Raw genomic sequence first — 138,013 nt, forward strand, 5'->3', positions numbered from 1 at the left:
GCACACAGAGAAAAGGCAGGCCCCCTACTCCAAGAGAGGTGCTAGATGGATTCTGTAGAACGTGAGCTGTCAGGGCTGGGGACGGAAGAGTCTGCCCACATATTTCCAGCAATGCACCTCATGAGGAAAGTATCAGCGTAAGCTTCATTTCCATGATCCTCTTACAAGGTCTCCCTAGACTGTGGAGAGGAGAGGGAGTGAGGCTAGGAACCCCGGGGGAGAATTCTGAGCCACGTTTAGGATGTGATCTCAATTTCCCAGGGCCATGCAAGCCCTGCACAAGCAATCACCCACCTTCACCCCAGAGACCAGACCAGCGTTCATGAGCTCATAGTTTCCAGTGGGGACAGGAGCCCAGCCTGGCTCCCCCAGGCCCCTGTGGCTCAGTGAGCCCCTCAGCTGGGACTGGGGCTTCATGGGGAGTCTCATGGGGAGGAGCTGTTTCAAAACCGGCTCTCATCAGAGACTGCAGACCGTAGCCAAGCGTCATCTCCCTCTGCTACTCACCACAGGGGCCTCACCCAGAGCAACTCAGAGCAAAGCACCTTGACACCAGAGAGTGTGAGGCAGCAGGAGAAAGTGCCCGTAAGGCAGCCATGGTCCTAGGCAACCCACTCCAGCAGTCACAGAGGGCCAAGCCTCCACCTGCAATGTCGGAGCGCGTCCTGGTGGCTCCCTGCTTGGGAAAGCAGTAGAAGGTGGCCCAAGTCCTTGGAGCATTGCACCCACATGGGACGCTCCTAGCTCCTGGCTTTGGATCTGCTCAGCTCTGGCCATTGTGGCTATTTTTGGAGTGAACCAGCATATGGAAGATCTCTCTCTCTCCTTCTATTTCTGTAACTCTGCCTTTCAAATAAACAGAATTCTTATTTTTAAATGATTTATTTATTTTTATTGGAAGTCACGTAAGTCAGCAGACGGTCTACACTGAATGAGAGAGGGCCGAGGATGAGAGGACCAGGAAGTGGTGTTCATCCTCGAGGCTGCCTGCTGAAATCCAATGGTTTTGTATGTCTTAATCTTAAACGCAACTAAAAGCAAGCAAGCATCCCAGTCTGGGCCCTAGCAATAGGAGTGGCAGACAACTTTTCCCCAGAAATAATGGAGGCTCATGGAAGATGGGTCAAAGATGGCCGACAAACTGGAAACCATAATGCTAAGGGAAATGAGCCAATCCCAAAAGGTTAAATACCACATGTTTGCCTTAATTTAAGATGATATGATGTTATGTATAACATGTTATGTTTTGAATGTTATATGTTGTGTATAAACTAAGATTGAAGTATAGGTGAGGTGGTCACAGAAGGTGACTGGGAATTCGCATTTACTTTTAACATGTTGGTTACTCATTACTATGTCAATTAATTCCATAATGATGTAAATTTTTGCTGATGGTATGTTGGAGCTTTCAATTGACTGGGATGATGCTCTGCTGGCTCTGTCTTCAGACCAGAGAGGGTATACCTAAGAAGCCGTTGGACTTGACTGGACAATAAGATGCTGGACTCTATGTTTGGTATACGCTTGCAATGGGGGAATCTCAACTGAACTTGAGCTGTGGTTATGCAACAAGGTGGAGGAATCCACCATGGTGGGAGGGTTTGGGGAGGGGTGGGGAGAACCCAAGTATCTATGTAATTGTGTCACATAATACAATGTAATTACTGAAGTTAAACAATAAATATATAAAAAAAAAAAAAAAAAAGATGGCCGAAAAGGAAACACTTTGCATGGGGTCCCATGGGCCGTGATGCTGCAGGGCCTGGTCCCCAAGCAAAAACAGATCTGTTAGGTGAACTGGGTGGGGCAGGGTCTCCAAGAAAGGACAATTTGGAGAGTAGACACAACCAGCTTTAAAACCCAGTTCTAACACTTGTGTGACCATAGGCTGGTGCCTGTTCTGTCCTTGGTGACCTCGTCTGTCAAACACTATGATCCCTGGCACATTGGGCTTTCCTGAAGATGTGTGCTTAGATCTGCAAACAACACCCCCCCCAGCAGGTACCACCTGGGCAGATGCCCTTTCCTTCTGGCATGGTCACTCATACTCCTCAAGACTCAACTCAAGTGTCCCCTTCCCAGGACAAAGTCTCTTGGCTATACCACACAGTGTCCATGCAACAACGGCCTCTCTTGCCACATCCCCTACAGGGTCCACGCAATGACGGCCGCTCTCGCCACATCCCCTACAGTGTTCATGCAAGGATGGCCTCTTTTTTGCCATACCACATAGTATCCACACAACAATGGCCTCTCTTGCCACAACCCCCACAGTGTCCACTCAATGATGGTCTCTCTCGCCACACCCCTACAGTGTCTGCTAGAGGAGAACATGTCCAGTACTGGCAGCTGCTCAAGCCTTCTTGGCACCCACAGGGCTGCTCAGGTCCATCTTGCTACAAGACGCAGACATCCACCCTACACCAGTAGCTGCCCGAGCCTCACCTTAGGCCCTCCTGCTGGCTTCCTCCACACAGCTCTCCTGGCCATGGTCACCAAGGCCTCTCTGGGGTTGCACTTGGAGGTCACGCCCACCTCTCTCCAGGAACTTCAAATCCATCTGTCTTGGTGTCCTTTCCCCATGCTTCCTTCTGGCTTACATGCCACTCACACCAGGTGGGAAACGGGGCAGGGGCTAGGCCTCCATATAAGCCCCTGTGGAATTTCTGCTCACACTGTGTGTGGTCCGGCCCCTGTGGCGGCATCTCCGGCCCTCTCCCCCAGGCTTGGAGTTTGGGGTGGCCTTTTCCTTGGCCCTTACATCTGCCCCCTGCTGACACTGGCTGGGGAATGGGCTGGACTGGGAGGTCCCCGGCCACACGGCCACTGCAACGCTGCTGACCTGGGATGCACACGATTGCTGAAGACGAGCTCTGGGCATTGATTCATTCATCCATCTGGCCATGCAATGACGGCACGGCAGGTGAAACAAGCTCTTCACCCAAACTCCACAGTGGCTGTGTAACGGGCATGTCCCGGTTGTAGAGTGGAGACAGAGGAGTCCTCGAGTGCCAGATCACACAGGGTCCCAGAGACCATGGACCTGGGCACAGCACCTACCCCTTCAACCAAGCTCCCGGTGTCTCGGTTTGCCTAACTATGGTAGGGGTCGGTAGATGAGGTACAGAGAAGGCCTGCTCAATTCTCAGACTCCTGGGTTCACGTCCGGCCTCTGCCCATCCCTACCTCAGTTTGCTCATCTGTAGAATGGAGTCAGCAGCACCTGTAATGAGGATGAAGATGGAGATGATGAACTTGACTGTAACCTCTGGGGGTCCTCTCAGCTCTGCCTTATCTCAATGGAATGCTTCATGTTGTGGCTTTCTTCCTCCTTTAGTGCTTCCTGTCAACCAACTCTCTGAGCCAGCATTCCTGGTTCCGTAGAGACCCCAGCTCAAGGCATGCACTGTCTTTGAAGGTGTACCGAGGAGATGCCTTGCACCCACAGCAGAGTCCTGTGGACAGCATGACATCAGCGACCAGAGCAGAGGCCACTCTGCCCGCATCCCCTGCACAGGGCCTGGCACATGTGACCACGTTCACCCCCTCCCCTGCACAAGGACAGCACACATGTCCACTTCCACTTCCTCCCTGCACGAGGTCAGCACACATGTCCACTTTGACTTCCTTCCGGCGTGTGGTCCAGCACACATGTCCACTTCCACTCCCTTGTCTGTGCAGGGTCAGCACACAGGTCTACTTCCGCTTCCTCCCTGTGCAGGGTCAGTACACACGTGCATTTCCACTTCCTCCCTGCGCAGGGTCAGCACACACGTCCACTTCCGCTTCCTTGTCTGTGTGGGGCCCAGCACACATGTCCACTTCCACTTCCTTGTCTGTGTGGGGCCCAGCACACATGTCCACTTCCACTTCCTTGTCTGTGTGGGGCCCAGCACATACGTCCACTTCCGCTTCCTTATTCCTGTGCAGGGTCAGAACACATGTCCACTTCCACTTCCTCCCTGCATGGGGCCCAGCACACACGTCCACTTCCACTTCCTTATCCCTGTGCAGGGTCAGTACACATGTCCACTTCCACTTCCTCCCTGCATGGGGCCCAGCACACGTCCACTTCCGCTTCCTTGCAGATTTCCTGGAAGCATGCACACAAGACAAGCTTGTGCTCTGTGATCAGCACTGCCCTCTTTCCAGCCTGGAGCCGAGCAGCTGGCGACAGGGTCAGGTGCCTTCACTCCACAGGAGATGCTGTACTGCCCTCCGCTTGCCCAGCATGCAAGCAAGCAGACAGCATTCTGTCCTACAGCCAAGGCTCCTGAGAACTCTCTAGAAACACGTCTCTAGAAACAGTGTCATGTGTAGGGCAACTCCTGCAGGGGGAGAAAGCTCTGGCTGTGAGCATGTCAGGGACTTGCAGCCCATCTGTCAAAGGTGGGGACCTGTCACCTTACTGAAGCCACACTGACCCCCCCAACGACCCCGTCAGATCACAGGGTCACAGAGGGTCACCGCCCCCTGTGGACCCCACCATCACCTTGCCTGAGGTCCCCTTGGTCTCTGCCTTCCCAAAGTGCCTGAGGACACTGAGCAGTCTCTCTGGCTTCCAGGTTGGAAGGTCAAGTCCAAGGCAGGCATGGCCAAGCCCAAGGGGACAGAGGAAGCCTGGGCCCACTCAGTTCTCACCAGGACCCCTCTCCAGAGCCCCCCTCCAATGAGGATAGGGGAGGGCTGGGTCCACTCAGGTGCTCACCAGGGCCCCTTGTCAGGACCCCCATCCAAGGGCCCACCTACAGGGTCTGTCAGCCTACTCCCCAACATTGCGATTGGGCCAAGTGTTTGTCCCCTTGGTGATGTCAGCGGGTGACTCACGGGGCTTACCTGTCTGCAGGTGTCAAGGAGCTACATCCGTACACACTTCGGCAGCCCAGGGGCTGTGCTGTGACTCAGCTGTACCTGCTTGCTGCTTGCCCCTGGACGCTGCTGCCTCCTGCAGGTGCTCGGTGCTGGAAGCTGAGACCCAGAGTGCAGGCTGCCTAGCAGGGAGGTGGCCCCAGGAAGTGTAGCCCAGGGCCCGGGAAGGAGATCACACTGCAAGTTGATGGACACTGGGACTACAGGGGTCAGCCCTGGGGAGGCGGGTGGTGCAGCCCAGGAGCTGTCCCATCCAGTGCCTGAGGACTTCACTTTCCCAGCTTCTCCATGGCTCTCCAGGCCCATCCACAGGCAGATGTGTGAAAACTGAGGCAGCTCCACTGGCGTGGGAGCCAGCAGGTGCAGGCAGAGCCTGGGCAAGGGCGAGAGCTGCTGGCTGTGGGCATGATGGATGGCACAGGTGGTACTGTGTCCTCGTCTAGCCCTGTTGGGCCACACAGGGCACAGAGAAGGCCACGTGCTCTGCCCCATACTCTGCCCACCGCACCCCTGCCTCCATGCGGATTTGTGGGGCACCCTTGTGGTCAGGGTAGCATCTCACTTGGCACTGCACCACCATCAGTGACAGGCTGGGAGCTGCGGATGCAGTGGAGACCCAGGTGGGGGGGGTCCACACGGAGGAAGGGAAGCCCACCCAGCCCTGAGCCCAGCAGCCTGCGGTGGCCATCCCCAAGGAAAGCTCCTGCTGTTGGTCAGCACATGGTGTCCCTTGACCCATTTCTCTGAGCACCCTGCCAGCTCCAGGACACACCTCCACTCTGGACAGTGAGGGTGTGGGAGCACAGCTGGTGGTCAGGGGAGATATTTCTGGAATGAACTGGCTTTGGGCAATGTGGCAGGTGGGTGGGCTTCACCTCTGGAAAATGTGAGGGAGGCAGTCACTGCAGAGGCTGGGAAAGGGGGTGGAGGGCACAGAGGGACATACCACGAAGGCGGGGGCTGCTTGGGAGAAAGGGGGCACCCAGCCATAGGAAGGCAGAGGGTGAAGGCCAGAGGAAGACCACTTAGTAGAGGCTCAGATGCAAAGAGAGCAAACCCAGGGCCTGGGGCTGCTGGCGCTGCACCCCAGGGAGGCCCAAGGATGGGGGGAGACAGGCAAATAGCCCCAGGTGCCCCTGGCCAGGCCTGTGCACTACCCTGACATAGCCAGAGCTGCGAGGTCACCTCAGCTGGGCAGCCAGAGGTGTGTCTGTGTGTGTGATGGAGGGACAGGTAGGCCCTGCTCATGTGTCTGGCTCCTCCACAGGCCCAGGGAGGGTGACAACCCTCCCCCACACCAGGTTCCACACTGGGCCTGGGGCAGCCACCACAGCCAGCACCCAGGCCAGCAATGCATCTATCACAACCCGGAATGCGGTCTCCTCAGTCAGACTCTGCACTGGGTAATCCTGGGTGAGGCCTGAGACATCTGTGCCTCTCTGTGCCGTGGGGACCCCTCTGTAAACAGGGGTGCTGGACGACCCTGCCTCCCACAGCACCCCCAGGCACTACTGATACTGGGGCAGGTCCAGAGCAGACTCTTGGCACAGGAGGACCCTGTGTCCACCTTGTGGGGACCCAGGCCAGCGGTGAGATGGGCCACCCCAGAAGAGTTCTCTGGCACTGGTGGGCTTTTTTTTAAGATTTATCTTTTTTATTTGTTTGAAAGGCGGAGTTACAGACAGAGGGAGGGAGAGACAAAGAGAGACAGAGAGATCTTCCATCCACTAGTTCACCCCCCAAATGGTGGCAATGGCCGGAGCTGGGCCAGGCCGAAGTCAGGGGCTTCAGACCCCGTCTAGATCTCCCCAGTGGGTGCAGGGGCCCAATCAGGCTGTCCTCCGCAGCTTCCCCAGGTGCATCAGCTGAGACCCGGATGGGCAGTGGAGCAGGACTGCAGGGACTGCCCACTCAGCCGCAGCTCCAGCCCCTCTGCAACTGTCTGACTGAACACCCAAAGCTGTATCCCCCATAACTCAGCTGCTCAGAAGTGCCACATGTGGCAGGGGTGGGGGAAGGATGGTGTGGGATTGGGTCCTGCCCTCAGTGGTGGTGGTGGTGGTGAGGGTTGGCCCTGTGCATGGCAGAGGTGTGGAGGGCCTGGTGGTTGGTCTAAGGCCAGCACATGGGTCATCTGCTGGCCTGGTTACAGCTGAGGAGTGCCCACAGGCTCACAGGATGAGCCACAGAAGGACCTCGGGCTCACAGGGTGAGCCACAGAAGGACCTCGGGCTCACAGGGTGAGCCACAGAAGGACCAGGACTCACAGGGCGAGCCACAGGACCACGAGCTCACAGGGTGAGCCACGGAAGGACCAGGGCTCACGGGGCGAGCCACAGAAGGACCAGGGCTCACGGGGTGAGCCATAGAAGGACCACGGGTTCACGGGGCGAGCCACAGAAGGACCTCACAGGCTCATGGGGCGAGCCACGGAAGGACCAGGGCTCACAGGGCGAGCCACGGAAGGACCTCGGGCTCACGGGGCGAGCTATGGAAGGACCACAGCGAGCAGCTCAGCCTGTGTCTAATTCCTGTCCTCTCCGCTTCTGGGATGCTGGGATGCCCACGCCTCCCAGATCCCATAGCACCAGGCAGTCACATGACCTGCCCTGGACAGTGGGCCTGGACTCAGGGTGACACGCATCATTGCTGGGCTAAACACAGAGGCCTATGTGGATCCTGCCCGGCCTACTCCCTGCTACCAGGGGTATTCTAGAGAGGGGCCTGGGGGTGACCCTGCAGTCTCTGCCCCTCCACCCCAGCCCATCTGTCCTCGCATGGGGCAGAGCCTGGCATAGGGAAAGTCTGAGTCTTTGGGGTGGGTAGGACCTTGGGATGTGTGGGCTGGGGGTCAGGTGGCAGACATGGTACATCTGGAGCCTTGGATGACATCCAGCCCCTTGCACACCTCCAGGGCCGGGCCAGGCAGGAGCGTGGCGGTAGCAAGGCCACCCCAGTGGAGCTTCCCAAGGGTGGTGGGTGCCAGGGCTCCCTGTGGACGGGTCCCAGAGGGTTGGAGCCGCAGCGACGCTCAGCCCCTGCAGTCAGCCTAATAGGTTGCCACGTGCATGTTAGCACTTGAAGGCAGCTCCGGGGCACTCATGCCATGCTGTGAGCACTGGCAGCTGCCACACTGGACAGTGTGCACACAGCGTTTCCCTCATCACACAATGCGAGGGAACCCAAAGGCTCCAGGCCGAAGCCTCAAGGGCATTCCTGTGTGCAGAGTGCTGTGACGAGAGAGAGGGACAGGGACCCAGCGGAGGAGAGAGGTGCCGGCATGCACGTGCTGAAGGTGCCGGAGGCCTTCCGAGGATGGGTGGGCAGAGCGGGGAAGGAAGGGCAGGCTCAGCCCCTAGTAGGAGTAAAGAATGCTGGGAGGGCAGAGGCCGGCCACCTGCAGGAACTGAGTGACACAGGCAGTGGCAGCAAGGAGCAGGGACAGTGTGTGGGGCCCCTGGCCATGGAAGACGGTGTCAGAGCGTGGCCTGATCCACTCTGGCTGCTGGTGGGGCATGACGTGTACAGCGGGGAGTGGGGGCAGGCGGAAGCGTGTTGGGAAGCTGGATGGGGAAAGAAGCAGGGGCGCATGTCCTCGTTTGCCCAAGCTGATGCCTGCATCCCAGGGTCAGAGACCATCAGCCCTCCGAGCACCCTGTGTGTGCCCTGCATGGCACCAGGTACCTGCGCTCCTGGGGAGCTGCAGACATGTCAACCAGGGGGTCCCCAAGCCGCGTTGCTGAGAGGTACCTCGTCTTGTGGCTGTGCTTGCTGCCACTGAGGGGGGCATCATGCCATCCCTGCTGTAAGTGCCCACGGCTGACACACACAGGCCACAGCCCTGCTGAGCTGGGCCCTGCCGAGCTGGGCCCTGCCTGGGGCAGCCATGCACGCCGGACGTCTGTGGTTCGAGCATGTAGCCTTTGATTTTCTTGGCCTCCCTGGGATGGCATGGGACGTGGCACTGACAGGACAGCAGGGCCTTCTGGGCGTTCAGGGCACACACTAACGGGGCTACCGACTGCCCGCTCAGGGGAAGCCAGGCCAGCCAGGAGCCGAGAGCCAAATGGGACGCTGAGTAAGGTCCCCTTGGGGATGGGGACCGGGGACACACACAGAGGCCTGGAAAGCTGATGTGGCGGCAGCACCTGTGCCCCATACCTGTGACGGCCTCTGGATATAACCTACACACTGACTCCCCTGCCCCTACGGCCCGCCAGCCATTTCCACACCCCTGCACTGGGCTGCTTCAGGGCTGTGCTGGGGCTGGGCAGGGTAACAGCCGTGCATCAGATGCCCTGGCCCCGCTCTAAGTACAGAAAGGGACCCTGGACGCTGGGCCAGCAGCATGGCGATCTCTCAGGCTTGTGGCCACCAGGAGACGACGTGGGACCACCACGGTGAGGAGGATGGCAGGACAAACGGGCCCTGTCCACCGGGGACCTGGGTGGCACAGGGGGAGACACTGGACATGGAGGCCTGTCTGCAAGGGGCCCTCCGGGAGCGGGATTACATGGATTCATCCTGGGAGGTAAGGCCACGCCCCTTCGCAGGGGCCGGAACGCGACAGGCTTCCTCAATGCCCTTGCACCCTCTGCTTAACAAAATAAACACCTCTGTGTTGTGTAAAGACAGCATTTAGGCAGCTAGTGGGTGATCTGGAGGAAGGACACAGCGCATGAAGGGCACTGGTGGGGCAGATGCCATCCTTAGAGACAGGCTCAGACCCAGCTGGCAGCAGCAGTTGCCCAGCTACCCACCCACCCATGGGAGGCTGCTGCAGCACCATCCCTGTTGCCTCTGTCCCCAGGGCTGGGGGACTCTGAGGACACTGGCAAAGGTCTGCCCAAACTCCTCCCTGGCCATAAGCCATGGCAGGGGAGGGGTGGCGGCAAGCGAGGGGTGGCGGCCCTAAACTACAGTGGGAGCGCGCAGCACTGCACCTTCTGGGAGACCTCCTATAGAGCAAGGCCCTGGCACAGCTTCCCTCGGGCATCTGCTGCCCACCCCACTGACATGGGTGCAGGAGGGCCCGGCGGGGCTCGGTTTGCACGGTGGGGCACCCAGCAGGGCAGTTAGAAGAGCAGAGCCTTCTTCTTGAGGTCATTCCTCTTCCACAGCGCCAGGCGCTCAAACTCCTCGGCACTCATGCCGAACACCTCCTGGAACTGCTCAGGCGACAGGTGTCTCTGCAGAGAGAAGGCGGGCAGGGGGTCAGCAGCTCACTAGGACCTTGAGGCCCGGGCCCTTCCCGGGGCCCCTCTTTGGGTGCAGCAGTGAGACATAACAGTGACTCACCAGACCCCTGGACTCCTACACGTGTGTCTCCTGGGACCAGCAGGTCCACCGCCACAGCCCCAAAGTCATGTCACATGAGCCAACTCAACTCTCACACTGTGCAGTTCCATTGCTACCAAGTGGCCAGAACAGACAAATCCAAGAATGCATGGCGGGGGTGGGTGGGGTGGCGGCGGGCTGGGAACTGGGGTCAGAGGATGGAGCGGGCGGTGGGTGGGTCGGGGGACCTACTCTTCCAGATAAGCTGGCCTGGAGTGCTGAGAAGGTCTGGAGCCACAGCAGGGTGATGGCCACACAGCATATGCAATGTAAAAGCACCACTGGCCACGCAATGCACTGGCCACGCAATGCACTGGCCATGCAACGCACTGGCCACACAACGCACTGGCCACGCAACGCACTGGCCACACAATGCACTGGCCACACAATGCACTGGCCACACAATGTACTGGCCACACAACGCACTGGCCACACAACGCACTGGCCACACAACGCACTGGCCACGCAATGCACTGGCCACGCAATGCACTGGCCACACAATGAACCCAGTGCCACTGACCATGCCACACAATGCACTTAGCATTGCACCTGGCACCACCAACGCTAGAATTTCAGAGGAGTTAAAAGGGAATTGTACCTTACATGAATTTGGCAATTAAAATTCTTGTTAAAAACTGCACTTTCCAAAAAAAAACCTGCACTTTCCTCAAATTCAAAACAAAATTATTATCCAAGTCCGAGCGCCGGAGCAAAGTGTGGGTCGGGCCAGGTTCGGTTGCGACAAAAGCAGCACACAACACAAAATGCCAAGGGGAGGCTGCCTGTGCCGGATGGGACCGCAGCACCCAAACCAGCACACGTGAGAATCAGGAAGGGAGGAGCAGAGCCGACAGGGGAAGAAGGGGTGGTTCCCTTGTTGGATAGCTGCTCCCGCTGGAGAGCGTGAGCTGGGATGGGGACAGACCAGAATAGGCAGGGCTGCAGCACCTGTGCGCCACATGTGGCCCGGGTCAGGCAAGAGCCAGGATGGGCGGACTGTTCCTACTGGTGCAAACAAAATTAGAGTGGGTGAGAGCTGCCGGGGCTTACCTATAGCAGGCACTAAGGGCTAATGCTGTCAAGTCTAACCACAGAGCCACCTGGAGAGTGCATAATCTGGGAACGAGAGAGACCTGGGAGGGAGATAGTGGGTTCCTTCCTCTTGGGATACCACTCCCATGGAAGGGTACTAAATAATTAGGATGGGGACTGAGATGGCTAGACAGAGAGGCACTCAACAACATCCGTGAGGGCTAGATAGCTGAGCTGGTTGGATGGAACTAAGCCCTGCGACACATATAAGAACCAGATGGGATATGGGGCAGACTGGACTAGTCTGCTACACATACAGGCAAACCAGGGCAGGGGTGGGCCTAGTGGGGGTTATTGTGGGTCGCTCTGACTGGGCCGCAGCTCTCACTGGTTTAGGTGAGGGCCGAGTATGTGATGGGCAGAGCCAGGATGGACTGCAATACTCATTGGTTCCGGTGGAGGTCGGGACTGAGAATAGAACCAATCCAGCAGTTGCAACCACCAACTGATCGGGGTGATGGACTGTGGCGGGCACTGTGCTTGCTAGTACATATAGGAATCTGGTCTGGGAACAACTCAAAGTTTATTTGGGGATCCCCTCAATCGAAATGGAGGAATCAGAACATTAACCAAGAAAAGATGGAAGATGGAGTAGGTCAATCAACCGCCTCAGCTATATGTTGGCAGCGAAATACTGGACAAGGGGAGACTCTGTGATGGACTATGTCGATCAGTGGACTCTGCACCAGCCTCATCGTACCTGGGATGGAGAGACTGGCAGTGATTTATGACTGGTGAACTATCGGAACCACGTGAGCAAGGATCTCGGAGCGTGCCCTACATCTGGGACCTGGGGTGGGTGGGAGTCTGGGTGGGGCTTCTCCTTCAATATTCCCTTTACCTCGGATATATGAAGGAAATAATAGGGAAATGGTGGTCTTACCCACTTTCCCATAGCCCTTGTACCGTTTTACCCTAATTAACAATGCAAAGATTGCCAAAATAAAATAAATAAATAAATTTTTTAAAAATATATTATCACTAAAGGTTGTTGTGTCAATCAAGAGAGAAAAGGATGAGGAGCCACCTGGGAAACTCAAGGTCATGCCCACAGCAGCCACTGTCTTCACACGCCACCCACACACCGGCAAGGCCACATGGTAGGCACAAGACTGGAGTCAGACGGTGGTGATCTGAAGGGAGGGCAGCTCTGAGGCCTCCTGACCGCACTGGACAAACACACACAGTCACACACACACACTCTACACCTGGGCCTGGACAGCGCACACACACACACATACATACACACTATACCTGGGTCTTCCCACCATACATCTGCTCCACTCCCCCACAGACCGCCTCCTCCTGCAGGTGCTCCTGGGTTTCCACAGCCAAGGCCTGCGCTGTGTGCTCACTCAGCCCCAGGGAAGCAGAGCAGGTGTCCACACGGTCTGCACCCCTGTGTGCACTTGGGCTCTCTCCTTCCCTGTATGAGTCCCCGGGGTTGCCCTGCTCCCTGCGGGGATCCAGGGTGCTCACCACCCTCAGGCCTCTGCCAGGGGCTTGCCTGCTGCTTCTGGTACTGTCTTCCAGATCCAGGGAGTCCTGGAGGCCTGGGAGGGGCCGGTGCTGCCACAGAGCCTTTGTCTGACTGTCCGCCAAGGCTCCCAGAGGGAGGACCTGGGGATCCCAGGTCTCACCCTTGTGGCGCGTCCTTCAGGTGTGGCTCGGCACCTGGGGTGTACCACTCAGGCCCCAAGCCTTCCTCTCCCCTTCATGTTTCACTGCCACTCAGGCTCTCACGCAGGCCTGGAAGAACTCACCGGGGCGAGGTCTCTGGCAGCCAAATCCCTTTTCTCACTACTGCCCTCTGGACACCTACTTGGCTGGGCTGTGATTTGGTCATCCATGGTTCTAGACGTTTCTGGGAAGGTACTTTGTATACATGGTTAACATGGACTGCTGGCTGCCTGAAGGTAAAGCAGTGTCCCGGGCCTATCTCACCCCGCCTCGTCAGGGGACGGCCCGTAGAGGGCCATTCAGCCTCCTCACATCAGCTGCTTGGGTTGCCAACCTGCAGGGCTGCTCTATGCATTTCAGAATTGTCCACTCCTGTTGCGTGTGTGCCAAGTCCCCCAAATACATCCCATAGCCTGTGCCATCCAGCTAGGCATCCTGCCGCTCTATCTCATCTCTCTCCAACACTCATCCACCCACCATTAGTTCACCCACCTTCCGCTGTTCTAATAGCTCTGTGTCTGAGGAACCCCTTCTGATGTATTTGCCTGCATTAGAGACCAAATGTCACCTGTGTGCACTGGGGTGGGAGGGGGATAGAGGCAGAGGGTCACAACTCTGTTCAATACTGTAATCTGTCCAGGAGCAGCACAGCGTCACAGCTCGGAGGGACTGGGGTGAGGTGTGCTCTGAGGGACGGGGGCTCTGAGGGACGGGGGCTCTGAGGGATGGGGGCTCTGAGGGACACGGGGCTCTGAGGGATGGGGGCTCTGAGGCAGTGGGGTGTGCTCTGAGGGACGGGGGCTCTGAGGGACACGGGGCTCTGAGGGATGGGGGCTCTGAGGCGGTGGGGTGTGCTCTGAGGGACGGGGGCTCTGAGGGATGGGGGCTCTGAGGGACAGGGGCGCTGAGGGATGGGGGCTCTGAAGCGGTGGGGTGTGCTCTGACGGACGGGGGCTCTGAGGGATGGGGGCTCTGAGGGACGGGGGCTCTGAGGTGGTGGGGTGTGCTCTGAGGGACGGGCGCTCTGAGGGACGGGGGCTCTGAGGGACGGCATCTCTGAGGGACAGGGGCTCTGAGGGATGGGGTCTCTGAGGACAGGGGGTTCTGAAGGAGAGCTTTGCTCCAGTGCCACGTTAACCTCCTACAAGCTATACATGGACAGCGAGGGAGCCGTGAGAACCAAGTGCATTAAAATGTGTCACGTTCCTGGGGTCGGGCTGGGCAGTCAGTGGGCCCAGTGCCTGTGTAGCCCCACGCCTGGGCACTGGGAGGGCCTTTCTGCTTTCTTTGGGTGGTGGGTCTGGTGGCTTAGTCAGCTTCCTCTCTCAAGCAGCCACTTGACCTTGCATGGACCTCTTGGGATCCATGTCAGAGGCCCTCTCCACTGCCAGGCCCCCACGAAAGCTCTTCCAGGTCCCCTGCTGTCTGCCAACGGGGGCACCCTGGACAGACAACTGCATGGCCCACACTCCGTGCCTGCCTGCGGCCTGCTCATGGGAGCTGCCTGAATGGGTGGGCTCCCTCTTCCCCCTCCCCCTCTCTGTCCTTCTCTCCCTCCCTTCCCCCTTCCCTCCTTTCCTTACTCTCTTTTCTCTGGCTCTCTCCCCTACTCCCTTCTTCCTTATCCCCCACCTTGGGCTCAGTCTGGATAGGTGCTCTGAGGGACGGGGGGCTCTGACGGACGCCTTGCCCCCCGCACCTTGCCATCCCACTACCACTATGCTGTCTCTCCTTCTTCTCCCGCCCTCTCGCTGCCCCCTCCTCCCTCCTCCTTGGGTTGTCTGGACAAGTGTCCATGCGTTCTGGCCAGTGCCCTGCCCCATCTCACCTTGCTACCCCGCTACTGCACTGTACGTCCCATCTGAACTCTTCCTGGTGCCAAGACAAGCACCTACCCACCCACCCGGGCAGGCAGATCCACCTCATTGGCACGGCCAATGTGCAGGGCACGGCGGGACGCCAGTTGCCTGCCCGGCATGTGCCCGGGGATCCACCCCGGGATTCGCTTTTTGCCGTGTCTGTGCCGAGGTTTTGGGAAGCAGGTCAGCCAGGGTCAGCCGGCTCCAGACTGGGTGGGGGAATTCCAAGGGTTGTAGGTTCCTTGTATTTGCCCGGCTGCTTCCAATAGTCAGGGTTTGGTTTTGTATCAGAAAAGCAACCCTGTTTCTCCTGGTAGAAACACACAGGAGCCTTCCCACTGCGGCCTCAGAGCCAGAGGGCAGCGCCTACCAGGGCGTGTGTCCGGCTCCCTCCTGGCCGGCTGCGCTGCAGCAGCAGGACGTGGGTGTGTTGGGGGCCATCCTAGGCTGGGGGACAGACTCCCTGCTCAAAGGTGTGAATAGGGGCCTCCAGGCAGTCCCCAGAGTAGCTCCTGCTCAGCCCTGCTCCTGGGGTTCCCTGCGGCCCAAGCTGATGCCCAGGTACGGGCTCCCTGGAAGGCTCTTAGACACCTGGCTCTGTCGCCCCAGCCCTGGGTGTCTCCCTGCCCCCCATGGCACACCTCATGTCAAAGGCTCAAAGGTACTTGATCAGGGGACTCCCTGTGCGAGCTGCCCGCCCTCCTGGGACAAGTCTTGCCCTTGGCTCACAGCTTTGGCCTGGAACACCTGCCCAATGCCACCCTTCCTTGCCACCAAAGTCCTGTCCATCCTGAGCTCCTCCTGAATGCAGACAATAGACAGACGCATGTGTTGCCTGCTAGGTCCCCCTGTCCCAGCTCAGTCAGCAGCCCCTGGTCTTGGCTCAACACGCCTCCCTCCAGGCCATGCTTCCTGATCGCGCACAGTATGAGCACGCACTCGGGTGCCATGCACAGCCCTCAGGGCCTTGGCATGCACAGTAGGAGCATGCACTCAGATCTCTGCCAGCCCTCCTCAGTACTGACCCCCTTCTCTGGAGCCAGCTGCCCACCACTGGCCTTGTCACTCCTGACAAGCGTAAGCGCATTCACACGGGAGTCTGTGAAGTTTGCCCCTTCTGGAGGCTGTACAGCTGCTACCATCAGGCCAAGCCCCTCACTGCCACCCAGCCAGCGCACCATCTTGCCACATCTTGTTCCCCCAGGAGACTCTAGGGGCCTGAGAGTGGGACCCTCAGTCGAGGTGCCGGCAAGACTCACACAGCAGAAAGTAGCCCTGCCCCCGGATCCCCCCATCCTGAATACCTCCAGTCTCGTCCGGTCCACGTCCTTGGGCAGTTTCACGCGGATTCGGTTGGTGACGATGAGGGCGTCATAAGGGTAGACCTGTCCGGGAGGAGACAGTGGGCTCACCTCGGGGTGCAGGCATGTGCTGGCACCAGAGCCACAGGTCAGCTTGGGTGCACACTCGCACAGCAAGGGAAGCAGGACAGAAGAGGACTGGCTACCAGGGCAGCAGTGGCAGGGCGCTTCGAGGTCTTACCTTGTACTCTGTAAGACAAAGAGCCACGGCAGGTCAGAAGTGCAAGGGACTGTCTCAGAGGTGGGCCTTCCCCACTCCCACGCCTGCCTGCCGGGCCAGGCAGTACCCCACCCGTTACCCCGAGCAGGCTCTAGTCCTGGGCTGCAGGGAGGGGAGCAGGGTCAGGAGGCTGCAGGCCAGATGGGAAGCGGACATGCCCTGCTCGGCCGTGACATTACCGCCTGGTAGTCAGGGCCACCCAACCAAGACGCTTCCTGCCGAGCACTTAATGTCCAGGCCACTGCCTGATCCCCTGTCCACTCCTTTCTAAGCTCCTGAGCTCGGCAGCCCGCTTGCCACAATGCTGTCTTCCAGATTCAGTGTCTTCTTAAGCTGTCAGGGAACCCACAGAGCACGGATGGCACACCCCACACCGCATGTGCCCCATGAGCCCGCTCACGGGCACGTTCAGAGCCATGCAGAGTGCCTCAGAGGGGGCAGTGCCTGTGGGCAAGGCTGCTGCATGCTCCAGCAGCGAGCAGGTGTGCGTGGCTCAGCCCCAGGCCCCCTCCAGCTTTGGAGGCCACAGTACCACTGGACGGGCCAGGGGCCACCAGGCAAGCAGGGTGGAACACGGTCTGGCTCATCTGCCAGGCTCACACCCTGTGGCTGTGCCCCACGTGCTGAGTGAGGCACTGTGTTCCTTGGGAGGAGCGGGCGCCCACGCAGAAGAGGCAGGTAAGCGAGCCGGCCTCCAGTGGCATGGCCTGCGTCAGAGGAGGCTGAGGGAGCACCGACAGGCCCCTGCCCCAGCGAGAGACCCTCAGGGGTCCCCAGCGTATGTACCTCGTGTGCCCCAGCTGGCATCCAGGTCTGCTCCACAAGGGGCCAGGTTGGCATTCTGGAAGAGAAAGAAGAGAGGATGCAGAAAGCGAGAGCGAGGGGCTGGGGGGTAGGCAGTGACATCCCCCACGTGTCTCGGGCCTCCCACGGCCAGCATGGAGGGAGCAGCTGCATGGTGCCATGCTGGGTGCCAGCTGTGAGGGGAGCTCCTGGGTGCCTGTCCCTGTGCTGTCTGCTCACAGCACCACGTCTCCATGGAGGTTGCGGTTGGGCCTGCTCCCTCTCCAACATAGTGGCCACAGCTGGCTGCCTCACAGCTGGGCCGGCCCAGCTCTACCACATGTCCTCTGGGCCCTGCAACATGTCAGATGGGCACAGGGTCCTATGTAAGTGACATCCACTCTGTGACTCTGTCCTCTGAGTTCCTGGATTGCAGCCACAATGCCACATGCAGCTGTGTGTAAAGACAAAGCACCTCCCTGGCTGAGTTTCAGATCGGGGCAGGTGGCCTCCTCCCTGGGGACCAGGGACACCAGATCAGGGTGGGGTGGCCTGTTCACTGGGGACCAGGGACACCAGATCAGGGTGGGGTGGCCTGTTCACTGGGGACCAGGGACACCAGATCAGGGTGGGGTGGCCTGTTCACTGGGGACCAGGGACACCAGATCGGGGCAGGTGGCCTCCTCCCTGGGGACCAGGGACACCAGCCGCAGCTCTGAGGACCGAAAGCCCCTGGCTGTGCAGTCCCTGGCATGAAGCTAGGTATGTTGCTTTTCAGACTGGCTGGGCATCCCTCACTCCGGAGGCTGTGGAGCCAGGCACCCCCAACCCACCCGCTCTGGAGCCTTCCTCCTCTGCCCGCAGCATGTACACTCAGCACTACCACGAAAGGACCACCTGTGCATCCTGCACTCCTGCATGGAGGCCTCCACGCCACTCTAAGGCTTCTGCCTGGCCCCTGCTCCCCACTGGCTCCCGCTGACCAGGCCCCACCTCTGTGTGCAGCCTCCTCCCTCCGCCCCGGTGCAGGGTCTGAAACGGGGTCAGGGATCTCGGCCAGCGCCTCTGACATCAAGTACCGGGCTCCTGTTTCAAGGCAGGGAGCTAAGCAGCCAGAAGGGTGTGGGTGTGCGGGGGAACCAGGCCACTAGGGCCAGTCAGCGGAGGGCTGAGCTCGAGAGGGGCCAAGCCCATGGGTACTATTACAGAGAGCAGCTCTCAGCAGGGGAGAGGCAAGGAGTGGGGCGTCATGGTGCAGGAGCCGGTCTACAGCCCAGCTGGAACAGCCCTGATGCAGACACAGCCGGTGGGGCCAGGCGCCCAGGGGTGAGTGTGCAGGGAGGGCTGGAGTGGGTCTTTCTTCATGTGTCTGCTGCCTCGCTCCTGCCTGCCTGGGGGGGAGGGGTCTCTGCAAAGGTGACCTTGGCCCAGAATACAGCCTTTGGGTGCCTGCTGCCTTGCTCTAGCCCTGGACACGTGCCTTGGTAACCACGGCCTCTCGCCTCCGCCACTTCACCTTCAGAGTTTTCAAGAACAACTCCTGAGGCATTTTGTGCACAGACTCACACCCCCGGGGGGCCTGTTGTCCACTGTTGCAGGAAGGCGGACAAACTTGCCCTGGCAGCTTGCTGCCTGCAAAGGAAATGCTGCCCCCTGGTGCTCACTGTCCTGACTCACAGGCTGACCAACTCCCAGGTCACCACCTGCACCCTGGGTAGCTGGAGACCATCTCCCAGCAGCAAAACCAGCTTCCTCTGGACTTCCAGGCTGAGAGAGACACTAGTGGGGAGCAGAGAAATGAGTCTACTTCAAGTCTCTGCAGCGCCATGTGGACACTGCATGAGCTCTTGGGAGGGGGCAAGTACCACCACATGGTCACCAGCTGAGGCTGGAAGGGCATGAGGAGTGTGCCCAACATCCCAGAGAGAGCACATGGGCCTGAAGGCTGGAGCCCGGCTGCGCCCTGCTGGAAGCACGCGCTGCAGCTGCAACCTCACACCTGCATCAGGCGAGGGCCACACTCAGACCTCACAGCCGGGGACTTGCACTTGGGGCTGACTGTGGCTGACACACGTGTTCTCCCCATGTATGAGACTAACTCAGGAAGCTCTTCTTCATAGCCACATACAGAAACATTGCTGTGGATGTTTCAGGAACATGTGAAAAGCTGATTCAGCAGGTATCTATTTTCCCATCTATCTATGTGACTGAGCACTGTTCAGCTAGGGGTTGGCATCCTGGGTTAAGCCGTTGCTAGCATTGCCTAGTTGCAGGCTGAGTCCTGCTGCTCTGCTGAGGGCTTGGGAAAGCAGCAGGTGATGGCCCGGGTGCCTGGGACAGCAGCAGGTGATGGCCCGGGTGCCTGGGACAGCAGCAGGTGACGGCCCGGGTGCCTGGACCCTGCACACACGCAGCAGACCTGTGGTAGCTCCTGCTTCCTGCTCCAGCCCAGCCCTGGCAGATAGAAGACTGCTTTCTCTTTCTTTGTCTCTCCGCCTTTCCCTCTCTTCCTGTCACCCTTTCAAATGAATTAACCTCTTTAAAAACATTTTTGTTGTCGTTCACAGATTCGCATATTCGAAAGAACGACATTCGAGTCACATTCTTGCTTCCCAAGGTAGCTGGCATCGGCACGTGGCATTTTGGATTTGAATCCTGAGACTGTGTTCCTCCATGGTTCCTTCACCCGGAGCATCAATGCCCCTGTCTGCTGCGAACTCTGCTCCTCCCTGGTGACCGCCACCAGCCGGCCACAGCGCCACGCTGCTCCCCCCACCTGCCGTGACCGCCACCAGCCGGCCACAGCGCCACGCTGCTCCCCCCACCTGCCGTGACCGCCACCAGCCGGCCACAGCGCCACGCTGCTCCCCCCACCTGCCGTGACCGCCACCAGCCGGCCACAGCGCCACGCTGCTCCCCCCACCTGCCGTGACCGCCACCAGCCGGCCACAGCGCCACGCTGCTCCCCCCACCTGCCGTGACCGCCACCAGCCGGCCACAGCGCCACGCTGCTCCCCCCACCTGCTGTAAGCTTCTCTTCATCCTTATTGGGATGTGTGATCCTTTGCCAGCAGCTTACTGGCTGTGCCTGCAGCAGCCTGTGCGACTCGCTGACCCACACCTAACCCTAGCCTCTGCCTTTTCCTGGGCAGGGCACACCGAGAGGCAGACTGTCACGCAATGACACTTACCCTGGGAGTTGGCACAGTGTCCGCCCGAGCCAGGGCCCGTCCCCTTGTTCCCAGAGCAGCAGCCGGCTGCCTCAGCCACAGAGAGCCCCGGGGCAGGCCCTGCCCTGCCCCCAGCTCCCACATTCCAGGTCAGGCCTCCGGGACACGTGGGACTTAGACTTACATCCTGGGAACAAGCCAGGTGGTCCTGTCTCTCCCTGTCTCCATCACTGGCCGTGGGTTCCTCTGCCTTGGCCACCCTGAGGGCTCTTCTCACCCACGGCTCTTTCTTTCCCTACAATTCCCTCCTGTCATTTCCTGCCTGACTCCTGTGTGAAATGGTGCTCACAGGTTCCTTGTCCCCGTGTCTCCTGTCGCCCTCCAGGCCATTCAAGCATCCGTTCCCGAGGTACCAACGGAGATGCCATGGGATAGGAACTGTAGATCACCCCAGGCCAGCAGCAGGACCACGGGACCAGCACCCAGGGGCCTCTCGGGCCGGGGCCAGAGTCCAGGGGCTGCCCATGCCTCGACGGTCACTTGAAATACCAGGTACCAGGTTCTTCAGCCTGAACTAGGCAAACAGCATACAAGGCGGGGGCAGGCAGGGGAAGAGGCCCAAGGGATGTTGGCAGGGACAGGAATCTCAAGGCAGGGTAATCAGAAGCCCCCGGAGTCCCCCAGGTACCCTCCGTTGGTGAGCAGCCACCTGCTGGCCGGCACTGGCTGTATGATCAGCAGGCCCGCAGGGCGGTGCTCTCACAGGCTGTCACCAGCTGCTGTCTCCCACAGCTGCAGGAGGGGACAGAGCCACCACCCTGGCCCAGGCTGGCCCCAGCTGGCCACACTCAGAATCTGAAGACCAAGCCCTTGGCTGTGACACTGTAGGTGCAGCCTGTGTCACGGGAGGTAGCCACACAGATCAGAAGCGTGAGGAACCCCAGCCTCACCCTTTCCTTCCATGCCTAGAGGAGAGCGCCCAGGCCTGGTCTTGGGACAGCAGGGGTTAAGGACTGTGGCTTGGCCCAGACCACTGACCACCAGGTTAGAGAACAGGCATTCCAGGCGAGGACACTCCGGACCTGGGAGCGCCTGCCATGTGTGGAGGGGCAGGGGTCCTGGGCATACTGGCTAGCTTCCCAGCCTCTGTGTTCCCTGTGGGAGGGGAAGCAGGGGAGCTCCCCCATGCTTCCACTTGGGAATGGGCGCAGGGCCAGCAGGTGGGAGTAAAGGTTTACCAGGATCCAATTATCCAGAGGTGCCTGTGCCAGGGACCCAGGGACCCGGGCATGCTGGGAGCCAGGCTCTGGGGAGCAAAAGGGGCAGTGTGGTGGAGCCCATGGGATGGGGGCAGACAAGCGCTGGCCCCCCAGAGATAACGTTCATGGGGACACACCATGCCTGGAGGCTGCCCCCGTTGACCACAATGGCTCAGGCAACCAGGGGCCTCGGTTCTGAAGAGGCCTTACTGGAGAGGTAACGGGTCCTGGCTCACACAGAGAGACCTAGGGGGACTCGTGATGCTTGAGAGGGGGTGTTTCTGGCCCCACAAGGCTCTCCTCAAGGCAGGGCCTTATCAGGGTACGGGGCATATGGGAGCAGCTCTCCAGCACAGGGCTGGCCCCCGCAGTACCTGACAAGGCCTTGCTGAGTGGAAACAGGGGCCAGGCTGACAGTGTCCTGGCAAGGGGAGGAGCCGTGCACCCTCAGGACTGGGGGAGCCGGTCCCCCAAACACTTCTGACTTGGGGCTAGTGGGGTCTGAGGACATCGACCCCCAGGAGGAAGGGGTGAGGCTGGAGCAGCCCCGCACCCCGCACCCCGCACCCAGGCCCCTGTGGGGTCTGTGGCCGGAGCGGAGGGGAGCAGTGGCTGGGCAGGCAGGGACAGAGGGGCGAGCATGGCCATATCCGCCCTAGTAGCCACAGGCACTCACGCATGCACTGACTTGGCGGGTGTGGCCAGCACAGCGTGCTGGGGAAGTACCTACCCTCTGGTCCAAGCCATTGCTTCCATCTCCTGGGAGACAGTCAGATTTGGAATAGGCGAAACCTGCAACAGATACAGCAAGCTCTGTCACCAGGGCCCAGCCTGGTACGGCTCGGGGCTTCCGACCAAGGGAGCAGGGCTGGCCGGGGACTGTCAGCAACCTCCTGTCCCTAGGGCAGCGGCCAAGGAGAGCAGAGTGAGGGTGCTGCCCTGAGCCTGACTGCCTGAGCCCAGCCCCACGGGCACCCCTCCCTCACCACCACCAGGAGAGCAGGGAACAGAGGCCGAGCAGGTGGAGCCGGGCCAGCCTCTACAGGGACAGCAGCCCCAGGGAGAGAGCTGATCGCTTCTAAAATCATACAAGGCTAGGGTAGTCACAGACTTGGGTTAAAGCCCTAACCACTAGCTTCTTGCAGGTGCCATGTCCTCTCCACCTTGCGTTCCTGTCTCAGTGCTGGCACACAGCAGGGCTCGCCACGCACAGGGCCTGTGTCCAGCAGGTCCTGCAGCCACCAGGCCGCCCCCTACATTCACGTCACCCAGGGCTCACAGGCCTCGTACGTGTGCAGGACTGACCAAGGATCGTGCCTACCTATGTGGAGCAGGTGGGGCAGGCGGGGCTGTACATACAGCTGCCCCACCCTCCCAGGACAGCCGTGCTCCCGAGCCAAGGTCCCCTCAGCTGCCTTGAATTCTGGGGCTCTCACACACCAGGACACAGAACAAATTCTATGAAGGTCACAGTGGGTACAGCAAGGCCCATGGAAGATCCTGGGAGTTTCTGGCAGGTTCTAGTTAGGCCCTTTTTAACATCAAGGTTGGGTGTTTCATTTCTCGTAGTCTCTCTTGCCACCAAGACTATCTACCACCACCACTACCCCAGCCCCGTCATACACACAGCTGAGAGCTGGGAAGCTGGGCAGGCAGAGGGGCTCGCAGCCAGAGCTGCGCGCTGTCGGTTGAGAAGCTGCTCCTGCCAGATGGCCCAACCAGAGAGGCAGGGGCCAGTAACAGCCAGGCACCGGCCTGAGGCCACCCAGCGGCAGTCCCCACATGCCTCCTGACCTGCCACCGCAAAGGCCCTCTAGCAAAGCTCTGCTTGCTGGTTTGTACACAGAACGAGGACCTCCTGGGATCTGCAGACCCTCTTGCTGAGCCACTGGACCAGAGCAGCGCGTCTCAGAGTGGCTGTCAGGGCACTTCCCCGAGTGACCCATGCCGGGCTCCTGAACCGGGGTCTGCTGTGTTTGAAGCCCACAAGGGTCTGGGAGCCAGGGCAGCCCGGCCTCTGACCTAGCACGTGCCCAGCTGCATGTGCGCCCATCAGGTCAGTGGGGGTCAGTGACACTGGGCAGGCACCTGCACAGCTTGGAAAGCCCCAGTTGCCCTGACCGCCTGCTGGCCTTGGCACTCAGCCACCTGGTGTGCAGTATGGAAGCCTTTCCACCCCGGAGGCGACTCTGTCCTGTCCCCCCACTGCGGGACTGTGACAGGCATGTTTTCTGCCTGCTCAGCACACTGCATCCGTTGCACCTGCCGCTCCAGCGGTCACCTGTGAATCAGATGCGCCCCGCTGGCTCTCACCGGAAGCTCCCAGTCTCCTCTCGTGTCCAGTCCTCCCTTAGCCGCGTGTCTTGCTCCTCCGGGGCGGAGGGTTGGGGGGAGGGCTGTGTCTCCCCGCCCCTGCTGCCTCCGGGACTTGGTGTGTCCTCCAGCCACACCTGCACCTGCACCATTCACCTTCTCGGCACTTCACTCCATTCTTGGACTTGTGCATTTATGCCTTTTGAGCCAAAACTTGCTAAGTTTCCAGCTGTTACTCCTTTGAACATTGTTTCAAGCCCATTCTATCCTCTCCTTTGCGAACCTGAGGATAACACAGCTTTATCTCATAGGTCCCCAAGGCGAGGTACAGGTTTTTCTATTTTGTAATTATTTTTGTAATTTATTTTTTTGAGCCCAGTGCGATGGCTCAATGGCTAAAGCCTTGCAAGCTCTAGGATCCCTTGTGGGTGCTGGTTCATGTCCCGGAAGCTCCACTTCCTTTCCAGCTCCTTGCTTGTAGCCTGGGAAAGCAGTCCAGGATGGCCCAAAACCTTGGAACCCTGAACCTATGTAGGAGACCCAGAAAAAACTCCTGGCTCCTGGCTTTGGATTGCCTCAGCTCTGGCCACTGAGGCCATCTGGGGAGTGAAGCAGCAGGCAGATCTTTGTGTCTCTCCTCTCTGTAAATCTTATTTTTTTTCTTGGAAAGGCAGATTTTTATAGACAGGAGAGACAGAAAGAAAGCTGTTGTATTCCTCAGCTCCGTGTGTCATTTCCACTTGACTGCTGGCTTCTGTAACTCACAGATCTCTGGGGACGTTTCTCAGGCATTCTTGATGAAGCGTTTTACGCAGGCTGCCTCAGGAGTCCACGCAGCCCCACCGGCACGTCGGGCCGGGCGGCATCAGGACGCTGGTTCTTGCTGCTTCAGTTTCAAGGTCCTCGGGATGATGAGTGCCTTTCTGACTCCGTCCCGGCCAGCCGGCTCTCGCGTTAGGAGCCTGGACTGTCTTGAAGCCATCCATCCATCCCAGCAGGCTGCTGCCCTGTCTGGGCTGAGTATGTGGGGCCTGGGTTCCCACGGACTGTGGATCCAATACAACCTGGTGTTCAGAACTCTCCTGTCAGTGCTGGCCGGAGGAGATACGCGGCCCACAGCCCCTTGTGCACACGTCCCCTGCTGTGCTGCTCTGCACAGCTGCCGAGCAAGCCAGCCCAGGGCCCTTGGCTCCCTGCTGCCCTGAGTTCTGACCACAGCTCTGAACCTGGGCAGGCTCGGGTACTCTGAGCCTCCAGCCACGCAAGGCAAAGCTGGGACAGCCCTTCCCCCTCCAGCCCTTCTCTGGCCTATGGACCAAGCAAGAGGGAGGTCACCAGGGAGTACCAAGCTGGGACTCAACCCTGGGGGAATAGCACCCTCTGCCCACCCCTTGGTAAACTGCCAGACACTTTCTTGGCGGCCCAACCCATGGAACCAGGGGGAACACTGGCTTCCAGGAGGGAAGGAAGCTGCTCACAGTGACAGGAACTCAAAGCTCTGGTCGGTGGTAATCAGGAAGAGGCTGTGACATGGCTGTGGGGGCCACAAGGAGGGCCCGGGGAGAGAACCTAGAAGGTCATGGACGGAGCTCAGGCCTGGCCCTGGGGCAGGGGACGGTGCTTCTGGCAGTAGGCACGGGGTGGCACCTCAAAGCCCAGAGGCTTCAGCCCTTTACCCTTGCATTGACACCGACTGGGGCTGGAAGCCCTGCTCTGGGCCTGGTTTGGCCGAGCCTCTTGGGCACTGTGAGACATCAGGCCTTCCAGCCAGCCCAAGTCCACCCCAGATTCTGGACTGGCCCCTTGTACACATGTCCCCTGCTGTGCTGACCGCTCCAGGCTGCCAGGACCCACCTTGGGCCTGGGCAGAGCAGCACCCCTTCCATCCTCCCCAGCTGACCTTCTGCAATGCTGCCTGTCACATGGGGGACATAGATGAAACACAGCCCAGCCTCCTGCTGGTGGTGACTGCTGCTCCCTGCACCGACACAACAGCCTCCCAGACAGCCCCGCTGCTCCCTGCACCAACACAACAGCCTCCCAGACAGCCCCGCTGCTCCCTGCACCGCTGCAACAGCCTCCCGACAGCCCCGCTGCTCCCTGCACCGCTGCAACAGCCTCCCGACAGCCCCGCTGCTCCCTGCACCGCTGCAACAGCCTCCCGACAGCCCCGCTGCTCCCTGCACCGCTGCAACAGCCTCCCGACAGCCCCGCTGCTCCCTGCACCGCTGCAACAGCCTCCCGACAGCCCCGCTGCTCCCTGCACCGCTGCAACAACCTCCCAGGCAGCCCTGCTGTGCCCAATCTGCACCTAGCTTTCTGTTTTCCCACCACGTCCTTTGCCCAGTACACAATCCCTTTGAGCTTCCTATGTGCCACTCAGGATATGACCCCAGCCTGGAAGATGGCAAAAGCCCCTCCTGCTTCCCTGCCTGAAATCAGGCTGCAGCATGGAGCAGATCACGTTGGAACCCTTCTCAAAACCTCGAACCTTCTCTTGCCCTTGGAGGCCAGGTTGGAGTCCTCATGAGGACACTCAAAGGCTGTGCCCAGCTTGTCCTGCCCGACCCATGCACACTGCATTCCCCAGCCATGCGGGACCCTTGCCATTCCCTAGCCCCGCAGCCACAGCTGCAATGTCCCTTCCCACTCCACACTGTTCCAGACCCGTCCACCCCCCGTCGTGCCAGACTCGGCCCTCCCTCCATGACCACCTCCTGGATCTCAGCTGCATCCTTGCCCAGGGCTGCCTAGCACCTCAGCCACATGCCTGTCACTCCACAGCACCATGAGGGGCACACTGGGCGAGTCAATGGGCTGTGCCCTCTCACAGGCCCTGGTGGGCCTGTCCACAGGGGCATGGGCTCCTCCTGGGGGCCGTGCGCTGCCCCTCCGCAGATTCGTGCACCCTCACCCGCGGTGCAGTCCTGAGACCAACAGGTGGCAGACACAGAGTGACGTTTTCCAGGGAGAGCAACTTCCCACTGCAGCATGCCAGCGGCTCACAGGCCAGCAGCGAGGCCGTGTCCCCAGCTTTCCTCCTGCAACCAGGAGGAAACATTCACAGGGACCCTGGCCCTGGGACCCTCCCTCCTGACTAGGTCATGCAGTATAGGGTCACAGAGTAGATGGGTGCGTCCACAGGGGCCTTGCAGGCCAGGGCACACGTGGACCTCATAGGCTGGGGCACACAGGGGCCACTGTTAGGCCAGGGCACACGGGCACCTTGATGGCTGGGGCACACAGGGGCCACTGTTAGGCCAGGGCACACGTGGACCTCATAGGCTGAGGCACACAGGGGCCACTGTTAGGCCAGGGCACACGGGCACCTTGATGGCTGGGGCACATGGAGGCCACTGGCAGGCCGGGGCACACGGGCACCTTGATGGCTGGGGCACACAGGGGCCACTGTTAGGCCAGGGCACACGTGGACCTCATAGGCTGAGGCACACAGGGGCCACTGTTAGGCCAGGGCACACGGGCACCTTGATGGCTGGGGCACATGGAGGCCACTGGCAGGCCGGGGCACATGGGCACCTTGATGGCTGGGGCACATGGAGGCCACTGGCAGGCCGGGGCACACAGGGACCTCGATGGCTGGGGCACGGGGCCACTGTTAGGCCAGGGCAACGGGGTCCTTGCAGGCCAGGACACATGGGGACATTGCAGACTGGGGAGTGGGCCAAGTGGCCATACTGGGATATCCCTCCACCCCATGCCTGGTGCTGCCTCGGCTGCTAATTCAGAGCCTCTCCACATGCCTCTGACCAGCCAGGGAATGGCCAAGGCAGGAGCAGAGGAGCTGCAGGGTCAGCTGCAGAGGCAGCTGTAAGAGCCACACCACCTGGCCAGGTCAGGAGTCTCACCTGTGTGGCCCAAGCCCTTTTGTTTTCTGCGCTGCCATCAGGCTCACTGGTGTGAGTCCTGGGAGACCTTTGGGATGCTGCCAAGGGCGAGGACAGAGCCCATGGCGAAATGGATTCCTCCATACAAGCCCCCATCTAGAAGACGTGGCAGTACCAATGGGAGTCAGCCCACAGGACGGGGGTGTCTTCACCTGTCCAGCACACAGTAGGTGCTCAGGCAGCAGGCCGGCATGGGAGGCAGGCAGGGGGAATGGAACAATGACTAACTGGTGAGTTCAGCCCCAGCCGGCAGGCGCGGACGGTGTCTTGGATGGGGTACGGCTGGATCCCAGCTCTCACGATGGGCACAGAGGCGCCCAGGTGGGTGCTGGCAGGAGGCTGCTCCTGCCAGCATGTCTGCCTCGCTCGGCTCCCTGCTGGCTTCTCCGGCTGAGGCTGTGCTGGTCTTGCGCCCCCTCGGCCCCCGAAGAGTGTCTGGCACAGAGCGAGGGCTCAATAGATACCCGTTGAATTCAACGCATCCCAATTCAACCAACACCTACTGAGCGCCCGCTGCTGGGTGTCGCCATCCTGCTGCATGCGGCTGCCACTCTGCTCCTGAAGTGGGGTGCAGGGGGAACCCCACTTGGGGTGATGTGGTGAGACACGGAGGACCTAGGGGGAAGACGACGCAACTGCGGGTGCTCGCATCCTGCTGAGCTTGCATACACGGGCAGGCCCCGGCTCAGCACGACTGACCCGCACCCACGGCCATTGCCACATGCTGCGATGTGAACTCAAGCACATGGTGGCTCCCCACAAGCGCCACCAGCAGTCCTCGACAGTCACAGCTTTGGGAAGCAGGTGCTGCCCAGACAGCATGCACACCTGGCTTGTCCCACACAGGCAGGGACGTTTGCAGGTCAGCCAGCCACACGTGCAGCCTGACGATCGGAAGGCCCAGTCTAGCCACTGAACACCACAGGGCTGGCCGGCTCCATGGCCCTGTGCCTGGCACTGGCCTAGGCCCTCTCTCACAGGCATTTGCAGAGGAGGAAGCATGCAGAGAGGGCACAGGGAGGGTCCCCGAGCCAGCACACCTCCAGCCCAGCTTCCCCTGCACACGGCCCCACTGGACTCTTCACTGGACATCACTGGGGTAGTTGTTGGTCTCCTCTAAGAGCACCCGGAGGTCAGAGGTGATGGAGCCAGGCTTGCGGGTGAAACCTGCCTGGCCAAAAGCTGGAAGATGCTCCCTCTGTCCCCATACACTCCTTGCCTGGCCCCCGGGGGACTACTTGGACACTGCCAGATCCAGCGTGTGGTCAGACAAGGCATCAGCATCCTGAGCTCATGACCAGACACACAGGCACCGCCAGGAACAAGCACAGGCCAGCACAAGGCCACTGTCCCTGCCAGTGATTCCAGCTCAGAGGCCAGCATGGCGGCAGCAGGGGGCAGGGTGGGGCTGGGGGACAGCAGGGAGATGCCAACAGTCCCACCCTGCAGCTTTGGCCCTTCCAGACCCTCCACGGAAGCCCTCTCCAAGCTGACCTCAGCTCTGAGACACGCACCCTAGGCAGGGCTGGAGACAGCCAGGGACATCCAAAGCAAGACACGTGACCCAAGCTGATCTGCAGCACTGTAATTCCCCAGGCTCCTCCAGAGGTGACAGTCACAGCTCCGAGGCGGACTGAGTGCCGACCCGGGCCAGGCAGGTCACCTCTGACTCCCCAGACAGGCAACCAGGGGCCCGGCCCAGCAGCTGGTGACCACTGAACGTGGATGTGGACATGGAACTGCCCCAGCATCGTCCCTGCTCCAGCTTGGCCCCAGCCTGGACCCAGAGGCTACTTCAGGGAGCTGTGGGTTTTCCTTCAGCATCTTTAAGCAAGTGACATCATCTGGAACTTTCTCACTCCCCTCTCAGTGATCCTGTCATCCCCAGAGGCAGGCAGGCACTCCTGTTCCCCGTCCAGGCCCGCAGGGGACAAGGGCAAGGCTGTCAGCGACTCCACATCTGAACTTGCCCACCTGGACCATGTCTCCCACTCGAGGGCATTGGACCCTGAGTCCCGACCCAGCAGCCCGGAACTACCTCGGGGGCCCTGCTCCCTGGTCCGCTCAGGGGGTCCCGGGAGATGGTGGCGGGGTGGCTGTCGCGTGTGTTTAGGACTCAGCAGTGCCTCTCGGCTCACTCTCAGGGTCCTCCCAGCAAGCCGGGCCGCGGGCCTGGGGCCGCCCGGAGCTGCCCTGTGCCTCAGAAGAACCACTCACGCGAGCAGAAATGGTCCCCCGGCATCCTCGGGATGGGCTCTCGCTCAGGGCCGCTGCCATGGGACAAGGACTGGCTGTCCAGGTCCGGCGAGTTGGTTCTCGTGTCCGAGTCTCCCTTGAGCAGCAGCCAGCTGGTCTTCTGTAGAGGAGGGTGAGGGTGGGGGCTGTGGAGGCCGCCTGGGGGCCAGGACCGCCCCCCGACACACCCCTGCTGTGTGCACTTCTCATGGGGTCACTGGTGCGAGCCCGTGTGCACCAACCACCTCACCCCCAGGGCACCTGCCCGGTGTTGCCCCATTTCACAGGTGAGGAGCCAGAAGCTCAGGGAGGGGGCTCAGAAGGGGAGAATGAGGTGAGCCTGCCCAGTCCTGGGTTCTCAGTCTGCATGCCAACGGGCAGGGGCCAGAAACAATGGGCTCAGCTCTCAGGAGGCTGGTGAGTGCTATAAACCCTGTGGGAGCCCCCAGGTGAGGGGGACTGTGGGAGCCCCCCAGGGTGAGGGGGACTGTGGGAGCCCCCCAGGTGAGGGAGGAATGGCTGAGGGGGGTCAGCGCTTGCTGTACCTTCCTGCTGTCCTGGTCCAAGCTGCCGTCCTCTCCATCCCAGCGCCTCGAGGCTGGAAGGAAAAAGTCCATGCATAAGTGAAGATGTCCTGTGCTCTGGGCTGTCCCTTTGGCTGCACTCTGAGACAGAAAACCCTCTCGGGAAAGGCCCAGAGGGCCAGAACCTTCTGGAAGGCAGGTCAGAGATGCTCCCAGGGGAATAATGGCCCTGGCAGGTGTGTGTGTGTGGATGGGGGCAAAGTCAGTCATCAGGGAGTGTCTGTGGTGAGAGGCGGCCACTAAGCAGCACACCTTCACCTTCAAAGGGGAACTTGGAAGCAGCAGCAGGTGTTAGGCCCAGGCTACCTGCCTGTGCCACCTGCCCGGGGACCAAGGCTCAGCTAGAGGGCGGGCCATGGCCGCCTGTGCCACCTGCCTGGGGATCAAGGCTAGGGAGGGCAGGCCACAACCTGCTCCACCTGCCTGGGGACCGAGACAGGGCTAGAGGGGCAGCTGGCCTAAGGTCAGGGGTCTGGTGGTGGCAGAGACCACAGAGGTCCTCCCGTCTGTTCCACCCTGCTCCTGGCTGCCCATCAAACTCAACATGGTGACTGGGCTCTGTCCTCGGACATGGCCCACAAGGAGCAGGGATCAAGTGACAAAGTGTGACCAGATGGTCCTGGGGACAGCAGTGCCTGTCAGGAGGGTCTGTGTGCTCCTGTGGCATGCACGCGTACATGTGTGTGTTGTGGGCATGTGTATTCCCACATGTGCGTATGCACTCACAGGGCAGGCATGTACATCTGGTATGTATGTGTACATGTGTGTGCACATATGTGACACATGGTGCACGTGTAATGCGTGTGCATGGGTGAGTCACTCGTCTTGGCTGAGATGACCTCTAGTCACGGGTGACGATGGCCGACGACTCCCCACGAGGCCGCGCTGACCTCCTTCAGCACCTGCCTCAGTAGGTAAAGACCCATGAGCCATACTTCACATCCACACCGCCCCCATGCAGAGACCAAGGCAGCAAGAGCAGCCCGGCTCCTTCCCCAGCCCTCCAGGAGCACCGCGGCCCGGCAGGGCCCGGCCAGGCTGGCGTCTTACCTGGACCTGCCGGGCCTCTAGAGCGCCCTGTGTCCTGCACGACCAAGGCCAAAGCTGACACCAGGCCCGAGAGCTTGGAAAATGGGGACTGTGCTACAGGACCTTGATGGGATAAGGCCAAAACCAAGACTGAGCAATGCTGTCCCACACAGCCTCACGTCCCTCTCCTCCACGGCCGCCTGGTCCTCCCTCCTCCAGGGGAGTCTGACTGCCACCACAAAGACAGAAACCCTGCTCTCTGCATGGTGGCGGGAGGCAGGAAGAGGGAGCAGGGAGCCGCCTGGCAGACACGTGCCCACACGATGGCCGTGGCTGGCAGCAGAGCCCTGGAAAGAGCAGCCGCATGAGCCAGGTCACCGGAGCACGGTCAGGCCAGAGGCCACTCTGGCATCTCCCAGGACACTGTCCCTGCTAGAGGAGGCCTGGCCATGAAGAAGGGAGCCACAGTCCTAAACAGCCAGGGAACTGTGCAGGAGCAACCACCCCAAACACTGCAAGAGGCAGACAACAGAGGGCTCTTGGGGTGCAGCTCCCCCTTGGTGTCCAGGCCACCGTGACCTGGAGGCCTTCACACCTCAGGACAGGCTGGCCAGGCTTCCAGGGGCTCCAAGCTGCCCAGGTGGCCCACAAGCAGGGCAGCTAGCCACTCCCTGAGGGTCCTCCGCATGCAGTCAGTGCCATCAAAGCATGCGGACCCTCTGGGAGCTGGCAGCTTGATCCGCACACCACAGGCTCGCTTCCTTCCCTGCTCGGGGTTCCACTGCCCCTGCTGTGAGGACCCCAGGGGATCCCTCTGTGCAGGGCAGCCACGGACACAACCCTGGGAACCCCAAGGCAAGCTGGAGGATGGACTACAGCATGCTGTGAGGGGATGGGGGCCAGAAAGAGAGCACGCCTGCAGCTTCTCTACCCAGCAAGGCAGCTCCCTCTGAGCCCAGATGCACCTGCCAGTGAGCAGCCCTGGGGAACCCCTGTGAACGCACCCCCGTGAAAGCCTGAGGTGTCCAGCCTTTTGGCTAGCCGGCTGGCCTGCCTTCCTGTCAGCTCCACCTTACAGTTCATTCCTATCTAGTCATCAAGTCATCCACCTGCCAGTCAGCTGCCCACTGAACCGCTCACCCACCTGCCCATCCGCCCTTCCTCCCTCCTGTCCTTATCCAGATCCCACCCATCTATCCACCGTTTCTTCCCTCCCTCCCTCCCGTCCCCTGAGCTCTCCTCTCATCCACCCACTCACTCTGGTTCACTCCTTTGCTCTCTGCACCCACCCCCTCCGTCACCCCTTGCTTGCTCCAGCCTGTATGGCCCTGCCCCCACAGAGGGCCTGGGACATGCAGAATCACACCTGACAATGCCCCTGGTCTTTCAGAAGCCTGTAGGCCAGGGCAGTAGAGGTCGACAGGTACCCAAAGAAGCTCCTGTCCCAGGGACCTGGCATGGTGACCTAGCAGCTAAAGTCCTTGCCTTGAAAGTGCCGGGATCCCATATGGGCGCCGATTCTAATCCTGGAAGCCCTGCTTTCCATCCAGCTCCCTGCTTGTGACCTGGGAGAGCAGTCGAGGGTGGCCGAAAGCCTTGGGACCCTGCACCCGCATGGGAGACCCTGAAGAGCCTCTGGCTCCTGATCGGCACAGCTCCGACTGTTGCGGTCACTTGGGGAGTGAATCATCAGATGGAAGATCTTCCTCCTCTATGTATATCTGACTTTGCAATAAAAAAATAAAATAAATCTTTAAAAAAGAAGAAGAGTCAGCAGCTCCTGCCCATTTGTAGGAGCCTCGGTAGGTACAGAGTTGTCATGGAGATGCTCCTTGGAAGGTCCTGAGTAAACACTCCTGCAAGCGCTGACTCAGGGTAGCACACACGCCCAGATGACGCCCCGATGCCCGGCCAGCCCCCTGCTGTCCTCTCTGGCCCACGGGGACAACGAGGAGACGCAGCATCACCATCCACACTGTCTGCTGGGATGAATCCCATGGCATGGCCAGGGGCTGCGCTGCTGGAAGCTGTGTAGCTCCTGGTGCCTGACAAGTTGACCTGCTGTGCGCTGTGCACGGGCACTGGCTGAGAAGGACAGCGCACGCTCCTGGCCCCCTGCAGTGATGCTGACCTCCAGCGGCCTCCTGCTGGTGTGGCTCCAGGGCGCTGGCCAGAGCCCTGCAGCTGGAGCCATCTCTGCCGCGTCCTGGCAGAGCCCCTGCGGCTTACAGGCAGAAGCCCTCCTGCTAACACCCATGTGGAGCTGGGACCAGCCTGAGCTCCGGCTGCAGTACCCAGTGCCAGCTCCGGAAGGGGCTCTTGGAGGAAAAACAGAGCTTAACTCCAGGGCCTTACTCCTCAGGCCCGGGAGGAAGAAGCTCCTGGCTCCTGGCTTTGGGTCAGCTCAGCTCTGCCTGTTGCAGCCATTCGGGGAGTGAACCAATGGATGGAAGATACCCCTTTCTGTGTTTCCTTTCTGTAAAGTTGTCTTTCAACTAAAAATAAGTAAACCTTTAAAAAGTACTTCTTGGGTCACTGAGTGGAAGGCACTGGATGCCCTGACAGCGGTCTCCGCTTTAAAAAGTACTTCTTGGGTCACTGAGTGGAAGGCACTGGATGCCCTGACAGCGGTCTCCGCCACCGGGTCAGACAGAGCACAGCGCTGGCCTCTCGGGCCCAGCCAGCGGCTCAGCCGCCCCTCTCCCTCACTGACCATCCTCTCCGCAACCCCCACCACGGGACCAGCTCTTCCCCAGGCTTCCTCTGGGATTATTTGAGGTTCTGGGCCAGGAACACACCCACCTGGGGAGTCTATGAAGGCCCCCACCTGAGCAGCCCAGGGGACACAGCGACCCCTCCAGGCGGAGAAAGTGTGGTGCAGGACAGCCCAGTTCTGGGGCCGGAGCCCAGGACCCGGTCTGAGCATGCTCAGTTCATGTGGCCTGCTGAGTCAGGTGCCGTCTGTTGTTTGATTCCTTGACCCCGCCAGGCACTTGGCACCTCTGTAAAACCTATCTTGTAAGAGAATCAAAACCCCAACGTGTGGAGTGGGGAAGGTTTTGGTGCTCACTCGGGATCGGTGAAGGGAGCTTTGATCTGCGCCCTGGACAGCAGCACTCACTCAGGCCTGCTGCCCTGACTGCCCGGCCCTTTCCCACGGGCCCTGCACAGGGTGACTGAGGCTGCCTCCGTCCTGGCTCCTCTGGCAGGCAGTTCACTGGGGAACTGCGACAGGAAGGGTTTTAAGTAGATGTGTCCTTCCCGCCTGCAGCTGGGGGTGGGCTCAGCGCACGCCCACCTGCCCTGAGCAGTCAGTGACCATCCTGTACAACCTCGAGGCCCCATTCATCCTTGCTAGCAAGAGGAAGGAACGTGCCCAGCACAAGGCTTACTGCCACCAGCAGGGCTCTGACACAAAGCCCTGCCTCACAACGACCGACCGACCGTGCTGACTTATCAGCAAGCAGTGGGGGTTCCCCTGTAGTGGCTGTCCAGAGGCCAGCGTGGGACAGGCCCTTTTCTCTGGGAGCCCTGCCCAGAACGCCCAGGATGGGTGCTGCACTCCCCATCTCTGGCGCCATTGTGCCGATCCCTGGCTGGCACGCAGCCCTTCACAGTGCCCTAGCTGCCCCCCATCATGCAGCCCCGGGTCCTCACAAGCAGCTCAGGCGGGTGGGGCCAGGGGCTCTGTCCTGCCCTGCAGGGAAGGAAGCAGGGACCCAGGGCCAGCCACCTGTTACCATGGCTGACTGACAGGTCCAAACAAGCTGCGCCCTGCACACCTGTGACAGGTAAGGCTCCCGGGCAGTAGAGGCGAGAGGGCAGAGGGATAAGAGACACCTTCCCACCCCTCGCGCAGCCCCGTGGAGACAATCTCGGCGAGCAGCCATCCAGACGGTGCAAAGCCTGGGCCTGGTGGCTGGGCCAGTCCTCCTTTCTGAAGCTTGGGCCAGGCTCAGGCACGCTCCTGGCTGCTTCCCCCGCAGCAGCAGAGATGCGGTGCCAACCCCAGCCCCAGGGCACCTCTGTGCTCACTGTATGTGCAGGGAAGTGTCTGCACTCCCTGGCCTGTTGCTGCCCCCGCCCCTTCCCACCCCAGAACGGTCAGGACAGGACAAGGGAAGCATGCGGGAGCATGCGGGGCACGCCACAGGCACGGGAGGAGTCCAACTGTACCATGCTGCTTGTAGATGGGGGGCCTCCTATAGATGTTATCTCTCATGCCAGAGTCTGGGGAGAAGAGAGAAGAGAGAAGAGAGGGGGGCAGGAGGGTAAGCAGGTGAGCTGCATGGCCACTGTTCTGCTGCCTCTGTCAGCAGCTGTCACACAGCCGGGGGACGGGAGGCCCAAGCCCACCCAAGCACCCCCTGCAGGCACTGCCCTCCATCCACAGGGCAAGGGCGGGAGGTGACCAGGGCAGGCAGCAAGCAAAGCCTTGAGGCCACCCAGGGGCAGCCAGCGCCGCGGCCCCTCCCCATCTGTCCAGGGATGAGAAACATGTGCCCCCGTGTGTGGGGAGAAGGTGGCACCCCTCCGTCCGGGACCATGCAAACCCACCCTGGGCGGTTGGGCGAGAGCAGGCTCAGTGGGGAGCCAGGCCTGCTGAGGCACAGCGCAGGCCTACCTGGGATGTGGAAGTGGCGTGGCGCCTGCTGGTAGGTGGAGGAGGGGGGCCTGCTGTCGGACAGCACCGAGAGGCTGGGCGTACTCCGGCCACTTTCACTGCCTCCAGAGGGAAGGGCAAGGACAGTGGAGAAGGGGAGGGGAGGCAAATGAGAGGTCTCCAGCACATGAGTGCATCCACAGGGTTCCCCCAGCCACCCAGAGGAGCAGCCCAATGCCCTACCCAGCACTGGGCTGGCCCAGTGACCTGGTAATCCAACCTCAAGTCCAGCTCTGCTCAGCGGGACAGATGTGTGGTTGGTGGTAGGCCTGGGTCACCTTCCCTTGGGTCTCTGGGCCATGACCAGTGCCAGGCCCGGATCTCCCTAACTCCCTGCACATGGCAGGACACTGCTGCCTCCGAGGGCCGGCGGAGACAGGATGAAGGCCCCTCCCAGCCCGCTCCAGTAGGGCAGGGGACCATGCCACTCAGCGCCTTCGCCCCTCCTCTCTCGCGGACCAAGTTGGATTACCATGTCACACATCAGGCACCTGACTGAATGCCCACCTGCCCCCACACACTGTCAGGGAGTAACAGGATGGACAGGACGCAATGGCCACTGAACACATTGATGAGGTGAACGGCACATGTCAACGACACACTCCTGAAGCCCCAGACTCCTCCCATCCCTGGGGAGCGGGCAGCACCGGTGGACAGCCCTCTGGAGACCTTGCAGCGACACAGAGAAGAGCAGGGGAGCACTGGCCAGGCCTGCAAGTAAATCTGCCCGGGGCAGCCCAGTGGACCAAGGAGGAGGTAACCGGGAGCCAGGCAGGGGTGGGAAGCGGGCTGCTGCACGGCAGGAGTGGGACATGTGGGGGCCAGCACTCAGCTCCAGCAGACCACGCAACCTACAGCACCTGTCCTGCTTGGCACAGGCACTGCCGTTCCCCGCCAGCACCACAGCCACTGCAGAACTGCTTCACTCTGGAACAGTCCAGAACCTGAGACAACAGGCTCCTACACCTCTTGGTACCAGGCGGCAGGCGTCTCGCACCGGGGACACCAGGCCCAGGAAGCCAGGGTCCTTCTGCCCACCACAGCTGTGCCCAGCCCATAGCAGAGCCAAGTGAACACCATCACGGAGGCCTTCAGAACGTGCCCATATGGGCTCCAGGGTTGGGGGACCCTCGGGTGGGGCTCTGGACGGGGCCTACTGGCCCCCAGTGGCCCATCTCCTTCTCTCCAGCTACTGATCACAGCTGTCTCTCCTGAGGGTGTGGTCACAAGGCCAGTGTCGCCGAAGAGACATGATTCTCTCTGTATGCCTGCAGGAATACTTGTCCGAGGGGGCCACAGCCATCTTAAGATGCCTGGGGCGCCCAAGGCCAGGGGACTCCGGGTCTAGCCTTGGCAGCCACAGTGGTCCCTCAGGCCCACCTCACACCTGCCCCTGGGAGGTCTAACTTGGGGCTGCTTCCTTCTGCCACCTTGTCCCTGCCCGAGACATGGCTGCATCTCTCCCTCTAGCCTCCCTGCCTGGGAAGCTCTCGCCAAGGCTCCAGGGAACCCTCGGCTGGCTACGCGCCATCCCTTCTCCGCACTGGTGGCTGCTCCTTCCTCTGCCTTCCTGGGAACTAAATGCACTGCCTGCCCCCAAGCAGGTGGAGGCCAGGTCCCTGTCGCCAGGTGGGGCTCAGCTTCCTGCTCCGTGGTAAGCCTGGCTGGGGGAGAGGTGGCTTTTGACAGCCACAGAGTCCTTGGGATGCGGTTCCCAGTTCTTCCGGAGGGGCCTCTGTCTGACCTCTGCTGGCACCCACTGGCTATCAGCATCAGCAGAGGGGCAGCTCAACCCCTTCCCTTCGAGGAATGTTCCAGCAGCGGGCTCCCTGACCCGACAGTGTCACCTCCATGCCAGCTCCAGGGGTTTCACCTGCCGGTATGGACTGCCCCTTCTCTGCACTGGGGATGTGAGGGGACCCCCTGGGACTTCCAGACGTCCGCTCACTGGGACACTTCTGCAGCCTTCCTTCGTCTTTGCTAACCACGTGGTTCTGGGAGGCACTGGTGGGGCCGCTTTGTGGAAGGAACCTCAGGGGACCTGTTTGCTGCTTCTCTCAGGGTGTCACTGCGGCCAGTGGCAATCCACGGCCTGGAAGCCACTGCCCCCACGGGTCTCTCAGCAGAGGCGGGAGGGGGGTCATGCCTCTTGCTTGTGGACCATTCCGGTTATGGGTTCCTGCATGGAGCCTGCTGTTCCCGCCGGCCCCTCCTCGGCGGTCACTCACAGCAGCTGGCCTGCGCATGCCCGGGTCACCCTGGGCCCACAGTCCTGCTCCTTGGCCTTCCTCCTCTTAGGCTCATGTTCCCCACTCCAGCACTCGGAGCTCTCTGGGTTGACTCCTGCTGAACCTTGTTGAGGCAACCCGGAGAGAGGTCAGCTCACAACCATGGCCATCACAAGAGTGTCATGGCCAAGGCATGGCGCGGGTGTAGCCCATGACAGTCACCCATGCTGGACGAGGCTCCCACCTGGGGGCCGAGGAGGCGGGGCCTGGTGTGTGTTAGATTGCTAGCCTCCAGCCATCCTCCTCACGCTGCCAAGTGGCTCCAGCTCATTCACTCCCCTTGCTGCCCACACCTGCTTGTCCCTCAAAGGTCAGAGGTCAGTTTGGACTATACACGTCCCCGCTGAGAGCTGCACCACTGTGGGACATGGGGCTGCCCAGCATCTGACACCAGGGACCTCTGAACCCAGGGAGCTGGAGGCTAAGGCAGTTGGAAAGGCACCAGGACAGAGCTGGCTTCGAAGGAGGGAAGCCAACTACAAGGCCGCGGTGACTTGGAGGGATGCTCTCTGAGGGGGCCAGGGCCCTGGCAGGGAGGCCCTCTGTACCCTCTTTCCCTGCAGGGGAGCCGGGCTACCTGTCCTGGCCCCCTCACGGGCTCATCCACCAACCCCACAGCACTGGGGTGCTCAGAGTTAGCTGGCAGACACTCAGAGAGCAGCCATGGAGGACAGGGCTGCCAAGGTCAGCTCTGGCTTGGGGCTGCCTGTGGAGCCAGCAAAGGCACAAGGAACACATGTCCACTGCCTGTCCTTGGCCCAGAGTGGGGTCCCTGAGGCGGGGAGAAGCCATGTGCAGCCTCCCACCTCTGGGCAGAGGGAGGATGAGTGGCCTACGAACGGCGGGAATCAAGTCCTCCCTGGTGAGCCCTGCATGCTTGCAGGGGACCAGCATCCCAGGAGGGCATCTGGGTGGGCTGCGACAGGCTGATGCCTCACTGTTGGCATCAAGGGCTAGAGCCGTGAGTGCAACCCTCAGGGCCCCAGCAAAAACAGTCTCCTGGGGGACAGGGCTTCCATGGTCTGTGACCTCACTGACCACAGTGAGGTCAGTCCCTGTGGGAGCCTGCCAGCTCCTGGCAGGACGCTGCTGCAGGTGGGAGCAGCCCAGGCCAGCCCCGGGGGTGCTGCTGGTCAGTCCCAGTCCCGCCCACTCTCACTGGGCACTGACAGACTGCAGGCCCCTCAGCCTTGGCCCCTCCCCCTACTCCTTTATGTGACAAGTGACCTATGTTTGTTCTCCTGGGGACACTGCACACCGACAGTGACGGGGCCGGATGCACACACACACACAGCGCGAAGGGCACACAGGGCGTGCGACAGAGGGCTCCATGCGGCGGACACAGGATGTGAGCACACGGACGCTGGCAGCGGGGGCCTGTGGCCCCGTGCCTTACCTCGGAAGTAGGGGATGTAATGATGTCGGAACACGGAGGTAGGGCTTGGGTGTTGGGACAGGGAGAGGCAGCTACTGGTACCCACACTCACAGTACCAGCTGCAGGGCGACAGAGAGCAAGTTCCAGTCAGCCTGCGTCCGCTCACACAGCAGTGCACAGCCCAGCCCGCTCTGCCAGCCACAGCCACACCTCTCTCTCTCTCTCTCTTTCTCTCTCTCTCTCTCTCTCTCTCAGAAGCCACATCCCCTTGGGACCCTAAAGGGGGCCACCCGACAGACATGGAGGGAGGAGACCTCCCCCTTGCAGGACCAGAGGCTGGGGCAGGCTGGGCACCCAAGCCCCCTGTGCTGCTCCACTTTGGGGTCTCGTGGGGACCAAGGATCCAGATGGAAGCAATGGCCAGAGGCCAGGGTCGGCCACTGCTGCCCTCTCTGGGGGTCCATGCCAGGGGGCATGGCTCAGCTCCCTAGGGCTGGCATGCTGAGCCCAGACCACCCTGCCGTGCAGTGGGCAGTGGACAGCTCAGCAAAGAGGTTGTGGGAAAAGGGCTCAGTCCAGCTGCCCACTGCCCACCCTGTGAGGCACCCACTCCCTGCACCCTGCCCCACACACTCATGTGCACGCCTCTGGGCATTCACCCCTCTCTCTCTTTCTCATGTACTCCCACAGTCAGGCGTCCACTGAGCCTCCCACTTACTCACGCAGCCACTCACCCACCATGTACTGGCAGGCACAGGGCAAAGGGGCCATGGCCATGTACAGGGACCAGGCACAGGGCAAGGGGGCCATGGACATGTACATGGACCAGGCACAGGGCAAGGGGGCCATTGATATGACTTTGCGAGCGGGTGGGTTTGGTTTCTCCACACAGCTGCAGAACCCAGAGCTGCCGTGTGTGGGCGTGAGTGGGCTCACGCACAGCAGGCCAGTCGAAGCAGCTGGGGGACATCCCTGGATGGGACAGCGTCCGCGTAGAGTGTCCCTGTGGCTTCGAGGCAGACAGGGGGAGGAGGAGGGATGACGGTAACAGGGGACAGGACAGGGCCAGACATCAGGCAGGGATGAGTAGGGCAGAGTGGACCTGTGTGGGGTTGCTCGCTGCCTGGGGCCTCCTGCCCGGTGTCCCTACTTGGGCCCTACCTGGCCATGGTATGGACTACCTGGCCGTGGGCAGCCCTACCTGGCCATGGGTGACAGGGCGAGGCCTGACCCTGTCCTTAGCTGCTCATGGGGGCGAGCTCACCTCCTGACACCCCCTCTACTGAAGCACCTACTAAGTGTTCAGGGCGTGCTGGGCGTGTCACAGAAGTGTGTGCCCCACTGAGGGGCTCCTTTACCCAGCAGGCCACCAGCTGCCCTTGGCACAAGGAAGACCCAGTTTTGATGTCACCAAGCTGATGGGTTTTCTCCGATACACTGCTGGCAAGGCCATGTTCCTAGGACACAGGTTACCCCCCAACAGGGCAGCTTCCGCAGGGTGAACGGGATGCGGGGGGCAGGGGTGAGTACCTGGACCACTGTAGTGTTGTGGTGAGCGCGAGGTTGGGGTGCAGCGACCCAGGCTGACCGAGCCGGTGGAGCTGGGGCTGGAGGGCCGGCCCTGCTTGTAGGACCTGTCGTCCTGGTCCCCCTGCAGGGAAGACACAGCTTGTCAATGCCCAGGACGAAAACACCGCACACCGCCCGCCACCTGTCTGCCTCCCCCATGCTTGCACATGCTCAACACGCGGAACAAGCCAGAACTCCAGCTGCCTGCCCTTCTGGGAGCACAGGGCGGGAGGAGACAGGATGCAAGCCCCGAAGCAGGACGGGGCACCCGTGCATGGGGAAGTCGGCAGGTGGCGGTGCTGAGATGGCCTGGCTCGCCCTAGCCTGCAGGGCTCACCCTGGGCACCTGCCTGGGTGCTCTACTCCCTGGCCGGCCCAGCCCCGACGGGAGTTGGCCCATGGCCCTGCAGCTCTGCAGAACATGTGGCTGCCGCCTTCCAGGGCTAGGGGCCAGGCCCCAGGAGCCACGGGGGCAGGGGCAGGAGCAGCCGGGCTTTCCAGGCCCCTCGGGCGGCCGCACTGGGGGTCACTGGCCCAGGCAGGTGGCAGAGGGCAGCGGATGGACGGTCACGGTGGACAGCATGCAGACCCAGAGGGGACACATATGGACGAGCAGCGCCCGTGAGACTTCAGCTTCTGGGAGGACGCAGGCCGGCGTTACCTCAGTCGGCGTGGGCGACAGCAGCTGAGGAGACTGCGGGCACAACACAAGACAAGAAGGGGTCCCTCGAGTGCCACGGCCGGCCTGGGACCCGAGGCTGACACCCCCGGCTGGGCCCTCACGGCGCCCCCGGCTGCAGAGACTTCCGCGGCCTGAGGACTAGCGCCCCGACTGCTCCTCTCAGGGAGGGCAGGGAGTGGGCGGGGCCGAGGCTGTGACCCCTCCCCAGAGTGGGTGGAGCTCCGAGACGGACTCCTCCCATAGCGGGCGTGGCTCTGGCTCTGAACCTGTGGCCCCTCCCCCACAGCAGGGAGTTCCGCCCCTGCCTGGGTGCCTGGCTGGCCAGCCTCCTGGCCCTGCCACCCCCAGATGGCCACAGTGCTGAGGGGAAGTGAGGAACTCCAAGGGGCTGCACCCGCTGCCCTGCCAAGCCTGCCCCAGCTCTCCCACTGTGACAACTGTTTATGCGAAGGTGCCTCTTCTAGTTCCTTCTCTGATCCCAAGCAGGGAGGCCAGGGTCTCCATGCCCTTAACAGTTTTCCTAGGACCAGATGGAAGGTGGTCGGCCCATCTTCCCATTTGATAGAGCAGGAGGCTGAGGCGGGAGCATACTTGGGTCCCTGTGCATCCAGCTGTCTGCCCTGGGTCAGATCCCTGCTTCTGAGTGCCCAGTGCCATCTAGCCCCAAGGCTAGGGCCTGTGGCCTGGTCCCCTGAAGTGAGGCCCCCTTGTGCCCACTGCTGTGTAGGTCCCCAGCAGAGGCTCACAGGGCAGGGAGAGCAGCCATGGAGGCCCCTGAAAGATGAGTGTGGGGACACTCAGCTGCCTGGGCAGCAGGACACGCCGTGACTGGAGTCGGGATGCTGGGGCCCTGGTTTTAGCTCCAAGGAGTGGTCCCCATTGGAACGGGGCAAGGGGCACGCCCACACCATTCTGCTGCCCGGGAGCTGAGATGGGCCTAGAGCTGCTGGCTCGGTCTGCAGCCCTGCAGTGTCAAAGGACAGCTTAGACAGTCGAGGTCTGCCAGGGCTGTGCGCCCCACTGCCCCTGCACACACCTGCCCTCACAGCCGCCACGCCCTTCTGCAGGCTCCCAGGGCACGCAGGCCCCTCGCTCAGGCACAGTGCCCTCAGAGGCACTGGCAGGACTTGCGCCAGATGCTGGCTGGTGCAGCCCCACCCTGGGCACCCTCAGCCCAGCCTCTCCCTGATGTTCCTGCCGGGGCAGAAGCAAGTCAGGGGGCCACTCCTGGGCACTGGGCCCTGCTCCCCCTCCCTAGCTGGTCCTTCCTTCCTGCAGGCACGCCCAGCGGCCATCGCCTGGCAGCGGTAAGAACCTCAGCAGGGTCAGGCTGGGCTTCCTGACGGTGCTTGCTGTGGCCGCCCAGGAGGAGGGCCCTGCTCAGGAGCACTGTGGGCCCCTGAGCAACTGTGCACTGGGGTTTGCTGCTTTGGTGGGGGACCATGCACGTGAGGGGTGAGAGGAGGCTGAGGGTGGTGCCCATGGGGTACCTCTAGGTGAATGGGGATGCCCCCGAGGGCTGGCACCGGGGACAGGGCTGGGCCGTACCTCGCTGTAGCTCTGCCTGTCTGCCGAGGAGTGGCTGATGTAAGGTGAGTAGGAGATCAGGTCGGGACGGTCGATGTTGTAGATGGCTTTGTTTTTGGGGAGAGCGGCCAAGTCCCTGTAGTCCAGGATCTCATCGCCAAGCTTTGCCTGAGAGAGGAGACGGAGGCAAGGCATGGCAGGGATGGTGAGAGCCACGTCCCCGTGGGCACGACCCCACAGTGAGGCCCCGGAGCAGACCTGAGCAGCCCCAGTGTGGCTGCACCCTGGGTCCTGGACACCACAGGGCCATGGTGGCCTTGGGCAGCTGGAGGGACAACCCCCACCCATGTCACACACTCCTGTGAGCACACACCTGGACACACACAGACTCAGGTACACACCACACACTGCCACAGTGCACACACTTGCACAGCACTTCTGAGTGTTCGCACTATGTCTGGCTTTTTAAGACTTTTTCATCTGAAAGGCAGCGAGAGAGAGAGAACGGAGGCTCCCGATTGCAGAGGGAGGGCCCAGGCAGGTTGGACGATGTGCCCAGGGAGGCCCATGCTGACAGCCCGGGGCTCCTGACTCCAGGGCCCTGGTCCCACCAGTAGGCTCCCCTTTCCAGGCCCTGCTGTTGGGGCAACATCCCCTAAGTCCCAGCTGCATCCCACTGTTCCCAAACCCAGACCTCCCAGCAGCCTCGTCCTCCTTGGCGCCATGTAAGCTATGGCTGTGGCCCCCAAGCGTTCAGTCTGTTGACCCAAAGGGGTCTCTTCCCTGGGCCCCCAATGTGCCAGTTTAGCACCCCACCCTTCCTCCTTATAGCCCTGCAGCCCTTAGCCTGTACCTCCTCCAGGATGTCTTCCCAGGCCACTAGACGCCCGAGGTGCCCAGACACTGAGACTTGTCAGTGAACCCTGCCCTGGGCAATACCAATACCCTAAGGGAAGGCAGGCCAGGCAGCTCCCCTCCCAGGCAGTGCTCAAACGCCTGCAATCGAATTCCAGGGAAGAAAATTCTAGCCCAGCCAAGGGGCTCAGGGGCAGGCTGGACCAACGTGTCCATCCATGGAGCACTGCTGGCCACATCAGGTGGATTCTCTGCCCTGCGTCCACTCCTAGGCAACAGCATCCTGCATGCCGTCCACCAGAGGCAGGCTGGACCAACGTGTCCATCCATGGAGCACTGCTGGCTACATCAGGTGGATTCTCTGGCCTGCGTCCGCTCCTAGGCAACAGCATCCTGCATCCCGTCCACCAGAGGCAAGGCCTCGTGCCAGAGACATCTGAACTTCCCAGTGGCCGCTGAGATGCACCCGCCCACCTGCTGGCTTTCTTGGTTCATTCCGGGGGGCAGCAAGGCAGCTCCCATGGTCCCCCTGCATCCTGGCCAGCCCCACCATGACAGCAAGGATCTGGACAATGCTGGCATCCCTGTCCAGGTGGCTAAGTGACCTTGTGGATGCATTCTTTCCTGCGCCATGGCCTCGGTGGTTGTCATGACAACAGGTTACCCTGTATAACTGGCGGGAGGCCCCTGGCATGGAGGCTTTCCCATTCTCTGTTCTATTGCCTCCTCTGACGACGTGGTGCCAACACTGTCTGTCAGTGCCAACAGACAGCAAGGCAGTACTGATGCTGAGCCCACACTCTGCCTGGCGCCAGTGTGAACACAGCCTCCGAATGCCCCCTTGTTAGAGAGAAACCCACAGACAGACCCCCTCCCTCCTCAGCACACAGCGGCCGTCGCCACTCTGGCTGTAGCGATAACGACACGTTTCTGCTTTCTCTTTTATGCGATCCCAGTTTTTCTATTCAGTACAAGTGAGGACTGCTTTCATAAAGAATAAAGGAAGAAGGGTAGTGGCAGGTGTCTGGCATGGTTGTGAAGATGCCCACATCACTCAGTCAGGGAGAGCAGAGGCTGGCTCCAAGCCCTCTTCCTGACGCGCACCCTAGGCAGCGGCAGTAGACAGCCCAAGCAGACCCAGACTGAGACCTGGCCCAGCTTCCGCCTGGCGCAGCTGAGCCCTCCGGCATGGAGCAAGGGACAGAGTGAATGGCAGGTCTCTGTCTCCCTCTGTCCTGGCGTGGGGACCCTGTTGCCCTGAGAGGACGTACATGGCCTCAGGCCGTGGCTCCAGTCCTCAGAGGCCCCACATGTCTCTAAGTGGCCTCAGTGAAGTAGGCACAGGGTGTGGGGGTCCCTGGGAGACCCCGAGGCTGAGAAGGGGGAGCAGGTGCATGCAGGGGCCTGAGTCTCCTCTCCGGAAGGCCCTGGTCGAGCTCTCCTGGTGGGGACGGCCAGGGAGCGGCTCTTTAGAGTCAGGGCACCAGGTCCCCAAAGTCTTGGGGCTGATTTGGGCATCTTGCTACCTGCAAAGACAGGCAGCGTGGGCACGCAGAGCCACATGGGAGCGAGGGGCACAGGACACATCTGTCACTCTGGGGTGGGGCAGGGCCAAGCTGCCCGGACACGGGCTCCTGTGCTTACCTCATGCCTCGGGGCCGTTTGCCAGACGATGAGTTTTGGCACTTCACACAAGAATAATCCTCCACTGCCAAGCCTACCTTCCAGGCGGCCTTGTAAATGCCTTGTTAAAGCGCTGTCACTGCACTTGCCTGTGTGGGCATGCACGCACGCACTCACACCCGAGGCGCCTGTCGTCCTCACATGGTTCTGGGAACAGTTCCTGCCCACTCTCTCCACACCCAGAACCACAGACACGGGAAGCTCCACCTGGCAGCCACAGGTGGGACCCACGCGGGCACAGCACCCATGCTGACCTGAGACTGGGAACAGGGCAGCCAGGACTAACAAACCCGCTCACATCGGCACAGGTCCGGAACTCCCCTGGCCAGCCAGCACTACCTTCTGCCAAGGCAGTGGCCGGAGCGTGGCACCACCCCCGTGACATCCACGAGTGACAGCTCCTCGCATCCACCATCCACTCCCCCACTTCCTCCACAGGAAGACCCACTTACATAAATCACACGGCTCGGAGACCCGGAGGTGCTGGAGGCTGGGACAGAAACGACGCTCTCCGATGAAGTTCTGGTCTCCTGCAGATGGACCAGCAGAGGGAGCTGCTGAGTAGCAGAACTCAGCGTGCCACCTACCATGCACCAGCACCAGGCTGGCTCCCCTTGGCTTGTGGGTGCCAGGCGTCCTTAGAACCCCACACAAGCTGGAGAGGACGGACACAGCAGGGACATGGAGGCCACTGCCACATGCACATGCTTGGCTGCTCACGGAGCAGAGAGCTCTGGATCCCAGGATATGTCAGGTGACCTGATGGCAACCCCGGGGGCCAGACATCAGTCAACCAGCTGTGTCCATGTGAGAGACCCCCAAGAAAAGCTTGGATATGCATGGGGTCAGCAGTGAGGGTGACCATGCATGGGGTCAGCGGTGAGGGTGACCGTGGGCATGCATGGGGTCAGAGGTGAGGGTGACTATTGTCTTATTGGATTCTTCTAGGTTTGCGTCTGTTCCCCAATTTTTGCAGCTGTGTGATATTTAAAGAAACTGGCAGTCACAGTTTCTGGGACTCCCTGATGTCCCCTGTTCTAACCTGGCATCATGGCTCACCTGTTCACACTTGGTCACCTCCTCAGCCACTGACCCTATGCCCGGCTCAGGAAAGGCCCTGGAGCCTAGCAGCTGCACCCACTGCCTGCCCTGGCAGACCAGGTGAAGGCGTGAAGAGCACCCACCTTGTTCTTGTCCTCAGTCCTGGCTGCCTGTCGGCACGCCGGATGCCAAATGGAGGAACCTACGGCAGAGGAAATCGGTTAACGTGGCCCCCATGGCACAGTGTGGGCCTGTGGGGAGAGTCAGAGGCCGATGGTACTGATGGCCGCTCACGCACCCTGCTGCGGGCCCTGCATACCTGTCTGTGCTGGGGTCGGGGCTACACATGGAGCTCAGCTGTGTGGGAGGCTTGGGGCACAGGGCAGAGCCTCTGCTGTGTGCTGGCCATGCCCACAACTGGCATCTCAGGGCGCTGAGGAATGGGACTGGAGGAGCCCCTTTGCTGGCATCTCACAGGCAAGGTGCTGAAGCCGCCTCAAGTGCAGAGGCCGTGAGAGCAAAGCAGCTCCTGGCCGTGCCCACCTCAGGGCACTTGGCTGCCCGCGTGTGGACCACAGGGGCTCAGCCTGTGTGCAGGACAGGGGCTGAAGCTGCGAACTCCAGGGACAGGGCTCTGGGTCAGCAGGCGGGCAAGGAGCCCCTTCAGCGGACACTGGGTCCGAGCAGGCCAGGAGCTCACTGGGCCTCAGGCTCCCGAGGGGGCCTCCCTAGCAGAGGCTGTGGCAGAGCAGGCGAGAGCGGGGACTCCTGGGGAGCAGACACAGCCTCCCTCCAGCAGCACCCCCTCAGGGACCACAGGCCTCCTGGCAGGTACAGGGCTGCGTCCTAAGCAGATCAAATCTCCACCCTAATCCACCATCTATCAGCATGAATCCACTAACCTCAACCTCCAGGACTTAAATGTCTGTGAGTCTGGGGAAACCAACCCCCGTTTAATCCACAACATGGAGAGCTATAAAACACTTAGTTGTAATGTTTTTTTAAATATAAACATAACAGGATTTTGTTTCCAAACATGACAAATTCAAGAGCCAGCACTGAGGTGTAGCGGCTCAGCCATCTGTGATGCTGACCACCCCAGGAACACCTGTTTGTGTCCCGACAGCTCCCTACCACAGCACCGGGAATGACCCAAGCGCTTGGGCTCCTGCACCCACAGTTGGGTCTGCCTGTTGGAGCCTGGCCCCCAGGATGGGTACAGGTGGGGGAGGGGAGGCAGAGTTCCCAGCACATGCCCTGTTCTTGGGCTGGGCACCTTGAGGTTTGCAGCGGGGACAGGCCTGGCTTTGGCACCCACACATGGCCCTGGGGTTCCCCTCCAGTGACAGGAGCTGGCCCCAGGCCAGCATCTCAAAGGGCGCCTTTGTCCCCTGACTCAGTCACATCTGACGCAAGCGTGTGTCCCCCCAGCTGCCATCTGCACCCTGGTGCCGGGTGTCCCTCGGAGCCCCTGGCCTGAGGGTGCCATTCACGAGGGCCAGGCTCCCGCAGGACACAGCAGGGGACAATGGGGACGAGGCTGTGCTGTCTGACCTCACCCAGCAGGCTCAGCCTCAGACGGGAAGGCTGTCCGGCGCACAGCCCAGAGGCCAGCACGGAAGTCACCGGGCAGCCCGTGCACCGGCCCCAGCCATCTGCCAGTTGTCCCAGGGGCCTGTCCCTAACAGAGCACCATGCACTGGCGACAATGGGAGAAGGGATTTTTCTGGAAGCAGCATGACCCATGCTGGACAGTGGCTGGTTTGTTCTAGAACATTCTTTCAGCCAGCACCCTGCCCACATTCAGTTCTTCCTTGGCTCTGGGAGAAAGCTTCTGTAGCTGCTGATGGGGTGCAGCAGGCCGGACGGCAGGGGCAGGAGACGCCTGACTGCAGCTGGGGCCAGCTCCCTGGACCCAAGCTCCCCTCCAGCTCTATCTGTGATGTGGTCTTCCCTCAGGCTCACACCCAGGGCAGCTGGCAAAGACAGCCAGGTGTGGCCGTGTCGCTCCGGGACCGTGGACAGGCAGGGACCCCAGGCCAATGGGAGGCATCAGAACCCTTCCAAGCTTACCCTGCAGGTACATCTCCTCGCCCTCCGCGAACATCTGGCCGCACCTGACACATAGCGCGCACGCTGGGTGGTAGTGTTTCTCTCCCGCCTGCAGAAAGTACAGACGTGGGTGTGGCTTTCGCTGCTGGGCATGGGCTGGTCCCAGCACTGAGCCGGGGTGCACTGGGCCACAACACAGCAGGAAGAGATGAGAGCAAATGGTGTGGGGCCTGGCAGGGGGTGGCCAAGCTGGACACTAAGAGTACAGCCAAGCAATGAGGATGCTCACAGCATGGAACTCAACCCTGTCATGTCTCAGACAGGCTCAGAGGGCTACATGCCCCAGGCCTGGCAGGGAGCAGGGCACACAGCCCTGGCATGGGCACAGAACGGCCTCTGCAGCCCTGCTTCTCCAAGGGGACACAGTGGCTCCAGTGGCACATGGGCGTCGGTACAGGCGCTGCGGCACACCCACAGGGCAGCCAGGGACATCCAGGGGAAGCCAGAGCTGGGCACTGGTAGGAAATAAAGTGCCGCCATGGGACACCAGCTAGTCGGCGCTCACAGGCAGCAGAACAGCCCACAGCCACTACCCCCATGGCTGCCACCCACATCCACACCCCACAGCCGCTAGCAGGATGAGCAGTCACAGGCATATCACAGCTAGGCGGCAGCTGAGGGGCTGCCAGGATGGGGAGGAGGGTCCAGGGAGACAGCGCTTGGCGTGGTGTGTGTGTGTGTGGAGGATGAGCGAGGTGGAACAGGAGAGAACTGATCATGTGAACACGGTGCAGCTCCTGGCTCCAGCACCCATCACAGAGCAGTGCAGAGCGACAGCGGGCACTTCCAACACCACGGTCCAGCACTGTGGTCAGTGCCCTGCATGCGAGCCCAAGGGCATCCTGCCTCTGTGCCCACCCCACAGGAGGCCAGCAGGCAGGGGGAGCCAGGACTCCCACCAACTGGGCTGAGTCCCCAGCCTGGACAGGCCACTTCCTCCTGGGAGAGGCCCTCATCCCTCGGGTTCCCCATGATGGTGTGGCTGAGCCCTCATCCCTCGGGTTCCCCATGAGGGCTGCTGTGGCTGAGCCCTCATCCCTCAGGTTCCCCATGATGCTGTGGCTGAGCCCTCATCCCTCGGGTTCCCCATGATGCTGTGGCTGAGCCCCTGGGCTCACTGTGCACTCAGCTCACCACGATGACCAGGCAGGAACAGGGGCAGAGGAGGGCCACACAGCCCCATGGGCACTGGATGCAGAGACGGGCACCAGGAGTCAAAGGGCCACACTGCTGGAGGCAGGGTCAAGTGTGGGCCAGCATCGCCACCTCCCCATGAAGGTGTGAAAGGCAACAGCAAGACGCACAGTGTCCAAGTGACTTGGACGGATGTCAAACAGGTGACATCACAGGCAGAGAGCGTGTCCTATGGTGATGTCACAGGTGGAGGGCATGTCCTGTGGTGATGTCACAGGTGGAGGGCGTGTCCTTGTATAATGTCACAAATGGAGGGTGTATCCTATGGTGATGTCACAGGTGGAGGGCGTGTCCTGGGATGTCACAGGTGGAGGGTGTATCCTATGGTGATGTCACAGGTGGAGGGCGTGTCCTGGGATGTCACAGGTGGAGGGTGTATCCTATGGTGATGTCACAGGCGGAGGGCGTATCCTGGGATGTCACAGGTGGAGGGCGTTTCCTATAATGATGTCACAGATAGAGGGGGAGTCCTGCGGTGATGTCACAGGTGGAGGGCGTGTCCTGGGATGTCACAGGTGGAGGGCGTGTCCTGGGATGTCACAAGTGGAGAGTGTATCCTATGGTGATGTCACAGATGGAGGGCGTTTCCTATAATGATGTCACAGATAGAGGGGGAGTCCTGCGGTGATGTCACAGGTAGAGGGTGTGTCTTGCGGTGATGTCACAGGGCCACGTCTCTGACTACGAAAATGTGTCCTTTGGTGTCTGGACCTCTCACGGCTAACAGCCAAGGTCACAGAGGTGCCAGGTGCCAGCCCGTGGCTCTTGCCTCCTGACTTTGCAGGAGGACTGGGCTCCAGCTGAGGAATCGCCCAGAGGCTCTCTGTGGGGAGCAGCTCCTGGGTCAGCCCACTCCTCTGATGTAGCAGGGCAAGTGTGGGGCCGGGGCCGAGGGCATGGGGTCAGACCACTCTTGTCACCGCCTGGACAACCTGTCCCCCTTCACCCTGAGCTGGGTGGTCCCACCATCACTAGGCTGGCCGGACCCCTGCCCCACCGTGGTTCTCCCACCCAATCCCCAGCCAGGAAGGGCCTAACTGGGCATCTTTGCTGCTGGAGGCTTCAGGCTGAACATGCGCAGCCTACAGCCCCGCTGCCCACGTGGGGGATGGCCGAACTCCTGCCCATGTTGCACTGAGACGGCTGTGATGGACAAAGCGCTTCAAGCGCAGGTGTCCAACTCAGCGGCTGATGCCCGTTTACGCGCCTGTGTCCCTCACTGGACTTCCTGGGCTGGGTCTCAGCTCCCTGCTCACGCACACCTTAGGCAGCAGTGGTGGCCCAAGTGCTTAGGCCCTGCTGCCCACATGGGAGACCAGGATGGAGCTCCTGGCCCCTGGGCATGTCCTGTTCCAGCCTTGGTTGGGGCAGCTTCCTGCTGCTTCCTGTGCCCTCTGGGCTCTGCAGGGTGCCTAGCCCTGGCAATGCCTTCACTAGCCCAGGCCAAAGCACCAGTTTCATTTCTGAATTTTCAGAACAGCCCAGACCTCAAGCAACCTCAGTGGCCCAGAGCACAGACGAGATGGCCTCCCCAGGGACTAAGTTTGGGCCTGTGACAGGAGCCACATGGCTGGGAACCAACATGGGATCCCCCAAGAGCCGCTATCCCACACGGCAGAGACGGGTCCAGTCCCTTGCCATGATGGCTGAGCCATGGGCTGTGCCGAGGCCCCACTTCTGAGCTGCTCACCAGTCCCAGCCTAGCCCCGTCTAGTCGGTCTCTGCCTGGCCCTGGGCTTGGGCCACGAAGCAGGAAAAACAGGCTTAGTCACAGCAAGTGGGCACAGCCACAGCAAGTGGGCATGTGCCCACCAGTCTGTATCTATATGCGTCTACGTGCACAACATCTACAGATGGGTATGTATGTCCGTGTGTGTCTGTGTCTTTGGGTGTCCATGTGTGTCTGTGTGTCCCTGTGTGTGCGAGCACAGTGAGTCTTTGGAGGACACACGTATACCTGACTCCTAACAGCTGGTGCGGCCTGGTGCCCGGTGCTGGCCCACTCTGTGTTTACTCGCAGCACCTGGGGCATGGGGGTTTCGGGAAGCTGCCACCCCCTACCCACTCAGGAGGTGCCTGGCTGGTCTGGGAACCGGGTTTACACACTGCCCAGTTGCTGGGCACCCTGGCTCAAAGGCTCAGGAGAGAGGACATCTCATGGAAGAAGGGGATAGCTTGGGAGCCAGTGGCCAAGAGCAGGTCCCCCGAGTGCACACAGTCTCCATGGAGGGGCCTGGTCGCCTCCAGTCCTGGGCACGCAGCCAGCCCAGGGTGGACACACAGCGAGTCCAGAGAGGGCCTCTGAGGTGAGGGACAGCTTGAGCATGGAGACCAACAGACGTAGGGAGGGCAGTGAAAAACCATAACCAGAGAAGGTAAGAGTGGTCTCAGAGGGATGTAGTCCTTCCCGTTACCATGGAGACAGCACTGGTGGACCTGCTGCACCCAGCAGCGCCCTCCCCCCCCCAGATTCACAGTGGGAAGGGCAAGAAGCACCCCACCCCTACTCCCACCCCTGCAGGGGACCCCAGGGAGCCAGGAAGAAGGTGGGGGGCAGGGCTCTGGGAACACAGTGACTCACACAGGAGCCAGAGAGGCCTGTAACACTGACTCCCCATGCAGGACGCAGCACACACATCCCTGTGACACCAGAACCCTGTGGGAGCTGCCTCCTGCTGCGCCATGCCCAGCCCTCCTCGCCCTCCCGCGCCTCTCCCTGGATGCCACAGGACCCCAGCCTGGAGCCGGCTCACAGGCGCAAGGAGTGACTGGGATGAGCACAGGTCCCCCTCCCATCAGCCAGGGCACATTTCCTGGCTCTTGCATCCCAGATGGTAGGAAGTTGGCCCGCCCACTGACCTGGCTCAGCTGCCCGGGGTGCCTGTTGCACGTCCAGTGGGGCCCCAGGAACGTGCTAGCCACCCCGCCCGCGTGGGGGGCTCTCACCTGGTTTTCAAACTGCAGCCTCCAGTCCCAGCAGAGCGCCTGCTGCCTGGGGCAGCGTGGTCAAGACCCTGCAGCCAGCATCTGGGCCCTCTTGTCACCTGACAGCGCCTGCACAGCTCGCCCGGAGCCCGCGAGCTGGGCCGTCTCAGGCAGTGCCTGCTGCCTGCACGGAGGCAGCTCCCCGTGTGTCCCCGCCCCCGCCCGCACCTCGCCTCCCCGCAAAGGCAAAAACAAAAGCATTCATCCTCCTAGTGGCTGCGCTGCCAAGGAGGCAACAGTTCCCAGTGCGCCCTGAACACCCTGCACCCTCGGGTCGGTGGCGCGGGGCGGGGGCAGCCCCACGAAGGCCCCTCCCTGTCCGTTTCTGCGTGGGCAGTGTAGCCGCGAGGGGAGGGGTGGGGCGCTGACCCCTTCCCTGTCCGTGCCTGCGTGGGCAGCATAGCCGCCAGGAGCCAGGTGGGGGCGTGGACTCGGTGGGGATCAGCAGGGGGTCTTGCTCCAAGGGCTGGGTCTGATTGGACCCTTCCCCAGACCACCCCAGAGCTGGGATCCACGAACCCAGACCTGCCCCCGCAGGGGTGCAGGGAAGGGGTGGGGGCCTTGGCTGGGCTCCAGCGCCTGCATCTCAGAGGACAGCTGTGCGTGGCTGCCAGATGTCTAGGGGGATGGAGAGGTGCGGGCCTGATTAAAGAGGCCCACGGAGTCCGGGGTCTGCAGGAGGCCAGGGTGGAAGACATGGAGGGCAGCAGAGCCACATGGAGACTCCGGGGCTCAGGAACTGCGAAGGCTGCTCCAGGAGGGGCCAGAGAGAGGGTCAGAGGAGCCAGAGTCTGCGCGCACCAGCCCGTGTCAGCAGGTGTGGACGGAGCGCAGCAGATGGGGAGGGCTACTTCCTGTTCACGCAACCCTTCTAGAAAGCTACCTGCAGCAACCCAGACTCCCCAGGTCTTAATAAAAGTGTGTTTGAAAGGAAGAGTGACAGAGAGAGGCAGACACAGAGAGAGACGGAGAGAGATCCTCTATCTCCTAAATGCCAGGGCTGGGCCAGCATTCTAGAACTGTGTGGGTCTCCCACGTGCGTGCAGGGGCCCAAGCCCTGGGACCGTCCTCCGCTGCTTTCCCAGGCGCATTAGCAGCGAGCTGGAGGGGAAGCGGGGCAGCAGGGACAGGAACTGGTGTTCACAGCGATGACGGCTGTGCAGGCTGTGGCCTCACCCGCTGTGCCCTGGTCGCTGCACTTTTGCGCAGCCGTCTCCGAGAACATCAGAGGCTCGAGCACTGCAGCCCAGCGCAGTGGGCACTGGGGGACGGGGGCCTGGCCAGGCAGCCCAGCGCAGTGGGCACTGGGGGACGGGGGCCTGGCCAGGCAGCCCAGCGCAGTGGGCCCTGGAGGACGGGGACCTGGCCAGGCAGCCCAGCGCAGTGGGCACTGGGGGATGGGGGCCTGGCCAGGCAGCCCAGCGCAGTGGGCACTGGAGGACGGGGGCCTGGCCAGGCAGCCCAGCGCAGTGGGCACTGGGGGACGGGGACCTGGCCAGGCAGCCCAGCGCAGTGGGCCCTGGAGGACGGGGACCTGGCCAGGCAGCCCAGCGCAGTGGGCACTGGGGGACGGGGGCCTGGCCAGGCAGCCCAGCGCAGTGGGCCCTGGAGGATGGGGACCTGGCCAGGCAGCCCAGCGCAGTGGGCACTGGGGGACGGGGACCTGGCCAGGCAGCCCAGCGCAGTGGGCACTGGAGGACGGGGGCCTGGCCAGGCAGCCCAGCGCAGTGCACACTGGAGGACGGGGACCTGGCCATGTCGGCTTGGCCTTGGAACCTTGCTGCCTAGGCGTGGGATCCAGCCCATCTATGCTGGGCCGGGCACAGGGAATTCTGTCAGGTTCTGCTCATGTGATGGAGAAGCAGAGCGGATGAGCAGTGCCAAGATGCTAACAGCTGAAGCCCGAGGCTTCCTGTCGAGCACTCTAACACCGGTGGTGGGGGAGCTGCACAAACTAGGAGCCATTGCCTGGCACTGTGGAGGAGTCGTGTGGGCGTGAGCTGGATCTCAGCGGAGCTCTCGAACCTCCCACGGTGCAGGGCCGGCTGAGGCACAGCATGTAAAGCTGCCACCTGCAGCACCACCATCCCAAATGGGCACTGGTTCGAGTCCCGGCTGTCCCACTTCCGCTCCAGTTCCGTGCTGATGCTCATGGGAAAGCAGTGGAGGATGGCTCCTGGCTGCTGTCCCAGCCCTGGCTGCTTCAACCATTTGGGAAATGAACTAGAGAATGAGACCTCTCTCTCTGTCTCTCTCTGGGTCACTTCGCGGTTCAAACAAACAAACATTTAAAAATACACCCACAACATCAAAACAGAATGCCTGCGTGGGACTGCTGGCTGCCAAACGAGATCAGGACTTGTCAGGAGACCGGAAAACACATGCTGGGAGTAGTGGACGGAGCCTGACAGGAAGCTCTGCCCCGGAGGCCGCTGGGGCCAGTAACCTGCCCCCAGGGCACACAGGAGACCTTGCCGGTGGCCATGCACACACCAGCCCCCTCGAGCCTCTGGAGGGGAAGGGGAGCCCGTCTGGGAGGCAGCTGGGGCAGCCCTGAGGTCTGGGCAGGAGAGTGCCGAGGGGGCAGGGCTAAAGCCCATGCCACTGGACCCTGACCCAGCACTCTGAGGCTCCCAGGGGAGGGGCCCACTGGGGCGCCCCCTCCCACCTGACCAGGTCTCTGTATAATGCTGATCTGGCCCCTGCAGCCCCTGCTTCATGCCCATTGCCAGCAAACTGCTCTCTGCCCGGCCCCACCCTGGCAGAGCCCAAGGGCCTGCTCCCCAGTGCCACCCCCAAGCCCCTGGAGGAGGGTGCCCAGGCACAGCTCCCCCCACAGGCCCCTCACTGGCCTGGGTATCCCTTTGGCCTGCCCCAGCACAGAGCACAGTCACAGGGGCTGCAGAGCTAGGGAGGCGGGGCCTGGCAGGGGAGCTGGGCGGGGGGGTGGGGGGGGACCTGGCCGGGAAGCTGGGGGAGGAGGGGGCCTGGCCGGGAAGCTGGGGGGGGGGGGGGGGCCTGGCAGGGGAGCTGGGGGGGGGGGGGCCTGGCCGGGAAGCTGGGGGAGGGGGCCTGGCAGGGGAGCTGGGCGGGGGGGGGGGGGGGCCTGGCCGGGAAGCTGGGGGGGGGGGCCTGGCAGGGGAGCTGGGCGGGGGGGGGGGGGCCTGGCCGGGAAGCTGGGGGAGGGGGCCTGGCCGGGAAGCTGGGCGGGGGGGGGGGCCTGGCAGGGGAGCTGGGCGGGGGGGGGCCTGGCAGGTGAGCTGGGCAGGGGGGCCTGGCAGGTGAGCTGTGAGGGGGGGCCTGGCAGGTGAGCTGTGGGGGGGTCATTGCTGCCAGGTTTGAGAAGCAGCACTGTCATTATCACCAGGACCCTCTTCATTGCAACGCTGAGTCCGGTGCCTGGCAGCAAGCAGCTGGGCTAAGCAGATCCCAAGTTGCTCCTGCCTTTCAACTCTGCACAGAAGCGGCATCCCAGGAAGGCTTCCTGGAGGAGGCAGCACAGAGCAGGCCCTGGACAGCCCACAAAGGCATCCTGTGGCAGCCTGGGCGCTGCAGCCCCTTGCACAGTCACCAAGGCCTGGCCCAGGGCAAACTCCTGGGCGGCAGCTGGACCCAGTGTGCTGGTCCCGGCCCCAGGAGGCGCCTCACCTCCAGCACGCGGCCTGTGATGTACTTCTCGCAGCCGTCGCAGCGGATGCCGAACTCACCGTGGTAGTCGGCTTCGCAGTAGGGCAGCCCGTCCCTGCAATGAGGCGGGTGGTCAGGACCAGTGGCTCACCCCAAGGCCGGCCCAAGATCCTGCAGCCTCATCTGCGTGAGGGCCTCCCACCACGGCCAGCCCACGAGCGACACTGCCTGCCCAGCCCACTCCCACATGGGAAGACAGGTATGGAGGCGGGACCACCCCGGGGGCAGAGCGTAGCCTGGCAGCTGCTCCACAGCACATGCAGCCGGGACACAGCAGCCCTGGTGCTGGGGGAGGCCTGCCCCTCCTGTTACACTGGAGATGCCCTCTTTGGGGTGCCTTAGTTGGCCCGGGAGCTTCTGGCCACTGGACATGGAAGGGCCTGTCCTGCTCAGGGCGGCCCCAGGCACGGCTCCCTGGCCAGCTGCTTGGACATGGTGCCAGCACTCAGGGGAAGCAGCCTGTCGGGGGGTTGGCAGGACACAGGGGGCTCAATGCCCGGAGTGTTGTGTCTTGTGTTGTCATTGTTGCTGGCACCAGCGCAGCATGGTATTGGGCTTCCTGGGCCACTGCCCAACTGTGTGACCCTGGGCACAGTGCCAAGTCTCTGTGGCTCGCATTCGCTCTCAGCGAGGCAGAAGGAGCAGACAAGAGTGGTGGGGCAGTGCCCAGCTTGGCCAGCACGTGCCCCTGGTGGCCCAGCTGCTGGTAGCAATCAGGGCCCTGGGGCTCTCTGTTCCCCAGCAGGAGTCGCGTGGGGGCTGCTGGGCTCAGCACACCCCTCCCCAGCATCATGGGAGTTGCTGGGGCCCCAGCCTGGCTTTGTGCTGGGTGTGGCTGGGCAGCAGGGCACCTGTGCGGCTGGCAGGGGCAGGGCAGGACCAGCATGGCAATGCGCCTTTCTCTGCACCTCTGCTGGGCTCCCGAATCCCTGGTAGCGTCACCAGTCCTGGGCTGTGCCCACCTCTGGCTATAGCCTTAACCCAGTTCAAAGCTCAGGTGGTCAACATACTGGACAGTCCTGTCGCACATGCTGGGGGCTCAGGGCCCCCTGTCATTCCCCACAAACCCAGGAGAATCAAGACACTTTCTCCATGGCAACGCAGACACACCCTCCTCCCTGGTCTAGCTGCTTAGTAACAGATGTGTGGTGGGGGGGGCAGCCTCCCAGGGGAAGGGGACCTAGCATTTTTCTGAAAGTGCTCAGTGCATGGGCCCGGCGGCATGGCCTAGCGGCCTAAGTCCTCGCCTTGAATGCGCCGGGATCCCATATGGGCGCCGGTTCTAATCTCGGCAGCTCCACTTCCCATCCAGCTCCCTGTTTGTGGCCTGGAAAAGCAGGTGAGGACGGCCCAGAGCTTTGGGACCCTGCACCCGTGTGGGAGACCTGGAAGAGGTTCCTGGTTCCCAGCTTTGGATCGGCGCGCACCGGCCCGTTGCGGCTCACTTGGGGAGTGAATCATCGGACGGAAGATCTTCCTCTCTGTCTCTCCTCCTCTCTGTATATCTGACTTTCTAATAAAATAAATAAATCTTTAAAAAAAAAAAAAAAAGAAAGTGCTCAGTACACAGGCTGGGTTTGTGCCGCTGCCTCTGGCTGGCTCTGCTGTAATGACGCGGGGGCCCAGTCTTCCTCCACAGGCCCATTCCCTGAGGAAGAGGGCTCATGTTGGTCTGGCGACTTCTGTCTCAAAAGTGTCACTCTGAGGTGGCTATGGAGGCACCTGCAGTTGTAAGAAACACCAGAGACCCCACCCGCTTTCCTCCAGGACTCCCCCGGTAACAGTGTCCACAACTGGCATGCAGAAAGGGGAGGTAAACCTGGGCACAATGCCAGATTCTGTGTGAGTGCACATGTGTGCTGTGCCCGTGAGGTGTGCACATGTGTGCTGTGCCTGTGAGGTGTGTATGTGTGTGCTGTGCCTGTGAGGTGTGTATGTGTGTGCTGTGCCTGTGAGGTGTGTATGTGTGTGCTGCGCCTGTGAGGTGTGTATGTGTGTGCTGCGCCTGTGAAGTGTGTATGTGTGTGCGGTGCCTGTGAGGTGTACACATGTGTGCTGTGCCTATGAGGTGTGCACATGTGTGCTGCGCCTGTGAGGTGTGTATGTGTGTGTGGTGCCTGTGAGGTGTGCACATGTGTGCTGTGCCCGTGAGGTGTGTACGTGTGTGCTGCGCCTGTGAGGTGTGTATGTGTGTGCTGTGCCTGTGAGGTGTGTACGTGTGTGCTGCGCCTGTGAGGTGTGCACATGTGTGCTGTGCCCGTGAGGTGTGCACATGTGTGCTGTGCCCGTGAGGTGTACACATGTGTGCTGTGCCTGTGAGGTGTGTATGTGTGTGCTGTGCCTGTGAGGTGTGGACATGTGTGCTGTGCCCGTGAGGTGTACACATGTGTGCTGTGCCTGTGAGGTGTGCACGTGTGTGCTGTGCCTGTGAGGTGTGCACATGTGTGCTGTGCCTGTGAGGTGTGTATGTGTGTGCTGTGCCTGTGAGGTGTGCACATGTGTGCTGCGCCTGTGAGGTGTGCACATGTGTGCTGTGCCCGTGAGGTGTACACATGTGTGCTGTGCCCGTGAGGTGTGCACATGTGTGCTGTGCCTGTGAGGTGTGCACATGTGTGCTGTGCCCGTGAGGTGTACACATGTGTGCTGTGCCTGTGAGGTGTGTATGTGTGTGCTGTGCCTGTGAGGTGTGTATGTGTGTGCTGTGCCTGTGAGGTGTGTATGTGTGCTGTGCCTGTGAGGTGTGTATGTGTGTGCTGTGCCCGTGAGGTGTGCACATGTGTGCTGTGCCCGTGAGGTGTACACATGTGTGCTGTGCCTGTGAGGTGTGTATGTGTGTGCTGTGCCTGTGAGGTGTGTATGTGTGTGCTGTGCCTGTGAGGTGTGTATGTGTGTGCTGTGCCTGTGAGGTGTGTATGTGTGTGCTGTGCCCGTGAGGTGTGCACATGTGTGCTGTGCCTGTGAGGTGTGTATGTGTGTGCTGCGCCTGTGAGGTGTGTATGTGTGTGCTGTGCCTGTGAGGTGTGTATGTGTGTGCTGTGCCTGTGAGGTGTGTACGTGTGTGCTGTGCCTGTGAGGTGTGTATGTGTGTGCTGTGCCTGTGAGGTGTGCACATGTGTGCTGCGCCTGTGAGGTGTGTATGTGTGTGCTGTGCCTGTGAGGTGTGCACATTTGTGCTGTGCCCGTGAGGTGTACACATGTGTGCTGTGCCCGTGAGGTGTGCACGTGTGTGCTGCGCCTGTGAGGTGTGTATGTGTGTGCTGTGCCTGTGAGGTGTGTATGTGTGTGCTGCGCCTGTGAGGTGTGTATGTGTGTGCTGCGCCTGTGAGGTGTGTATGTGTGTGCTGTGCCTGTGAGGTGTGTATGTGTGTGCTGTGCCTGTGAGGTGTGTATGTGTGTGCTGTGCCTGTGAGGTGTGTATGTGTGTGCTGTGCCTGTGAGGTGTGCACATTTGTGCTGTGCCCGTGAGGTGTACACATGTGTGCTGTGCCCGTGAGGTGTGCACGTGTGTGCTGCACCTGTGAGGTGTGCACATGTGTGCTGTGCCTGTGAGGTGTGTATGTGTGTACTGTGCCTGTGAGGTGTACACATGTGTGCTGTGCCCGTGAGGTGTGTATGTGTGTGCTGTGCCCGTGAGGTGTGCACATGTGTGCTGTGCCTGTGAGGTGTGCACGTGTGTGCTGTGCCTGTGAGGTGTGCACGTGTGTGCTGTGCCTGTGAGGTGTGCACATGTGTGCTGTGCCTGTGAGGTGTGTATGTGTGTGCTGTGCCCGTGAGGTGTACACATGTGTGCTGTGCCCGTGAGGTGTGTATGTGTGTGCTGTGCCTGTGAGGTGTGCACATGTGTGCTGCGCCTGTGAGGTGTGTATGTGTGTGCTGTGCCTGTGAGGTATGTATGTGTGCTTCCTGCGTCTGTGAGGTGTGTATGTGTGTGCTGTGCCCGTGAGGTGTGCACATGTGTGCTGTGCCTGTGAGGTGTGTATGTGTGCTTCCTGCATCTGTGAGGTGTGTATGTGTGTGCTGCGTCTGTGAGGTGTGTATGTGTGCTTCTTGCGTCTGTGAGGTGTGTATGTGTGCTTCCTGCATCTGTGAGGTGTGTATGTGTGTGCTTCCTACGTCTGTGAGGTGTGTATGTGTGTGCTTCCTACGTCTGTGAGGTGTGTATGTGTGTTGCATCCATGAGGTGTGCACATGTGTGACCCCTGTATCCATGAAATGTGCTCATGCCTGCCCCTGAATCTGTGCGGCGTGCAGCTGTTTTCCCAGTGCTGGCCCTGCTTCTCCCTGACCTCTTGATGTCACATCTTCCTGTCTCTTGATGGGCACCACACCCCCACATCACCCCAGGTTTAGGTACCCACTGGTCTGCTCACACTCCCTCATCCCTGCCACCAGCCGCACCACACCCCAGGCTGTGGGTCTGAGAGGAGTGCCACATGAGCCAGCAGGGGCTGCCACTGGGGTGAGCACCCATGGGTGCACCTGATCATGCCCTGGCAGCCATGTGATTACTCTCTCTGAAGGATATCCAGGCACCAGGAAGGTGGCATGGGACACACCCAGGACAGTGGGCGGTGGGAAGGTGGCAGGGGACACCCAGGACAGAGCGGGCGGCGGGAAGGTGGCAGGGCACACCCAGGACAGAGCAGGCGGCGGGAAGGTGGCAGGGCACACCCAGGACAGAGCGGGCGGCGGGAAGGTGGCAGGGCACATCCAGGACAGAGCGGGCGGCAGTGCACCAAGTCACAGCAGGAGTGCTGCACCCGTGGAACCGGGACCTGCTGTGCTGGCAAGGCCTGCCCGAGACAGCCTGTCCGGGCTAGGCTGAGGCACCTTCCTAGCGGGAGGTGGCACATGGGGCACCCAGCAATGCTGTTCCGTCCCGCAGCCCCAAACAGAGCGGGCCGACGGCTGATGTATTCACACTTACTTGCTGATGTATTCGGCCGTCAGGAGCTTCCCACAGGTCTTGCATTTGAAACAGCCCAGATGCCAGTGTCTGTCCAAGGCCACCAGGGCCTGGCCGTTCTTGATCTCCACCCCGCAGCCCCCACAACCTGGGGGGAGAGAGAACAGGTCACAGATGTCCTCATCGTGGCAGGGTCTCAGTCACAACACAGCAGGCACAAGTGGCGATGGCACAGGTAGGCTCCTCGCTCTCAGCCTGCGACAGAGGGATGGGGGCACGCACAACACACAGGGACGAATGCCAACTGCCCGTGGCGTGGGCCTCGCCTGCAGAGGTCAGGGTGGCAGGCCCCATGGCGGTCAGCACTTGGTATAGCGGGCAAAGCTGCTGCCTGCAGTGCCGGCATCCCACCATGGCACCAGTTTAAGCACTAGCTGCTCTACTTCCGATCTAGCTTCTTGGTAATGCGCCTGGGAAAGCAGTGGAGGGTGGCCCAAGTGCTTGCGGCCCTGCACCCACGGGGGAGACCCAGATGGAGTTCTTGGCTCATGGCTTCAGCCTGGCCCAGCTCTGGTCATTGTGACCAACTGGGGAATGAGGTCATAAGTGTGGTCAGAGTGAGGTCATTCGGAGGACAGAAGCCCCCCCCCCACGGGGTTGCAGAGCCTGGGCTGTGAGTTGCTGCCCACCGCTTGCACCCTCCCCGCGGGCGCCCACAGCCAGCGTCACGCACTGTCACACCTTGTCAGTCACTGAAGGAGGAGTGGGAGCCCTCGGCAGGTGCAGTAGGCAGCGGAGCGTGTGGCGGGAGGAGCCTGCAGGGCTGGGCAGGTGTGGGTGCGGATCTGTGTGCAGGCACATGTGCTGTGTGTGAGGCGTTGCACATCCTTGGGGGACTGCTCAGGGACTCCCAAACCCTAGAAGCACATGTCCCTCACCCAGGGCAACCACATTTGCCTGGAGCCCCCTGAGCACCCAGCACCCTGCAGAGGCCCTGTGGGCACCAGCGCCCGCACATTTCAGGGAATGTGCACAGGTGTTCGGCGCGGGCAGAGTGTCTGCAGGGGGTGCACGAGTTTGTGTGAGTGGGAGATGTATCCACGGGGTGGGGCTGGGAGCTCTGGGATGTGCCCACAGGTGAGATGCTGGGCCTTAATGGGGGGCAGGTGAGCAGAGACCCTGCTCATCCCCAGCAAACGTCCACCCACAATGAAGAGAACACCCCTCCCCCCTCCGGGTCTGTGCTCTAGGAGCCCTGGGGTGGGGTGCTTAGGCTGCCCACACCCTGCGGAAGCCAGCTCGGCAGCCCTGCTCTGCTGGACACGCAGCCCCACTGCTCCCGGGCAGAGTTAGCCCATGCCCAGGGTCCCTCCCCTAGTTAAGCTCCCTGAGTTCCCACCCCTGGTCAAATCCCCTTACCAGAGCCACCCACACTCCTCCTCCGATCCCACCACCTCCCCCATGCAGAAGGGCACTGTGGGGTCCCAGAGCTCATGGGCTGGCCTCGCCTGGCAGTGACCTCCGTCAACTGTGGTGGGCACTCCACTAGCTCCAGTTTGGTGGCTCTCAGTCGGGGTATCTTTCCCCAGGGAGCACTTGGGCATCTGATGGCCAGGGCTGGGGCTGCTACAAAGCACAGCCCCACACATCCCCTGAGCTGCCACCCAACAGCAGGGCTCCAAGCCTTCAGTTCCGGATCCTGCAGCTGCTATCAGAACCCCACGCCCTCCAAGGACAGAGGTGTGACGTGGCAGCCCCCAGCCTGCTATGAAGGCTGCAGGACCCCCAACCTCACACTCCCCCCAGAGAGACCAGCTCCACCGCTCCACATGGGCTCCAGCCCGCCCCTGTCACCTCCCATGGGACTGGAATGTCACTGAGCATGAGCTGGGGTGGTGCAGAGGAGAGGCGGGTGTGGAAGGATGCGTTGTCATGGGAACACCGTCATCACTGCCTCCATGTTCAGCGTCGCCTACCACAGTGCCACCGGCCAAAGCCGTGAGTGGGTCCTGGATGGTGACGGTGCGATGGGCCACGGTGTCCACCTTGCCCCACACCCTGGGCCTGGCTCTGCCATGATGGTCCACAGCAGCAGAATGGGTCTGGGCTCCTCTGGGGCATGACCGTTCTAGAACCTTCCTATTTCCTGCTCCTCCCATAATTCCTCCCTTTTCCAAAGGAGGCTTGAGCTGGGCTAGAACCCTGGCTGTGTCGCAAACTCCTGGGGCCCAAGAAGCACCATGTATCCTCCAGAAGCCTCAAACAGGCACTTGGAGAGGGTGCCAGTCCCAAAGATTTACGAACTGGCAGAAAACCACCGGCCGGCAAGGGGCTGCCCTGCCAGAGCCCCTCTGTCCTGGGATAGGGGGCCAGTGCCCGCAGCAGGCAGAGTCCAGAGACTGCTTGGCAGCCTGGTGGCTGGGCCCCTCCAGTTCCCAAGCCCCAGTTCACGTCCCAGAGGGGTCACCAGGCTGGGAGAGGCCACCTGAGTGTCACCCCTCCCCACAGCAGCAACCCCGATGCTGATCCCTGCCTGCCCTCCGGAGAAGTGCATATGGAACTCCCTCCCCCCGCACAGCAGTGGGGACAGGACAAGGACCTGGAGAGGACCTGGCCAAAGAGCCCACAGCTCGGGGAACCCTCAAAGGGCTTCTAGGGGCCTAGGACTAGCAGAGGGAGCGGAGAATGCCAACATGAAGGTGATGGAGAGGACAGGAACCCAAGAAGGCTTCATGGAGGAGGCGGGCAGAGCTAGAGCTGGGACGGTGGATGGATGATGGGCGTGGAGGTGGGCGGGGCTAGAGTTAGGACAGGAAATGCATGGTGGGCAGGGCTAGAGCTGAACAGAGTGGATGGATGATGGGAGTGGAGGTGAGTGGGGCTAGAGCTGGGACAGGGAATGCGTGGTGGGCATGGAGGTGGGCGGGGCTAGAGCTGGAATGGTGGATGGATGATGGGCGTGGAGGTGAGTGGGGCTAGAGCTGGGACAGTAAATGGATGATGGGTGTGGAGGTGGGCAGAGCTAGAGCTGGACAGAGCGAGTGGATGGCAAGTGCGGAGGTGGGTGGGGCTAGAGCTGGACCGAGTGGATGGATAGCAAGGGCCTGGCAGCACAAGAACCCTGTTCCTGGCAGCCCCCATCATCCTTGTCCACCAGTATCAATGAGGTTTCCCAGGGCAGCAGCCACAGCTGGGCTGCTACCGAGCCAGCATTGCCTCCTGCCCACCCCAATTTGGCGCACTTACTGCGGAGGCCCTGGGTGGAGTGCACGCTGCCACCCCCCAACGCGGGCAGGGAGCACTTCTGGCACACGCATTCCTTGCCGTTGAAGGTTACACGGTCCCCGGGTGGGAAGGGCAGCCTGAAAGAGAACAGGCTGTGTTACCAGCCAGGCCCACTTCCAGGTCTTCACTCAGGGACCTTGCTCCCCAGGCCCAGCACAGACGGACGCGGTGGGCCAGGGACCTGGGCACCCTGTTGCCCAGGGGATCTTGGGGTCACTGACTTGAGCCTTGGTGTCCTCACCTGCACCAGCAGAACCATGGGACCTCAGGCCATGGTGAGCCCAAGCCTGGCCCAGGGCGGCCTGTGCAGGGAGGCCCGGCTGGGCCCGGGGAGGCTGGGCCTGTAGCAGCACACCTCTAGTTGCCATGGTACTAGAGGCACCCCGTTTTAATTTACAATTCTGGCGTTTTGCTCTAATGGATTTTTTGAGCATGTACTTCAGTTTTAAATAAACAGTGCATTAAAATATCTTGTCTCCAGGAGCTGGGTTTTGGTGTTGCCTTACAGTGCAGCTGAAGGGAACGCTTGGGGCAGCACATGCCCGCCCCCTCCAGCTCCAAGGGTATGGTCAGCCTGGGAGGGGGCCGGCGATCCCCGGAGCAGATTGTGCCCTGTGTGACCCAGGGCAAGTTTTTCAACCTCTCTGAGCTCCAGCTCCTTTGCACACAGGCCTAACAGCACTCGCCTGATAGGGCTCTTATTCATTGGTTCATCCACACATCCATCAGGTACTCTTCCTGGGAGCGGGGGCGTGGTCTCTGGCAGCTATCCTTTATAAAGCTGAGCCCACACCTACGGAAACACTCCCCCACCTCCAGCCTCCGGTTCCTGTAGCTTAGATTCCTCTTTTCTGGAACTTTCCACCACGTGGCCATCTCAGAGCAGGTGTGCGTGGAGCTGTGCTCAGCATCTGGTGGGTGCCCAGAGTGCCGTAGAGGTTCCTGTGTGGGGCTGCCGCGGCGGGGCAGAGGGGCTGCAGGGACGGCTGGCGACAGGGTCTCCGCTGTGTACCTGCTGAGTCCTGCGACCCCCCGCCCCCAGCTCTGTGCCCCAGGCCTTGGGCAGAGAAGCACACGGGCTCCAGCCCCCGGCGAGCGGCTCCCAGGTGGCCTCGCTGACACCGTCCACGCTCTACCTTCAGCCCACTTTCCTGGCTCCTCACAGCAGACTGGCGCCTGGCGGACGTCGTGGTGACGCATTTATATTTTCATTAATTTATCTGAGAGGCAAAGCAAGAGTCAGGCATCTTGTATCTCCTCCATTGGCAACCAGGCTGGGCTGGGAAGAACCCAGGAGCTCTGCCTGGGTCTCCCACGTGGGGGCAGGGCCCGAGCAGGTGGACCAGCCTCCGCTGCCTTCCGAGGCACATCAGCAGGCAGCTGGGTCAGAAGTAGAGCAGCGCCGACCTCACAGGTGGAGGCTTAGCCGGCAGAGGCTGGCCTCAGCAGTGGGGAGGATATGTAGCAGGCTTCCGTCTTATTCTGTGGTGGCTCCCTGGGCATCTAGGATTGTCGGAGTTCCTCACATTCCAGAAACATTCGGCCTTCATTTCTTCAGCCCCTCACTTGCTGCACCCAGAGAGGCAGGTCTCCTCGTGTCCTTCTGACCCTCTTCTGCAGGTCTGTGCTCCGCACCTGCGAGCTCACCCACCCCTCTCTCCCATGAGGCCCCGTCAACCACCAAAGCCTCAAGGAAGCTCTGCCCTGAAGGTGTGACATTCCTCAGTTCTAGAAGGTTCTAGAGGACTCATGTTCCTCTCAGCACTCCTGCAGCCCACGACAGCTATCTGAGAGTCACTGTCCACCCAGTTTTCTGCAGGTGTCCCAGGTCTGCTCCCAGTGGCTGACCTTCCTGGACCTGGAGAGTCTCGCCTGCCCGGGAAGCGTGCTGGCTGTAGCTCTGGGGGACAGCTGGTGGGTGGTGGGGCCTGCAGGACCTTCCTTGGCGAGCCTGGCCCAGCAGACCCAGCCCGCCCCCACCCCAGGGCCCTCTGGGGTCCCCACAGTGCACCCTGGCTGCTCAGCCAGAACCATCGCTCTGCTCAGGAACCATGAGCAGGCGTGGCTGAGCCCACACAAGCCCCTCTGTGCCTCAGGGTATGTCTCTGGCCCTGGACTCAGAGCCTCTCTGCTCTGCGCTCCCTGGGCCATGAGGCCGGCCTGGCTTGCTCCCCTCCCGGCCCTGCCCCTCTGCCTCTGCAGCCTCCATCTCTGCCTTCACAGGGAAATGCTCGCCCCCTGCGGGTCCCCCTGTCTACGGTTGGCTCCCGGAACCCCTGCATGCACAAAGCTGCCCTGTGTCCCATTCTTGGTCACTCGCATCTGCCTGCCAACCACGTCAGAAGTGGTCACTTCCCAGGTCTTGTTCCACGTCCTGCTCATCCACCAGGAGCTAGCAGGATGGCCAACTCCAGCCCCAGCTGCTCAGTGTGACTCTGGCCACCTGCTGTTGTTTCGTAAAACACAGCGTCCAGTAGTGACCCTCCCAGTAACCCAGCCCTGTCTCTAAGCCACAGACACGGATGTCAGACACACCAGAGACCCCAGCCCAAGCCATACTGCCCCTGACATACAGGGGGGCCCCTCCCTGGCAGTGTCCTGTGCTGGAAGCTTCCAGTTCTGTCTTGGACTTTGGACATGACCCCGTGAGAGGCCCTGTTCACCTGGGTGTGGTGAGGCCAGAACAGGATGAACACGAGTCTTGTTTCCAACTCTGCTTCTGTGTTCTCTAGAACATTCCATGAGCAGAATGTGCTGGAAGCTGTGGAGGGCAGGAGGATGGGTGACCCATGGGACGCCGCCAGCTGGGACAGGCCACGGGCAGGGCCCCGTTGCCATGCCAATCCTGTGTGCTGCAGGCCCCTCCCCCTTGGGACTGCAGAGAAGTTGCACCGGCCTGCTGCAGCAGCCCCAGTCACACAGCAACAGTCAGAGGGCTGGACCCAGGGACCGTGTGGGGCTGGAAGGACGCAGCAGGCCGCTCGGGGCTGCTGCACGGAGACTCACCGGCACACAGCGCAGACGAAGCAGTCGGGGTGGTAGGTCTTGCCCAGCGCCGACACCACCTCGCCTTCGATGAACTGGTCGCAGCGGAAGCAGCGGGTTCCGTAGAGGCGCTGGTAATCGAGTGTGCAGATGTACTCGCCCTGGCGCACGAAGAAGCCGCCCTCGGCCAGGTCGCAGCCGCACGCTGGCAATGGGATGGCAGGTGAGAGTCAGACATGGGGGACGCCATCCCCTTGCACTCCCTCAGGTGCCTGGCGGGCCTGTGTCCCACCTGACCCAAGCCTGGTGCCTCGGTCAGTCTCAGGTGGGCGGTGGGATTGCCGGCAGCCCTGGACCTACTGCAGAGCAGCTTTTTCCTGCGGAGGCTTCTGGCACGAGAGCAGGGCTTTGCGAGGGGCTGGTGAGCACCCTGGCATAGAGGATGAGCCCTGCTGGCTGCCAGCCCTGCCCACCTCTGGGTGCCTGTCTCTGTCTCTCTCGGAATGAAAATGAAAATAAACCAGCCCACGCACCTCTCAGGAGAGGGACAGAAGAGGCAGGACGCCCACAGGGCTGGGGAAGGGACGCAGGGCACAGGTGGGCACATGGGGAGCACTGCTGGTGTCTGAAGCAGTGGACACTGCTGAGTGGTTATCAGAGCCATCTGGGAAGGGCCTCCTGACTGCTGACTCTCGGCTGGCATCCACACTGCTCACGTGTTGAGCGGCACCTGTGCCCAGTCACATGTGCGGCTGGGACGATATCAATCATCATTCAGGAAGTGGACATGGCATTGCGTCATCAAGAAAGGAAGTCAAGGAGGAGGAAGAGTAGGCTGCGTGTCTACCTGGAGATGAGTGTGCATATGTGCGCACATGTGTGTACGCACACTCGTGTGTCTATACATGCGAACACGTGTGCTTCTGTGCAGGCATGTGCTTGTGTGTGCGCACGTGTGTGCATGTGCGTGTGTGTGTGTGAGACCCTGGGAGACGCTGATGAAGACAAATCGATGCGATGGCCATCGGCCATACAGGGCTTGACATTCTGGGAGACGCTGATGAAGACAAATCGATGCGATGGCCATCGGCCATACAGGGCTTGACATTCTGCTTTGGCAACTTGTTTGGCAGTGCGAAGCTTCTGAACTGTGCGGCGACTTCTCTTGAGAAAGAGAAACAGTGACTTCAGAACCTGTGTGCGCCGAGACGGAGGACCCTCCGGCCTAGGGGCCGCATTGCCTCACACCCACACATCTTGCTATGACTGCAAAAGCAGACATGCAGCAGGCATCTTGGGCAGGGACTGACTCCTGTTCCCCCTGAGGCCGGCATTCCAGGCCAGGTCTGATGAGAACAGAGAGGGGGAGCCCACAGGGGACACAGGGCAGCTTGCCCTGCAGCCTGAGGCCCCCTGTCCGGCACGGCCTGGCTCACGGTTCCCTTTTGTTGGCAGACTTCTCACTGTGCAGTGTGTCCTCAGTGTGGGAATTCCTGCGACTGCTGCACCTGCTGGGCTCACATGTCCACCTACAAGACGGAATTCTGTGATCAACCACATGGTATGATCAACTTGTGTCCATTTGCCCTGCATGGCTGCTGGGTCCCTCGGGCCGGCAACTCCTGCTGCAGGAAGGAAGCTTCCGGGGCCTTCGGCAGATGGGGTAGCATCGCACAGCGTGAGACAATGTCAGGACATGGAAGTGTTCACAGAGCAGACCTGCCCAAGTTAGGACACAGTCCAAGGAAAAGACCAGAAGGCTGCAGCCACGTGGATGCTGTCCCGCGATCCCCAGTGTGGTCTTGTCTGTGCCCTGCTACGCGTGGCAGGGACACGTCTGCTGGCCATAGTTTGGACATGAAGCCATGGTGCCGACATTTGGCACAGCCATGAAGATACCCCTGGGGTATGTGCTACCCCAATCCTGTGCCTGGCCTGTGTCCCCCTCCAACCTCCTGATGTTGGACACCCCGGGAGGCACTGGGTCCCAGCAGGCACAGGGCGGCAGGAGGGGATCCTGTCTTCTGGTTTCAGGACAGCCCAGCTCCAGCTGCACCTGGGACAGCAGCAGATAAGAGACCTCCCTCTCTCTCCTCTCTCTCCTCTCTCTGTCTTTCCAATAAGCATCTGTAAGTCTTAGAAACAAACCAGAAGCAAGCAGAGAACTTCAGGGCATCGATAAGCCCTGCCTGGGCCGGGCTCAGGGCCAGCCGGCCACTCTGTTCCTCTCCCTACCTGCACAGAGCAGGTCGGAGCCACTGCTGTGGGGCCACAGCTCTCCAAGGGACAGCACTGGCTGATCCTGGGCAGGGTGCACTCCTGAGTCCAGCTGCCTGCTCACTTGCACCCTATGGGACAGCAGGTGAGGGCTCAGCCACCTGGGCCCCTGCCAGCCACGTGTGAGGCTCAGCTGAGCTCTGGGCTCCCAGATTTGACTTGGCCAGGCCTAGGACAGGAGGCACTCAACAGGTTAACTAGCAGATGAAAGCTAGGCCCTTCTCTCTCTCACTGTGCGGCCAAGATCCCCAGCGTCCCCTTCCTGGGTCTGCTCCGCGCCCTTCCCGCTGGGATGTAACTCGCTCGGTCTTGGGGTTCCCAAGAAGTCGGGGTCCATGGGGGACATCGTGGAGCTGAGCCAGGCCAGATGCACAGGAAACCCAGGGCCAGAGTGAAGCTGGGGACCCAGCTTGCCGTCACAGCTCTGATGGCAGCCACTGTTGTACACATGAGCAGGGCACCCTACTCCCAGCCAGCAAGGCCTCAGCCGTGGGCAGGAAGAAAGGGTGGGGGAGTGGGGGGCTCAGCCGTGGGCAGGAAGAAAGGGTGGGGGACTGGGGGGCTCAGCCGTGGGCAGGAAGGGTGGGGGAGTGGGGGGCTCAGCCGTGCTCCTGGCTCCTTCTGCTCTCTTCCTCAGCCACCTTGTGGCTCACCTGACCACTTACAGGGAAGGTCAGGCTGTTTGCATGGGGCCCCACTCCGCGAGGCAGGCGAGGGGCGCCTTGGGACTGTGGCCCAGGAGGGTCCCATGTGCCCCACTGCTGGGCTCACACCGCTGGGACCACTGGACCCTCCTGGCCTCTTGCTGCTCCCGTGTGCCTTCCCTCCTCTGGCTGCAACCCTGGGAACCTCCGTACAGCCCCAGCAACACAGACCACACTGTGTGGGTCGCACTGCTGTGGGCAGGGGCTGGGTTTCCAGGGACCCCAGAATCAGCCAGAAGGGATGCCGAGGGGCGACGAGGGCCACAGAGGCCCGAGCCTGAGCTGAGCGCTCACCTTTGCAGACGAAGCACTTGATGTGGAAGTACCGGCTCTGCACACGCAGCACCTCGCCCTTGCACACACTCCCGCAGGTGCTGCACAGGATGGCCGAGCTGGGTGGCTTCTCCGGGGGGCTGTGTGCAGCCGGGGGCTGGGACACTGGAAACATGGAGCCGTGTCAGACAGCAGAGGTGCCAGTGCCCGGGTTGAGCCCAGGGCCCACACATCCCCCTTCCGACAAGCCAGGTTAGACGTTGGCTCTCTTTGTTACCGGGGCATCAAGGGGGCTCGTGACAGGCAACAGCACCTGGGAGCCCCCATGCTGGAGCTCCCAGCCCGGCAGCCCCCCCACCAAGTGTGTTCCCATCCCTGAGTGATACATCTGCTGGGCTGCAGAACCATTAGTGACCCTCTCGAGGGCGAATGACCCCTTGGCCTGTCCAGCTCCTTCCAGGGTCCCCAGAGGCCTTGGCAGGCCAGAACCAAGCCCTGCCCTGCACGGCATGGACTATGCTGGCTGTGGACACAGCTAAGCAGCCAGCAGCAGCCACAGTGTGTCCTGGGGCTGAAGGGAGGACAGAGCCGCAGGCTTGGCCAGTGAGAGCTGGCTGGCAGAGAGAAGCTAGCCCCAAGGGCTGATGGCCGCTGGAGCTCGGGGCCTGCACAGGCACCCTGGCAGGGGGCTTAGAGGCAGGCGGCAGCAGTGGGCAACCATGACCCAAAAGCCTCCAAGCCTCTGCCGTGGCAAGAGGCAGAGGGCGGGAATGGCCATGGCAGTGCTGGCTGTGAGGCAGTGCGGGTGCCCCTCCCGGTCACCCCCAAGGCAGAAGTGGACCAGCAGGTGGGCACCAAGTGCACCACTGTCACCTGTATTGGCTCAACGACAGGCAGGCCTGTGGGCCCAGCTCAGCCCCTGCAGCTGCACACATCTGGACCAGCACAGCGGGCCCTTGCAGGTGCCAGCAAAGCCACCTCTTCCTCTGTCACTTCACCTGTCATTTAACACAGCTGATGGGAGAGGCAGAGCACAAGGGGCCTGAACCTGAGTGCTCCAGTGGGCAGGCCACCGACAATGCTGGCCACGGTGGCTCCTGCAGGGGACACACTAGGATGTTAGCCTGTCCCTGCCCGAGGCTCGAGTGGGTGGCAGGCGGCTCTTCCTCTGGCCCTCGGCTCCTCACATCATTCAGGCACACATCTGTGTCGTCAGGGTGTGGCATCGGGGTCCAGGACACACCTGCAGCTACGCCTGCTGTGCAATGCGACCAGGTGGGTCCAGGGACAGCTGTCTCCGTCACACTATCTGCCCACCCAGTCTCCTCACCTCAACTGACCTCAGGCGATGCAGGGCTGGGCAAGACTGCTGGCTTCACAGCCCTCAGGAGAGACGGCGGCCGCTCCCAACAGCCTGACACTGCCGTCCCGCAGCCCTGCACCACCAGCCCTCAGGTCGAGCTGTGGGTGGGGAGGACGTGCACCCACCCCAGGACCTCGGGAAGCAGTGCCTCTCCTTTGGGATAGGAAACAGAACTGCACTGCAAAGGCCAGGTTTGTGGATCAGAACCTTTGGCCCCTAGAGGGACTGCTCCCTGTGTTGGAGACAGCAGGAGTGGCCTGCGGCCATGGCCATGCCCTGCTCACATCCCTGGCTGCGGTGGGGGACAAGGGCCCAGGTCCCAGCCAGGATTCCTTCCTCAAGCCACACTCCAGACAGACAAGCTTGAAGCAAGTTGGTCCACCAGGTCAACTGCCCAGTGGCCAGAGAGGGCACCCTGCAGCTGAAAACCATGTTGGCAGATGACACGTCAGCTCCCTGCAGGGGTCTCCCCAGGCAGGGGTCACCCTAGCTGTGTCCTGAGCCGGCCCAGGCCCCAGCAGAACCGCAGTGGTCAGACAGCCTGCACTGGATAGGACCATGGGGCCAAGGGGTCGCCCAGGAGTGAGGGAGCAGCACCCTGCCGGTCCACAACTCCCTCAACAAGCAGGACTCTCAGCTGCGGGGAGATGGGTGTGCCACACACACTGTGTGACAGGTGCCAATAGCAGGTGTGTAGCAGGCTGAGGCTGGGTGCAGGGGGAGGCCCAGGGCATGACAGCCAGGAGACATGCTGTATAGTCAGGGAGGGCTTCCAGGAGGAGGCGGCTCAGTGGATGGACAGGCCTCTCTGGGACAGCTCCAGCACTGCCCCCCTCCACAGTGCTCAGCTGACCCCGCGCAGCACCCTGACTACACTGGGTGCCTGCTGTCCACCTCTCTGCCCTCTCTGGCTCTCAGGTGCCAGGTCTGTGGGACCCCAGCATGCTGACCTAGGCCCCATCCTGTGGCTGTCATTGGGGTCCTTGTGCCGGCTCTGTCCTTGGCCACGTGCACCTGGTGTCCACACACAGGGCCCCTGGGCAGAGGGGCTCCACACACATGTCCTCACTGCCCCCTGCCAGCCTCACTGTCCCCCTTACACAGTCACCCCTGGGCCCTGAACAGGCTGCTGGGTCGAGGCCCTGTCCCCCAAGGGTGACTTGTTGGAAATCAGCCAGGCCCCTTCCTGACCTACTTTAGCACCGACTGCTAAATATAACCTGGCCGAAGTAGCTGTTCTCATTTCTGCCAGGCTATGGCCGCCCAGCCTAGCAAGCAGCCCTGTGGGTCTCTGCCCTACCCCTTGGACTCCCATGGCTTGGACACACTGGTCCCAAGCTCTCTGCTGGTTCTGGGCCCTGTGGTGATGCTGATTCGTCCCCATCCGCAAGGAAGTTGGTGGTCAAGGGCAGCAGCTGGGCACATTTGCGTATGTGTGAGGTAGGTGCTTCCCAGCAGCCACCTTCCCTGCCCCACCATGTCACCGTCACGTGAACAACATGGGGACACCTCCAACATGCCTGCCCCCATCCCCGATGGGACCCATTACCCCCCGGCTCAGCTTTATCCTGGGTGCTCACACTGGACCTGGCCTACAGACTGGGGGGATGCCCCTCTGTCCCCCTGCCCAGGGCCCTCCTCTCTACAACCCTCACCCTTAGACGGCCGCCTGCTCAGAAGCCGCTGCCAGGGTTCCCATGCGTTCCCCCCCGCCCCGTTTCATGCACCAGGAACTCGGTCCCCAGGGTGTTTGGCCGGCATCGGCGTCACCCGGGGCGGGCACCTGCTCCTCAGGCTGGGGTGTCCCCAGCCGTCCTCCACGCAGTAGCCTTGGAGGACACACCCTCCAACATCCCCACCTCCTAGGGCTGTGACAGGAATAAACTTTTGCTCTTTGGAAACAACCCAGTGTGTGGCGTCAGTTTTCACTAACAGCAAGGTGTTGGGGACTGAGTCAGCACAGGACCCAGGGCCCTCCAGCGCGAGCCGGGGTCGAGGCCTGGCTGAGCTCAGCTTCCCTGCCCATGTCCATCTGCCCTGGCCCTCAGCATGGGGTACCATTTCTGCATTGCCAAGGGTCTTTCTGGAAGCTTCTCCCTCTCACATCCACATGCCTGTCTATGACTGAGGGCTCAGCATCCTCTAGGAAGTGTTGGGCTGGAAGACCTCTCCCTTGGAGCCCCGGGCAGAGCTGCTGTAATAGAATGAGGTGGAAATGACAACAGGTGACTTCCAAGCCAGCTCACAAGACACCGTCAAGCTGCGTTTTCTCAGGATGCTGGTTCCTGGACCCCAGCGGCCTTGCCATGGGGAGGCCCCAGCCACCTGACGCGTGGAGGAGGCCACTCAGGCGCTCTGCTGCCCATAGGCACTGACTGCCAGCGGTGTGAGCAGACGCCCACCCCCGCTCGCCAGTGCCCCAGTCTGCAGTTGCACAGAGACACAGCAACCTCTGCCCTCCCTGTGCCAGGGCCCTCGGATTCCACACGTGACACCACACTTGGTGCCAGCACTGTATGAACCCTGCGTCTGGCGGGAGCCTAGCCCTGAACTTCCCAGTCCCGCGATGCACACACACATGAGCATCCCAGGAAGTCTGCCCCCCAAAAATGCACACAATGGAAACAAAACCACATTAGAGTAAGCCTGAATGTCACGTCCAGGACTCCGGAAGTCTCCTGCTACAAGCACCCAGGGGCCCAGTGTGGGAATCAGGGGCCCCTGCCTGGCACTCGCAGGGGGCTTGTGACGCACTGACCAGCGCCAACTCCCTCTCGGCTCCCTACTGCTGCCCGGCCCAGGGACAGCAGCGCCCACCCGGTTTGGGGCTGTCTGGCACTGCAGGCCTGGGTGAGCTCATTACCTCCTGGGCAGTGTTCCAGAAACCAGCCCAGCTCACTCCAGATTCAGCCTGGCTGTCCTCGCTGTGTCCCCTGTGGGCAGCTCCGCTGCTACCGCCCACACTGTGCCTGCTGCGCTGTGGCCCTGTTGTCTGCAGCCCAGAAGCGTCCTCCACTGGGCACCAGGCAGTGTCGCCTGCAGCCCCTCAGGTGCCAGTGACCGTGGGCCCACCAACTTCCGTGGCTTTCTATGGCCAACACATGTTCAGCCCCCAAGCCCAGGTCCCTGACTTCTCTCCCACTGCTCCAGGGTCCCCATGCCCTCCCCAGTGGCATACTAAAGGGTCCCAGCATCCTTGACTCCCTTGTCTTTCTCCTAGACAAGCTCTTACAGCCCAGCTCTGCCTGCAGAAGCCCTCCTGGCATGGCTGGCCTGCCTTCAGGGCCTGCCCTGTTCCCACGGCCCCAGGCCCTGTGTCCCCACTGCAGGAGCCCAGCCATGGTCCTCAGCCCTCAGGACAAGGCCCCTCCCCAGCTTGACCTCGCCTTCGTGTGGGGCGGGTAAGAGCGGTCTGGGGTTGCTGGGCTGGCTTCCCCCCAGCAGGAGACAGCTCCTGACAGCATCCTTCCCTCACCGAGGGCCAGGCGGGGCAGTGCCATTTCACAGCCGGATGAGGCCTTCCTGGCCATAGGGATCTCACAGAGCTGCTCCGGAAGGCTCGGGCACAGCGGGCATCTGTGCCACCCCCACCCGCACACACAGGAAGCTGCCAGGGCCGGATGATATGCGGCTAGGTCCTCGGCACAGAGCCCTGGATGGGAGGGAGAGGTGCCCAGGGGGCCCTCCCAGCCTGGACTCCCCGGCCGGCCCCTCCACAGCCAACGCCCATGGCGCCACCCTGCCGCCCTGCAGAGACTTTTGGTACCAGGACTGTCCAACCCCTCCCCAGGACACAGCTGGACACAGACATGCTAGCAGTTACCCAAGCAGGCCCAGGTAGGGGGACTGCGGTGACACCCCAGCTCTCACACACCTCCCACCCAGGCTGGCACGGCAGAGTATCTCCATCCCACCCAGGATCAGGGTGTCCGTGGCATCCCGGTCAAGGGGACGGGGTGAGGGGACTTTCCGTGTCCCTTGCTTCCCCTCCCCCATCAGTCCTGTACTCCTCCCCCATCCGTGGGGGCAGGGACGGCACTTCCTGAGTTATTAGTTCCAGCCAAGCTGGCGTGCACACTGCTGGCCTGCGGCCCCAGAAGCCGTGGGGGAGGGGTGGGGAGGAAGTGCTGAGGTGGACACACTCGGGCACAGCCACCCTCCCCCAGGGGCACCCTTGGGCATGCAGGGCCTAGCATACTGCCCAGGCAACTCACCACAGAGTCAGGGGCCAGGCAGGGGCTCTGCCAGCCCCAGCGCCCCATGCCCCCTTTTCCAGTCCTTGGCTGGACGAGGCCCTCTTTGCTGCCTGTCCCAGGTGTCTCCGTGTGCCATGATTTCAGGTTCAGCCCTATAGCCCCACATGGCCAGCTGTGCCATTTTGTTTGTCTTGCTGCCAGGCCGTGGTGCCTCCCGCAAAGCAGCTAGGACATACCGTGTTCAGGTCACTCCCCTGGAGTCCACACCTGGGCTGGGCTGCCTAGCAGGCTACCGAGACCACTGCAAGTCTAAGCTTGGGGGGAGCTGCCCCAAGGGGTTAGCATCACCATCACTAGGAGGGCACTTTCCAAAATCTATGGAAAAGGGAACAGGGGCCCAGCACCACGGCTCAGGTGGCTAATCCTCCCCTTCCAGCACTAGCACCCCATCCGGGTGCCGGCTCATGTCCTGGTTGCTCTATTACCATCCAGCTCCCTGCGGTTTTTTTTCTTTTTTTTTTTTTCCCCTTAAGATTTGTTTATTTTCATTAGACAGGCAGATTTACAGAAAGGAGAGACAGAAAGAAAGATCTGTGCATTGGTTCACTCCCCACATGGCTTCAACAGCTGGAGCTGAGCTGACCCAAAGCCAAAAGCCAGAAGCTTCTTCTGGGTCTCCCACGCGGGTGCAGGGACCCAAGGCTTTGGGCTGTCCTCGACTGCTTTCCCAGGCCACAGGCAGGGAGCTGGGTGGGAAATGGAGTAGCCAGGACACGAGCCAGTGCCCATACAGTGTCCTTGTGTTTCAAAGTGAGGACTTTAGCCGCTAGGCCATCATGACAGGGATCTTTCTCTGTGACTTGTTCTCTCTATAATCTTGTCTCTCCAATAAAAATAAATCTTTTTAAAAATGAGTTGACTTGGACACAAAGACTAAGATCCAAGCATGGTGTTGCAGTGCCGCATTTTCCATGATCTCCTGGGATACCCTGCGGAGTGGCAGTCCGTGACCTGCTAGGATGGCCCAGGGGAGTGACCTCCCGGAGATGGCCTGGGCAGTGGCCGGCCTGCGGAGTGGCAGTCTGTGACCTCCTGGGATGGCCTGGGCAGTGACCTGCTGGGATGGCCTGGGCAGTGGCCGGCCTGCGGAGTGGCAGTCTGTGACCTCCTGGGATGGCCTGGGCAGTGACCTCCTGGGATGGCCTGGGCAGTGGCCGGCCTGCGGAGTGGCAGTCTGTGACCTCCTGGGATGACCTGGGCAGTGACCTCCTGGGATGGCCTGGGCAGTGGCCGGCTGCAGAGTGGCAGTCTGTGACCTCCTGGGATGGCCTGGGCAGTGACCTCCTGGGATGGCCTGGGCAGTGGCCGGCCTGCGGAGTGGCAGTCTGTGACCTCCTGGGATGGCCTGGGCAGTGACCTCCTGGGATGGCCTGGGCAGTGGCCGGCCTGCGGAGTGGCAGTCTGTGACCTCCTGGGATGGCCTGGGCAGTGACCTCCTGGGATGGCCTGGGCAGTGACCTCCTGGGATGGCCTGGGCAGTGGCCGGCCTGCGGAGTGGCAGGAAGCTGTGGTTTGTGTTCCCATCTCCCCAGCGGCTGTGGGTGGCAGGTGTGCTCCTTAGAGACATCTGCCCAGGAACTGCCTGCTCCAGCTGTGGCGTCACCCTGTGTCCCTGGCCACACACATTAGCTTTCAGGACATCCAACAAACCAGCCTCATGCTGTTGTCATCACCGGTGACTTCGGTGACACTTCTAGGAAGCCACCGACCGACCCCAGATCACCGAGATGGACCCCACACATGCTTCTAGGACTAGTATGGTGTTCTCTGTCTCAGCGTTTACTCTGCATGAGCAATTTCCCAGACACGCTGACAGCTGGGCACACGAGTGACGCAGCAGAGCTAGACATGATCAGGGTGACCGCCAGCTGTCCCATGCCATCAGCAGGCATGTCAGCACCCCAGCGTGGCAGAGGACATCAGGCGCCCAGCTGGGCAGGGACCCCACTCATGGACACCATTCCAGGGACTGGGCACCATCACAAGCCCACAGCCTCTCAAATCCACAGGGACACTGAGAACATTCCAGCACAAAGCCCACACCCAGGACGCTACCTGACTCCAGCCAAGTCACTCACCACAGCCAGGAGCGAGGGTTCTGCGCTCAGGCCAGGTCTGGCCATGATGGAGTGTGCCCACAGCTACTCGCGTTGTGAGCAAGCCAGGCACCTGCTGTGTACCCCCAGGCTGTGTCTGAGGTCCCTCCTCCCCTCCCCTGTGCCCCCTGCCTTCTCTCCCTGGGTCCTGATCCTCCTGGTGACCCCACTCCATTCTGCAAGCCACCTGGCTGTGACCTCATTGGAGTCCCAGGGAGGTCGCCGACCAGTTCTCCATTCAGCAGCGGTCAGAGCCTCTTCTCCCTTGCACCAGAACTTATGTTTCTGTGAGGGGCTGCCTAAGACACCAATGACCCAGGGCTGGGGGCCCTGTCACGCCTGACCACTTCCCATGGTCACACTTTCGTCCCTGGGTGGGAGAGCTCCTTGTAGGGAAAGGAAGGAGCGGTGGAGAGGGTAGCCAGGTCGGAGGACACCCCTTCTCCTTGTGTCAAAGGGGCCCTCCCCTCCCCCACCCCCGGGGCAGGCAGGGCCGGTCCTGACCCCTGCATGCAGTTGGCGTCTGGCGCTGGCACTCACCACACACCCCTCCCCCTTCACACCAGCCACTCAGACCTGAAGACTCAGCTCCCTCCAGGGCCCCAAGGGGCTGTGGGCTTTACCTGTCCCTCCCCCGGGCGTCCCCATGGGTAGCAGCCGCCTCCACAAGGTCCCCAGCTCCCGCTCTGGGGCCAGGCCCGGCTGCGCAAGTGGCAGAGCTTCAGGGCATGCCCAGGGTCACGCGGTGGCCGCCACAGCCCCTGGCCGGGGCGGGCCTGGGCACAGGCTTCCCGGCAATACCGAAATAGACTCCAGTGTGCCCCATGCAGCAAGGCTGCACCTGCCACCCAGACGCCCAGGACAGAGGCTGAACAAAGGCACCCATTTCCTGACCGCTACCCTCCCCATCCCGGGAGCTGACCTGACTGCCCTCAGGCGAAGAACCAAGGCAAGGGTTGGGACACGGGCCCGGGGGCCCCAAGGACCCACAAACAACGCCAGAGATGTGCCCAAGGCAGGAATAGACCCCCTGTCCCCATTTGTTCCTCTTGCAGCTGTCCACCCCCTGCTGCCCTGCGCCCAGCCAAGACTGTCAGGGACAGGGACCTTGACCACAGCCACCCGCCGGGCACTCAACGAGCCCCGCCCATCATGGTGAGGAGGCAGGGGTGCAGGCCACAGCCTGGTGAGTAGGCAGGGGTGCAGGCCAGCAGAGAAGATGGAGCCATTTGCAGGGAACAAGGGCGGGGACAAGGGACAGCTCAACGGAGGACATGCCAGGAGTGACCAGAGTCCCTCACCAAGGGTGATACCATGGAGCCGCCCTGCAAGAGAGAACTTGATGGAGTGGGGCAGGATGGAAGAGCTGGCAGGCAATGGTCACAGCTGATGCCCATGGGAGGGTGCAGGGTTATGGGGCCAGCAGGTGCCAGGGCACCAATGACCCGAACACTGGCAGGGAGCGAGGGGCATGCCCTGTGAGGACGGTCACAGTGGGTCAGAGTGAAAAGCAACCGTGCCAACCCTTGCTGTACCATGTGCATGTGGGGGCCACGGATTTCCACAGACACACAGGGACGTGGCAGCCTTGGGGACCTGGCAGAGGCTGTGGGGGTGTCGTGTCCCTCCACTGTCCAAGCGGGCACACAAAGGCCAGCCTGGAGCACCTGCAATGCTCCAAGAGCCCCAGCGCCCACCTGTTCCTCACACCGCACCCTGGCCCGCAGTGGGCCTGAGCAGAGCTGGGTTCCCACACACAGCCCTGAGAGGTGCAAGCTCGGATTCCAGGCCGGGCGAGGCGGGGAGGGGCCCCCTGATTCCCCTTCAGACATTGCGAAGACTGCTTCTGGAAGGAGGGGGCCCTCCTTTTCCTCAGCCCCCACCCGGCATCACAGCTGCCCATCACAGACCACCTCCCTCTAGCACCGGGATGGTACTGTCCAGCCTGGGAGGCACCCCTGAGCCACAGGAGATTGAGGGGCATGGGAGGGAGGATGGAGAAGGAGGGAGTCAGCCCCCAAGCTTAGTGATGGCACTTGCCCGCAGAAGTAGAGGTGGGTGCCCACCTGCTCCCTGCCTGGGGCACTGCAGGCACAGCAGGACCAGTGTCCCGGGAGGAGGGGCTGTGGCTCACAGCTTTCTGGGCAGGAATCATGAGGCCCATGAGCGCCCTGGGGGTTCCTAAGGAGGGGCAAGTGCCTCGAGGGAAGGGGCAGGGCTGCCACCTACAGCGCCTGGAGGGTCTCCTTGTCCCTCTCAGCCCCTCTCAACACCTACCCAGCTAGGCTCCAGCCCACCCTCACTTCCAATCTGTGTCATGCAGGCTGGTAGAACCTCTAAGACATAACATTGTCTCACTCCCTGAGAATCTGCTGACACCTAACAGACTCTGCTACAATCTGCACACATGACATGGAGGCTGTCTCCTTGTCTCCTCCCCAGAGCACCCCCATCCTGCCACCCCTGGGGCTGTGTGCCACTTCTTACTCTCCAGCTCAACCCTTACCTAACAGGAGCTGCAGGAACCCACTGAACTGGTTCTGTGCCCCTCCCAGGTGGGGGCAAGGACGCCAGCTGTGCCCCTCCCAGGTGGGGGCAGGGACGCCAGCTGTGCCCTCCCAGGTGGGGGCAGGGAACGCCAGCTGTGCCCTCCCAGGTGGGGGCAGGGAACGCCAGCTGTGCCCTCCCAGGTGGGGGCAAGGACGCCAGCTGTGCCCTCCCAGGTGGGGGCAGGGACGCCAGCTGTGCCCCTCCCAGGTGGGGGCAGGGACGCCAGCTGTGCCCTCCCAGGTGGGGGCAGGGACGCCAGCTGTGCCCTCCCAGGTGGGGGCAGGGACGCCAGCTGTGCCCCTCCCAGGTGGGGGCAGGGACGCCAGCTGTGCCCTCCCAGGTAGGGCTGGGGAGAGGAGAGAACCTGGGGCACACGGGGCTGGGCAGAACCAGCGTGTCCTGGAAGGACCCCCACCCACCTTGACTGAGGGCTTTTTCTGAGGAGCCACCATGCCCTCACAGGTGCCTGGTCCACTCGGAGGGGGTGGGGAGTTTGTCAGGACTGCCTACCCCGGGCTGGCCCCTCACCTGGCCCCCAGTGCACCTACTGCACAGCTTACCACTCCACGTGGTCTCCACAACCACATGACCTGGGTGACTGACAGGTCAGGCCCTCCTTACCCCGCAATGCTTGGGGCCAGAGCCATTTCAGATTCTGGGTTTTCTCCCAATTTTTCCACATCTACATTGTCACAGAAGCTAGCTGGGTAGAAGGGCTCCCGGCCCAAGCGTGGAACTGGGGCGTGTTTTACATGCACCTCACACAGGCGCTTCAATGTGACGGAGCACACCATTTGAGCAGAGCTCTGTGGGGGAAATTTTCCACTCAGGGCATCATGTTGGCCCTGAGGCTCTGGGTGTTCAGGGGTTTGGATTCTGTCATCGGGGGTGCTGGGCCTGCACCTGCAGCCTCACTCCGCACGGAACGAAGCAAAGAGCTGGCGGGCTGGCAAGACAGATGGCAGCAGCGGTGGTAGAGGCTGCTGCGTGACTTATAGCAGGTGGGACAGCTGACCACCCTCAGGGCCACATGGGGAGCTGAGCCCTCATCCAGTCCCCAGGGAAGACGTACAGCACATGGCTCTGGCCTCTGGAGGACTGGAGCCATAGCTGCAGCCACGGGCTGGACACCTCCGCCTGGTGTCCCCAGGGGCCCAGCACGTGAAGCCACTGTCCCCTGCGATGCCACCATCCTCTGTGTCCCAGCTGCTTCACACACATGCCAGCCCCGTGCCACGCTTGGCATAGCACACACACATGCCAGCCCCATGCCCACCTGGCACAGCACACATGCCAGCCCCATGCCATGGGCCTGGCACAGCACACACACATGCCTGCCCCATGCCATGCCTGGCACAGCACACACACATGCCTGCCCCAGGAGATAACATGCAGCCCCCTCACAAGAAGTGACCACATAGGGGTGAGGCTGTGTGACTCTCACGACATGCTGTCCCTGGACTTCTGCCAACATGGTGGCGGCCGCAAGTGTCCCCTGTGGAAGCCAGAGGCGGGACAGCCACCCCAGGCCCAGTCCAGTGTCAGCAAAGACTTCCTTACAAAGCTCCTGGGATCTAGCACAAAGAGTGACCCATGTGTGCCACAGTCAGGGTGCAAGCCGAGCCCTCATCCCTTCCCCAGGTGTGTCAGGGGCAGCCCGACTTCCTGGGGCCCCGTGGGAACCTTACTTCTAATGCCAACTTGTCCTGCTCATCATGACAGTTAGTCCACATCACCACACAGCCTGGCAGCCACCGCACCGGAGGCCAGTCAGCTGCCAGTTCTCCCTGGTCCCCTCCACTGGTCCCTCCGTGTCCCCTGCACACAGCATCACCTCCAGGGTACCACCGCCGTGCCAGCCTGGGCCCAGGCCTCACTCCTATTCCACGTGCCCAGACACCTCAGCCTAACTGGGCCCCTCACTTCAGCCCCATCCTCCCCACCCTGTGCTCTACACCTGCCAGGACCTCCACCTGCCCCCGCTCTGGCTCCACCACCCGCCCAGGTTCGCCTGCAGCAATGTTGCCCAGAGGCCCTAAGGGGTTGGCACACAGCTATACACAGTACCAACAGCCTGGGGGGCCTGAAACTGGGCTTGTCAGCCAGATGTCACCATCCATGCCCCGGGGTCCTCAGTCCCTCTGGACAAGGCCATTGGACCCATGGCAGGGAGATTCTGACTGAGGCCAGGCCTGGTGCCAGGGGCACAGGGAGCCAGCATGCCAACCAGGTGTCAGCCAGCAAACAAATCAAATGGGGCAGGCAGGAGCCAGCTCCACAGCCTCCGTGGATGCAGGGCACAGGTGGTGTCATCTCTCGGGGGGACAGGAGCACTGGGGGAGGCAGCCCAGCTCGCTGGCCTTAGTTCCCCATGTGCACAGCACGTCGGAGCGCCAGGTCACAGGTGGTGAAGGGCCAGCGAGGTGAGGCATCGGTTGAGCCACACACGGGAAGCAGTCAGCACTGCGAGCCTGCCCCCAGCCCCACACCGAGTTGCCTACCCAGAGCTGCGGCCAAGATCCCAGCCGGCAAAACCATGGAAAAACGGTGTGTGCATCTTTCTTCACCATGAAAAGGTAAAACCGGGTCCGGTGTGGTAGCCTAGTGACTAAAGTCCTCACCTTGCACGCGCCAGGATCCCATATGGGCAACAGTTTGTGTCCCGGTGGCCCTGCTTCCCATCCAGCTCCCTGCCTGTGGCCTGGGAAAGCAGTCGAGGATGGCCCAAAGCCTTGGGACCCTGCACCTGTGTGGGAGACCCGGAAGAAGCTCCTGGCTTTGGATCGGCTCTGGCCGTTGAGGTCACTTGGGGAATGAACCAGCAGGCGGCAGATCTTCCTCTCTGTCTCTCTTCCACTCTGTATATCTGGCTTTCCAATAAAAATAAGGACGTCTTAAAAAAATAAAAGATAAAATCAAAGAAGGCAAAAGGCACTCGTGTAACAAAAGCAGCAGGAGGGAATGATGCCGGCTCAGTGGGACTTGTAGCTGCTGCTAAGCCTGGTCCCGGTCTAGCTACAGGGTGTCCGCAGAGCCAAAGAGGGCCAAGACGCCTGGCAGGCGATACCTCAGTACCTCCTGGCCGCCGGCCCCTCCGGCTCTCAGCGCAGCGTGCGTCTGCCTGGCACTGTGGGACAGGAGTGCAAGTCTCCTCCCAGGGGAAGAGCCCAAGGGGCCTTCCTGAGCATGCGTCACCTGTGCGGGAGTCAGACACTTGTGGGTCAGGGGCTCGGGAAGCAGCAGCAGCCCACGTGGTCCCTCCTGGACGTGGGCGACCCAGGGGCTGCTCTAGATTTGGCTGCTGTCCCCAACACGAGGACACAGGTACCCGTGTGCAATCATTGCTGTGCCGAGGTCTGGGGGTGCTATGGGGGGCCTAGGAAGCCCTTTACAGAGCAGAAGACTCTGCGGACTTAGGTGACGTGACAGGTGACTTCAGAAACACCGAGGTGGGTGGGGCGGTGCATGGTTGAGCTGGGAATAGGCTGGGTCCGACATCCTGTCCCATGTCGGGGCACCTGGCTCCTGTCTCATGTGAACGCATGCCCTGGAAGGTGGTGCCAAGGGGACGGGGTCCCTGCCACTCCCACAGGAGGCCCCGGGGCAATGCCCAGCTCCTGGCTTAGACCCGTGGCCCAGCCCCAGCCCTGGCTGTGGTGGGCATTTGGGGACAGTGGATGAGAGATCTCCCTCTCTCAAAAATTAAAATCATAGCAACACCGCAGCCCTCCAGGGTCACCTGCTCAGTGGCTCACAGCTTGCCCCGCCCTGGCAGCCCGCATCTGCACCTTCATGTTCTCCTGGGGGAGTGGACGGTGCTGCAACTTCCACTACCCTGTCTCCTGCGGGGACCCCGGGAAGGTCCAGGCAGCCCAGAACAGTGCCAGCGAGGTCGCAGGCATCCCAGCATACGGAGCCCACAGCTCCACACATGACCCGCTGGCAGCCCCTCCTCCTCCTCGCTGGCTGTGGCCACGGAGCACTGCTGCCTGCCTGGGCCCATCCTGCTTCAGGCCCTCTGCCAAGCACAGGGAAGCGATCTGGGTCAAGGAACCTGCACCTGAATAATTCAGCCAGCACAGACGGGAGGGTGTGCCATGCGCGAGGCAGGCCAGCGGGCCCTGGAGACCTCTGCGCGGGGTGACACTGAGCAGGGTTAACAGGGGTGCTGCAACAAAGCATACCCGGCCACTCGAAGTCTGGGGTTCTGCTGGGACACGGCCGTGGTCTGCACTGGATTCCACCACTGGGATGGGGGACGTCCATGCGCCCCCCGTGTGCCCACTCATTCCCACTGCCAGCCGTGGCCCCCACGGAGTCTCAGCCTAGGGCCAGGGAGCAGCTCCACGGACCCAGGGTGAGGCATCTTGGACTCTCTGCTGCCTCACTGCCCGCCCCACCTGCAGTGACGGCCACACTGCCCCTGGCCCTGCACACCAACTCCTGGCCTCCCAGGTACCTCTATGTGGCTACAGCCCCAGATTGTCCTGCCCTGCCCCTTTCCTATGGCTCATCCATCCTGGGTCCAAGCCTGTAGGGGACTGGCCCTATCACCCTCACAAAGGGGTTGAGCAGATGGCCACCTCCACGGAACCCCCACCCCTGTGTCCAGGGCGCTGAGACCCCAGGTCCCCTCCAGGTTACCCGCCTTGGGGGCTGCACAGCCTGATTCCTAAGTCACCCCAGAAGCTCCCCATCCCATCATGCCCCAGGGCTCTGGCTGGAGGGGAGGAGGCATGGAGAACGCAGGTGTGCTGCTGCGTGGCATGTGGCGCAGCTGTCACCCGAGGAAGCTGACCCGCACCCACGTGGGAGTCCCGGATGCAGCCTGCGGCTTCCGGGTTCTGTCCGGCCCTGGCACCGGCCGTTGAAGCAGACAGTGGAGGGGAGCTCTCTGCCCACGCCCTTCAAATTGATCAACTCTTATTGAAAAACAAAATGAAAGAAGCCATTGTTAAACACACAGCCCTAAAACTGCTCCAGGGTTGAAGGGATGTTTTCCATCCAGCACAGAAGCCAGCCCACTGCCCTCATCTGCCTAGGGCCTCGGGCCAGCTGGTGCGGAGGACATGCTGTCCGGAGCCGGCCCGTGGGACACTCTCAGGGCCGGGCACCACCTAGCTTTAGCATCCCAGAGCCTTGGGCAGGGCACAGCCTCCTGGGCCCCCCCAGTGCCCCAGTGGGGGGCCACTGAGCGCTCCCCGAATGGCAGGTGCTGGCTGTTAGACGCATCGGTCACTCCCCTGGCTCACAGCGGGGTATATTTAGCTCTTGGCTGGGTCCCTGTGGGCACCAGCACTCCTGCCTAGGACACGGAACCTTCGAGCAGCCGCTGCGGTGTTTGCTCCAGAGCAGCAGTCACTTGGGTGCATGCCACACACACGCTGGCTCACACACGCACACGCAAATGCATGCACTGATACGCTCTCATTCACACACACACGCTCACACGCACCTATACCCACACATGCACACTTTCCACACTGCCCTTGTACCATGCCCGTGCATCCCAGGAGCCAGCGCTGAGTGCCCTCTGCCTCTCGACTGTCCTCGGAACGAGTGAGCGTCACGGGCCAGCAGCGCTCAGCACACAGGCGGAGTGGCCCCGGTCCCACCTCCGTGCGCCTCGTCCTGCCCACGTGTCGCTACAGCTGCATGCTGCTTCCCTCCCTCTGGCCTTGTCTCCCACACCTCCCCAAGGTGGCCAGGCCACTGTCTCATTCCCAGCACGGCCTCGAACCCTGGGTGTCCCCCAAGACCCACTCGGGAGCTTGTTGAGGTCAACTTCACGCTCACAATAAGATTCCATGACATCACACGTGGCCAGGCAGCCTCCAGAGCCCGGCTGTCGTCTGCTGTGTGGGACCTCCATGAGATCTGCACAAGCACACAGCCGATGTCGCCAAGGACGGCAGGTGCAAAGGGCGGAGGAGTCCATCCGTGGGCTATTCCTCAAAGAGGGAGAGACAGAGACCCCAAGGCTGGTAGCTCCCCCGATTCTAGGCCAGGTCTCCCACATGGGTGCCAGGAACCCACTGCCAGTGTCGGCATCAGCAGGCAGCCGGGGTCAGGTGCAGAGCTGCAAGCGGAAGCCAGGGGCTCCAGGGTGCCACCCAGCGCCTTAACTGCTAGGGCGAATGGCTGTCCCTAGAACATACTTTCACAAACTGTTTAACGATACCTACAAAACCACATCACGGAGCCGTGAGGCCAGCATCCCGTGCGAGTACCAGTACAGGCCCTGGCTGCTCTGCTTCCAACCCAGAAAGCAGCAGAGGATGGCCCGCGCGCTTGGGCCCTGCACCCGCGTGGGAGACCTGGAGCAAGCTCCTGGCTCCTTGGCCTGGCCCGGCCCAGCTGCTGCAGCCATTCGGGGAGTGAACTGGCATATGAGAGATCTGTGCCTCCCTCTCCCTGCTACACCGCCTTGCACATAAATAAACCTTTTACAGAACTGTCTGTTTTCACTTCTCGCAGGGTGACCATTGTAAGTACAAGCACACAGCCACTGGGGGCCTTGGTAACTGAGCCCTGGGGCACCGCGGAGGCAACCACCACTGCCCTGGCTGGGCTCACTCGGCGCTCTGTGGCTGGACACTGGCCGCCCACAGGATGCAGAGCCGCCAGCCCAGGTTTCAGAGGTGTGCTGGGCAGACGGGCCCCGACCTGAGCACTCCCTCAGAGACGTCCAAAGCAGGTGCTGCTGGCAGCACACTGAGCCGCCACAGCAACTTCAGGGGTATCGACTCAGCCCCCTGCCCCCTGCCAGCTGATGGTGGTGGGGACAGCACTGGGGACACCCCCTCTGTCCCTGTAAGGTCAGGGGAGGCTGTGCTGGGTGACCAGCCCAGGAGCCGTGCCTCCTTCCCTGGCAAGTATCCAGGAGACACCTGCTCCAGCCGCCTGAGTGGCTCCCAGGCAGGGACGGGCAGCATGAGGCCTCAGCCCGGCTCCTGGATAAGGCAGCAGCAGCAGCAGCGTGAGCCTGGCACGCCGTGCTGGTCCGGCTGGCTGGAGTCAGGTAGCAGCTTTCCGTCTCGAAGCACTCTCTTCCTACCAGAGGAAACCCAATCCCCAAGCGCAGGGTGGAGATGTGTGCGATGGCTCGGCAGAGCACAGCCTCACGGAGACCCGAGCTGCACGCCTGGCTGGGACACTACCCAGCCGGGGCTGGTGGCTCTCGGGCCACAGTGGCTGAGGTGTGGACAGGGCAGCCTGACATCTCCAGGGGAGGGAAACAGGCAGGAAGCTGCACCCGCACCCTGCTTCTACTCACTTGCTCCACCCAAGGCCCGGCAAAGAGAGGTCCTGGTCACTGAATCAGAAAAGAGCACCAAGTCCAGAGCCCTCCTACCCCCTCAGCCACCCCACAGAGCTCCCCCACATGTCAGCCTCACCAGGCAGCCCATTTTACAGACAGCTACACTGAGGCGCAAAGTCTCACCCACAGTCACACAGAGGCAGGTGCGGGGTGAGGAGCAGGCCAGCAGGAGGCAGAGGGCTCATGGCTGGAGGACCAGACGGCAGGTGGTGCAGGCTGCGGGGACGGTGTCTGGGGGCCACGCAGTGACCTCAGGCAGGATGCCCCATGGAAGACAGCACGCATCTGCCCCTGGTGACGCTCCAGCAGGTGCTGCACCTGGGCGAGGGGCCAGGGCTGTGTGGTGAAGGACCCCCACCAGCTGTCAGGCCTCACCCAGAGGAACCCCGTCCCCGAGATGAGGAAGGGCAGGTGGAGGACACGCACAGGCGGCCACAGGCCAGGCCCACAGAGGCTGGCAGGACCTGGGGCCTCCAGCACCCTTCCAGCAGCCCCGAGGCTCCTCATGCGTGCGGTCAGGGGCCCAGAGGACACGTGTGTTGAGCTGAGCCACAGCTGCTGTGACATTTAAGCCTGCCCCACCCAGGTACTGCCCAACACCCTAGACATGGTAAGCCCCTGGGAAATGGAAAAAAGTCTCCGGTAAACAAGGCCCGGGAGGCTCTTGCTCCCCCACCGGGTCCCTGGGGCAGCTGCGTCACCCCACTGGCCTGCAGCAGGCTGGGCCTTCAGGGGCTCTGCGACCCACAGCATCAGCAGGGAAGGCTGCCTCTCACTGCCCCTGGGCACTGCTGGGCCTTCCCTCTGTGCCTCCCAGCTGCAGGAGCTACATGGTGGGAGGCAGGGGCCGCATGAAAGAGAGCTGGGGCTGCGGTCCCCTGCACCAGGCACCGCCACAGAATCGGCAGAGAAATGGCCATAGATGCCAGGCCCCTGGGTGGGCATCGGGCCAGCAGCCCAGACTGCCAGCAGCTGCTGATGTTAGCAACTGGGCCTGGCTGAGCCTGGGGGACATGCAGTTGGAAGGGTCAGCCATGGGACAGACCCCTTCCAGCGGCCACTCCCTGTCTCTGCCACACCAACACCGGCCTTGGCATCTTCCTCCTGGTAGCTCCGAGCAGCACAGAGAACTGGGGCTGCTCTGGATGTGTGCCCTTCAGTCCTGCACCAGTGAGCCTCAACTTCCGCTCCAGGCTTGGGTCTGACACTCTAGGGTCCACCACAGGACCCCGGGGCTGGGTGGGTTAGGGCACAGCCAGGAACAGGGCAGGGCCAGGCTCAGCCCAGGTGCACAGCCGTCCCTCCCACACACAATCCCAGCCATCTCCCTGGCCGGGAGGACTGTCTCCATGGCTCCTCACGCAGAACGGGGTCACACAGGGCCAACAAGCCACAGCACAGCCTCGCGTGACTTGGGGAGCTGGCAGACACCCCTCCCCACTCGCCTTCCTCCTGCCGCTCGGGCAAGCCAGGGGCACACAGCAGGAGCTCTGTCCCGCCCTGCCCCTGGTGCAGCCTCTGGCCACGTTGGGTTCCATCCTGCCTTGGGCCCTTCTGCACCGGCTGCGAGCCCAGCTGGGCACACGATGCCACCCTCATTCCGGCTTCAGGTTCACACTGCACTTCTCCCTACCATGTTTTTCCTTACATTAAAATTTTGTCCTGGTGCTGGCATTACACCGCTGCTGGCAACACTGGTGCTCGTGAGTGCTGCCTCCAGCCCTGGGCGCTCTGCGTCGGACCCAGCTCCCTGCTAACCTGGGGAGGCGGCAGAGGGCGGCCCAAGGGCCAGGGCCTTCACTCACGTGGGAGCCAGAAGTCCACCTAGATCTCATGTGTGGGGGGTCAGGGCTGGCTCCCGTGTCCATCCACCCTTTAGGGGCCCCTCCCCTAGCCCCCCGGGCCAGCTCAGCGGGAGGGTGGCCGTGGAGGAACTGCTGCCCACAGGTGGCTGAGCTGGCACTAGAAGGCCCTGCACCAAGCTTAGGAACCCCCTGACCTCTGTCGCTGGGACCACCATACGCGCTGAACTCAGACAGGCACCTCTCCGTACAACTGGGAAACTGAGGCACAGCTGCCTCCCCACCCCCCGCAAGCATGTCAGGCTCAGACTCAGGCCTCTGACGCACACTGCTGCCTCCCCAGGAACCCTACAATGTCCCTGGGCACCCGCATGCCACAGGTGGCCTGGACTCCTACCACCCTGAACACATAGCCCTGGCAACACCAAGGGAGGAGGAGCCGCTGGCTGGGGAGGCCCCACGGAGGCTACAGGGGACTCTAAGCACCCCATCTCTGTCTGCTGAGCTGGGGGAGCCCTGCCCTTGTCCCTGACCTAGCAGTCATGCAGTGACCAGAACTGGGACACCAAGCGACAGGTGCGTGGGGGAGCACATGGCTGGACCAGCTCAGAACGGCTGAGGCAGCCAGCTTGAGGGGGAGAGGCACGGGGTCTATTTCCTGGGGTCGTGCTCAAACAACACCCCCAGGCGGCCAGCGGGCAGCGGCCCCACTGGGAATTACAGCCCCAGTGGCCCAGGGGCCACACCAGCGCCTCCCTCTGATTACAGGAGCAAGGCAGCCAGCAATTACAGTGCGGAAAGCATAAAATTACCCTGTGCGCGCACCCTGCCATTAGCCTCACCCGCCATCAGATCTGTCGGGCAAGTCTCGGGGTGCCCTGCTCCCCACCACTCCCTGACCATGGGCTGCCCATGTCAGAAATTCTCTCCTGAAGGGATGGGCCTCCTGTAGGCATCCTGCTGGCTCCCAGCCCCCTGCGGGGCGGCGCCTCTTTCCTGGGGGGAGAGGAGGAGGGGACCCTAAAACCACAGCCCCGCCCCCACAGACCAGCGGCCACCGCGGGCACTGACCAGGAGCTCGGCGTCGCCACTGGTCTCCGCATCGTCGACACAGGACATACTACGGTCTGGCTAGGCGGACTTAGCGGACCCGGACACAGCTGGCCGGGGTTCGAGTCCCCGCCCCGCTGCGGGAGCCCAGCCAATGACTCAGGCCGACCCTGAAAACGGGTGACAGCTCCTCCCAGCAGGAGAATGCAGGGACTAACCCCCCACCCACCCCGGGACTCGCCCCACCAAGAACTCCCCAACGCAGACTCCATTTCCCCAACAGTGCAAGGTGCGGTCAGGGTGCGGTGACGGGGATTTTCCAGCACCGAGGCCCGCACAGAGCAGCGGCGACTGCGAGCCACCGGAGAGGCTGCACCCGCAGGCTGCAGAGGCCAGACGCGGGCTCTGAGTCCCCAGGTCCGCCGCAGCAAGCCGGGAGCTGCACGTCGGCCTGCCGCCACGCACTCAGGCGCTGCGGGAACGGGGCAAGGGCGGCAACCCCCGCTTCCACCCTGCGCCTGCCTCTCGCCTCGCTCCGTGGCAGGTTCTGCGGGGGCCCCAGAGCCTTTCTGCAGCCTGCAGCAAGCCGGCACCCCCAGGAGAGGCAAACGGCGCAGCGCCTTCCAAGATAGCGCAGCTCCGCTGCCGCTGTCCCTGCCACCGATCTATGCGCCCAGGGCGCGGGGGCTCAACGGCAAGGGGCAAGCGGCCGCCCGCTGGACCCCTGGGACCGCAAGACTCGGAGCAATAGTTGTGTACGTCCCGGGGGCCACCGCGCGCCGCGTAGCAGGTGCAACGCCGATTCACGCCACACAGCGTCCTTGCGCCGCGACCCAGATCGGGGACGCCGGTGCCCCGGCCCCAGCACCTTACCTGTGCTCATTTCAGCGGCTGCCCGGAGTCGGGCGGTGCCAGAGCCGCCTCCAGACGCCCCGGCCGCAGTTACCGCGCCCGCGCGGTGCTCAGCGCCCGCCGGCCGGCTGAGCGCGCCGCCCGCGCCGCCCGCAGCGCCGCCGCAACCCCGCGCCCCGCCGGGCCCGCCCCCGGCCCGCCCCGGCCCGCCCCCGCCCGCCCGAGCCGCGCAACCGAGTCCCGGCGCCGGGGCGGCCGTGCGCGTGGACGGCGGGGCGCGGCGGGCTCCGCGGCGCGCGCAGGCGCAGGCGGGCGGGGCCCTGCGGAGCGTGCCCGCAGCCCGAGCGAGCCCGAGGCCGGCGAGGCGGGGCGCTGGGAGCGGCGAGCCCGGGGCAGCTGTCTCCGAAGGCCTGGCACCGCGACCCCCGCCTCCTACCCGGTGCGGGCAGGATTTAGAGGCTGGCGCGGAGAGGCCGAGCCGGCGTCCGGGGCAGGTGGCGCGCCCCGCCCCAGGCCCCGCTCTGAAACACCCAGCACCCAGCGCCCAGCGCAGGGCGCTGATATGGCTACCGGGCGGCAGGAAGGCCGACGCACCTGGGCGTGAAGCGGGCCCCGGGCCCTGCAAAGGGCGGCAGGGGCGGGGCGCTGGGTGAGAACCGGAGGTGATGGAGGCTTGGCCGAAGCACACGGAGGCAGCGGGAGGCGCTGCGGGGTCCCTCGGGCCAGGACGCAGGGGCCGGGGGCTGGAAGGGGCCCTCACAGTCAGTGCATCACCGCTTCGGTGTGGCGGTGGGCGGCCCAGCGCTGACGGTCTGGTGGAGTCCGACTTCCTTGCGCTCCTGCCAGCTGTTCGGCTGGCTCCCGGAGCCCAGAGCGGTTCCGGGGCTGGCGGCCAGCGTTGGGCTGCAGTACAGTCTGAGGCGCTTACACGACCCAGCAGTGTTGAGGAAACGCAGGAGAGGGCGCGCCTGGCTCCCAGTGGCACCTGAGCCTGCTGCGTTGGTGGTTGGAGGGAGCGGCCAGGCCCCCTTAGTGGCTGTCACTCCAGCAGCCTCCAGGGCAGGGGTGTCACCCCCGCCGTCTTTCCCCAGTGTCCTGTGGGCTCCGTTACGTGGCACAGTGAAGCCAGCAAGGACCACGGGCACACCTGTGAGCCAGGGCCTGGTCCCCAAGCTCAGGGGTTCCCCAAGGAGCCAGCCCCCTTAGGCTCCCAGAGGGCCCTTGTGGCCCAGCGCCTTCTCTGGCCAGAGCAGTCACCCTGCAGGCTAGCAGCCAGGGTGGGGCGGGCCCGGGGCCTTTCCCCTGCCGTCGGGTGGACTGGGCTGCTGGACGCAGGCATGACCTAGGGCCCTTGCTGGCATGCTGCAGGGTGGGCCCCCTCTGGCACATTTCCTGATGGAGTGTGCAACACGTGTACCCAGCCCCGTTCCCATGAAGGGAATGGGTGTGTGTCCCTGAGTTGTGTGACTTGTCACAGCAGGACTGCCACCTGCTCTTCAGGGAGGGTGGACACTGGGAGGCCAGGAGGCCAGGACCGTCTACCTACTAGCAGAGCTGGCTGGGGGGTGGGGGGAGGCCGTGGGGCCCCTGCTCCTGCTGCCCAGCTCACACCCCTCCGACTCCCCAGAGCAGCCCTGCACCGACCCTCCTGGCAGGCAGTGCTGGGCCTTGCCTGCACTGCACCACCCCAACTCTCCTGCTTCTGATGCTCAGCAGGTTTTGTACGGGAGGATACTGGAGCCCCAGGTCCTGGGCACCGAGCTCCTGGTCTGCCCTCACCGCCCCAGTGTTCCTGCCTGCCTGGGACCACCACATCATGTGGCCTCACAGTGGGGCTGCCATAGGCCCTCCTCGGCCTCTGGGACAGCAGCCCCACACACCGGGCCCAGCTGGCACAGGTGCAGAACGGCGCGCTCCTCCGCTCTGGACGCGTGTGGTGCTGGTCAGGGTCAGTGGCCCTGCTGGTGACCCAGCCCTGCAGACACTCGTGTCAAGGCTGCAGCTTCCTCCGTCAGCCCCCAGTGCGGCCCCAGGGAGGATCGATTCACTGTGCGGCCAAGTCGGAGAAGCAAATGAAAGGTGATTTCATTGTGGGATCATTGCAGCCGCTCGGTAATTGGAAAGCCTGCCCTGTGGAACCAGGAGTAGCCGCGCTGTGTCTCTCTTGGCTCAGTCTGGTAGGGAGGCTCCCCACATCTGCTCCCCCAACACAAACCCCACATGTCTCCCTCTACCTACGCCCACCAACACACCTGCTCTGTCCACACACACCTGCTCTCCCCAACACACACACCTGCCCTCTTCCAACACACACCTGCTCTCTGCCAACTCACACCTGCTCAGCCCCACACAGCCCTGCTATGCCCCCCCCACACCTTCTCTCTCATCACACCTACTCCTCCCCCACACACACCTCTGCCCACATACCTGCCAACCCTGGGCAGCTCCGGAGGGGACCCGGGAGTGCCCGGTCCTCTCCGACAGCTGAGCTGCCTGCAGCAGCCTCTGGAGCTCTGCTTGCTCCGAGGGAGGGACGGAGCTGGCCTGGATCTGTGTGTGACTTCTACGTGTGGTTTTTGGGAAGGCCCAGTGGCTGATGAGTCTCAGCCCTGAGTGTGCTGAGCTCCCACCTCCGGGCAGGGTAGCCGTTTGCTAGAAATGGCGTGGGCCCCAAAAGTCCAAGTGGAATCTGCCTGGGGATGGGGGTGCAGAGTGGACCAGGCCCCTCGGCTGTGGTCAAGATGCTTCTAAGACAGGGAACAGCAAGCCAGGGCCACACGCTCCATCCTCACATGGTTTACACACACACAACTCTTCACACACATCCACCATACTCCCCCAAAACTACACACCCTCCCCTTACACACACCACACACACATACACCATCACACACATCACACACACATGACACACACATACCATGCCACATACCCTCCGCTACTCACACACACTACACACAGCATCACACACACACCATCACACACATCATCACACACACCACACACCACACACACCATATGACACACCCTTCCCCTACTCACACACACCATCACACACACACCTGCCAGCCTCCCCGCACTCACCCCATTCTCGGACACCAGGCCCACACTCTATCCTCATCACTCACTTGGAGTAGAGCTGCTGGGGCCACAGACGTCTGCTAAACTTGCTATGCCACAGTGGCCAGGGGTGGCTGGAACAGTCCTTGGAGCCTGAGGGACCCGAGTCACTGGGCCCAGGGGCAGGTGACACCACAGAGTAGGGGCCAGCAGGGGAGCTCCTGGGCTCAGCTCTAAGCTGCATAAGTTGCAGGCCCCCGCCAGGGGTGCCACAGCTGGCTCCAAGCCGTGTCATCCTCACGGGCCAGGCCAGCGTGGACCAGTGTGACGGGTGGCCAGCAGTGACCCCCAGTTCACAGGCAGAGGCGCTTCCTGTGAGTGCAGGGATGGTGACTGCGGGAACCTGTGCCCAGGCTCGGGGCTTCGCGCCAGAACAACATTGGCTTTACTGGTTTAAAAGCCGTCGGGGCTGGTGCGGCAGCACAAGGGGTTAAGCCTCTGCCTGTGGTGTCAGCATCCCATGTGTGCACTGGTTCAAGTGCCTGCTGCTCTACTTCCCATCCAGCTCCCCGCCTGTGGCCTGAAAAAGCAGTCGAGGACGGCCCAAAGCCTGAGGACCCTGCACCCGCGTGGGAGACCCGGAAATAGCTCCTGGTTCCTACTTCAGACCAGCCCAGCTCTGGCCATGGTGGCCATTTGTGGGATAAACCAGCAGATAGAAGATCTCTCTTTCTTCCTTTCAAGTAAAATATAAAAGGAGTCAAAGCTAGGCTGGGAGATCACGTCCATTCAGGGCTCTGCTGGGAAGGGGAGGAAGCTGTGTTCTGGAATGTTCTCAGGATGGCAACAGTGGCCTCCCAGCCCGAGTCCTGCTCCCAGGCCCAATGCCTGCTGCTCTGCCCTGAGAAATCACGCCCATGACCTCATTCAGGGACCCTCTGGCATCGGACAGGAGGTCAGGAGCTGATCTGCCAGCCAGCCTGGCACAGGTGCTCCTGGGGGTCGTGCTGTGGGTGAGGGAGAGAGGCATCACTCCCAAGGCCTGGCCAGGTCCTTTCCTTGCCACCTCTCTCAGGGTCCCACCGCCTGTTCAGGCTTTCCTGGGTCACAGCAGGGGTGGCCCTCAGCCTTACTGGGTGCACAGCTGGGGAAATCTCAGGCCAGCTTCCCCTGTAGCTTCAGGCTCCTCTAGGCAGTGGGGTGATGCTGGCCCCCCATGGAGGCGGAGGGTAGGTGGCACAGGGGGCCTGCAGGAGCTGGAGGTCTGGGCTGGTGGTGGGGCGGGTGGATTGCTACATGTAGCACTCCTGCCCAGCTCAGCAGGGGTGAGGGCCCTGCCTGCGGCCACACCGCTCTGTATGAACACAGGCAGGCTTCTTTGTTTCCGCAGGAGCTGAATTCGGGGGTGTCCTGCAGCCCCTGTTGTCCCAGTCACAGGGCACAGACCTGACCCTGGGGCGGCTGCACCTGCTGCCTGGCCCCGCCTCCCTGCCAGGCTCACCCTGCAGCTGATGTTCCGGCCACAAGAGGGCAGCGCGGGCTCCGCAAAGGGCAGAGCCGGCAGAGGGCAGAATGGGAAGTGACCCTGGGCTCCGGGACCTCCTCTGTCCACCCTCAATCACGGTCAGGGTCTGGAAGTGAGCGGTTTCTGTGGCTCAGGAAGCAGGATGCCCTGGGCTTTCTAGATGTCACTTTGGTGGGGGCTGGGGCACCTGCCTGGGGTCCCTCACTGGACGTCCAGTGGAGTGGACTAAAGCCGAGACTTCAGAACCCAGCCCCTGCAGCAAGACCCTGCAGAGGCAGGTGGGCAGACTGGTTGGAGGGTCCAGAGCATGTGGCGCAGGGCACCACCTGTCGCCCTCGTGACACCCTCTGTGCCAAAGCCAGAGACCTTCCCTTTCAGGGCTGCAGTGGCCAGCAGAAGAGGCAGACGCCTGCTGAGGACAGGGCCTCCATCCAAGTTGTCCCTACTTCGTGACTGATCCAGCCTGGGCCAGCCATCAGCCATGGCGATTTGAAGTAAGTCTCTTGGGTTTCCACTAGGCGGCAGTGGTGGGCCAGGACAGAACTTCCAGCCTGGGAGCTGTGCAGGGGAGATGGCCCTGTGCCCTGCAGGACTAGGTGTTTTTAGTGCAGGCGTGGGGGTAGGCGCGCCAGGAGCAGGGGACACCAGGGCCAGGCTGGCCCAGGGCTCCACACCCTGCAGTCGGGGCTGGCGCAGAAGCCCCTTGTCTGTCAACGGGCATGCTTGTCACCCATGGTGGCGCTAAGGAAGATGGTGTAAGTTGATTGTCTCATGGACAGCAGCAGGGTCTCAGGGATGCAGAGCCCAACGCTGTGGCCGCAGCCTCCACTGTCCTCCCCCCACGACACCCACCGCGAAGTGCACACTTACTCGTTTTTTATAAGATCGATTAGTTTATTTGAAAGCAGAGTAACAGAAAGAGAGATCTTCCATCTGTTGGTTTAATCTCCAAATGGCAGGTCAGTGTCAGACTGAGCCAGGACCACCTGGGCTCCCGCGTGGGTCTGGGGCTCAGGACCACCTGGGCTCCCGCGTGGGTCTGGGGCTCAGGACCATCCAGGGTCCCGTGTGGGTCGGGGGCTCAGGACCACCTGGGCTCCCGCGTGGGTCTGGGGCTCAGGACCATCTGGACTCGTGCGTGGGTCTGGGGCTCAGGACCATCCAGGGTCCTGCGTGGGTCGGGGGCTCAGGACCACCCGGGCTCCCGCGTGGGTCTGGGGCTCAGGACCATCCAGGGTCCCGCGTGGGTCGGGGGCTCAGGACCACCCGGGCTCCCGCGTGGTTCTGGAGCTCAGGACCATCCAGGGTCCCGCGTGGGTCGGGGGCTCAGGACCACCCGGGCTCCCGCGTGGGTCTGGAGCTCAGGACCACCCGGGCTCCCGCGTGGGTTGGGGGCTCAGGACCACCCGGGCTCCCGTGTGGGTCTGGAGCTCAGGACCACCCGGGCTCCCACGTGGGTGGGGGCTCAGGACCATCTGGACTCGTGCGTGGGTCGGGGGCTCAGGACCATCCAGGGTCCCGTGTGGGTCGGGGGCTCAGAACCACCCGGGCTCCCGTGGGGGTTGGGGGCTCAAGACCACCCGGGCTCCCATGGGGGTCGGGGGCTCAGGACCACCCGGGCTCCCGCGTGGGTCACGGGCCCAAGCCCTTGGACCACTTTCCACAGCTCTCCCAGGTATCTTAGCAGGGAGTTGGACTGGAAGTGGAGCAGCTGGGACTTGAACTGGTGCCCATGAGGGATGCCAGCATTGTAGATGGTACTATCCCTGGCTGTGCCACAGCACTGGCCCCCAAACAGCATTTCTGAGACCAAACTGGGCCCAACAACGCAGGGTGCTTTGAAATACAGCCCCAATCTGACCCTCACTGTGGTGCTGTGGTAGGCACAGACCCCCAAGCCCCAGGCAGGCAGGCAGGTGCTGGCCTCGGGATGGTGTGGGGAGGCAGGGGTCCCCAGTCCTGCAAGGACAGCCCAGGTGGCTGAGGCCAGGAACTGACTCCAGGCCAGGAGGCCTCCTGCCAGCAGCTCCCCACTTCCCAGTATGAAGCTGTCACTGGCAGGCAGTGGGGCCTCTGGGGATTGGGGGGCTGTGCAGCTCTCATGACCCCCAGCAGCACCCCTTCGTGGTCCCTTTTGAGCTACCTTCCCCTCCCAGCACCTCGTGCCTGTGAGCCCCTCCATCCTCGGAGATGAAGTGGGGAGACTTGACTGGCATCGCAGATTCGAGGTTGGCCGGAAGGCACACAAGAGTGCTTGGGCCCCTGCACCCATGGGGGAGACAGGAGGAAGTTCCTGGCTCCAGCCTGGCCCTGGTTACCCTTGGGGGAGTGAACCAGTGGATGGAATCTCTCCTCCTCTCTCCCAGCTTCTCTCACTCTGGCTTTTCGATTGACCAGGCAGCGGAGCCAAGGCCCCTCGTGGGCCCTGAGGGTAGCCCTCAGCCCCTGCCCGGCAGGTAGGGCTGGAACCCTGGACTTGGGGAAGAGCTGGGCCCTCCCAACTCCCAGAAAACTTTGAGGCCTGCACCATGTGCTTACAGTGTGAGAGGAGCTTCTCAGGCACCAGGGGTGGGGCACTGGAATCAGGTGCTGCGGGCACCATGTGCTGGGGGCACAGGGTCAGGTGCCACGAGCACTAGCCACGTTGGGACAAAGTCAGGGCTGTTATAACTGAAGCAAAGGCAAATGTCCAACATCCCCTAGCAGCTTCACCCATTCATTCGTTCACATGGAAACAGAACTGAGCAGAGCCCAGGCCGGCGCGGCCCAGCATCTCCCACCTGTCAACTGGCCGCTCTCCCCGTGGACAGCACAAACACCATGCCTCACACACACCCATGCACCTGTGTGTGCACACGCACAAGCTAGATGGGAACACACGTGCCCGGGGCGTCACCCCAACCCCTCACAAGATGGTCAGCACAGGGGGCCAGAAAAGCTTACACTGGCTCATATGGCTTGGGGTGGGGGACCTGTCCCTGGGGAGTTGGGAGGGCTTTTGGGGGGCCCAGCCGGCTCATGGTGACAGTGACCCTGGCCCAGAAGATCCCCCAGGGAGCAGGGAGTAGGGTGTGTAGCCGCCCAGATGTCCAGGTGCTGTCCAGTTAGGGACTGGAGTGACCATGCCCCCCACCGACCCAGACCTATGTGTATACCTGCACAAGGCCCTGCTGCGGGGTCAGGCGCAGGCTGGAGGGAGGGGGTCTATTTAGACACCCCCTACCACCACCATGCTGAGGCTCCCGGCAGGCACCAGGCCCTGCAGCCCTGCTCCCCGCCCTGCCCCGGAATGCTGGCCCTGGCAGGCGGAGCTGACCTGTGCGATAAGGAGGGATAAGGAGGCGGGAGGTGCTTGGCCCCTTCCTGGCAGGGCGGGGCGGGCCGGCCGGCCTCACCTCTCTGATTGGGGCTGCAGGGGCCAGGCTGGCTGAAGGCGTGCACCTCCTCACTGGCCCGGCCCAGCCCAGCAAGACCCTGAGCCCGCGACCCTTCCCTGCGGTGGCTGCCGAGCTGCGGGGTGAGTGCTGGGCCACCTGGGCACTTATGGGGACAACACAGGGGTGTTTGGGCCAGAGCAGCAGGTGGGCAGGAGCAGGGTGGTTCTGGGTTGGTCTGGGGAAGAGTAGGGGGTTATTCAGGGCAAGGCCCCGCCCACCGAGCCTCAGGGTCCCCACCTGTAGCACGGGAGCCTTTCTGTCTGGTCCCACGCTGTCAGGGTTGGCAGCCCCTGGCCCCAGCCCAGGACTGTGACCCGAGAGGGGCTGTGAGCAGGGACTGGGGAGCTGGTCAAGGACCCCTCTCCGATCTCCGCCAGGGTCCAGGGCAGTACGGCGGCTCCTCCCAGTCTCTTCCAAGCCCGCCCTCTTGCTCTGGGCTGACTCCGCCTTCCCTCGGGGCTGGGACAGGCCGGACCTGGGGCCAGCAGTGTGAGGGCCCAAGGGCCAGCTCTGGACTTCGCTCGTACTTCCCCTGGGCCAGGTCACGGGCTCTGTGGCCGCTGGAGAGGCCCTCTGGGATTCCGGGAGCCTCAGCTGTGCCCTGCCCCCACAGGAAAGGCAGCTGGGCCAGGTGCTTGGGCCACCTTTCCCTGGGTGCAGCAGCAGGGAGCCAGTGCTGGTGCAAAGTGGAGCAGCTGGGCTTGAACTATCACTTGGATGGGCACGGACAGCACCTTCACCTGCTGGGCCCAATGCAGTCTGTTTTTTTCTGGTGGGGGACTCTAGCACAGCTCTCGGGCTGCCGATGGGTGCTGCCCCAGGGCAGAGTGGCCAGAGCTCCACCCAGACCCAAGCTCTCCCCAGTGGCTGAGCCTTTGTGCACCCAGCACTCATGGTATGGGCCATGTATACCACCTGATAGCCATGGCTGCGGCTGAGACCCAAAGGAGCCAGGGTTGGGGCGGGGCCTCAGCTCACCTGGCATGTGTGGGGACTGGGAGGGGTCCTGGGCTCTTGGGCGGTGCACACACAGGGCTCCGGTTGGCATCCAGCCCACACCGGGGCAGCCCCTTGTGCGTATCTGAAAGGAAGCCCAGTTCCTGGTGTGGGGACAGCAGCTGCAGGGCCCCAGGCCCCAGGCCCACATTCCAGTTGTAGCTCCCCTGGGGCCTCCTGGGAGCTGGGGCTGGAGGGAGTGGCTGCTCAGGGGTCAGAGGCCAGGAGGGGCCGGAACTGGAGAGGCTGGGTGCAACAGAGGGGGTGGAGAGGTGGCTGGGAGGGGGCTGGGTGGGGATACTGCAGGAACCCACTGTGGCCAGCTGCTGGGAGACAGGAAAGGCTGGGTGGGGAACCCAGTGTCCTGCTGCCTGTGGGCCGCTCTGGTCACCCTGGAGAGAGCGCTGGCCGCTGGCCGCACGGCCTCAGGACCCTGTCTGACCAGTGTCCCGGTGAGCCTGGGGGCAGGTGAGGCCCACTGTGGGGGAGGGTATGTGCCGAGGGAGGGAGGGGTATCTGGGGAGGCAGAGGGCAGGGTCAGGGCAGCTGGTGGGGGTGGGGAGAGGGAACAAAGGGGTCTCATAGTGGCCTCACCCTCAGCTGTCAGCTCCCCCATTCTAATGGCGAGGCTATGGACCTCATGGCCTGAGCGCAGGTCAGCATGGGGCTGGATATTCCGGTTCGGGGGAACCCTGGGAATTCCTGCAAGGGCCCCCATCACGGAGCTCGGTGCATTGGTGCTGTGGCCTTGGTGTCCCCATGGCTCCTCTGTGGGCGGGCTCTTGGTGAGAGCAGCGAGGGAGGCCCACCCTGTACAGCCCGACTCAGGAGCCCCAGGCCTGTCCCTGCCATACACTGCTTCATGCCCCTACCCTGGCCCTGCTAACGCAGATGTGGCTCAGGGTACCCTGTGCAGTCAGCCTGCCCAAGCTTCTGTGCTATATTTTGCTGAACGGTTCCCTCCGCAGTGTGGCCCGAAGCTCCACTTGTCTGTGACCAGAGCCCGGCTTCAGGACTGCCCAGGCACGTGCAGGGCCAGTCAGCCCGAGAGGTGTGGCCGGCATCCTTCCTGGTCTCACCTGCTGTTTACCCATGAGGGTGCTGGGAGCCGCTGGACACGCAGCTGGCGCCAGGCTGCGCCCATGTCACACAGCACCCAGAGCTGGCCCTGGGGGCCAGGGAGGGGAGAGGGGGTGGGACCCTTCAGGCTGCCCTCTGGCAGGTGGACACCCCCCACTCTGAACAGGACCTGCTCCAGGAGGTTCCGGGACCTCTGGCTGCCAGCCGCACCTGGAGGGCAGCTACGGTGACGGCCACTGGCTGGGGTGCTGGACCCACAGGGTCAGCCGCTCCTGCCTCCTGGGAACCTCCTGCCTGAACTCGGGTGGACAAAGCCCTTAGCTGTTCTGCCCAACGGATGGATGAGGCCCTTGGAAAACCCCGTTGGCCCTGGGCCGAGATCACAGCTGCGAGACAAACAGGATGCGGGGTCTTGGCCCCCGCGGGGTCCTGCCGACAGAGGAAAAGCATGGCGCCCAGAAGGGATAGAATCCTGTGGGGTCTCCGGGAAAACAAGCAAGGGCCGCCCAGTGGCCTGGCGCCGGCCACGCGGTGGGGGATGTGGCCGGCTGCAGATGGACACGCCCCTGGGGCTGAGTGAGGTCAGCGAAGGCCACCCCCACACCTCTCTGCAGCATCCCTACCCTAGCCCTGAGCAGGGAGGTTGTGCTGACCCCCGAGACACCCCCATGTCTCCTGGCTGGCCTGCCCCCAGGAAGCCTGCAGGAGGCCCCAGCGCGACAGGGCAACCCCATTGGCAAGGGGTGCAGAGGGAGAGAGGAGGGGCTGCAGGCGGCCGTGTAGGGGGCCATGGGATGTGCCTGTCCTCGTGTCTGAGGAGGCAGAGCCCCTGCAGGCTCCGGCATCTGCCAGCTCTTGTCCCAGGCCTGACTCACCACACCCAGCGGCTGTGAGCACGGCTCGGGGTGCAGTGGATGAGATTAGGGTCACCTCAGATGGCGGCAATGAGGCCCCGGCTGCCCCCGTGACGTGCCATCCAGGGGGCAGGAAGTACGTGGCTGCTGGGAGCCGCTGGACCGGGCGGGCAGGGATGCCCCTGGAGCCTGCACTCCTGGCCCTGTGGACTTTGAGCCTCTGGGAGGGTAGATGAGGTTCCTGCTGGGAGCCCCCTCGGTCTGCGCAGTGGTGGACAGTGGCCTCAGAGGAAGGGACATGGCCCCAGACGTGGGTGCCCCTCTCCCCCTGGCCTTGGCCGGGTTCCCTGAGTTCGTGGAACCTCGGTTTTCCTGCCTGTCAAATGGCACATCACTGTGAAACTTACACTGAGCCCTGGATTCTTACACAGGATCAGGTGTGCAAAGTGTCCCCCCTTGCCCGAGACTGGCGCTGGAGGGGCAGGGTCTGCGGCTGAGCTGGCGGCAGGGCCCTCAGCCCTGAGTCAGGGTGGACGGGAGAGCACGCCTGGCCGACCCAACTCAGTTCCTGCTTCTGGTTAGAGCTCTCGCGGGACTGCGAAGGGGGCAGTCCTCCCTGCGCGGCCTGGCCGGGGAGGTTCCTGGTGCCACACGGAGTCGGGTCTGGAGCCCGAGGCCCAGCTACTAAGGAAGGTGAGGCTGGGGTGCCAGGAGTGGGGGTCCCCTCACTTCCCCTGGCCAGCAGTGGGGTGGCAGGGAGCGAGCTGCACCTGTGGGGGCGTGGACACAGCAGGTGCAGAGGTGTACCCATGTGTGCGTGGTGATGCACTGTGCATGTCTCTGCACCCATGGGTGTGTGCCGCAGTGGGAGAGGAACAGGTATAGCTGAGGGTCACAGGGCAGCCGGGAGCACAGTGGGGGGACTTCCCCTTGCCTGCCAGGAGGGAGCTGGGGTGCCCGGTCCCCTTGTGGCAGGGCCTGGGGGCTGGCAGTGGGAAGAGCCAGCCAGGGCCCCGAGCCTGCCCAGGAAGAAGCTAATGAGCCACCGCGGCTGCGGGGGGGTGGGGGGGCGGTGCCGGCGGGAGGAAGCGAGCCAGGAAGCAGGGGGCGGTGGCAGGCGCCCTGCAGTCAGCTGGGCTGTGGGCGGCCCCCGTCTGAGCGGGCCAGCTGGAGTGGCCCAAGTGAGCTCAAGGAGCGGCCACCAGCTGGGCAGCTGGCTGTGAGCGGCAGAGGGTCAGGTACCGTGCAGGTGGGGTGGGACTGGGCTAGGCCCTGCTGCTACTCCAGTTGCATCTGAGCCCCCCGCACCCCACTTCCCTCCTTGGGGGGAGCAGTCCCGGGAGAACCTGCCAATTTCAAGGCCCACAGGGGTCCTTGCTTGGGCGCTGCAGGCATGGATAACTGGCGCCCAGGACTCCGGGTTTGCCTCTGTGACCTCACCTTGCTGGGAGATCCCAGCAGGTGCGTCCTGGGACTGGACAAGAGAGAGTGGGCCACGGTGCAGGCTGCCTCCTGAGGTGTTGACCCAGCAGCTCTGAAGTGGCTCCACCAAGCGGGGTGGGCAGGAGTGGACAGAAGCAGGCTGTGTTAGCAGACGGGCCAGCCTGGGTGGGCGCCACGGGCGGAGGCCCTCGCTGCTGTTCGCCAAGCTGCTGGGGAGCAGGGACAGCCACCAGCGAAGAGAAAGTTGAGGCCCAGGAGTGAAGGAGGAGCGGGTCCCCCAAGGCTGCTGAGGCCCATGTGGGTGGAGGGACAGCTGAGAACGACAGCCACAGATGTGTCCTCGCAGGGCCAGGGCCAGGAGTGCAATCAGCATGTGGCTTCTCACCCCCCCACCCCCCGCAAGATATACTTATTTGCAAGGCAGGAGTGGGTGAGGCCTTCTGCTAGTGCTGGGCCAGGCGGTCTCCCGTGTGGGTGTAGGGGCCCAGGCACCATGGCATGGAGCCTGGTCACAAGTGGAGCGGCCGGGACTTGAACTGGTGTCTGTTTGGGGTCCCAGTACTGGCCCCAAGACCCTATTTTCAAGGAAGACCCTCTGAAGCCTTCATGATCGTGAACTCAGAGTGGACACTGTTCACTCCCCACATGCGGACAAGGAATCTTGCTCTGGGGTCCTTCCTGTGGGAGCCTAGGAGGTGACCACAGCCTCTGGGAGTCTCTGATCAGAACGCCACAGCGGATCGTCCCAAACTAGCCAGGGTGGGATGGAGCTGTCTCTTGCCTCGCCTCAGTCTGGGTTAGAGACCATGAGCCTTACTGGCCGCCGACCGACCGCCAACCGGCTCTGCCCTGGAGCTGGGGGGGACTGGGGCCCAGTTCTGTCTGGAGGGCTGCACAGCTCCCAGGAGACCAGGGAAGGGGGTACTTCCTCTTGGCAGCAGGTGGCAGTAGGATTATGGCTGAGGGTCGCTGTGTCCTCACCCGCAGGTGGGAACACCCCTGAGCCAAGGACCTGGGATCCCACCTCCAACAATGGACCTGCCTCTGACCCAGACGCCCCCTGGCTCTGGCAGGGAGGGGAGAGCCCCGGGCACGGGAGCTGCAACCCCAGGAGCTGGCAGCTTTGCAGGCCGTGGGGGCGAGTGAGCACACGAGTGAGGAAGGCAGGATACAAAGTCCACAGCCTGGGCAGCACTCGGGGCAGGAGGCGGTGGCCGGAACGTCGGAGCTGTCGCTGGGACATGCCTGGGACCCACTGGGCTGTGGAGGTGGGCAGAGCACCCCAGGCCTAGAGCAGTGTGATGGCTCACGGTGACGATGTGACACTGAGGGTGTTGGCTCGGTCTGGCCCCGAGGGCTGTGTCAGCCCCGTGAGCACTTCTAGCTTTGCTGGGGGGCCAGGGTGGGGCCTGGGCTGAGCCCTGGCCCGCATGGGGAGGGCCAGAGGGCTGCGCCAGCCGGTGCTTGGGTGCTCCATTCTGGCCTGGCTGCTGCAATCCAGCCCTGCCCACAGTACTGGTCACGGGGCGGTGAGGGTCTGACCAGTGAGGGTCCTCGCAGGTTCCCACAGGGGCAGCTGGACAAGGCATTTGCTGGGGACGCTTCACTGCTCAGGCTATCCCTGTGCGAGCCTTGCTGGTCCCTGGCTGCTCGAGACCGAGGATCTTGGCTGGAAGCCTCCTCCAGGGAGTCTCTCTTGATTAAGCTCCCACAGCCTGGGGCTGGGTGGGCTTCTCTTCCCTTTCCAGAGCCTGTGCCGTGTAGTCCTCCCCATGTCTGATTCCCAGCTAGCGCGCAGAGCTGGGACCAGGGCAGGGGCCAAGGTCTCTGATGCAAAATGGGGGCCAGAGTATGTCACCTCTTGGTGCTTGGAGTGGCACACAGGTGCTGGTGGGAGGCAGGGCTGAAGGCTCCGGGGGCAGCCCCAGTTTCACAGTGCCTGGTTGTCGGACAGAGCCTGTGACCACGCCATTGCCAGCCTGCCCTGTTGCCACAAGACAAAAGCAGAGGGCGTGTGGCTGGTCTGTCCCCAGCCCTGCTCAACATGAGGCCCCAGGGCTCCCAAGGCTTGACCGGGGCCTCTGTATTCCTCTGTGCCCAGTAGTGGGTACCACTGGCTGAGCCCTGGAACAGGGTATGGCCGGTCCCTGCCAGTCTCTGTCCCCTCCTTCCCCACGGATGGAGGCACAGGACTGGCACATAGGGAGAGTGGCCTGGGGGGTTCTATCCAAGGAAGGAGCTACAAAAGCCTGTGCAAAGGCACTGTGGTCACCTATGGGGGACAGCAAACACTAGGGACCCCTGAGTTGGCTGAGTTGGCCAGAGTGCACACACCAGCTGGGGTGCTGGGGACACTGCTGGGGGTGGCAAGACAGGAACCCGGGCCAGGTGCTCTCAAGCCCACCCTGTGCCCCCAGTGCTAGCTCTGGCAGCGCCACCCCATGGGTCTCCCGAAGCTGCCAGCTCTGTTGTCTGCATGCCCCCTCTCTCAGCAGAAGGGAGCCAACCATGCCGTGTGCTCAGCCCTGAGGCGACCGTGAGTCATGGAGCGCCTGGCCGGAGTGACCACTGAGGAGCCAGCCATGAGGGGCGCCAGGGCCACGAGCAGAGGCGGTGAGCGCAGGGCCGGGCCACCCAGATCTCTCTCCTGTCTGGGCCTCCCTGCCTGAGGCTCTGTCCGTTGTGCTGGGCTGGCTAGGGCTGCGCACACCCTGCTTGGCCACATCCTGCCCCAGCGCCTGCTCTGAGAGCCGAGCTGGGCCCCTGGAGGCCCCTGCCTGGCTCACCCGGTCCTGAGTGCCGGGGGTGGGGGTCCACTGAAGCCCAGAGCTTTCTGGAAGCCGTCATTGTGCATCCTGGCTCTGCTGTGTGGGGGGGAGGCCCTCACTCCCTGGGATGCAGAGGAGAGGGGCTCTTGGGACACACAGCAGGGGGTGGGGCTGCCTCCGTCCTGGTTAGTACCCAGCTGCTGCGCGATTTGGCCTCCACCACCCTCGCCTGTGGATGGATGACTGGGCCTGGTGACTCCCTGGAGCCCTCCTCTGTGTGTTTGGGCCCTGGAAGGGAGGTGGGGTGGCCCACAGAAGTCACTGGCCGCTGCACAGCCTGCCATGGGTGGGGGGGTCCCCTCCAGCCCCTCCAACCCCCCACCACCAAGCAGCTCACTCTGGTTCCACAGGTACCTGCCTCCTTCCCTGGGGGAGACAGCAGGGGGCATGCCGATACCTGCTCCTTTCAGTGTGTGTCTGTCTGTCTGTCTGCCTGCCTGCCTGTAGTCATGGCAACTGGCTATGTTACAGGCCCAGCTCCTGCCCCAGGCTGTGCCGACCCAGCTGCTGAGAGCGCTCCTGGCCAGATGGGGACGTATCCCACAGGTAAGTGCCTGGGGCCCCAGGGCCTCCACACCACAGTGGACAGGGAGGGCCCTGGCCTGGAGCCCACAGGTTTGGAATTCGGGTGGCCCTGGACTCTGCGTTTCACCTGAGCTGCCCTGGCAGTACCCTCTAGGTTAAGGGCAGGGTCCTGGGGAGGGGGCTGGGGGCTCCCGGTAGCAAAGGGCCATTTGCTGAGTGGGTACTTGGTGCTGGCTGTTCTTGGGTTCCTGAGTCCTCTACCCTCCAGATGCTGTGGGGCAGCTGGGCACAGCAGCTGGGCTACTGGACACAGCATAGGAAGCCCAGGCTGGGGTGGGGGAGAAATAGCTGCCCCTGCCCCGGTTGGGATCTCAACCCAGCTCCCCTGCGCCCCCAGTATGCCCAGGCTGGGCCACAAGAGTGAGTGAGCCTCCTCTCCCCCTGCCCTCCCGCCCCTTCCAGACCTCACTCTGCAGCTGCTGGCTGTGCGGAGGAGGAGTGGGCAGCCAGCTCCAGGCCTGCAGCGGGTCCTGCGACACCGGCTGCGCCTGCTGGAGAGCGACAGCCGTGAGGTGGCCCGTGCACTTGGGGTGAGCCTGGGCAGGTGGGCACTGGGGGCTCGGGGTGGTGCAGAGGCTGGGCTGCGCGTGTGACCGTCGCTGAGTTGGGGTCCCCTGGCCAGGAGTGCCCTTGGCCTCTGCGAAGCTGGCTTCCCTGCCGCACAGCGGAGGGCTGTGTGAAGGACGTGTGGCTAAGAGGGCCGCCATGCAGTAGCTACTCAGGGCTGTGTGAGCGTGGAGGGGAGTCACTGCTCCGGGGCTGGAACCTGGGGCGCCTCTGCTCATCATGGTGGGGAGAGAGGTCAGGCCCGGACAGCAGCAGGTGCGTCTAGCCGAGGCTGCTGGCTGCTGCTGTTCCAGGTGCCCGTCTGCCCAGGGACCTGACGGTGCCAGAGAAGCTGGCATGGCCACTGTAGTCAGCCTAGAGGCCGTGCGTATTCCAGGAAGTAGCTGTGTCTGGCCTGGGAGCCAAGGAGAGGCAGGTCCGGGCTCCTGGTGCGCCTGCTGGGGCCACCTGCGCCCATGGGCAGCCCCATGCCACGGGGATAACGTCCTCATGTCTTTCCCCGGCAGGAGCTATCGGCTAGGCTGCTGTCTGTCCACAGCGACCAGGAGCGAATTGTGGTGACATTTAAGACTTTTGAAGAGATCTGGAAGTTCTCCACGTACCACGCCCTCGGTAAAGCTGTGCCCCTGCCCACAGGCTGCAGCAGGGGGCAGCGGTGTGGCGGGGTGGGCTGGCTGGTCGCAGGTGGCTCTGAGCAGCTCTACTCCCCGAGAACTTTCCAGGAGAGGAAGCTGGTTCTCAACCCCCAGGCTAATTGCGGACTGAGGCCCCAGGAATCCAACCTTGACCGCCATGTATTGTCCTCTGCGGACATAGTGGCATTTGAGGGATGGTGGCAGGTGGGGGAGCTGGGCTTGACAGCTCACAGCCTGGCCATTCGGCTGGGCAGGGCAGAAGTCACCAGTCACCCTGGCGCCTGGCCTGGTGCGCTGGTGACGGTCTTGCCACGCAGGGTTCACACACCATTGCCTGGAAACCCTGCTGGTGGAGCCGGCCTTCTGGCTGCCGGTGCCCGGGGAGGAGGACGCGCAGGAGCTGGCCATCTGTGTGCACGTGGACAAGGACACTCTGAGGCTGATCCATGAGAACCTCCTGCTGCAGGAAGGTGGGTGCAGGCTTGCTGGGAACTCGGCATGTGGTAGGGGTGTGGCCTGGCTCAGGAGACCCTGCCGCCTCGGGCGCTGGGCAGCCTAGTCCTCATTCTGTGTCCTCCCAGAATGAGGAGGACCAAGCTGAGCCCCGCTGGTTCCTGGGGGCATGGAGTTGGATTGGGGAGGAGGGCAGGCAGTAGCTGCTCCCCCAGTGAGCCCCCTGTCTCCTCACAGGGTCCTTCTTTGTCCTGTGTTCTGATGGCCACGTGAGAGCGACGACTGGTCCCCTGGCCGCAGAGAAGGACACTCCTCTGCCTCTTGGGCTGGCCTTGGAGGTCCCACAGGGAGAGGGGACCCTGGAAGCCAGCTTCTCGCCCACTGACCCCAGCACAATCTCCAAGGAGGAGGTGGCCACAGCTGCGCCAGAGCCTCTGGCTCCATTCCATCAGTAGGTGCCAGCCTTGGGGCTCTGCTTCCCGCTGGCTTTGGGTGGCCCGGGCCTTGGCCTTGCACCTGGCACAGAGGGTGGGAGGGGATGGGATGAGCCGTGGCCCCTTACGCAGCTCGAGGCAGCACCCCTGTACCCCTGGGATGCTGAAATGCTCCCGGACAAGCGGCTGGAAGCAGAACAGTAGGGTGAGCTGCAGGCTCAGCTAACGGGCGGAGGTGTCCATAGGCGGGCGGGCACTGGGGGCCCCGTGCACAGGCGACACACCAGGACGGATGTGTGTATATGTATTTGTCGTGGGGGCACAGGGGCTGCAGATGGGCCCAGTGCCTGTGGTGACCACTGTCCCTTGCGGTTGCAGGTGGGTGCTCAGGGCTTCCTGGGATGCCATGGACGATGCCCTGCAGGGAGCCATGGTCTCCAACAGCACATTTATGAGTGAGTGTCTCCCTGGGTGGCCAGGGACAGGCACCAGTACCCTGCACGGTTCTGTGCACCTGTCCGAGCCCTTCCCAGGCGACACGAAGCCTGCCCGCTCTGGGAGGGGATCACCATGGGCTGACCTCAGCACACACTCCCAGGAGGAGCTGGGCTGAGCCTGGGCGTCACCTCCTGGGACTGCCTTAGGGACCCCATCCACCCTGGTGGCAGGGCTCTGGGTCTGTGGGCTGGCATGTGCAGGGCCTCTGGTCCCTGGGAACTGGGTAAGGGGAGCAGGAGGGCTGTCCATAGCTCCCGCGCGGACCGCTCGCCTCCTTCCGCAGCAGTGGGCCTGGCCTCGGCACTGGCTGACTATCAGGCCACGGGGCCCGAGGAGATGAGCTTCTGTACTGGCGACCTCATTGAGATCCTGGGTGCCCAGGTGCCTGGCTTGCCCTGGTGCTTGGGTCGGCATGTGGCCTCTGGCCAGGTGGGCTTCCTGCCAAGCAGCCTCGTCCGTGGGCAGCAACCTACAGCAGCTGAGTGAGTGCCCCCCCACCCCCCGTGACTCACAGCCAGGCAGCTGTGGGGACCTGGCGGTCCCTTCTCTCCAGAGGAGGGTGTGGTCTGCGGGACCTGGGGCAGGCAGTGGGGTGCCCAATCTCAGGCTGGGTGGGGTGGGTGGCAAGGCATGGCCCTCGCTGACCGGCTTCTGCTCCAGGGCCAGCCCCTTCCTCAGTGAGGCGGAGAGCACCTTCTTCTGCCAGGAAGCCCGCTTCTCCAACGAGGATGCCCGGCAGCTGCTGCAGGGCTTGGCTGGCCCCGGCATGTGCGCCGCCTACAGCCTGGGTAGGTGCCGGCCTGTCGAGCGGCTGCGGGGCTCTGAGGTGGGTCTGAGCCCACAGGCATCCCCGGGGCTGGGGCTTGGGGATCCCCAGCTCTGCCTGCTTGCCCCCTTGGCATGTCCAGGAGCCCTGGCAGTGCTGCCACCTGCAGGCCACCTGGCCACAGAGCAGGCTGCGGTCCCCAGACTTCCTGCTGAGCCAGTGCACCCGTCCCGTGGCAACCGAGCATCTGCCAAGCCAGGGAGGCAGACTGGGCCCTGCAGGTGCTCAGCCCCCGGCCCCAGGGGGTGGAGGTGGATGCTGCACGGTAGGCGGCAGACAGCTGGGCTCTGTCGCAGCCTGGAGACCCTGGGAGAGGGAGATTCTTTGAGGCCAGGCCCAGCAGGGTCCAGCGCCTCCGGGGCAGGCTGTCGTGCTCAGGCCCAGCTGTCCTCCTTGCAGAACGGGTAGATGACGCTGTGCGGGAGCAGCCAGGAACACGAGGTAGAATCCCTGGGGGCCCGTGGGAGGGAGCCGGGTGGCTGTTGGGGCATGGGCGGGCCCGAAGGAGTTGGGGCAGGTATGCCTGGAGCCCCTCAGTGCCCACAGAGGTTCACACCCCTTCCAACCCCAGCTATAGTGGCTGTCCCCACCAGGACGTGCAAGGCCACGCCATGCTTGGGCCCGTGGGATTGGAAACCTGCAGGGCTGGCCTGGGAGTCTGCAGCCACAGCTGTGAGGGGCCCGTGCAGAGCCAGGACCCCAGGGGCTCCCTGGGAAGGGGCCTCATGGGGGGGGGGCTACAGGAGGGGCAGGGGAGCTCCCACACCCTCAGGACCGTGTCTGGCCTTGGCTGGTCCCGGAAAGGGGGCATTGGGGAGCGTTATCGGTCAGCCTCTGGGATGGCTTCACCCACTGATCTGGCCCTGGGAGCCAAGACCACAGGGGCAGAAAGGGCTGGCTGTCCCAGCACAGTTGGGCCACATGCTTGCCACTAACCCACGCAGTACCCATGTCCTTGGGTGTTACAGACTGACGGCAAGCAGCTGGTGTGAGATGGTGGGAGCTAGCTAGGCCTCCTGAGTCTTCCCAGAGGTTTTCTGACACGCCCGTGTCTTCGCTGGGTCCCTCTGTGTGGTCCTGAGCCACCCCAAAGCAGACCCTTCCACCAGCTTGGGCCTTTTAACCCTTTGGTAGCTACAGGTGCCCATCTCGAGGCCAAGGTGGATCTGGGCTGGGAAGCCTTCCTGCAGGGAAACCCCCCCACTCCAAGGGACTGGGCAGGTGCACACAGCTGTCCTGGCCAAGGCCACGGCGGGCTTGGTGTCACAGTGGTGACTTCTGCGTGTGGAAGCTGGGTGCTGGGTGCATGGGGACCCCCAGGGACCACAGTGTCGAGGCCCCTGGGGACAGGGATACACACCCAGAGTCTTGCCTCTTCTGGGCACTTCTCCCTTTTAGAAACACCTCCACCTAGCCCAGACCCCACGCCGAGGGAACTGCTGCAGAGAGTGAACAATGTTCTGGAAAGGTGCAGAGCCCAGCTCAGCTGCCCGGAGGAGAAGGAGCCGGTGACCCCAGGCCTCCGCCTGGTGTCTGGCAGCAGCACGAGCTCACCAGACCCTGAGGAGCCCTCCTTCCGCCTGGCCCCTGAGGGCGATTGGGCTGACCCCCAGGGCCTGGACGCACTGCTGCAGTTCCTGGACGCACCCGGGTATGTGGCCTGCTTCCGCGGCCTCTATGCCGCCTCGCTGCCCTGGCTGGGCAGTGTGTTCCGCAGCATTCCTGATGAAGAGGCACTGGCCAGGCACCTGGCACAGGCGCGTGCGGTGGCCAAGGAGGCTGGCCTCAGCATGGCCCTGGCCAGGCTGTGCTATCTCCTGGGCCGGCTGTGCGCCCGGCGCCTCAAGCTCTCCCAGGCCCGCGTGTACTTGGAGGAAGCTCTGGGGGCGCTGGGGGGCAGCTTTGGAGACCTCTTCCTGGTGGTGGCCGTGCACGCCCACCTGGCCTCCGTGTACCTGAAGCAGAACAGGGCGCGTTGTGGCCGGACTGTGGCTAGAGCGGCTGCCCTGCTGCTGGCCACGCCCGGCCACGTGTGCAGCACAGACTCCGAGGACCAGCTCCTCAAGTTTGCGCTGCGCCGGGTAGTTCAGGCCCGGAGCCCGCAGGCCGAAGCCCGCACCTGCTTCCTGTTGGCCAAGCACTACGTCCACTTAAAGCAGCCTGAGGAGGCCGTGCCCTTCCTTGAGCAACTGCTGCTGCTGCCCGGGGCCTCAGGCACCCCGTGGGCCTCGGACTGCTACCTGCTCCTGGCTGCCATCTACGGCCACAAGTGCCTGCCCTACCTGGCTCTGGGCTGTGCCAGGGAGGCCTCGCTGCAGACCCCAGCCTCGCTGGCCAGCTTGCTCAGGAGCGCCCGCCTAGTCCTACACCACGCTCCCCGGGGCCCAGCCCGCCACCTCCCTGCCCAGACTGCCCACTACCTCCGTCAGGCGCTGTCCCTGGACATGGACCTGGCCCTGCGTGGCCGCCTCTGCGCCAGCCTGGCCCGGCTGCACAGCCAGCATGGACAGCACGGCCCGGCCATTGCCCTCACCCTGCAGGCAGCCGAGGCTGAGGCAGAGGCCAGCGCTGGCGCCCGCCTCGTCGTGGATGAGCTGGTGAGCCTGGCCTGGTTACACCTGCTCCATGGGAGGAACATGGGGGCCCTGGCCATCCTGGAGGCACTGCAGGATGCAGCCATGGCCAGCGTGGAGCAGGAGGGTGCCATTGCCAACATGGTGGCCATAGCGCTCAAGAGGACAGGCAGGACTCGGCAGGCTGCCGAGAGTTACTACCGCGCCCTGCGTGCCGCGCGGGGGCTGGGCCAGAGGCGGAACCAGGCTGTGGTCCTGGCCAACTTGGGAGCCCTGTGCCTGCAGGTGGGCGCGGGCAGGCTGGCCCAACACTACTTCCGGGAGGCCGTGAGGCTCTTCTCACGGCTGCCCAGCGGTGAGGGCGGCCAGGACTTCACCCAGGTGCTGCTGCAGCTGGGCCACCTGTGCACCTGCCTTGCCTGCCCCCAGCAGGGCAAATGCTACTACCAGTGGGCCTTTCTGGTTGCCGTGGAGACAGACCACCTAGAGGGTAAGTGTGCCCCAAAACCCAGCCCCTGTCCTGGGTGCCCTCCCTGCAGGAAAGGGTGGTCTTTCTGTCTGTTCAGAGGCCCCGGGGTGGTCTCCAGACACCCCCTCACCCCAAGGGAATGGAGATGGGTCCCCTGAGTGTAACTTGGTGGGCTGGGCAGAGGGAAGCCTCTTTGAGTGCCAGGGCTACCATCTCCGGACATGCTGGCTTCCTAGGCTACTCTGGGGGTCCCCAGGACCCCCATGGAAGTTGAAAGCAGCTTGTCCTAGGCAGGGCCCGCCCACACACAGCACCACAGCAGGGGCTGTCTAAAAGCCACCATAGGGGTTAGGGATAGGCCGTGGGGTCAGCTCTGGGGTTGCGGGCCACAACCAGCCCTGTGGCTCAGATCTGAGGGTAGAAGGGACCCAGTCAGGCAAGGGGCAGGGGGTAGATGCTGAGTCACAGCCTGTGCCAGGGCCCAGGGGTGAGTGTGCAGGGTCCCTGTGGGAGATGAGCTTGGAAGGGGGTGGGTCTGGCTGTGGCCTGGCCTTGCGCTGGGGGAGGATGGGGGTGCTGTGGAGGGGGTTGGGGGAACGTAGGCTGTGATGGGGTGGGGTGGGTGGGGATAAGCATCCTGGGTCGTGGCTGTACACCCAGCCCACAGGGTGGTGACCTTGGCCATGGCAGATAGGGCCCGCTAGAGTACCACAGGCTGCCTCTGCAGACACAGGCCTGGGACAGGTGGGTGGGTGGCCCTCCTAGGAGGAGGACGGGGCAGGTGATGGCCAGAGCTGTCACCCTGGTGGATAGGGTCTTGGCAAGGCGGGGCCATGCTGGCCGGCAGCACCGGAATCCTTCCGCATGCCGGGCGCAAATGTGGATCCTGGGGTTCGATTTCCTGGCCTCCCGTGCTGAGCACCCGGGCTGTCGAGTGAGGCCGGCCTCTGGGTCTGGGCAGGAAGTGGCGTTTCCTCCGGGCTGTGCAGCCTTCCTTCCCGTGGGGTCGGCGGTGCCGTTTCTGCCCCTTTTCTGGTTGGAGTGGTTTGCGTCCCTCCTCGCTCTTCTCGGTCAGTGTGGTCAGGAATGTGTCCATGTGTTGATCGACTCTTCTGTTCCCCCGTCCCACGATGGGGGCTTTGGGCTTAGACGGCTCTTCTTCAGACAACAAAAATGTATTTACTTGAAAGTCGGGGTTACAGGAGGGAGATACAGAGCGAGCGTCATCTCTGGCTACTGAGTGACCATGACCCAGGGGCGCCAGCAGCCAGGACGGCTCCCTCACCTGCTGGGTCGCACTGCCCCCGCCCCCACCACAGCTAGCTCCTCTTGGCCTTGCTTTTAAAATTTTTTTTAAAGAATTTTTTTCTTTATTTTGACAATGTTTACATAGTTCATTAGGGTAGAAAGGTTCAAGGGCTACAGGAAAGTGGGTAAGACCGCTGTTTCCACATTGTTTTTTCCTGTATCTGGGGTAAAGGGGGAGATAAAGGGAGAAGCCCCACCCAGCCTCCCACCCACCCCAGGTCTCTGATGTGGGGCATGCTCCGAGGGTCCTGCTCAAGTGGTTGTGATAGTTCAACAGTTCTGAACTGCTGCCAGTCTCGCCACTGCAAGCACAATGAAGTTGCTGCACAATCCGCCGACTGACAGCGTCCACCTCAGAGGCTCCATTTGCCCTGTTTTTCACTGCCAACCTCTGGCTGGGGGAGTTGATTGACTTGTTCTGTCCTCTGTGGTGGTGCCAGGCGTCCTCTGCATGTTCCGATGGACTGCCATGTCCTCCATGTGCGCCTGGTCATGCTCTCCACTGCTCCGTCTGAGCCTCTGAGGAGGCTCGGCTCTGGCACTTGCACTCCATGGCAGACATGGTTTCTGAGTCCGGCAGTTCGATTGGGGAGATCCCCAAAGAAACTTTGTCTGAGGTGATCCCAGACCAGATTTTTGTGTGTACTTGCAAGTACAGGGCCGGCACAGTCCATTGCCTCAATCAGCTGGTGGTTGCAATTGCTGGGTCGGTTCTGTTCCCAGCCCTGTCTTCCACTGGAACCAGTGGGTGTTGCAGTCCAGCCTGATTCTGCCCAGAGCACACTCAGCCCTCACATAAACCAGTGGGGGCTGCAGCCTAGTCGGAGTGACTCAATAAACCCCACTAGGCCTGTCCCCTATCCTGGTTCCCGTGCTTGCCAGTATGTGCAGCAGACTAGTCCAGTCTGTCCCACATCCATTCAGCTCTCATACATATCAATGGGCATCGAAGCCTGGTTCAACCCAACCAGCCCACACACGTGCTGGCAGGTGCTGTTCTTGCCACCCCGCCCCAGTCCTGGTTTTCATGCCCTCCAGTGGGAGTGGTAACCCAAGAGGGAAGAGCCCACTATTTCCCTTCTAGGCCACTCCCACTCCTGGATTGTGCACTCTCTAGGTGGTTCTGGAGTTGAACTTGAAGCTTAGCCTCCAGAATTTGCACCCTTTTAAAATGCATGTGTGATTATCCGTTCCCTCTCTGGCGGCTTGAACGGCACCCAGGGCTCCTGCTCTCTCACTTGCTGCTTGTGTCTCCCAGTCCTCTCTGGGCTGGCTCTTTGGCCCGTGGTCCCTGCCCAGGGTGTGTCTCTCACATGCCCTCCTGTTGCTGACCTGTGGTCCTGTCCTGGTGAGGGTGGAGGACTCTCCCGAAGGCACCTTGAGATGTGGGCAATGTCCGAGTTGGACAATGTTCCAGTACCCGAGGTGCCTGCCTCCCGCACCTGGAGGGTGGGGGGTTTTGTGGGCATCTTAGAAGTCGGGTGGCCCGTGGTGCTGTTCAGTGTGTTGCCTGTGGCTCTCGTGCCCAGCCCTGGTGTGAGGAGAGGCTGTGGAGGCTGGCGTTGTGGAAGGAGCAGCACTTTCAGGACGCTGCAGCAGGTGGCAGCCCAGTCCCAGGACACATGTGTGCTCCTGGCAGCACGACACTTGGCCCTCAGCATGTCCCTGTGTCTCAGGGGTCCCCGTGTTTCCAGGAGTTCAGGGTGAAGGGCAGGATGAGGATGGGAGGGGGCAGAGGCAGGGGGACTGGCTCAGAAATGTGGGCAAGAGCCTCTGGGGGGCCGTCAGACTGGCTGGTGGGCTGCTCGACCCGTGGGCCCCGCACCTGCTGTCCCTCTGTGCGGGAAAGTGAGGCTGATGTCTCCCCCTTACGTGCTGTGTTACCCCGCAGGCCAGCTGCGAGCTGTCCAGCACCTGTGCCACTTCTACAGCAGCGTGGCACCCCGCGAGGCCCAGTGTGTTGTCTACCACGAGTTCCAGCTCTCGCTGGCCCGCAGGGTGGCTGACAAGGCGCTCGAGGGGCAGCTGCTGGAGACCATCAGCCGGCTCTACCTGTCACTGGGCACCGAGCGGTGAGGCTGGCGCTGGGCAACAGAATGGGGGCGGGCAGCAGGCTCTGGGCAGTCCTCTCCTTGGAGATTACCAGATGTGCTCCATGACGGCTGGTGCTGGCCAGGACCTCCCTGCGGCCTTGGTCTGCCCTGTGAGGGCTCAGGGACAGGCTCCCATCAGCCATGGCAGAGCGGTGGACCCTCTGGGGCAGGGCAGGCTGCGGCTTGCCCACCGGGTCTCGGCCTAACCCGCCCATTCCCAGACAGCCTGGGAGCCCTGGCCCTGACAGGCGCACCTGTCCCCAGAGCCTACAAATCAGCCCTGGACTACACCAAGCGCAGCCTGGGCATCTTCATTGACCTGCAGAAGAAAGAGAAGGAAGCACACGCCTGGCTGCAGGCGGGAAAGATCTACTACATCCTGAGGCAGAATGAGCTGGTCGACCTGTACATCCAGGTGCGGGCCCCAGGCCCGGGAGGGTGCACCCTGCGCCTCCCAGCTGACGTCCACACACCTGCTGCTCACCCTCCACCTTCCACCCACCCATCCATCCAACCATCCATCCATCCATCCATCATCCATCCACCCACCCATCCATCCATCCACCCATCCACCCACCCATCCATCCATCCACCCATCCATCCATCCATCCAACCATCCATCCATCCATACATACATACATCCATCCACCTATCCATCCATCCGTCCATCCGTCCATCCATCCATCCACCCATCTATTCACCCATCCATCCATCCACCCATACACATACACATACACCCACCTGCCCACACACTCACCCCATGTCCATCCCACAGTCCTTGACAAGCACCTGCCACATTCCACGTGCTTGTGGCCTCCCCCTGCATCCCCCAGGTCCCTCAGTACCCCCAGGGCACCTCCTTTCCTGGTGATCCAAGCTCGCTGGGGACAGAGGTCCCCAGTGCCACGTGTGGACACAGTGAGTGCTCAGCAGTGTGCCCACTTGGCTATCACAGGAAGCTTTAGCAGCTCAGGGCGTTTCTCTGGGAAACTCCAGGGGGCTCATGAGCCTCAGTGGGATCATCCCGAAGCCGAGGTTTGAGAATGGAGTATCAGGAGCTCGCAATGGAGGGAAGGGCAGAGAGCGGGCTCCATGGGCTGGGGGCCATGGAAGAGGGTTGTGTGGCAGGGGTAAGGGGACAAGTGACAAGCTGGGTACCAACCCAGTGCAGGAGGGTGTACCTAGGTGGATAGAGGCATAGCCTCAGGTGCCAGGAGCCTGGGAGCTGCCCACAAGTGGGCAGTGACTAAGCCCTCAGTGTCTGTGGGGATGAAGGGGGCTGTGCACCTGCTATGTGCAGGGGAGGGAGGGGGCTGTGCACCTGCTATGTGCAGGCTCCTGAGCTCTGTGGAGGGTGAGACAGGTGCCCATGGCCAGCTCATGGCTGCAGAAGGCTGCTCTGTGTGACCACACTAGAAGTCGGGATTGAGCTGTGTCCCACACTCCTCTCCTGCTGGTGGCTCCCACTGGGGTGGGTGAGGGTTTCCAGAGCTCCCGCCTCCCACAGGTGGCCCAGAACGCGGCCCTGTATACTGGGGATCCCAACCTGGGTCTAGAACTGTTTGAGGCGGCTGGGGACATCTTCTTCAATGGGTCCTGGGAGCGAGACAAGGCCGTGTCCTTCTACCGGGTGAGCAGAACTTGGGGTGATGGTAGGGGAGGGGACTCAGGGGTACCCCAATCTGGTCTTGACGTGGAGTGGATATTGGAGGCCCAGAGACAGCCCACAGCCTCCCTGAGCCCAGGGCTTCCACGGGCGGATGCTGAGGTGCAGCAAGGCATGGGGTCCCGGCTGAGCTGGCGGAGGGGGCACTGTGAGTGGCAGGGACTCCGGGAGGCCTGAACCCACCCACCCCTCCACCGTGTGGGCAGGACCGGGCCCTGCCCCTGGCTGTGACCACGGGGAACCGAGAGGCAGAGCTGCGGCTGTGCAACAAGCTGGCAGCGCTGCTGGCCGCACTGGAGACGCCCCAGGAGGGTCTGGAGTTTGCCCACATGGCTGTGGCCCTCAGTGTCGCCCTAGGTGAGCGCCCTTCCTGTGCTTCTGCCAGCCAGGGCAGCCCGGCCCTACCCCTCCACTGGGCTCACCCCGCGCACCTGCCTGTCATAGCCCGGGCCTGCCTCTCTGCTGGCCTCCACCCATGCACCTGCTCTGACCCCACCCCTCCACCCCATGCGTCTTCTGGCCTGCCCATGGCCCCTCCATACTTTCCTAGGATGGGGGCTCACTGGGCACCTTTCAGAGTCCCCAGTGTCACTGTGTCCTAATGGCCACCTGCCGACCAGGGCCAGGGGTCTCAGGGGGCCTAGGAGGGGCAGCAGGCGCCTGCAAGTGCTGCCCGACCCACGTGTCTGCCCCCGGCCCCTGCCCACAGGCGACCGGCTGAATGAGCGTGTGGCCTACCACCGGCTGGCTGCCCTGCACCACCACCTGGGCCGGGGCGAGCTGGCCGAGCACTTCTACCTCAAGGCTCTGTCGCTTTGCACCTCGCCACTCGAGTTCGACGAGGAGACGCTATACTACGTGAAAGTCTACCTGGTCCTCGGCGACATCATCCTCTACGACCTCAAGGTGGGGGCACCTCGGGGGCTGGGGACGGGGAGAGCTGTGTCCCTGGGCCCTGTCCCAAAGGCTTGCTGCCCTGCTCAGCCGTGACCCCGGGACAGACCTCTTCTTGTCTGTGGTCACAGCCACCTCCACTGCCCGCCCAGCAGGCAGAGGCCCTGGGCTGGGACTGCCGGACAAGCCGCACAGCGGCTCCGCTCCTTGCCCGCCTCCCCAGCACCCAGCCCTGAAGCTGGGGCCTTGCAGCCCTCTGGGGCCACCCGGTGGCACACAGCGCCTGCCCAGGACACAGGGTTCCTTGCTAGGGGTGGCTGGGAGGCTTGAGGGATGTGAAGGGATGGGATGCAGGACTGCTTCCCAGGGCCTCGGTGACAGAACAGAGCCAGGGGAGCAGGCAGTGCAGAGGGACCCGGGGCTGAGAACCCTGGCTCTGCCTGCCGCTTACACACGCATGCCGCCATGCACACCCTCACACATGTACCCAGGCCAATCCCTGTTCAGTGGGGCTGCCCTTCCTCCAGGAAGCCCTCCTAGCCTACCCCAGCTGAGTCTGGTGCCACCTTTGCCTGCACATCCTTCTGCCACAGCCCCGACCTGTCCCCACCCCGGGAGTGGCTGTGAGCGAGGCCTGCCCCAGCATTGGTCAGCAGGGAGGATTGGCTCCAGGTCACCCTGGCTGAGCCGGATCCCCCAACCCCGCCCGCCCTGCCGTGCCTCCCGCAGGACCCATTCGACGCAGCTGGGTACTACCAGCTGGCACTGGCGGCCGCTGTGGACTTGGGCAACAAGAGCGCGCAGCTCAAGATCTACACGCGCCTGGCCGCCATCTACCACGGCGCGCTGGCCGACGGCGAGAAAGCGCTGCTCTTCTACCAGAAGGCGCGGGCCTTCGCCTGTGAGCTCAGCCTCCGTGGGGGCCGGCGCCCGCTCTGAGGGTCGGGGTGCTGGGCCAGGCTGCTCCGTTCCCCTCCACCTCTGGGTGGCTCTGGGAGCAGCAGCACAGAGGAGGGGACCCCGGCAGTAAACCTAGTTGCAGGGTCTTCCATCCAGCCGTCCTTCCCTGGGCCGGCCCGGCCCTGCCCCGGTGTGTGTGCAGAGTGGAGCTCCAGCCAGCTCAGGACCCAGTGCTGCATCCCACAGTAAGTGGGACTGGTGAGCCCAGGGCCCAGCCACAGCAGCGGCCAGCCAGCCAGGGCAACCCCAGGGCCTCTCCGTCCCCCCTGGTCACAGGCTCGGCTCCACGGGCCACGCAGCACCATGCCCACCAGGGGGCAGCAGAGAGCTGCCCAGAGTGGGCTCAGCCCACCTGGGCACACAGCCGGCACCTTGGGCTGACTTGGGGGGCAGGAGGAGGCCCCGGGGGCAGTCCAGGCGATCGCCCTGGACACTGGGGAGTTCCACTGCAGCCACTCAGCGCTCAGGCAACCTCAGGGGACAGGGAGACCAAGCCGTTGTGAGCATTTCAAGAGTGGCTAGCACTCCGAAGCTGTGGTGGGCCGGCATGTGACTCCAACCATGGCTTCCCTTCCCAGTGTCCCGGCCATCAGCTGCTACCCACGTGGGGCTGTCCCAGGAAGTGCCAGTGAAAACGGGGCGGGCCTCTGCGTGGGCCCAGCTCGGGGTCCATAGCTTGCTCTGACTGGCCATTCGGTCCAGCTTGTCCTCCTGGGAGGACGCTGACCAGGGCACGCTGGAGAAAGCAGTGGTTGCCACTGGCTGGTGGTGATCGTCAGCAGACACAGTACCTTTCAGTGTGTACATCTGCTCCGAATTTTATCAGAGACCTGGAGTTTATAATCAGAAAAAATAAATTCTGTGAAACCTATTTGATAAAATGAGGAAAGTCTCAAAATCATGGTTTGTAAAATGAGGATCCCAGAAGACATGTTGGTGTGATCCTGACTGTAACACACACACACACACACACACACACGGTTACTCCAACGTGCGCTCACTGCCATGCCCGTGCTAGGCACAGCTCACGCTAAGCATTCACACACACACGCAGGAGACTCAGGCCAGGGCAGTCAGGGACACGGGTGTGGCTGCAGTGCCAGTGCGGGTTTATCCCAACGGCAGCAGTGCGGGCGCCTGGCGTTGGCAGGGCTGTGCCGCCCACAGGCCCCAGGGAGGGTGCCCTCTCCATCAGCCTCTTGGAGACCGCAGGCCCCTTGGTGTGCCAGGGCTGTGTCACTGCAGTTGTCACCTCCCCTGTGCCCTGGGCACCGCACCCTGGCTAGCCTGGGAGGGCCCCACATCCCCACATTCCCACCCTGGGCCTGGGGCTGGAGAGGCTGCCAGGCCACCTGCAGCCCTTGTTAGGAGGCAACAGCGGTGGAGCTGCTGAACGGACGAGCAGGTACATGTGGGGAGGGAGTGGGGCTTGTCCCTGGGCAGATGCTGCGTGTGGCCCGGTGGTTCATGGGGCAGGGCTTGAGATGTCCTTGGAAGGTCCCTCCAGCCCTTTGTGCCTGTGCAATCTGAGTGCCTGACCCTGAATGTCCCCGTGGCCTCTCTGCCAACGCGGGTGGCGGGGGTCAGACCCGGGCTTGAAACCTAGTGCCAGTGCCTCCCTCTCCTGGGGTCTTGACCCTCTTCCTGTGACACGGGACAGACTGCAGTGCTGACCATGGAGCTAGCACAGTCCCTGGGTAGGGGTGGGCCCGGGCACAGCCTTGGCTGCACAGCAGGTGGCCGGGTACGTGTCTTCCCCACCTGCAGCTTTCAGAGAGCCCAGGGGAGCAGCATCGAATGGCCTTCTCTGTATGGCAGTGCCCCTGCCTGGCCCTCGTCCGTCCCCCAGGCCCATGACCTGGCAGGTGCAGCCAAGGTCCCCTCCCACCTGCAGGCTGAGCTTTTCCCAGGCTCTCTGGGTGGCTGGAAACTGAGCCCTCCGACCCGCCCCCTCAACTGTCGGCCAGCAGCTCCTCAAATGCAACGAGGTCAAGAGGTCAAGCGGCCGCCAGGACAGCTGAGCTGGGTGGGGCTGGACGCTGGCCAAGCCGTCCCACTGGACAGAATGTCCCGTCCTGGGGCGCTCACGCCCAGCTCCTCTTGTCAGCCTGGGTGAGGATGGTGAGTTCTGAGAAGGGCGGGGCTGCTTGCAGCCAACATGGACCTGCCTGGCTCGGCCCTGCCCTCCTCAGCTCCGCCCAGGCTGACCCAGGCCCTGCTGTCCTGCCCTGTCTTGGCCCAGTCCCCTGGCCGGGCTGCCCATCAGTCCTGCAGCCACTTGCTGTGTGGCCTTGGGGAAGTCGAAGAACCTCTCTCCACCTGCGAAGTGAGCTACCTGCAGACCCCAGGTCCATGGTCAGGGTTTGCCCAGGGGAGCCAGAGGAGCTGCTCTGGGTGGTGGTTTCAGCCCTGCCTCTGTCCCCTTGCTGCTGTTAGCTGGGAACACTCAACCCCTGACCTGAGGTCCCCTCCCCTGGCTAACTCCCCACTCTGTGGCCCTGGGGCCAGCAGAGGGGAACCCCAGGGGCAGCCCCTTCCGATGAGGGACCAGGGCTGTGTGCTCAGTGCATGGGGGAGGGGGAGACCACTGTCCCCAGGGCTGGAAGCAGATGCTAACTCAGTGGGAGGGACTGCCGATGTGTGGTGAGCTCCCTGACCCGGGAGATGTGAACGGAGGCTGGGGGGATGCTGAGCGGGGGTGACTGTTGCCTATCTGAGACACGTCCACCTGCCAGCAGAGCATCTGCCTGGCTGAGCCCACCAGGAGGAGGTCAGGGCTGGTCTGGGCCTGCTGCCAGCCTCTCAAAGCCACCGGAGCCTGGCAGCGCAGCCAGCACCTGGGGGAACAGTCCAGGAGGGCTCCAGGTCACCGGGAGTGGCAGGAGCAGTAACACGGGGATGGACCTGCCTGGCTGCTGTGGTTCCTGGGGCCCCGTCCTCAGTCCGTCCCCAGGAGTGTCTGCTGTGCCTGCACACCCCTGGGTCAGCTGGTGCCTTCGCGTGGACGTGGCCAGGGAGTCGGCCCCCAGCATGCGGCCCTGCCAAGGCCGGCCTCTGCCTGGGAAGCCAGGGGCTGCACTCCTCCACGGCCCCCGCCCTGTGCAGGAGCCACTGATGCTGGAAGAGTGTGCTCCTAGGTCCCTGCACCCCGGCATCCCAATGCCACCCGCCCAGGCATCTCTTGTCCTCCATGTCAGGCAGGGGTCAGTCAGCGGGGCTTGGAGTGGGCATTCGGGGAGGGTCAGGGCCGAGGCCAGGCTGGGCCTTGGTCCCCTGGGAAGGGAGCTGCTGAGGGCCTGCCCTGCGTCATGGCCCCCACCCCAGTCCCGGGCCCCAGTAGGGGCCACTCTCTGAGTCACCCGTGCTCAGAGACAGTAAGGCTTATCGCAGCGAGGTGTGGTCGGAACGTCCAGTGCGGTCCCCGAAGTGATGTCAGCCATGACCTCATGCTCACCAGGGTCAGGTGCAAGGGCAGAGCTGACTACCATGGAGGGGGGAGGGCAGGACAGATGTGTCTACTCCTTCCGGGCCATTCTGTGTGTGCCTTAAGGGGCGGGAGCAGCAGGAGGTGCCATTGGCCCTGCTGCCTGCCCTCCTGGTTACACTGCAGGCGCCTCTGGGAGCTTCAGGGACCTGGAGACGCCCACCCCACACCTTCTCCGCCCTGGGATGGCTGTCCTGGTGTGGTGCAAACCTTACAGAGGTGTCCCACCTGAAGCCCTTTGCCAGCCGCCTGTAAAAAGCCTGCCCAGCAGCTGTTGGGGCAATGTGCTATTGGGGAAGGCCATGGACTGGGCCTGCAGACAAGCTCGGGTCTGTCCTCTCTCCCAGGATCCTGGTGCCCACCCAGCTGAGTCCTGTGTGGGGGCACCTGTGCAGCCTCAGGCCCAGGAGCCCACAGGCCTCGCCACGTGGACCTATACAGATGAATTTCCCAGCTGCACACAGCGTATCCACAGGCCGACACGGCCCCAGCAGACAGCCGGGGCCAGACCTGGGCCCAGGAATCCTGGAGCAGACCCCAGGAGCCCTGCCGAGGTCCCCGGCCCCAGCACTGAGAGTTTCTCTAAAGGCCACCATCTACAAGCCGCGGAGGGATGTGTCCCAGCACCCCTCCTCCGTCACCTCTGGGCCCTAGGGTGCCTGGTGCCGTGGCATCGCCCAGCCCTCACAAGCGTTGGGACCTTCAGGGCTCTGGATCGGGGGGACCCTCCTCTTCATCCCTAACTGGGGTGTCTATGAACCTGGACAAGAAAATAAAATCTTTTCACCAATCTCAGCTACAGCTGACGCCTTCAGCACCGCACGCACCTGAGCCTGCCAGGGCGACCCTGGACAGCCTGAGGCACCTGCGGCAGGGACCAGGACTGCTGCTGGCTGCATCTCACGGCCTGCCGTGTGGCCCCCACCACGGTGTCCACGTGTGCCCCGTGGCCACCCAGGGGGCTTTCATCTTACAGGCTAAGGAGGTCACCCCAAGGGGAACTCCCCAGTGCGTGCCAGGCAGCCTAAGAGAGGGTGGGCTTGCAGGAGGCGGGCTGCTGGCCAACGTCCAGGGGAGGGTGGGCTTGCAGGAGGCGGGCTGCTGGCCAATGTCCAGCCACCTTCTTCCACGCACCTCAGCCCCCAAGCTCCCCCAGGCAGCCCCACGCACAGCACACATAGGCATGGGGGACAGGCCTGGGAGGAGCCGTACAGCCTCCCAGGTGTGTGGGGGTGAGGGTCTGCCACCACCCCAGGGGGCCAGGCTGCCCTGCTCACCCCTCTTGCCAGGAGGATGACCCAAGGCCACAGAGCTGCTAGCAACCTCCAGGATCGGGGTGTGGGGACAGCCAGGTCTGGGGACACCGCCCCCCATGGCTGGGAGAGCAGTGACCCTGTCCAGGGGCGTTTCCCGGACAAGGGCCCCCAGGGGGCAATGCCAGGGCTCCAGGAGGAGGACAGGTCACTCCCCACGCGGATAGCTCCCTGCAGAGAAGGGGGAGGGCTGGGGAGGAGTCCCGCCTTGTTTATTTGGGATGTGTGTGTAGGGGGGCTCCTACCCACGCGCCCGTGGAACTCGGGCCACCCCCCACCCTGTGGTTCCGGGACCAGGCCAGCCGGAGGGTGGGTCGGAGCCCGAGAAGCGCCCAGCGGGGGCCGGCAGGGCCGGGGCGGGGCCGGCGGAGGGGCCGCCCGCCCCCTGGCCGCGAGGGCGGGCTGCGGTCGCCTTTAAACGCGCCCGGGCCCGGCGCCCACAGACCCTCGGCCCGGGCAGCCGGCTCCCGCGACGCCCCCGCGCCCGGCAGCCCCCTGCGCCGGCCCGCTCCAGCCGCCGTCCCGCCCGGAGTCCCGCGCCGGCCCCGCCATGCAGGCGCGGCCGCTGCTCGTGGCGGCGCTGGCCGCGCTGGCGCTGGCCCGGGAGCCCGAGGCGGCGCCGGCCCCGCCGTGCCCCGCGCGCTGCGACGTGTCGCGCTGCCCGAGCCCGCGCTGCCCCGGCGGCTACGTGCCCGACCACTGCAACTGCTGCCTGGTGTGCGCCGCGAGCGAGGGCGAGCCCTGCGGCCGCACGCACGACGCGCCGTGCGGGGAGAGCCTGGAGTGCAGCCGCGGCCTGTGCCGCTGCCGCTGGGCGCAGCCCGTGTGCGGCACCGACGGGCGCACCTACGCCAACGTGTGCGCGCTGCTGGCGGCCAGCCGCCGCGCCGTGCAGCTCTCGGGGACGCCGGTGCACCAACTGCAGAAGGGTGCCTGTCCGTCGGGTAAGCCGGGGGCTGGGGGCGAGCCTGAAGCCCGCGGGGCGCAGGCCGCGCGCCAGGTCTCCGCTCGCTGGGCCCCGCTGGACGGCCCTGCGGGGGAAGGGCCCAAGGTGGTGGATCGTGGCATAGCGGACGCGGGAGCCGATTGCCCACCCCGCCCCCGCCCCTGCTTCTGGCTGCACCGCAGCTCTTCCGTGCCTGGGGTCCCCCGGGTGCCTGTCGTGGGGTGTGGCTGAAAAGCCTCAGCCGGTGCGCCCTCCCGGGAAACCCCGCTGTTCCCTGCTTGATGCGGCTGCCTGAGGACAGGTGAGCAGGTAGGGCCGAGGAAGGCCGGCCAGCTGCGACTGAAGGCTCCCGGCCCCTCGCTCTTAACCCTGGTTGGTGGTGGGGGGCGCAGGCAGAGGACACAGCTGTAACTCCTACTTGGCTTTCGCTTTGGGCCCAGTGCGCCTGGAGCTGGGGCAGCCGCCGTGCTACAGGTGGGGGACCCCGGGTACCTGAGAAGCTTGCTGAGGGGTGCCTTGCTCTGTGGGGAAGATTTGCCGGGCAGAGGGTATTGCTGGGGCAAACGCGCCTGGTTAAGCTTGGCTGGGAGTATCTGGGACTGGGGATTGGGTCGGGACTGGGGCGTGGCCAGAGCGGGCACGGTGCTCCTGCACCCTTCATGGGCTGTCTGGGTGCCATGTGGCTCCAGTTCAGGTGCACCTCCCTGGGCGCCATCCACCGGCGTGGGCAGCTGCTGCCCAGGGGGATGCCCGCCTTCCTCCTGGCCCCCTGCACTCTAGTGCAGCTCGGACTGTGCGGGAGCCCCGTGGGCGCAGGCGCTGTCTGGTGGAAGGCAGAGGAACTAGCCGGCAGGGCAGGGGTGGGTGAGGCTGTTCACAAGGAGGGGCCCTGGCTCCCGGCATCCCTGCCTCCAGGCCCCACCTCCTGGTGCCATCACACAATGTGTGGCAAGTGGTAATCCCTGACTTCGGAGGGACTGAGGGAGCCTTCTAAAAGTTCATGGAAAATAGCGCTGGCACCATGGCATAGTGGATAAAGCCACTTCCTGCAGCACAGCATCCCATGTGGGTGTGGGTTCAAGTCCCGGCTGCTCTACTTCCCATCCAGCTCCTTGCTAATGGCTTGAGAAGGCAGCAGAGGAGGCCCAGGTGCTCTGTCCCCTGATCCCAGGTGGGAGACCAGCAAGAAGCTCCTGACTCCTGACTTCAAGTTGCTCCGCTCTGGCTGCTGTGCCCATTTGTGGAGTGAACCAGTGGAACCAGCTGGCAGGAGACCTTTGTCTCCACTTCTGTGCAAATTTGCCTTTCCAACTAAAAGAAATAATTCTGTTTAAAATGTTTTAAAAAAGGATTTGGAAAAGGCAGATTATGAAAACCTACGCTGGTAGTTCAGAAATTTTTCACCGAAGTAAATTTACCTTTATTTCTTTGAGGAAATTTTGATTTTCCTTATTTGGAAGGCAGAATTAGAGTGGGAGAGAGAGAACTTGGAGCTGCTGCACCTGTCCCCAGGCGTCTCTGACAGCCAGGGGCTTCTTCCTGGCCTCCCCCATGGGTGCAGGGCCCAGCGCTCGGTTCCCCAGGCGTCTCTGACAGCCAGGGGCTTCTTCCTGGCCTCCCCCATGGGTGCAGGGTCCAGCGCTCGGTTCCCCAGGCGTCTCTGACAGCCAGGGGCTTCTTCCTGGCCTCCCCCATGGGTGCAGGGTCCAGCGCTCGGTCCCTCCTCTGCTGCTTTCCCAGGAGTGTTACCATGGATGGCAAACCCAGCAGCCGGAAGTCAACGCTAAGGGCACGCGTGCTTCGCAGCAGTTCAACCCGCACCCCACAATGCCGGGCCTTCAGTGTGGCTCCGTTTCCTATTTCACAAAATCTGCGAGCCATCATTGTTAAGCCTCCGCCAGGGGAGGGTGGAGGGGTCGGCCGTGTCAGCCGTGTGCCCAGTGCTGGCTCCATGTCCCAAGGTGCACCTTGCCGCCGGCCTAGACCCATCCTGCTCCGTGGGTGCCCGACTGCTGGGCCAATGGCGGCGAGCACTGCCCCAGGAGCGGGTACTTCTCTGCTAGAACGAGGCTGGTGGGTGGGGATTCGCCAGGGTCTGCACCCAGCTCCGGTCAGAGCCCCAAGGTCCTGTGGCCTCTTGCCCTCATCAGCAGGTGCATGGGCTTGTGGTGGGCCTGAGGAGGGCCAGCAGGAGGGAGAGGAGGCCTCGTTCCCAGCTTGGTTGTGCAACCCCAGCAGGTTCGGCTGAAGTCTGTTGGTTGTGTTTATTTAAGACCTTTTGATTGCTAATCCTCTGGGGACCCAGCAGGCCAGAGGAGGACGGCAGAGGAGGACGCCCCTGCCCCCTGCCTGGCCCCACCGCAGTCCTAAGCCGAGAGCCTGGGCAGGGCAGCTGTGGAGGGGACCCAGCAGAGCTGGAGCTGGGAGCTCGGGGTCCGGCCGATCTGCCCGAGCTTGGGGCAGCCAGCAGTTCTCCCTGCAGGCTGCCTGTCTCCTGTCTGGGTTGCGCTGGGTAGGGGTGCCACCTCGGGCCATGCTCCCAACCCAGGCCAAACCTCAGTTTGTGTGTGTTCCTGCCGGAACGGCTTGGCCCTGAGTCTCCGTCCTGTGGTCCCTGCACCAGGCAGCCCCCGAACCCGTGGGGAAGTAGCCATCTTGCCTCGGGGCGTGGGGTATGTGGAAGGGAGACAACCTCTGGCCACAGGCCCTGGCCGCCGTGCAGCCATGATTCCTGGTCTAGTGCCTGCCTGCACAGCTGTGCGTGGTACCCCAGCCAGTGCGTGGCTGACGGAGTAGGCCTGAACTACTTGTCTTCTACATGTCCTGCTCTGCGTGGCGTGACCAGACGTGAGAGCCGCAGATGCATGTTGGCCACACCGGTGAACTTTGTGCGGGGGAAGGAGGAATTGGGGAAGAGAAGAAGCCAGTGGGTGGTGCTGTGTGCCAGACACTCCCACGGGGCTTCATGCTGCCTGCTGGGTCCTCGTGTCCCAAGCCCAGAGGCTCAACTGATGGGACCTGGCCAGACAGGGAGGGCTTCCCGTAGGAGGGAGGGCCGGGGCTTTCCTGCTGGTGGCCATGCCTCCCCCTCCCAGGAGCTGGGCAGCCCAGGTCAGCGTGGAATTGCACAGGCGGGGGAACCACGCTGGCCCCAAGCCCAGGCCAGGACTCTCATGAGGGTTGCGCAGCCAGGCCCGCGGACCGAGAGCCAGCATAGTGTGGGAGCAGGGCGTGGGTCAGGCCTGGCCATGGCCCGTGCCTGAGCCTCGCGTGGCAGGAGTGTGCTGAGGTCAGGCGCTGGAGCCCCAAGGATGGCCTCGGCACAGCCCTGGCAGCAGGCTGTCCGACGGGGCCCCTGTGGGTGCTGGCCTCAGAGGGCCAGCGGGGGTTGCTGCGGGCGTTCCAGACATGGCCTGCCCCTCTGTCGATGGCTCCTCTGGCCCGGCCCACAGCTGCTGCTGGGCAACAGCCGGGTCTGCTCATTGCAGGGGGCAGCGGCCTTGGCCTTGGAAGACAGAACTGGTTCTGTCCAGTGTGTGCCAGGGCGTTCACACACACCGCTGGGTGGGCTGTGCCCTATACACCTGCGGGGAAGCTGGCCATGCTGGCATCTTTGTCTAGAATGCACTGTGCAACCCGTGCGCCTGTACCAGGCAGCCCTGTGGGTGTCTGTGCCCGCCACCTGTCCACAACAGCCTCCTGCCAGCTGCCCCGGGCAGAGGTGCCCAGCTGCAGCCCTGAGCCCAGCTTCTGTTCCTGTGGCTTCTTTTCCATGGCCCCTCTCCCCAGGGGTGCCATCGGACAGCTGCCCTTGACTGCTACACTGTCCGATTCCTCCTGCCGGAAGCTCCCAGGGCCTGGAGTCGAACGGTTACTTTTTGAAAAACCAAAACCAACAACAACCGGTCAGCCCTCACAGGGCAGCCGGGGCAGGCTGCTGACCTCACGACTTGGCTGGGGGACGGGCTAGGGGCGGGCTTCTCACAAACCCCAAACAAGCAGTCTACGGCGGCTGGGGTGTTGGTGTGCAGAGAGCCCTGTGTCTTCCCACTGACTCATCGCTGACTCACGGGGGGCGGCGAACCCGGCCCCTGCCCCCCTCCACCCACACCACCCACCCAGGCTGCCTTAAAGGGACAGGCCAGGCAGGGCCCCGAGGCCTACTCAGACCCCCGGGGCCTCAGTGTCCAGGGCTGTGAAATGGGCCCCATGCAGGTATCCCGTGTATATGGCCCTGCTGTCCTGGGAGTCTGTTTCAGACGGGAGTCTGAAACCCTGTCTTTGGCTACCCTGCCCTTCCCTGTCCTGAGCTGGTTCTGGCTGATGTGGGGTGGGGGGATGCAGGTGTGTCCCTCGGCCTGGGAGTCAGGGCCTGGGGTGTGAGGTGGGCCATGGGGGGTCTTCTCTGGAGACACCGCAGGGACGCGGGAGCCAGACCCCCCGCCCCGGCTCTGGCCTCAGGCCTTGCTTCCCTGTCTGCAGGTTTACTCTGTTTCCCCGTGTGTCACTGGCCCACAGCGGACCACAAGAATCCCCCCAAACTGTGCCGGCAGATTGCCTTGAGCAGTGGGAGCGATGGGGGGCAGTGCAGGCTGTGGGGACCCCTGACAGTCGTCCCCTGGGGCCGCGGTGTGCAGGAGCCCGTCTGAGCCACCGGGCCCCTCCTCGCGGGGCCCATGTGCAGCGCCTGGGGCTGGTCCTGATGTCTGGAGGCCCCTCAGCAGCAGTGCCTGTGGGAACCTGCAGGGGAAGCCAGAGGCTGGCAGGCTTTGGGCCACTCACATGTGGGCGCCGCCGCAGCTGACAGCAGCAGAAATGCTAGCCAGCGGAGCCCCAGTGGGTGCAAGGCCTGGCAGGCAGGCGGGACGGGTGGGTGGCCACAGGGGTGAGCCTGGGAAGGGCAGCCACGATGGGCAGCAAGGGCAGGCCTGGGGGCTGGCGTGCAGAGCCGCCTCCCATCACCTGCTCCGAGTCCCAGGTGGGGTGGGGGGCTGACATGCACTCGGCCAGGGTCCCTGCGTGGAGGACACACCGGCTCTTTCTACCGGTGCAGGTCTCCACCAGCTGACAAGCCCACGGTTCAAGTTCAACTTCATCGCTGACGTGGTGGAGAAGATCGCCCCGGCCGTGGTGCACATAGAGCTGTTCCTGAGGTGAGTGAAGCCCCCGTGCGCCCCCGGCCCCTCGCCAGGGTCACAGGCTTGTCTAGCTCCATTCAGACTAGCCACTCGTGGGAGGCCTGATGCCGCCCATCCACATGACTTCTCACCCTTGGGGAAGGAACCTGCTGCCAAGGCTCCTCACAGCCCTGGGCTCTGGGCGTGCCGGGAGCCTGCAGCAGCCAGGGAGGCACAGGCTACCAGCGGAGATGGGGCCCCTCTTTGATAGCAATCAGCGGGCAGCCGCTGGCTTGGAGACTCCTCAGGGGTGAGGGTAAGGGGGTGGTGAGCCACGCCCCCTGCAGCCAGCCTGGTGCTGGGTCATGGGTCCTGGCCTGTGTGTCTCAGAACAGGCCCAGCTCTGCCTGTCTCCCTCAGGAGAGAGCCAGGGCCCGTGTGGGTGCACCTGCCGGGCCCCCAGGTCCTGCCGTGTGCCAAGCCCTTTGCTTCTTTCCTGTCTCCTCCTGGAACCCAGGAGCTGGCTGTGAGCTTCCCATTTCCTGAATGGAAACAGAGGCCGGAGAAGCACCCCCAGACCCACAGGGCACTGAGCTAGCCTGGGCATGACCCCACACTCACCCCTCACCACCCTGCCCGCGAGTCCCAGACCCCCAGACCTGTCATTGAGGAAATTACCAGCTGACAGGGTAAGTGGCAGGTGGCCAGCCTGACCGGGGCCCTGGGCACCGGCCCAGAGCCAGCTAATGACGGGCTCAGCCTTGGAGGTGGGTGTTCTGGGTGGGCCGAGGCAGACGAGATATGCATCGCTTGGAGCCAGGAGCCTCTCACGGTGCCCTCTGGCCGAGGCTGCAGCCGTGAGAGGGCCCTCCTGCCCAACCTAGGCAAGTAGTTCCTGCCTCAGTTTCCCCTCTTGCACAGCAGAGGCTGAGGGCTAGAGACCTTGGGACGGTCTAGCACCTGCAGGCCCCACATGGAGGGGCCCTGTCGCCCACCCAGCTGCTGGGGGTACCTTCATGCTGTGGGCATGTTCAGCCTGCCGCTGCCCCCTGCTCCCCTGGGGCTTCTGCCCAGGCAGCCCAAATCCAGCCGGAGCACCTCTGAACTCTCCTATATGGAAAGTCTTCTCACTGCAAGCTCCCGGGCCCTAGCTGAGCGCCTCTCCCGGCCCATAGCACCTGCTGGCAGGGCGTGACCTTCAACATCAAATAACCCGATCCTGGACTCGGTGGCCGTGCTGCCGTCACCAGCATTTCCTTCTTAATGTCCTGTGAATGCCAGTGCTGGGCCCGGCCCCCTGCCCGGGAGAAGGTCGGGAACTGCACCCGGCCTCCCCCTCCCCCTGCCCTGGCAGCAGCGTTGGCATTCCCTTACAGAGAGCCTGTTTCCCGGGGACTTGAACAGCTTGTCCAAGGCCAGGTCAGGGAGCTCATGGGAGTTTAGGATCCCGGCCCGTGAGGCTCCCGTGCTGGTGTTGGGACCAACGCTGGCCATAGCGGGCGCCAGGCCCGGGCCTGCTGCGACACGGGTGGGCTGTCTCCCTCGTTATCTGAGAGACACAGACACACAAGGGTGGAGAGAGAAACAGCCTCCATCCCCCTCATCCACTCGCCCCAGGCACTTCCCAAATCCCAGTGGCAGTAGGGGCGTCCATCTGGGGTGCGGACAGAGGCTCAGAAGGTCATAGGTGACTGTGGCACCCGGGTCGCCACTGGTGGCTGCCCAGGATGCTGGTGGGCAGGTGGGGCCGGGACTTGCCCCAGGAGTGCTGAGACGTGGGGAGGTGTGCCAACATGTCCCTCTCGCTGTGGCTGCAAAATGGCTCTGGCTTCAGTGACTTGGCTGACACCCAGGCAGCGGGTGGCAGAGCCAGGACTCAAACCTGCTGTGCTGCCCGCAGGCACCCACTCTTTGGCCGCAACAGACCCGTGTCCAGCGGCTCTGGCTTCATCACGTCCGAGGCCGGCCTGATTGTCACCAATGCCCACGTGGTGTCCAGCAGCAATGCTGTCACGGGCCGCCAGCAGCTCAAGGTGCAGCTGCACAATGGGGACTCCTACGAGGCCACCATCAAGGACATGGACAAGAAATCAGACATCGCCACCATCAAGATCCACCCCAAGGTGAGCGGGTGGCTGTGTCACGTGTCACAATGCCAAGCCCCAGCCCAGCCTTCCCACGGCGCAGCAGGGGGCAGTGCCCTGACGGCAACAGGCCAGAGGCCACAACCCCTGCTCTGCACCAGGACCAGGGCACAGGAGAGATCCCTCATTGTCCTGGAGACGCACCTGTGCCCAGGCGGGGTGAATCCTCCGTCACCCCCACAGAACCTCCTCCTCTCTGGCCGTGCACACGCCTCTGCACTAGCCACAGCCACCCCGGGGTGGCGGGCCTCATTCTTGTGTGGCTCAGGTAAGAGATCTGAGGTCCAGGTGCGGGTAGCTGCCCCAGGACGGGGGGCTGCCTGCTGGACTGAGTGCCCTGCTAGGCTCAGGCGTGTCCTCGGGTCAGTCCCTGCTCAGGACAGCTGGGAGGGGGACACACAGAAGGGTTCCCTGCAGCTTGGGGATTCTGAACTCAGACTTTCTCCTGGGGCAGGGCTGGGCCACCCCTGGCAAGGACCCTGTCTGTAGGGGGACAGCCCGGCTAGTGGGCATGTCATCCCTCATGCCCATTACAAGGGAGGAAACAGAGCAGGCAGCACCTTTCCTGCTATGTCCATCCACAGACTACTGGTCTGGGTGCAGCATGAAAACCGGGGGTCTGCAGGGGTCCTGTGAGAGGCAAGAGGGGTGTGCACCTCAGGCTTTAGGCCCTGTGGTCTCCATCATGACTGCAGCTTGGCCAGGTTAGGGCAGGAGTGCCAGGAGCAGATGTGGCTGGCAGCAGGAGTGCCAGGACAGGGCAGGAGCGCCAGGGTCAGGTGTGGCTGGTGGCAGGTGTGCCAGGAGCAGGTGTGGCTGGCAGCAGGAGTGCCAGGAGCAGATGTGGCTGGCAGCAGGAGCGCCAGGAGCAGGTATGGCTGCCGGCAGGAGCACCAGGAGTGCTAGGAGAGCCAGGAGCAGGTGTGGCTGGCTGCAGGAGCGCCAGGACAGGGCAGGAGTGCCAGGAGCAGGTGTGGCTGGCAGCAGGAGCACAGGGGCAGGTGTGGCTGGTGGCAGGTATGTCAGGAGCAGGTGTGGCTGGCAGCAGGAGCGCCAGGGGCAGGTGTGGCTGGTGGCAGGTGTGTCAGGAGCAGGTGTGGCTGGCAGCAGGAGCGCCAGGGGCAGGTGTGGCTGGTGGCAGGTGTGCCAGGAGTGGGTGTGGCTGGTGGCAGGAGTGCCAGGAGCAGGTGTAGCTGGCAGCAGGAGCACCAGGGGCAGGTGTGGCTGGTGGCAGGTGTGCCAGGAGCAGGTGTGGCTGGCGGCAGGAGCGCCAGGAGCAGGTGTGGCTGGCAGCAGGAGCGCCAGGGGCAGGTGTGGCTGGTGGCAGGTGTGCCAGGAGCAGGTGTGGCTGGTGGCAGGTGTGCCAGGAGCAGGTATGACTGGTGGCAGGTGTGCCAGGAGCGGGTACACCAAACATGGCAGATGTGGGGTGTGGCTGCGGGCAGCTTCAGCTTGAGGCTGGTTATCCTGGGTTTTTCTGGTTTAGTATTTGCATTTATTTGAAAAGCAGAGACTAGAGAGAGGTCCCCTCCACTGGTTTCACTCCCCAAGGGCCCACAATGGCCAGGACCAGGCCAAGTCACAGCTAGGAGTTGGAAACAGTCTGGGTGCCCCATGTGGGTGGCAGGAACTCAGTCAGGTGAGCCGCCACCTGCTGCCTCCCAGGGAGCTGGAGAGGAGGGTGGAGCCTGGGCACTCCGGCTGGGGACACAGGTACCCCTGGTAGCAGCTTAGCCAGTGCCCACCAGGCCTCCTCCAAGGAGTCTGCTGGGGAAGGGAGAGCCGGTCGGGGGCTTGGGCCATGTCTCCCCTTCCAGCTGAGGAGTGGAGCTGCTAGCCCAGTGGGCATTGGTGACCTCTTGGACACTGTCCTGCTGTGGGAACACCTGCCTGGGTGTAGCCTGGACTAGACAGGGGAGAGGCTCCACCTTGCTACCCAGCCCACCCCTCTTGGGGGTCCCAGACATCGCTGGTGGCCTGGCTTCTCCCACAGCGAAGGGGACAGAGACCCCCAGGCCAGCACACACCCGCCAAGGTGGGTTCCACCTTTCAATGTGTCGACACAAATGGGTGATGGGGCATAGAAGGTGCTCCAGAAGTAGACAAAGGGGGCTGCGGCCCTCCTCCCTGCCCATCACAGTGGGGGACCAAGCAGGTGGCAGACGCTGAACTCATTCTCCGCTCCCCCCGCCCCCCCTTGTTCGCCCAGGAAAAGCTGCCGGTGCTGCTGCTGGGCCAGTCGGCCGACCTGCGGCCCGGCGAGTTCGTGGTGGCTGTCGGCAGCCCCTTTGCCTTGCAGAACACGGTGACCACGGGCATCGTGAGCTCCGCCCAGCGGGGCAGCCGCGAACTGGGCCTGCGCGACTCAGACATGGACTACATCCAGACAGACGCCATCATTAACGTGAGTCCCCGTGCCCCAGGCCGCCACAGCCGCCCTGCCCTGCACAGCCTCGTCCCATGCCCGAGGCCACTACGGCCACCCTGCCCCGCACAGCCTTGTCCTGGGCGTCAGAGGCCACTACCCGACCCAGCCATGGTGCGGGAACACCTGTAGCAGGTCTGTGCCCTGCCCAGCCTCGTCCTGGGCATCGGAGCCCACTGCCCAGCCCGGCCACAGTGTGGGAAATGCCAGTGGCCAGGTCTGTGTCCTGTGCAGCCTCATGGCCAGTCCCCTACTGGTCCCCCTGCCTGGGTGCCCCAGGCCAGTGCCCTATCCTGCCTTGTCCCAGTCTGCTACGAGCTAC

General features: G+C 62.8%; 3 protein-coding genes across 7 annotated transcripts in view; 2 read left to right on the forward strand and 1 right to left on the reverse strand.

Moving 5' to 3' along the window:
- Positions 1 to 9,923: 9,923 nt before the first annotated feature.
- Positions 9,924 to 93,259, reverse strand: ABLIM2 (actin binding LIM protein family member 2). Of its 4 annotated transcripts, XR_009246315.1 has the most exons (22): positions 80,127 to 80,261; positions 71,810 to 71,953; positions 68,556 to 68,739; positions 65,511 to 65,626; positions 62,286 to 62,412; positions 57,320 to 57,413; positions 49,454 to 49,541; positions 47,524 to 47,582; positions 46,792 to 46,869; positions 43,823 to 43,969; positions 42,254 to 42,286; positions 41,554 to 41,674; positions 40,044 to 40,142; positions 36,321 to 36,422; positions 35,873 to 35,926; positions 31,718 to 31,819; positions 30,629 to 30,681; positions 30,066 to 30,204; positions 22,361 to 22,422; positions 17,205 to 17,259; positions 16,142 to 16,222; positions 9,924 to 10,058 (listed from the first exon to the last, which is right to left on the reverse strand). XR_009246315.1 is itself a non-coding variant. In XM_058670318.1 (21 exons), exons 1-21 carry the CDS (start codon positions 93,107 to 93,109, stop codon positions 9,945 to 9,947), a joined length of 2,007 nt encoding a protein of 668 aa, XP_058526301.1. In that variant the 5' UTR covers positions 93,110 to 93,259; the 3' UTR covers positions 9,930 to 9,944. The 4 variants fall into 4 exon arrangements, 1 of the variants encoding a protein (XP_058526301.1); XR_009246316.1 differs by lacking the exon at positions 31,718 to 31,819; XM_058670318.1 differs by lacking the exons at positions 17,205 to 17,259; positions 80,127 to 80,261 and adding an exon at positions 93,100 to 93,259 and having other exon boundaries at positions 9,930 to 10,058.
- A 7,783-nt stretch (positions 93,260 to 101,042) lies between these two features.
- Positions 101,043 to 122,278, forward strand: SH3TC1 (SH3 domain and tetratricopeptide repeats 1). The gene is made up of 18 exons (XM_004579369.4): positions 101,043 to 101,184; positions 107,972 to 108,086; positions 108,749 to 108,847; positions 109,289 to 109,416; positions 109,960 to 110,065; positions 110,406 to 110,558; positions 110,779 to 110,992; positions 111,354 to 111,430; positions 111,757 to 111,955; positions 112,134 to 112,261; positions 112,699 to 112,740; positions 113,698 to 115,362; positions 118,541 to 118,721; positions 119,007 to 119,157; positions 120,250 to 120,372; positions 120,615 to 120,765; positions 121,118 to 121,314; positions 122,032 to 122,278. Exons 2-18 carry the CDS (start codon positions 108,017 to 108,019, stop codon positions 122,239 to 122,241), a joined length of 3,894 nt encoding a protein of 1,297 aa, XP_004579426.4. The 5' UTR covers positions 101,043 to 101,184; positions 107,972 to 108,016; the 3' UTR covers positions 122,242 to 122,278.
- Positions 122,279 to 127,356: 5,078 nt separating this feature from the next.
- Positions 127,357 to 138,013, forward strand: part of HTRA3 (HtrA serine peptidase 3) — a 22,217-nt gene continuing 11,560 nt past the window's right edge. The window contains exons 1-4 of one of the 2 annotated variants that reach the window (XM_058670327.1): positions 127,357 to 128,003; positions 133,059 to 133,158; positions 135,023 to 135,245; positions 137,476 to 137,670. In XM_058670327.1, coding sequence (XP_058526310.1) covers positions 127,610 to 128,003; positions 133,059 to 133,158; positions 135,023 to 135,245; positions 137,476 to 137,670 — 912 coding nt within the window. In that variant the 5' untranslated portion in view covers positions 127,357 to 127,609. The remainder of the gene's footprint in view (positions 128,004 to 133,058; positions 133,159 to 135,022; positions 135,246 to 137,475; positions 137,671 to 138,013) is intronic. The other variant, XM_004579370.2, reaches the window with a different exon arrangement.

This window comes from Ochotona princeps, chromosome 11, assembly GCF_030435755.1.
Source record: "Ochotona princeps isolate mOchPri1 chromosome 11, mOchPri1.hap1, whole genome shotgun sequence".
NCBI classification, from domain to species: Eukaryota; Metazoa; Chordata; class Mammalia; order Lagomorpha; family Ochotonidae; genus Ochotona; species Ochotona princeps.

What these genes read in the sequence shown, in the direction of transcription:
- ABLIM2 (XM_058670318.1), bottom strand. An exon ending in ACAGGCAGAGCTACAGCGAG is followed by an intron (nt 42,287 to 43,822) that starts GTACGGCCCAGC and finishes TTGTGCCCGCAG; the next exon opens with TCTCCTCAGCTGCTGTCGCC. An exon ending in TAGAGGCCCGGCAGGTCCAG is followed by an intron (nt 30,682 to 31,717) that starts GTAAGACGCCAG and finishes TTTTCCTTCCAG; the next exon opens with CCTCGAGGCGCTGGGATGGA.
- SH3TC1 (XM_004579369.4), top strand. Translation starts at nt 108,017, where the DNA reads ATGGAGCGCCTGGCCGGAGTGACCACTGAGGAGCCAGCCATGAGGGGC. An exon ending in GATGGGGACGTATCCCACAG is followed by an intron (nt 108,848 to 109,288) that starts GTAAGTGCCTGG and finishes CGCCCCTTCCAG; the next exon opens with ACCTCACTCTGCAGCTGCTG. An exon ending in GTGCGCCGCCTACAGCCTGG is followed by an intron (nt 112,262 to 112,698) that starts GTAGGTGCCGGC and finishes TCCTCCTTGCAG; the next exon opens with AACGGGTAGATGACGCTGTG.